The 116638-nt window shown below is 41.0% G+C and overlaps 4 protein-coding genes and 2 long non-coding RNA genes across 11 annotated transcripts; 3 read left to right on the top strand and 3 right to left on the bottom strand.

Moving 5' to 3' along the window:
* The first annotated feature begins 20225 nt into the window (after window positions 1-20225).
* LOC120714072 (homeodomain-interacting protein kinase 1-like) lies at window positions 20226-21336 on the top strand. The gene is made up of 2 exons (XM_040000105.1): window positions 20226-20556; window positions 20870-21336. The coding sequence occupies exons 1-2, from the start codon at window positions 20226-20228 to the stop codon at window positions 21226-21228; spliced, it is 690 nt and encodes a 229-aa protein (XP_039856039.1). The 3' UTR covers window positions 21229-21336.
* Window positions 21337-37070: 15734 nt separating this feature from the next.
* LOC120714561 lies at window positions 37071-47408 on the bottom strand. The gene is made up of 3 exons (XR_005691427.1): window positions 47397-47408; window positions 47214-47215; window positions 37071-37183 (listed from the first exon to the last, which is right to left on the bottom strand). It is a non-coding gene; the product is annotated as an uncharacterized LOC120714561 (long non-coding RNA).
* Window positions 47409-55801: 8393 nt separating this feature from the next.
* Window positions 55802-74774, top strand: LOC120747438 (inactive tyrosine-protein kinase PRAG1). The gene is made up of 6 exons (XM_040053298.1): window positions 55802-56052; window positions 59115-59453; window positions 59541-61261; window positions 67922-68067; window positions 69180-69943; window positions 72277-74774. The coding sequence occupies exons 2-6, from the start codon at window positions 59190-59192 to the stop codon at window positions 73420-73422; spliced, it is 4041 nt and encodes a 1346-aa protein (XP_039909232.1). The 5' UTR covers window positions 55802-56052; window positions 59115-59189; the 3' UTR covers window positions 73423-74774.
* A 4001-nt stretch (window positions 74775-78775) lies between these two features.
* On the bottom strand, window positions 78776-83159 carry edf1 (endothelial differentiation-related factor 1). 2 transcript variants are annotated; one of them, XM_040053310.1, is made up of 5 exons: window positions 82919-83159; window positions 81826-81877; window positions 81522-81682; window positions 79461-79554; window positions 78776-79362 (listed from the first exon to the last, which is right to left on the bottom strand). In XM_040053310.1, the coding sequence occupies exons 1-5, from the start codon at window positions 82994-82996 to the stop codon at window positions 79301-79303; spliced, it is 447 nt and encodes a 148-aa protein (XP_039909244.1). In that variant the 5' UTR covers window positions 82997-83159; the 3' UTR covers window positions 78776-79300. The 2 variants fall into 2 exon arrangements, with proteins under 2 accessions (XP_039909244.1, XP_039909245.1); XM_040053311.1 differs by lacking the exon at window positions 82919-83159 and adding an exon at window positions 82377-82872.
* A 3579-nt stretch (window positions 83160-86738) lies between these two features.
* On the top strand, window positions 86739-88696 carry LOC120747444. Its single transcript, XR_005699121.1, has 2 exons — window positions 86739-86850; window positions 87300-88696. It is a non-coding gene; the product is annotated as an uncharacterized LOC120747444 (long non-coding RNA).
* Window positions 88697-88836: 140 nt separating this feature from the next.
* On the bottom strand, window positions 88837-114837 carry prrc2b (proline-rich coiled-coil 2B). 5 transcript variants are annotated; one of them, XM_040053288.1, is made up of 31 exons: window positions 114651-114837; window positions 109101-109278; window positions 108812-108986; window positions 108395-108497; window positions 107998-108061; window positions 107686-107829; window positions 106805-107118; window positions 106541-106665; window positions 106276-106439; window positions 105167-105254; window positions 104906-105074; window positions 103939-104278; window positions 103652-103842; window positions 102770-102953; window positions 102392-102599; window positions 100121-102163; window positions 99774-99940; window positions 98523-98638; window positions 96067-96208; window positions 95432-95508; window positions 95006-95278; window positions 94766-94867; window positions 94430-94622; window positions 94243-94340; window positions 93972-94099; window positions 93582-93822; window positions 93241-93408; window positions 93010-93089; window positions 92790-92871; window positions 91153-91362; window positions 88837-90927 (listed from the first exon to the last, which is right to left on the bottom strand). In XM_040053288.1, exons 2-31 carry the CDS (start codon window positions 109213-109215, stop codon window positions 90760-90762), a joined length of 6672 nt encoding a protein of 2223 aa, XP_039909222.1. In that variant the 5' UTR covers window positions 109216-109278; window positions 114651-114837; the 3' UTR covers window positions 88837-90759. The 5 variants fall into 5 exon arrangements, with proteins under 5 accessions (XP_039909222.1, XP_039909223.1, XP_039909220.1 ...); XM_040053289.1 differs by having other exon boundaries at window positions 102392-102596; window positions 108812-108989; XM_040053286.1 differs by having other exon boundaries at window positions 99774-99937; window positions 108812-108989.
* Between the last annotated feature and the right edge of the window lie 1801 nt (window positions 114838-116638).

Below are 116638 nucleotides of genomic sequence, written 5' to 3' on the forward strand. Positions count from 1 at the left end.
CACATGTATTGATTTGGGGCTCACTGAGACACTGACAAGTGTCAGCTTGTCACTGTGCTACAGTCAAATCATATAAAAACAGGACGAGTAACAGTTTTAGTCAAACGAGTTAAAGCTTGTTTATTAGAACGATGGTTAATAAATTGTAAATATTTGCATTTTAATAGCTTCACTGTTAGCAAACAAAGAATGACAATTGATACAACTTAATAAACTCATTAGTAATTGGTATGTAAACCATCTGCAAACAGCTGAAAATGATTTTTATCAAATTTTAAAAAGAGAACTAGTTTGTGTTCACTGATGTTTGGTTATGTTTAATTATCAAGACAATTTGGTTTGTTTTGAGAAATTATTATAGTTTGAGTAAAAGACACCTGTTTTCAACATAAATCCTGCATTTTGCATGATGATGATCAAAGCAACTCAGTGTGATTTACTTATCAGTATTAAAACACAGGCCTCACTCGCCTCAGTTAAGACCATAAAAAGAGACTGGGCAGAAATGGCCTGCATGGCATAGTTCCAAGATGAAAACCACCGCTGAGCAAAAGGAACATAAAGGCTTGTCTCAGTTTTGCCAGAAACATCTTGATGATCCCCAAGTCTTTGGGATGTTTTAGTAGACAGACTTCTGCTGTCTACCAAAACATCCTGAAGGAGAATGTCCGGCCATCTGTTTGTGACCTTGAGCTGAAGCGCACTTGGGTTCTGCAGCATAACAATGATCTAAAACACCAGCAAGTCCACCTCTGAATGGCTTAAAAAAATGAAGCCTTTGGAGTGGCTTAGTCAAAGTCACTCCAATTGAGATGCTGTGGCATGACCTTAAAAAGGTCCTCGAAAACCCTCCAGTATGCCTAAATTACAACAATTCTGCAAAGATGAGTGGGCCAAAATTCCTCCACAGCGGCGTAAAAGACTCATTGCTGGTTATCACAAACGCTTGATTGCAGGTGTTGCTGCTAAGCATGGCCCAACCAGTTATTAGTTTTAGGGGGCAATCACTTTTTCACACAAGGCCATGTTGGCTTGGACCTTTCCCCTTAATAATAAACGCCTTCATTTAGAAACTGCATCTAGTGTTTACTTGTGTTATCGTTGTATATTATTTAAATTTGTTCTCTGAACTGAAATGTTTAAGTGTGAAAAACATACAAAAAAAAATACAAAATCAAGAAGGGGGCAAACACTTTTTCACAACACTGTATTTTGTGCCTTAATATGTTTTTATGCATGTGGAAGCCTTTTGAACCTCAGTATGTGATACTGAGCTACACAAATACAATTTATCCGACCTGAACTGAATTCATTCATTACATAAATACAAATAAAATGATTAGATATAATAATTTATAGTTTATAATCACTGGTATCACAGTGTCTCTTTCTAGCTCAAAAGTTTGTTCTTTGTTACAAGAAATTATAATATTTACCTATTTTACCATACATTGGTCATTAATCTTGTGATACTAAATGACTGGTGACAAAGGTGAATAAAGGTAAAAAGTGTGTATATATATATATATATATATATATATATATATATATATATATATATATTTTTTTTTTTTTTTTTTTTTTTTTTTTTTTTTTTTTTGCAAGAAGCTGTAATGTGAACTCTTGGCCAATAGGTGGCAGCAGTTAAACACCTAGTGCCGTATCTCCCTGCTGACATCTGCCCCCTGACCGACTGAAATACTCCCAGTCACCACCAGCAGCAGTGTAATGAGGTGTGGTTTCATGTTCTGTTATTAATATAAATAAAGAAGTGAATGATCACACTTCATGCAGAGAGGTGTTGGACTTCTAACTCAGAAGTGAGGCCCGTAAAAAAATATATATATATCGGTTTGTGCATCACAAAAGCTTTCATGTCACTTTTTAAAGCCATGATGGGAGCTCCCACTGGAGCTGATGTGATCACAAAGCCCCAGTGAAGATGTTAAAGACAGTACTTGCTGTAACATGGCAAGGTGATTATGTAATCATACACTTGAAACCATCATTCACAGGCAAACTGCCTGACACCACTCCTGTGTTTGTGATGGTATCAACAAACACAGATCTGTGCCATCTTGTAAGACCTCTGACTTTTACATTATGTCATCACTGGAAGCTGTGGGTGATTTCCACAGACAGCATTTAAGACAGGACACTTCCCATTAGTATGTTACAGGAGACTTTCAGGTTCAAGGCTCAGTGCTTGCCGATGCTTTTTACACACACACACACACACACACACACACACACACACACACACACACACACACACACACACACACACACACACACACACACACACACACACACACACACGCCCTTCAACCCCCCTGCTGTCTGAGCTCTTCTGATCAGTATTCTCCCAGTGGTGTGGAATTAAACTATGTCCTCAGCTCTTAGAGCCCTGGGACAGCCTCTCATTCCTCAGATTTCTGGGGCCCACCTCAAAGACCCAGAGGCTACATTCAGAGGTTTTTAGAACAACTGGAATCTTTATTCAATTATGTCTGTGGCCGACAAGCATGTCACCAGCGGGTTACTCCTCAGTTCAAAGCCCCCCCTAATGAAGCCTTCGTTGAGCAAGTCAGGCGGGGGTGAAGTCAGATGGGTTTCTAATAGATATACTGTATCGACGTGTAAGTCTTGTATTCATGTTAAACAACTGTTGAGGCTGAAGTGTGTAATATTTGTTTTTAATAGAAATAGTTGACTTAGTAGTCGGGTAAAGCTCTACTGGCAGCTGTGTGTGTAAAAGTTGTACTTTCTTGTAAACCATCGTTTCACTTTACAACAGTAACATTATTGTTAACTCATAATGAAATGTGTCCAATGTTTCCTTAACCATTCCTCTCACTTCTGCCCAACTCATTCTAGGAAAGGCTTTAGCTAAATTAAAGTAATTCCCCATCCTACCAGAAGAACAAAAGAAAAAAATCAGCTTGTTTCATTTTAAAAGGAGAAACATGTTCTTTTGTGGTCCACATTTTTTCCCTGTTTGCTATTATAGGTAAAAAAAAATTCCTTTTATCAGTCTATGCTGTTTATAAAGAAAATGTACCCCGATGTCTTCAGCAGGCCACTATCTTTACCAGCCATTACCTTCTTTCTGTCGTTTCTTTGATCACTTCTGCTTTTGCTTATTTACTTGTGCATCTGGAACTGATTGTGTCTGTAGCCAAACAGGAGCTAAAGATGCGAATCAAAGCAAAGAGAGGTAAACACACATCTGTGCAAAATATTTTAACTTCGGTGAAACATGATGCAGTGTCTCCAAGCCTATCAGGTGAGATTCTGCCTTATGTGGATTTTTGAGAAATCCTGGGAAGTGAAAACAACCTTACTGTCACTCTGAGTGCAGCTGGAGCTGTATAGTTCAACTAAGCTTTTATATAGTGAGGGTAAACAAAGGAATGGGGCTTGGATAAATGTATAAAGACCCTGGTGAGTTCTTTCAGCTATTTGTTGTACATTGGAAGGGAGGATGTAGTTCTCCGACTGGTTTTGAGGGCTGAATATTTTTGAGTTGCGAAATGCTCCAACAACACTGCAGTGACTGTAGTTACATCGGAACGCATGTGGAAACTTATTCCGCATTTCATCTGTGATGGCCATGCTAGTGAAACCACTGAAGCCTGAGGGTAAACTAAAAGAGAAACTTAAACTAAAAGAGAAACTTTCTGAGCCTTAAAACCAAAACAATGAGCTGAAAGAAGCTAAAACGATGATGAGAGCTGAGGCAAAATTCAATGGAAAGCAAATGTAAAAATGTTGATTGCAGCCACTTAGAAGTCATTCTGGGATATTTTAGTAGCTGCTGTGTAGTTAAGGGTTTGCAGCTCTGTAAACTATAGCCTTAGTTTATTCCTTATTGAGCAGATGAACAGTGAAAGGTGTCTGACTTTTCTAAGATGTGTTGATTTGAAAGGGAGAGAAACGATGGCTCATAATTAATGAAACAACAAGCACAGCTGTTTGGATTATAGTTTTATTTAAAGAGGAAATTTAAGGAAGAAGAAGGTGAAAGCAGGTAAAAAGCCACACCTTAGGAAAGATGACATAAAGGAAGACTGAGTAATCCTGAAACATGCCTCGCAGCTGTTCTTAAACCGTGGGTCTTTTAAAATCCAAAGCACCTGAAAAATATAGCCATAAATACACAACTGGGAAACTGGTGCACAACATGTTTTTCAAAAACACAGAACTCATGACGCGCTTTGCTGTAAACAACATAACCAGTGGGCATGTTGTTGTGTATTAATGTAGCAACAGAGCAAATTCTTTGGTATGATGAGAAAGAGGCAGTGTATAAGTCCATTAATCACACTAAACTGCCGAGGATCTCTTTGTGTCTGTGTGTCTGTGTGTGTGTGTGTGTGTGTGTGTGTGTGTGTGTGTGTGTGTGTGTGTGTGTGTGAAGCAAGTCCAAATGATGCAAATCATTACGTAGAGACTTGTTTTAAGGTTAGGCCAGGCAAGTTGTGGCTTTGTGGCTGGGCGGTAGGGAAAGTATATCTCTGCAGGAAATGACTTTAAGTCAGTCTGTCTTCCTGTAAAAACAAAATTTAAAAGAAAGAAACTGTGTGTTTTTTTGGTATACATAATGTATACAAAATATACATTATGTATATAATGTATATTTTGTATAGCATGTAGGGGATGGGGTGGGCCGAAGTCATCGCATGGTACACCCGGAAAGGTCACAACTCCATCACGTGGCTTGTGTCGTTGGACCTGTTTTAAATGTGGGTTAGAAATAAACTCTGGCTTGAATTGGAGTAATTCAGTGAGGAGTCATCACTGTGTGATTGTTCCAGTTTCACAGACAGAAGGCAGGTCACGGTTAAGGTCATAATGAAAGTACATTTAAGATAATGCTTCATTCATCTTGGTGAAGTTCCTTTTAGAAAGAAGAGCCGTATTAAAAGTCCAAATATCCCAATCTTCCAGATTCCCCCCCCTTCCCCCCCCCACACACACACACAAAGAAAAACAAAACAAATAATGACAGAGACAAGCCAAGCCATCTGATGCCTTATTCCAAGATTCCTTCCCAGCTGTGACAGATTTCTTCCCCCTTGCATTCTTGAACTCTCTGAATCATTCATTCACTTGGCTTTTAATTATGTCTTCAGACCCTAATCTTCCTAAAGTCTGGGCTTATATTTCTGAAAACAATTATTCTTCAAAGACATGCCCTATTGTCAGAGATTGATGGTGTTCTGTCTTGGATTTAAGTCAGGATCACTATAGTCACAAGGAATGTGTTGTTTCTTATGTGTAGTACCATATATTTGGCAGTATATCTCCGTTCTTGAAGAGCAGCAATAACATCTCCATGCAGAATAGTTTGTTGTCAGTTGGTTGTCAGCTGATGTGGTCTGGAAATAAGATCATGTGATCTGCTAGGAATGCTGGCTAAGCTTGACTTCTTAACCTGCACCAAACAGACTAAAGCTACTTTCAGCTCATCCCTTTCCAAACGGGGTTGCCACAGCAGGTAGCTCCACATGTTTGATGAGGTAGAATTTTATGCATGAATTGAGCCAGCAACCTTTAACTTCCTAAGCAAACATGTTTAGCACCGCACCAATGGAGGTACAAACTAGAGTAGAAGCACTGCAAGAGCTGCTTGGCCTTGGAAGCAAGAGCTGGTGCACAGTTTTTGTGCTGATGTTAATGCCAGAGGAGTTTTCAAGCTCCGCAGTTATTGAGTCAGCATCGGCCCCTTTTTACGCACAGTGTGCATCAGAACTCTGCAACCTGCTCTGCATCCTATCATAGTACCATGCTTGAATTCGGTGGTCTCTTTGGAATGAGCAATGATTTCACAGATGTGTATAAAGGTAAACTGCATGGCTAGGTGCTTGATTTTATACGCCTGTAGCAATAGGATTGAAAAGACCTGAATTCAAAGATTAACACGTTTGGTGTCAGAAGGTGGATGTTGTTTCTTTTTGTTTAATATTTGTTTGGGGTTTTTTTTTTAGTCATTCATTTTTTCTGATAATACAATTTTGATTGAAGTCTTTTTCTCTTTAGTCAACATTAGCACCCCATTTAATGTTACAGGAAACTATGGATGCACCTTGCTGGCTCCCCAGCTCTATCCTTACCGCAGCCTTCACAGTTGCTATGTCCATGTTTGATATTAAGCCCATGAATTTTGCTTGTCCTGTGATCCCTTCGAACAAGGTCTACTTTGGTCTTTTGTTAAATTCAAGGTTAAATAAGCTGTAGACTTGGGAAGAAGTTCTTGTAACTACTTAACTGTATTTAAAGTACAAAAAACATCTCGGCTTCACTTAACAACCAGTAAAATGGTGCGACCACGCTTAAAAATTTGATAACGTCATAAATCAGTCATGGGTGTAGAACAGGTGCTGTTTGTTTTTGCAAGTTCACATAAGCATAAAACTGCTCTGAACACCAGCGCAAGGTAAACAATGTCAACGAGATTTGTTTACAGGAACTTCTATCTCAGGCCTGATGACTCAGGCGCTGTGAAGCGATGTCTTGACACATTAATCCCCAGCAACACAGCTTAAAACGGAAACTAACCCCAAAATGCCTCAGAATAACCAGTGGCATTTTGTGGTTAGCTAAATATGTCAAGTGACAGCAACATAAAACCAGTCGTGCAAGGTTACAGCTGTTTGAAGTTATGCACGTTTACCTGGCTGTGTTTGTTTCCAATGAATCTACTTCTCAAGAACACGCAAACACAGTTCCTGCTGGGGTCGTCTTCCCTGAAGAAGAAGAATGAACAAAATGTAACACAACTCCAATGAGAAACACAAAGCAGCAGCCACAGCGCCGCATGAGGATGCTTTATTTATTTCAGCCGTGTCACAAACTGTGGAGCTCGCGTTCACTCCCATGAGTCTCATGATCAAGATTCCTCGGCAGACACAAAGAAGCTGATTACACAAAGACTGGCTTGTCTTCCTCCTTAACACCCTGTTTGTATTAAAACAGAAGGACTGAAAAGGTCAGGAGGTGTTCAGGATCTGTTCCAGCAAGTAATACCAAACCGTTCCTTCTCCTCCTTCTCCTCATCAGCTGAATAGAAACACTTTTTTTGCGATTATATCCAATAATCGATCTAAATGACTTAGTTTACTATAAGCAAACACTGCTCAAGAGCCATGAGACACTAACAGTGATTTAATCCTTTTGCTTGAACTGGTAAAACATATGTTTTGGACTTCTTTTAAAAATTAAATGGCTTCATATTAGAAATGTACTTTATCACTGAATGAGACATGATACAATATGTTTACAGACAGGATTTAAAACTAGCTTTTGTGCTTTACAGCTTGTAACAGATCTAAGGAAACGTGATAAATATGTTTTTCTAAAATATGGTAGTGTTTTTAAATGTAGACGACTTTTTACTTCTAGCTTTGATTCACTGGAATCCCCACGAGCTACAGCAATGCAACATCCATTTTTCCCTGTATCGACTAAATTTCTCTTTTGGTCTTTTGTCGGAACAATCCAGAGGTGCACTGATTTACATATTCTTTGTTTTTATGTTAGGTATAGTTTGGGTCTTATGGAAACTTTTAGATTGCACTTTGTACATTTCATGGCAAATATTAACATTTTTTAACCCGCAGGTCTTATTCTGTTATTCCTCTAAAAATACTTCAGTACCTAATTTGTATTTTACACCTGCTTGTACAGCAGCTAAACCTTGGTCTCTTTTTGTTTCCCTTCCTGTTAAGCTGCATGTCAAGTTATAATGTAAAGTGTGAGAGTGATTCGTGACAAACCCACAGACAATCACCATTTAACTCATCACTTTCAGCAGCACTGGTTTTAGGTGTTTTGGGAAAACCCAGTGTACTTTGTCTCTCAAACACCAAACAGCAAATAGACAAGTTAGTAAGCCGCAGCTTATGAACGCAACATAAAGTGAAGCCATAATATGTGCAGTCTAAGCATCTCACTTCAATTTATGTCCTTTAGGATAAACTGGGACACAATCAGAGTTCTTCCAAAATGAAGAAATGGTTTAAAGAAAGCAGGAATTTCTCCCACAAAACTACCGTTTGTACATGTAGACACAACGGCCATTTCAACAAGTCCTGGAAACATTTCTCTGAGATTTTGGTCCATAAATGATAGCATCAGGCGGTTGCAGCAGATTTGTCGACTGCACATCAGTGAAGTGAATCCTGCATTTCAAAGGTGCTTGATTTGATTGAGATCTCTTGACTGTGGAGGCCATCTGAGAACAGCGAACTCATTGCCATGTTCAAGAAACCAGTTTGAGAGTTTTGTTTTTAACTGAAAGTGCTTAAAATTATCCAGATAACCATGATAACCATGACCAACGTGTGGTCTCCAGCACACTGAATGTACATATAGGATCAGTGAGTCAGCTTGTTGCTTTCTGCCTTAGGGAACTAGATGTATGTGGGACATTGGCTGCCTCTGGGTCTGGTTGGAAAAACCTCTCACCCTCAAGACCTTTCCACAGTGCTCTCCACTGCCAAATACACACACACACACACACACACACACACACACACACACACACACACACACACACACACACACACACACACACACACACACACACACACACACGATTGCACTGAATTCTATCTAAAGCATCCCCAAGCGCGTGGGTGTGCTTGTGTGTGTGTCCATCTGTGTCAGCCTGACCACACAACGATGCAGTCAGTCGTGTGGCTGGCGTCATTCTGTGGTAAATTAGTAGTCATGTTATAAACAGATGATTTTAGTCTCTGATTACGAGCGCACCAAATGATGGCTTAGCCTAAACACCCCGAGACTCTGCCTAAAAGTTCCCTCTTTGATTACACAGAAGAGTTTTTGACAATAATTATTGTACTAAAGATAGTTGGAGAAAATTATTACTAAAGGGGAAAACTTACACCACTGGATCGCCTCAGAATACAATGGAAAGACTCGTCATGAGGCTGGAGGAGGGTGTTACATCTGCGATTGATGGACAGACATTGAAATAAAAGCCATGTCAGTCAACTGGATTTAGTCCATTAACACAATATAATATCTGAATCATAACATGCTTGAGATGTGATAGCTTCATAATAATTTCATTGCAGAAACCCTTTTATCTTCTGTTTGACTGTCAAAAACACACTTGATCTGGACCAGTTCTTAAACACGCAATAATACAGTACATATAATATATTCTAGTATACACACAATATCTGTGAAATGGGGCATTTGCTTGCCGAGTTAGAATTTTCAGCACGATTTATGGACTGTTGGTTGTAGATGTATTAGTACTTTTACTTTTTATTGAAGGATCTGACTGCTTAAACAGTGTAGCTAAGTCTTTCTCAATTTTCCTTCTCTTTCTCCCTCCGGATGTAGCCGTTCCATCTGCATACAGCCAGGAAGTGAAGTGAAGTGAAGAGAAGATAATGCTCCTATCTTCCATACCATGCAGCACTTAGAATAACAGACCGTCCACTTTAGCTTTTGTTTCTTTTCTAGCTTGTCCACCAGTACAATTCACTGCTGCATACATCACAGGGAAAAGAGTGGAGAGTGAACTACAACCTCCTCTCTATCATAAACGTGCACATGCACAATTTTCTCTCTGCGGCCAGATTAAACCATATCATTTCAGGAAAACCAACTGAGCTGGGTGTTGTCTCTTCTAGTTAAAAAAAAACATGCCACACAGCTGGTTAGAGAGGTGGGTGGAGAAATAGGTTAACAGAAACTCTGACTATTTGTGTTAGTCAGATAGAATTAAGTAGGACAAGGCTTCTCCTAAATCTGCATGTATGTGTATGTGTGTGTCTGTGTGTTTGGTTATCCACACCCACTCCTGCAGGTTTGGCAAAAAACAACAACAAAAAAACATAAAATTTTGATAATAAATAAAAGAGTGAAAGCAAAAGCAGACATGAAAGAGGCTGCGACATTAGGCAGGCCAGGACTCTCATGCTGACCTCTAACACTGACCTTTAACTTGTTCAGCAGATGATCCACAACACTGCACTAGAGGAATGTAAGCCATGTTGTTCCCGTGACAGACAGATCCTTAAAGTAATCCCAGTGAATTTAGGATAACCTTAAGGATAACTATTTAAGGATAAAATTGTCCTAAATCGTCTAGAAAGTCTCAATTTTCATGCCAGCTAATGTACTGTCCACAAAGGATGCAGGTAATTGTAAAAACATGTCTTTTTGTCAAAGCTTCATTCTTGTTTGCTGACAGAATAAAGGAAAACAGGATTAGTAGACTGCACACTGAAGTTTCCTTAAATACTTTTTTAACCACAAGTTTCATTTTCAGTCCCTTTCAGGTATTTTTAAACATCAATAAGAGCCAGTTACTGGATACAGTTGTTATAATTAACTTTGACTTATCTTTAGTCACTGCTGGTTAGCAGGTAGTGTTAATGATATGTAATGAAATTAACTATTTTATAAGTTGAATATTATCTCAATCTGAATCTGTGGTTTGTTTTAAACAACCACTGAAAATGTATTTCTATAGGTTAGCTTTCCTTAACCTTTTGTTCATTATCTGTCGCCTCATAATTTTACAGTTACTCACAAAACAAGAAGTCAAAACACTAACAACTGCAATTAATGGCATTTAACAGTGAGATGCACTGTCTTGGTTGCCTGGTGGCCATCTCTCTGGCAGGATGATATGTTTATACTAGTCTCAGTGTCTCTTTTCCATTGCCCTGTCTGCCAAGCTCAACAGTTGATCAGCTCTCAGTGCAACACAAACACAACATGACTTAGCTACTAAGGTCAGTGCGGCCAAATGGGAATGTAAATGATATTTGGGGAAAATTAGAAATAAGATGTTCAAGCACTCTGATTTAAGGAAAGGCCTTTAAAAAACTAAGTCAAACAATCTTAAAGTCCGAGTTATCTCCACACTTTTTTTAGAGCTAGAACTTTTTTAGAGTAGTCAAATATAACTACATTAATTCTTGTGTTTGTCAAGGCACTGTCCTATCTGAAGCAAATCTAGTGGCCAAATTTATCATTAATAACAAAGATTTCCTGGAACTCTAGTAACAGCAATTCATTGTCACAACCATCACGCTTTGAGGGATGCATGCCATAATCCAGTAATCAATGTTCCCTTTCACTTCAGCAACCAGCTTTTATCAGACCAAAGATGACCTCAAACAACTTTAACTACGCTGTTTTTGTGTCAGTGTGTGCGAGGATGCGCTGTGGGAAAATCACCAATCTTTTACACCTAGTGAAAAGATATGGCCCTCGGTGTTAAAATCACAGCCAAGTCCCAACAGAAGCACTCGAAAGCTGGCAGTCAAGGGCACTCTGAATTCATTTCCGCACTTCCTCAGCTCAGTCTTGATTGACACAAACATGTTTATGATAAGCCCTTGATTGCAATCCTGCCTTAAAAAAAGAAAAAAAAACATGCTCTAATATTTCTCAATATAATAAAAACAGAGCCGTGTAATCAGCTTCATTTCAAGTTACATCTTTTAAGAGTAACTTAATTTCCTTTTTCCATACACTCTAATTCCCCGTGCTGCTTCAGACAGACACTTAGATTAATCAAGCCTGACTTGAGCGGTCGTCGTGCTGAGGGGGAAAGCTCCTCTTGACTCTGCTCGTGTTTGAGGATAATTGGTACTGATTACCACCTCTTACTGTGTGTGCTCACTGCTCACCGAAGAGGAATGGCTTAAACACAAATATGTGCATATTACACAAAGCGTGTTTGCGAGCCAAGAGGCGTGCATGCAGATACGCCGAGTTTCACCCATTATCTCCCACAGTACATACCTGCAAGCAGAGGAAGTTTGTTTATTTGAGCCATTTTTGCCTCTTAAAGACATTCCAGAGGGGTTTTCCCACGCTGTGGGTAGTGCTGGTAGCTGTTAAGGCTGGAGTTTGATGGGCTTAGGGCCTTAGACCTTTCGGACTGTGTGTTGTCGAACTGCTGAAAATATCTTTTCTATCTGCTGTGAGACATAACGCACATTCCTCTGAGATATGTCCAGACATGTTATTAAAGACCATGCCGGGACGGACACACGTACTCACACACTCTCTCACAGATTAAGTTGTTTAGAAAGGAAATGGGTTTTGTGTGAGTGAGTGTGTGAGAGAAAGGATATTTGGATGAGAGGATTTAATGGTGCACTGTTACCACTGTATTTTTATTGTTGTGTCTAAACTCAACATGCTGCCGCTCGATACAAAGGCTAAAAGAGTGGCGGCAGATTTACAAAGAGGGCAGCAACATGCGTTAAAAAAGGGGGCTGGATAATCTGGCTATCATTAGAGACGCCATTTAAACCAAAATCACAAGCGTGGAGCTCTGCCCTGAACTGTGTGGCTGCAAAATAGATGTTATCAATGTGGCTCCTGTTGCCAGACGAGTAGTGACGGAAGACAACGGTTTGCTCTGTGTGTTGATGCGTAACACAGACACATGCACAGGCACCGTTCGGCCCTCTGCAGCATCACCAATGCTCCCACTGTCAGCTTATATCAGAAGTGTTTTTTCTGAGGGGTGGGGGGGCTGAAACCAGACACCCCAGACATTGGAGTGCCAAAGAAGCAGAGCAGGAGAAGAAGGACCCATCCCCTCCCTTTCTTTCTCAGCACCAGCTGCCAGAGAGGGGCAGCTCTGTGCCCTGGGAAACTGATTTATACCCTGCAGGTGTCTGGCATATTCACGTGCATGCATGCATGCAAGTCCATGCACGTGTAATGTCAGCGCAAACTTCTTCAGTGTATTTAGCATCGAGTTTAGACTGTGGAGTGAAAAACACTGAGATGAATGCATCACACTTTGAGCCCAGCCAATTAATTCTGCACTGTAAAAGAGCCTCTTTCTGTGCCGTAACGGCATTTTGATTTAGTATGTGCCCGGTGACTCTTTACAGAGCACGTGATAAATTTTGTTAGAGGCCACACAGCAGTAGACATCTATGGCCCTATTTCAAAATAAAGGACTTTATTATATTTTCTCATAAAAAGATATAAATATACAGTCCACAGCCACAGAGTTTATGATTGTAGTAACAGTAACAATTGACTCTGAAGTCTATAAATGACAACTGCAGACACTTATTTTTAGAGTGCAGAGGCATCTGCTTATCCAAGCACAGTACCAGCATAATTTCAAGGTAAAACCTGAAATTGTTTAAAAAAATAAAAACAAAATAGGCTTCTTAACACAGTATGTTAAGACGTGTGGCCACAAAGACTCCTCTGTAGGGCTGAGACAACCAAGAAAACAGAGCCTTGATAATCATCTAGGTCTGGGATGTCTGAGCCACACACAACCCATTTTGATCTTAAGTGGACTGGACTGGTGAAACTGTGCTTTCTGTAAGTGAAAGCATATTAATTTAATTAACTGCACATCTAGCCCCAGAGATGTCTAAATATAAGAAAAATGTGCCCAAAATGTGCCATTCTAATAAGAGATGCAGAATAGATGCATGTACAGACTATTACATTCCAAGAGTATACCCAACCATCAAGTGTTTGATGAAAAAATCAAACCCCTTGAAATACTCGATTTGAAAAAAGCACAATCTCCTGTGCATCAGTTGCTCATTTCAGTTCCAAAAATGTTGCAATCATCAGTAAAACTTTCACACATCAGCAAGTCATACTATTGCTCTAGGTGACGTGTCCCTTTTATATTTTTATGACCCACTTTCCAACATTCAGTAATGGACTAATGTGTTCACAGACGGAAAATATTGGCGCGCGAGCCTGCCGTCGGCTCTGGCCTGTTATTGATGTGAAAATGCCAGGAAGTGTTTTAAAGTGCCACAAAAGCATTTCAGTCAGACAGCTCACATTTGAAATAATCGATTTGTTACAGCAACACCACGTGGGTTTGGGTTTAGCGCTCGGAACCTCTATACATACTGAAATTTGCAGTGATGAGTAAAGATTCCCCTGGAGCCTACAGGTGGATGTTGGAGAGGATTGCAGGGATGTCTGGGAAGTTAGCGTGCATGAATAGTTTACACTGCATACATTCCTTTATTGTCCAAAACTGCAGCAATAGGATGCAGCCAGAACGAACTAAAACAGAGAATGTTTTGCCAGCATGTCTGTGAGGTTCACAGGATGCACAGATTGCATGCTGTGGGTCTGCTGATATGCATGTGTGGATAGATGCACACAAACTTTTCTCTGGAAGGCAGATTATGATCAAATTCAGATAACACCTGTAAGCGATGAGGCAGTTTTTGCACTTCTGTAAATATACAAGAAAGATTTTATTAATTTTATTATTTTCTTGGGTTTTGGGGCTTTTTTTTTCTTTTTGTAGCTCCCTTCTGGTCTCTATCAATCTCTGTTCCTGCATAACCCCCCATCTCACGCCACACCACCACCGAGCCCTACTCTTGTTTCATGTTCCCAGACTGATAGGCTCGATAAAGGGAATACTATTAGAAGAGATAGTGGGAAAAAGGATGGGATGATAAGAAAGAACGGCGGTGGAGTGTGTAGCGGGGTATTGAGGGTGGTCAGGTCACTTGCAGTGTGCTGAATCAGCTCTTACCAGAAAGATCTATTCCAGAGTTTCCCCAGGGAGCAGTTATGTTCTCATGGCTGCACTCTTTATATAACGGCAATATTCATAGGACTGTACAGCACTTAGTGACAGGGATCACATTACTAGAATGGTACAGAGGCTCCACATAACTGCACACATGTCCAACAATGAATCTAAACTTTAAAAACAAAGCTAATTTGATTAGAAATGTAAACAGGTGTTGTTTTTAGCTGTGTCACCATGTGGTGTTTTTTTCTATCTGTCCAAAGAGGATATACATGAAGTCAAATAGACTTAAATAAAAGTCTTTCCACATCTGTCAAAACAGTACTGTTTGTCTTCGATTCGCTCTTCCTCACACTACTTCCCACATTCAGCCGACTCAGTACATCTAAACAATAGAGAGAAGCATAGAGTAGGTCAAGGCTGTCAACTGTGTCACTTAAAAAGCAGCTGAGCGGACCAGACCTGCCAGAAACTTAGACGTATGCTTCTAATTGGCTGTCAGGAAGGAAGTGGATGAATACCAGGAAGTGAGGTTCATTGAAAAGACCCAATATGGCCTTGCTTGCTAGCTGTGCGAACCATGAAAAATTTCCTGAGTTTGCTCAAGTCTGGGTGCTGTTGCTTAGCAACACTGATTAAGTGTAATCACAGAGGGACTTTTATCTGTTTATCTATTTTATCTGTTTGTGACAGTAAAGTGTGTCCTGCCCTTCGGAGAGGTCACCCCAGATAATCCGAGTGTATCTGAGCATCGCCGAACCAATTAACTATTCGGCTCTGGCATTTCTAGTCTGAGTCAGTGAGTCAGTTTATTGGAGAAAATCTTTCACGTTGGAGTGCTGGAAGGAGTCCAGAGGTGCTCAAGGTAACAGCCTTCAAGGTGGTAGTAAGCAAATTTAAAATAGGTTCCCGCGTGGCTCCTCAGCATATTCATCATTCGGTTGTATATACAGTTTCAGTTTTGGTTTTTCACAGTTGATTTTTAACTTCATAACTGTATCTTTTAAAAAGGCTTTTAGGGTAAGTATGCATAACCTCTGCTTGGCCACTATATGTGTTAGTGTTTATATAATCCATTCATTACTATTGTATTTTTTACTTTGGAAAAATTAAAATAGGGACAACAACATTAAAATTCTTTAATCTTACTGCAGCTCCATAAACAACTCTTTATTGTGATCGAAAAATCCAAAATGTAACTAGCTGGAGGGGTTATGCTTGCTAGCCAGTGGCTCACTTATACTAGTAGAGTAAAAATAGGAAGGCAACCTTCTTGTGGCTAGAAAATGTGGTGATCGCAGTGAATTTTTATTTATTTATTTTGCAGTCACAAAAAGTAGAAAAGTCGATCGCAGAGCGCCTATGTCATTCTAGAGTCAAATCATCATCCTGCAGCAACTATGTCACTCTTTATAGAGGAATTTGTGAACTGTTTCAAATCTCGGAGGTTCTGAATGAAAGTGATCCCAATTAATCATTTTAGTACCACATCCATCCATCCATCCATTTTCTTCCGCTTATCCGGGGCCGGGTCGCAGGGGCAGCAGCCCAAGCAGAGAAGCCCAGACCTCCCTCTCCCCAGCCACCTCCTCCAGTTTATCCGGGGGAACACCAAGGCGTTCCCAGGCCAGCCGAGAGATATAATCTCTCCAGCGTGTCCTGGGTCTGCCCCGTGGCCTCCTCCCGGTGGGACATGCCCGGAAATCCTCACCCAGGAGGCGCCCAGGAGGCATCCTTGTCAGATGCGCAAACCACCTCAACTGGCTCCTTTCGATGTGGAGGAGCAGCGGCTCTACTCTGAGCCCCTCCCAAATGGCCGAACTCCTCACCCTGTCTCTAAGGGAGAGGCCAGCCACCCTTCGGAGGAAACCCATTTCCGCCGCTTGTATTCACAATCTCGTTCTTTCGGTCACTACCCACAGCTCGTGACCATAGGTGAGGGTAGGGGCGTAGATCGAACGGTAAATTGAGAGCTTCGCTTTTACGCTCAGCTCTTTCTTCACCACAACAGACCGGTACAGCGTCCGCATCGCTGCAGCCGCGGCACCAATCCGTCTGTCAATCTCCCGCTCCCTTCTCCCATCACTCGTAAACAAGACCGCGAGATACTTAAACTCCTACCACAAACATATTGCATGTAATTGCCAACTCGACTCCATTCGATTGCAGACTGACAGCAGATAGCGGCCTGACTCCATCTTATTGCCATTTTATTGCAGTCATGATGCACCAAAGTCACTTTGAAGATGGGGACTGACTGCAGGGTCTTCATCCTCAAAGGAACCAAAGGCAATGAGATTGCAAGTTCATTGCCCACATCGGCAATAATTTTAGTCATGTGGCAGTCTCCAACTGCTGTTTTCCCTAATAGGACTCTGGTATAATGTTTGTTAACTATTTCTCCATTCACAGAGGTATTATAGAAATAGAGAGATCAGGTTTTGTGCAGATTTGCAGCTCCCAAAAAATATCAATAGACCAATCCACTGTTAAAGTTGGTGCACAGAGCATATGAAGTCAGTGCAGATAAGTGCACTGACTGCTTCTGCCCCTGTTGGTGATGTTTTCATTATCCATTTATCAAAAACACAATTATTTAGACTGTCTGTTTCTCCACAGCACATTCCACACGATCAGCACGCTACCTTCTTTTATTCCCCACTCGGTCTTTATCTGCAGACTTTCCTCTCGATCTCCTATTCTGTCTGCTCTTTCTCTCCATCTCCTTGAACATTCCTCACTCACTTCTCTGCCTCTGTCTGTGCTTGAATGGAAACAACAGGTAAGCCTCTCTCCTTCAAAATTTGCTGGCTTTGCAAGGTCAAAGACAGGAGGGAGCGGGCTGTGTTGTTATTTCAGATGCAATAAATAATTTAGTCTACACATGAAATCTGATCATTTTGTATTTCTGTATCAATTTCTCTTGGGTCGATGCAGAAGTGAAGCAACAAAAAAACATGCAGGGAATAAAAAACAATCAACAAATCTAAAAAGAAAAAAAAATAGCCAAATCATTTTCACTTGATGAGATTGGTAACATGAGTATGTTTTTCCATATTCTGATGTTGAATCTCAGTAGTGTCAAAGCACTCTGTAACACCAAGCACATCTTCATCTTCTTTCAGCTCTATGCCATCTAAAAGATGTTTTCTTATCTAGCAACACCTTAAAGCAACACAACAACATGCGGCAGTAGGACTTCCTGTTTCTTTGTTGACAACACAGACAGCACGCACAGACGTATGTAAGCACTTTGTGCCACAGGACAGAAAGAGGCAGCTAACAAAACCACAGAGGTTATTAATCAAACCACTGATATGAGGAGACAGATGGCAGGATGTGTGTGTGTCTAAGACAGCTGTGGCTGTCATACTGGTTTGACGTAAACTTTTACCAGGTGTTGCCTCCTGGGCTTTGCTGAGGACGGCTCAGTGGGCGCTGCATTTTTCTGCGCATGTTTGTGTAGATGTGCGCTTGTCTCAGGGGAAACCATTCCTTTCATGAGTGCGTGTATGGGGTTTTTTTCACTCGGGTTTCAGTGGTAGTTTACTGCACAAGTATACGTGTCAAGTCATGCCTTCATCCAGGAGAGTGTTAGCTGTAAATCTCATGCTGTGCCTTAAAGTCGCTGGTATGAAAGACAAAAGTGATTTTCCTCACGTGTGCATTCTTCTCCTGTCAAAGCCCAGCCAACACCTAGATGAAATAAGGTAAAAATATCTTTTAGTTATTGCACAGTGGTTCACAAAGTTACAATTAGAAGAGAGGTAGATAAGCTCACTGCTATATATTCAACATTCAAAGAATACCAACCAAGCAAAGGGCTGAAAGCCACCTCATTACACTATCAAGTGCAATCCACGTTATTCTTTTACCATTTACCATGCAATTTACCACAATTTGAAATCATTCATACATATTGAAACCAATCATATGGCCACTATGAATGCTGGTGGGTGCAGTGTGGAACACTGGGAAGAACTACAACCATGAGCATGCTTGTAGTTCTTCTTATCTTGCTTGGCCTTCTTCTTCTTCTTACGTGCACAACATAACTTCAAGACAGTATATCCACTCAGCCAAAATAAATAAAAGTTCACCATTTTTATATATTGATCCAGTGCTAATTACACCTACTAATGTGAACTTAGATGTGCATCTGTTAAACTGATGGGTAGAATGAAGCACTATTAAGTGGTACCATTAAGATCCCAATATATTTTTATACCAACCACTTGGGTGGCCTCAGAATCTCATCTCTGCTTTTCACGGATGATGTGGTTCTGTTGGCTTCATCAAGTGATGGCCTCCAGTTTACTTTGGAACAGTTTGCAGCTGAGTGGGAAGCGGTGGGAATGAGAATCAGCACCTCCAAATCTGAGGCCATGGTCCTCAGCCGGAAAAGGATGGCATGCCGACTCCAGGTCAGGGATGAGTTCTTGCCCCAAGCGGAGGAGTTTAAGTATCTCGGGGTCTTGCTCATGACTGACGGGAGATCGACAGACAGATTGGTGCTGCAGCTGCAGGATGCTGTACCGGTCTGTTGTGGTGAAGAGAGAGATGAGTGTGAAAGCGAAGCTCTCAATTTACCGGTCGATCTACGTCCCTACACTCACCTATGGTCACGAACTGTAGGTAGTGACCGAAAGAACAAGATTGCAAATACAAGCTGCAGAAATGGGGCTTCCTCCGAAGGGTGGCTGGCCTCTCCCTTAGAGATAGGGTGAGAAGTTCGGCCATCCAGGAGGGGCTCAGAGTAGAGCCGCTGCTCCTCCACATCGAAAGGAGCCAGTTGAGCTTGTTCGGGCATCTGACAAGGATGCCTCCTGAGCGCCTCCTGGGTGAGGTTTTCACCCAGTAGGCCAAATTTGGCCCGTAGCCTAATTACATTTGGCCCGCGAAGCCATACCAAATTACTATTAGAGCTGGCCTACTGGTATTATACAGCTAATATATATATATTGGTTTAGTATTAAGCTTTGCTTGTTCCATATTCAGTTTTCCAGCAAAACTTATTTGAGTCCATAAGAAAAGATTCATTCTTATATCTGGGGAAAGATTTTTTTTTTTTCAATAAATATTAATGTCAGCCCGCAACTTTGTTCCAGTTTTGAATTTTGGCCCACTGTGTATTTGAGTTTGACACCCCTGAGTTAAAGGGAGCAATTTGGGAAACCACTACAAGGTAGAGGCTTTCCTCGGAGAAGGGGGCTTTGGTATTGTAGCCAAATGCCGTGATACCAAAACCAACCAAGCTGTGGCTATTAAGGTGAACAAGAGCCGCACTGATATTCTGCAACAGGCAAAACTGGAAATTTTCATCCTGGAGCAGCTGAGAAGGTTGGATCTACATCTACACATAAAACTGACGCGTCTCGATGACCTCGAACAAGTAATGATGTTTAGAAGAGGACCTGAAAATGGCCAACGTTTGTTTGTAAGCTTAATTAAACAGATGTTGGCCTTGGATGCAAACCAGCGCATAACACCGTCGGAGGTTCTCCGGCATCCCTTTTTCAACCCTAAGAGTTCCCCTTGCATTGACATGAGTGCTGAAAGACCACAAAACCCTGTGGTCTTTCAGCACCCTTCAAACTTGAAATGCAAGAGATCAGAGAAAATCAACTGCAGTTTTCAAAACTCGGTTTGAATTTTCTAGCATTTGGGAAACCACTACATGGTAGAGGCTTTCCTCGGAGAAGGGGGCTTTGGTATTGTAGCCAAATGCCGTGATACCAAAACCAACCAAGCTGTGGCTATTAAGGTGAACAAGAGCCGCACTGATATTCTGCAACAGGCAAAAAAGGAAATTTTCATCCTGGAGCAGCTGCGAAGGTTGGATCCAGATGCCACCAACATTGTTCAATGGAACGGCTTTTTCCTTGAAAGAGAGCGGGTTTGCCTGAAATTTGAACTCCTAGATCAATGCCTGTGGGACTACATACGGGACCCGAATAACCGGCGTCTCCCCATAAGCGAAGTCAGGCCAATTTTAGGTCAACTCACAAATAATAATAATAATAATAATGGATTGGATTTATATAGCGCTTTTCAAGGCACCCAAAGCGCTTTACAATGCCACTATTTATTCACACACTGGTGGAGGCAAGCTACAGTTGAAGCCACAGCTGCCCTGGGGCAGACTGACAGAAGCGAGGCTGCCATATTGCGCCATCGGCCCCTTTGGCCATCACCAGTGGGCAATAGGGTAAAGTGTCTTGCCCAAGGACACAACGACCAGGACAGAGAGCCCGGGGATCAAACCGGCGACCTTCCGGTTACAGATGCGCTTCCCAACCCCCCTGAGCCACAGTCGCCCAAATGCTCTGTCCCACCTGGGTTCTTTGGGAATAGTGCACGCTGACCTCAAACCTGGAAACATCATGGTTGTAAATCGCTATGAGTCTCCAGTCAAAGTCAGACTTATAGACTTTGGCCTCGCATGTCCTGCGTCTGCAGTGATGCCTGGTGACCGTGTGGGGACAGTTGGTTATAGTGCACCTGAGGTTATGCTTGGCCTTCCTCATAACGAAGCATGTGACATGTGGTCTCTGGGGCTGGTGGCTGTTGAGCTTGTTACAGGGGTGCCACTCTACCCTGGAAAAAAATATTATGATGTTTTGAAATTCATCATAGAGACTCAGGGTCAGCCACCAGATCATGATCAGCGTGTACACTGAAGACTATTTCACAAAAGACAACGACAACCAACAACGCTGGACATTTAAGACCGCCCAACAATTTAAATACGAGACAGGATATGAATCTTTGGAGACAAGATACATAAAACTTAAACGTCTGGATGACCTCGAACAAATAATGATGTTTAGACGAGGACCAGAAGATGGCCAACGCTTATTTGTCAGCCTAATTAAAGAGATGTTGGCCTTGGATGCATACCAGTGGATAACACCCTCTCAGGTTCTACGGCATCCCTTTTTCAACCCTGGCCTCTCCATCAGGTTCCCAAGTATCAACACTGAAAAACCATACAGAGTCAATCTCCAGCATGGCATCTTCCACCCTGGACAAAAGTGATAAAAACACAAACTGGGGTTGGAAAAGGATATTAACAGCAAATTACACTGGAAATATTAATTAAGCTGCTCCAATAATTATCACTTTGGCTTTTTTTTTTTTCACTCCCCCCACCCCAACCAGTCGCGGCAGATGACTGTCCCTTCCTGAGCCTGGTTCTGTCGAAGGTTTCTTCCTTTTTAAAGGGAGTTTTTCCTTCCCACTGTCGCTAAATGCTTGCTCATAGGGAATCTTCTGATTGCTGGGGTGGCTAAAACTCTAGGGGAACTAGCAATTCTTGTGAAAATTTAAAAAAAAAAGCCTACCAATATTCAAAGCAGAGCAGCGGACACCTTACCATCACATCAGTCCTTTAATCCAACCTAAAACACCATGTTTACAGAAATAAATTCCATACAAATTGGAAATAAATTGTTGTTTTTGATTGTTTATAAATATATAGTGCTACCCTTCAGCCTCCTAGTAGACATACCTGTGTTATAAATGTGAAACTCCTCCGATTTTCAGAAAAGTTGACCTCTGACCTTGAAGTCAAGGTCACTGAGATTTAAGCTTCACAGAGATTTTCAGTAGATGCAACCATGGTATTGATTTGAAAAATCTACACAATCACACACTTGGATGTCCACAGCGCCTCGCCATATACCAAAGATTAAGAGGTGTTTTTTTCTAGGTTTTTATAAAGATTACAAAACACAAATAACAAAACTGCCATCGCTATTGTCATTTTTGACAACGCTATTTTGATGTTGTCTAATGTAGTGCAAAAAAACAAAACAAACCCAAAATTTAATAAATAAAGTAAATAAGGTATATACTACATAGTATACAACATTTTAGTGGTCCACAATGGGGTCAATGAACAGAATGAAGGAAGGAAGTCTTTTATATGACAATGGTGTGAAAAAGCGTTTTCTTATTTATTTGTATGTTTGTCACACTTAAACATTTCAGATCATCAAACATTTTTTTCTTTTTTATGTAAAAAGAAAAATCCTTTAACTGTCCAGTTTTCTTGATGTTATGATGCTTCTACCACTGGTTTGTCATTAATAAATCAGACTTTGGCTGCTGCAGCAGAAAAAGACAAAGAGAAAATGTAATCACACAAATCAGAGGTACAGATTTACACTTTACCTGAAACAGAGCAAAAGTGCTTTTTAAATAGGTTAATGAATATTAAGTAATATAGGCTAGATGTCTGGACATTACTAGTTTCATTTGGGCCTTCTGGGCCATTAGTCCTCTGGCTTATTGCCAGTTACCAGCCAAATAGCTTGTGTATTTTATTATCTTAGTGTGTTAAAGATTCTAGTTCTTATTCTGGTCAAACTGTGCTTCATTATTTGTTTACAGCACAGCTACAGTTCCAGGTGACTTCAAGTCAAAAGGATACTACATGTCAATGGCCAGCAGTCTGTATTCAGTTTGAATATTGCAGTAAATGTACCTGGATCTGTTTCTATTGGGTTGTGAATTTGGTCTCACTGTTACATCCAACTTTTAGAGTGGGATAAAGACAAAAAGAAACAAGAGAGAATGGATTTGTAGTTAGAAATCCAAAGTTGCTTCTGTTTTGCCCACACACATTGATGATGATTTCACATCACTAAGCAGGTTATCAAATGTGGACAGAATGTTAGCAGAATCTTATAATTCTCATATGATTCTGTTTTTGTGTCATTCAATACAATGTGTTTATGTGTGACATACCGATATGAGTATCTTATGGAATTCCAAAAATGGCTGCCAGGACAGCTGACCCCACACTGATGTGACACACTACAAATCAACTCTTTGATGCTCTGTGCTGAGTCTGCACAATAACCTGCACTTAAACATTCATTTAATATCACGTACACATATACACACACTGTCCCTCAAGAAGACACTGAGAAAAAATAAAGAATAACATTGAGACTGTAACTTTGCCATAAGTCATAGGTGTCAAACTCTGGCCCGTGAAGCCATACCAAATTACTATTAGAGCTGGCCTACTGGTATTATACAGCTAATATATATATTGTTTAGTATTAAGCTTTGCTTGTTCCATATTCAGTTTTCCAGCAAAACTTATTTGAATCCATAAGAAAAGATTCATTCTTATTTTCAATAAATATTAAAGTTAGCCCACGACTTTGTTCCAGTTTTGAATTTTGGCCCACTGTGTATTTGAGTTTGACACCCCTGCCGTATGGTCACCAAACATGCTGTATTGCAAAAATGACTTTTTGTTTATTTGACTTTAGCTGATCTGATTTCAATTACACCATCAGACCGGAGTCTTTCTGTCTGGAGTTTGCGTGTTCTTCCCGTGTTTGCGTTGGTTCTCTCCTGGCACTCTGGCGCCTTCCCATAGTCCAAAGACATGCAGTTAGTGAGGTTCAGTTAACTGATGATTCCAAATTGCCCATAGCTGTGAATGTCAGTGCAAATGGTTGTCTGTCTCCATGTGTTAGCCCTGCAACAGACTGGTGACCTGTTCAGGGTGTACAAGGCCTCTCACCCAAAGACAGCTGGGATAGGCTCCAGCTCCCATGTGACCCTGAACTGGATAAGCGGAAGAGGATGGATGGACTTTTGCTGACATTGCATTAGCTCAAAATGCATCATTTTTTTCATCTGACCTCTTAATCATTGTCTGTGCATCTTTCTGCTGACTCTGAGTCTTGCAACAATCTCCTTTTAATCGGTAGATTTACAGATTCTTTTCTGACTGCATTCATTTGAGTGCATAAATTAACAATCAACATACTAAGTGACTTTTGTTGATTTTAGGGTGTTTTCCTTCTGAGATTAATGTACCTGCAAATATTTTTCACAGTAATTTGCTGTAAATGTGATTACTCATATACAGTATAAGTCATGAGTAACACTGAAGAAAAAAGTCAGTATTCGTGTGAATCAGCTCATACACAATAGACTTTTATGGCTTTATGTCTTGTCGGTGAGTCTGCTGTGTCAGTCATTTGCCTTCTTATCACTTCCACATTCCTGTAAAGCATTGATCACTGGCACCACATCACTGGCAAACTCTTAAACAGTGAGGGAAGTGTGTGACTTCAGATCGTGATGTGGCTCGACCTGAGAGAGAAGTAGCTGTCACCTGCCGGAGTCACATGGACAGGAAGTTGGTCACTTACTGATTTTGTTTCACTTCCCACTGCCAACTCAAAAGCAGGAAGTCAGACCGATAAGCAAGAGTGACCACAGACAAGGACCAACTGTAAAATACAATACCACAAAATTAGTGCATGGTCACAGGCCTATATGCATCAGTTGACTGACCTGAGAGTGAGTTGATGATTGCGAAACATGATTCATGACCAAAGAAGTGCTTGCTTTGTTTCCCTTTGTGTGCGCCACTGTAAATGAGCTTATTGTTTCACTATCTGCAGAAAAAGACTTGGCAGTTTCCCCCCGCTATGACCAAAATTCATCATATTTCCCACAAAAAGTTTTTTCTCATCAAAAAAAAGAAAAAGGCCTGATGGAGACAAAGGACTGCGCTCCGAGCTCGCAAATGGAATCAGCAAGTGCAGCGTCGCAGTTTGGAAATAATAATGCACACAGGCACACATTCAGATAATTCAAAGATTAATCAGCACCAGGAAAAGTGCTACACTGTGTGTCTGTGTGAATTAGAGAAAGAATTAATCACATGCGGCAGGCTGGCTGCTGTCCAAGCAATGAGAAACTGTGTGTTTCGGTTCTGTGAGTTCATCAGTGAAGGGACCTGCAGACTCGCAGTTAAGGATGTCCTGCTGGTAGTGATGCTTCCTTAAGGAAAAGAGATGGAAAGGCTGTCACACAGTGGTATTTTTGTCATCCGGAAATGAGGATTTGTGTGTGTGTGGGTGTGTGTGTGTGAGAGATGTTCTAGATGCCACGCTGAATGAGGTTAAAAGTAACTGATGATTAGCATAACCCTTTTTTTCTACACAGTAATTATACACTCACTACAGCAGCAAACAGAACCTGAAGTAGCAGATCTGTCATGCTCAAGTTTGCGTGTAGAGTTAAACAAATGCACATTTCAACATTTACTGTGTTAGGACTTAGACACACGAGGATAGTTAGGGGTATAGTAGCAGTAGCTTTTTAAACTGTCTTTTTTTTTTTACTGTCTATTTTTACATCCACAGCATTACCATCAATGCCCTAAGAGCATATGATTATATATCCTGGGTTACATGTTGTTGTTGTTTTGTGTGCTGTTTAACATAAAAAAAGTCATTTTTCATAACTAGCACATCCACTGTGTAGTCTTACAATTAGAGATAGAATAGTGTGTAACGTCACCAGTTCTGTATTTGTTTGAAGCATTAAGACAGAGAAACCTCAGCCAGTCTAGTTTGCAAAGCTCTTCTTCATCACTTTTCCTAATCATGATTATGCATAGAGCTAACCTCAGCTGATTTTTTATTTGCGTGTTGTTTACACAGAGTATACAATGATGATGTTGACTCTTTCACTGCAATATCGTTCAGCACATTTGGCCTCAATCACACAGGCCTTGAGATTCATCATTGACCCACTGGTAAAATCCACTCACGAGGGAGAAATGCTTTGGTGAATAGTTGCTGGAGGTTCCTGGGTCACACCAGATGGTTCTCCTAAAAACCTTATTGTGAGTTGTTAGGTTGCTAGCAGATGCTAGCCAGAGTACCCATGCAGTAGGAGAACATGCAAACACAGAAAGGCCTCAGACTGGATATGAATCCAGGACCTTCTTGCTGTGAGTCAGCGTTGCCAGCCACTGCACCACTGTGCCGTCCATTACCCCAAATTTTGATGGTAAAATCCACATTAATGTTTGAATAATCTGTTTGTGAAGAAATTTGTGTGCAAAAAGTTGTCTGGTCCTGAATAAAGGGCATCTTGGTTGTTAAAATATTCCTGACCAGCATACAGCATTGTTTACATGTCTAATCTCTAATCCGATGCACATCCTTTACCCCCATTCAAACACACAGACACACACACAGACACATTTCCCTCAATACCACAAACAGAGCATAGCCAATTAAGTAAGATGACCAGCAAAGCTTGGGGTTACTGGAAGCACACAAAAGGCTTTTGTATAGCTGCCTCAAAGTGACACACACTGGTTGAATGTATGGGAAAAGATTAACCATGCGTGCTTTACAATGTGGCCAGCAAGCATCAACAAGTGTGATTCACACGCATTGCACTTTTCTATATCTTCACAATACATCACATTAAAATCTATTTGGAGAACTGCAGCTTGTAAAAAGACGTTCATCATACATCCTGAAGGTTTTCATGTGTATTCGAGCAATGCTTTAGACAAATCTGACATTTCTATCATTTAAAACAAAGGGAAAAACGGAAACATTGAAAACTGTGGACAGAAATGGAGGAAAATACACTGTAGTGGGGAGAAAGCCGATGGTGAAAGAGAAAAAGAGAGAAAAAATGCAGGAGATTGAGTGGCGTGGGGGGAAACTGGTGGGACAAAAACTGACCCTTCAGCAAAAAAGAAGAGAAAAATAATCATTGTTCAGGCAGAAAAAGAATCACTACGAAATGAGACAAAGAAAAGGAAAACAGTAAGAAAAGAGAGCCGGGACAGAGAAGTGGGCACGTCTTGGCTCATTTAGACAGACAATAGTTGAATGATACAGTGTCTACTCTGATAATAATTTGCCATATTTTGTACTGTTGTTAAGGAAACACAGAAAAGACAAGCGTGAAGTGCATAGCTTTATAAATTCATATCTTTTGGGAGTTCTTGTATATAAAGTATAGCACAGGAATTATCTTCTGAGTATAGCAGCAGCAAAAATTGTAGCAAATGTACATTTACTGCATTATAGGACATTTCACCTTTTCCTTTTTCCTTTCCCTTTTTATGTTTGATTTCTAAGTTATGTTGGCCCTGAGATGTTAGTGTGCCTCAGCAAAAACAAAGCACCAATGAATAAAGAGCACACCTTCACTAATCTGACAACGCAGATGGCACTTAGACAAAATGCTGCAAATACAGAGTCAAGCTGAAAACAGATGCAGTGTGCGGAGCCCTAAGAGCCACTCGGTGAACACCTGCCAGCTCACAAAATCCATACATAGAAGACAGCACGCATGCAAACAGAGACACTGACAAGCATACAAATGAAGACACTTGTTTTGATTCCATTACACCCACTGCTCCAAAATGATCTATACAAGTCCTTATAGAACTGAATAATTCATCTTCACACACACACACACACACACAGGCACAAACACACAACTAGTACATTCACCGGTGTTGCCCTCCAAAAGTATTCAGGGTCAAACCTGTGAGATTTAAAAGTCTGAACTGCATGACTATATAAGAGCTGTGAGATGGTTCAGAAGGTTGTTCGTCTTTCAAGCAATAAAGATGTAAATTTTTCTGGATATTAGCAAAGCTAATACAACTATCTGTTAAAAAGGGAAACAAAAATCTTGGCATGGCAAACCAGAATTTCTGCTCACCCTTTCTGACCTTTGTGATATGCTAAGCTAACCATATTTTGCCTCTTGTGGTCATCTTCTCTCTCATGTGACTCTGCAAAGTGAATAAAAACATCTGGCAAATGCTGAAGTGTGCGTTTGTTCAAGCGATCACATGATCATGTTATGTGGATCGCATGTAAAGCTCAAAAACCGGAGATGTCCTGATTCTTGTTTTTCATGCGAGATGGATCGGGGGGGGGGGGGGGGGTGATACATCTGTTTCCTCCCTGTTCAGAGCAGGATCAAGGAACAAAGGTTACAACCCTTAAGGACTCGTTGGATTGATGTGTCTCTCCTCTTTGATGGTGACGGCATCAATAAGGAATGTGGGTCTCATCGTTCCCACTGAAGGAAATGGTCCACGACAAAGTAGTCATTACACTTTCCATTTAGACACAGAGAAAGGGAGAGTGTGCTGCCCCACCATCTGACAGATAGCTTGCTACACAGAGCTATCTGCAAAGAAAAGGGTAGTTTATGGCATGTGTCTTACAAGGTGTTTTTGCATGTGTAGGATAACTCCACTTGCCAGAATTCAATACCTGATGAGCTAGTAAACAGTGACGACGACGTTTGATAGGTGCTGTCCATGTAATATAGCAACTGAGCAAACACTGATCTGTGGGTGATTAGATGAATGCCAGATTTCAGCATTTGAAATAAGCAATGCAATCACTGGACCTGTCTTTAATAGCTTGCATTGCATCATGCTGAATGGCCTTTAATTGCACAAAGGAGTCTAGTCTTTATACCAGTGAGGACTGGGTGATCAGAATGTAAATTAATACTACCAGAAAGGACTGCACAACAGGTTCTGTGCACACATCCCATTAAGTATTTCATCCTGAAAATCTGTCCATAAAAGAAAAAAATAGCAGTCAGCGACGGTCACTGCTAAATCAACAGCTCTGAACTCCTTCTTGTCACATTACAACTTTATCTCTTCAGCATATTTTTCCAGTATGTGAGGTACTTCCAAGTAAAATTTGTGAATTTGATGGAAAACAACAAGAGTCAGGGTGTGAATTGTGTGATATGACTTCTATGAACTACTTTGTTAAGTTTAGAAACTACATCCTTTGAGTTTAGGGGTTACAAAGCTAACATTTCCCATCTGCAACAAAGCTTCTCTTCCATTTCCATGGTTGCCATAGTAATGTGTCCCACAACAGTGACTACACAAAATTGCCACATTTTTGAAGGGATACACTGTGACGCCTAAGGGTCCGAATCAAGCATGTGAAAAATTGGAACTGAAAACATGTCGAGGCAGGCGATTGTGACGCTAATGATGGATTTGTGAGTGAGACCATACAGCTTGTGTGAGTGGCAGGCTTCCTCTCAAAGCTTGCTAAAGTCCAAATTGTATTTATTTATTTTACATTTTTATGCTTCCTAAAACTTCAAAATTTATAGATTAATATGCAAAAACACATTGTATGATGTGTCTGTTTATTTTCTACCTTAAGATATCAAACTGTGTCCATTGTAAACACCAGAACATTTGCCAATGTGAATTTCTACTATAACTGATCGCTTAAAATTCTTTTTAGTACAAAGTCCCATTAATATACCTAAGCACCTTGTCTCTAACTTTAATTCGGGGAAACCAGCAGGGATAATTCAGCATGCAAACTAAAGTAGCAGGGGCTCAAACTTCTGACTACCGCCACCCTGTTTCTTAATTTAATTTAGTGTAGTAACCATGAAAATAAATAAAGATATAATTTTCTAATTAAAAACTGCATTAAGCTGACAAGAAACCAGCAACCAATCACAATCCACATGCCAAAGACAGAAAAGCCGCCAACATCACTAAGCCTCGATTATCCTCTGTTATGGACACGGACAGCTGGAGACACCATGGCCGAGTAGTCATTCCTGTTATACTTCTTTGTTGTGCGGTACTTGAACGGGTCACAAAAAGAAACACTCACAAAAACTGAGCGCGAGTGTTTTCCCTCATAAGCCCCGAGGTTTGCTGGAAGAGGATCCAGAGCAAAGTAGTGCGTTTTTCTCTGCTGTTTCGCATATCAGAAAATGATCAGTAAACTAAATTTTTGGCAACAGTTTTGAGTGATATTGCAGACAATAAAGCTCAGATAACAATACTGCATTTGACTGCATGATTGCTTGGGTGCTTTACTGAGCTGCCAGGATTCTTTGTCTGTTTCTGTGGATTGCTTTCCCCATGCTGCGTCACAAATACTAAAAAGCAGCTTTAAGTTATGTTTTTGCCAAACTCACGAATGCTAGCGTTAGCTTACCCTTCCATCTGAGTCTGAGGTGCACTGTGCATATGTCGAGCCTTTCGCTGCCAAGGATTCTGAACTTGGTGTTAATCAAGTTTATTACTTTGTAATGCATCAAAATGTTTATGATACAAAGTCCACACTGCTCTGAGACTGAATATTTAAGCAATTAAAACACTCTTGGCCTCGTGTGCATTAGAGGAAACTTTGCTTTACTGCAAGGTTCTTTTTAAACAGCCCATTAAGTTGCTGCTCTAAAGTGTGAGGGTGAGGTTGTCAAGTATAAAAGAGGACTGCAGACCAAACAGAACAACCCCAGAAGGGCTGGATGAAATAATAATAAACACTGACACAGATGCAACATGCAAGAATGCAGGGTGACTGCTCAGTGCTGGCATCAAGATCGCACTTTTCAGCAGAACCTCAGAGTTAAGTGCTGAAATTCAAAGCATTTGTTTAATATAATTAATTATAAATAAACAAAGAACAAGGATCACATCTGTTCAGCCATTTAGAGGGTCATTCATATGCTGCTACTAAATAAAGTAAAGCCTTGTTTAGAAATAAATAGTGAAAACATCAGCGTATTTCCTTATCCACAACGTGTAAAATCAACTAAGGAGATATTTTTAACCCTCTCTTCCCAGTGGCAGAGTCAGTCTCTGAGTCTTCATATCATCTATTACTGCTGCAGGCCGGCGTAATTGCACAGAGCCCATTTTCTGATTCAGCGTTTCCCCGGTGTTAGAACAGCAATCAGAACTGTCCCACGGCGATCCAGTTTATTGCTGCGCTCACTTCGTCTTATTTCAGATGATGTGAAGTGAAACACGGAACGATGGGCGGTTATGCTCCAAGGCCGCATCAGGGACAAGTTTTTCTCCATCTTGCCTAATCATGCTGTCTGCAGCCCAGGGGGGTCATCTTCCTCCTCCTCATCCGCTGCTGAAGTTTGCACAATAGGAAGATTTTGTCTCTTGTCTCATCACTCAGGATCGTCTCTTATTTGAAACAATAAAGATCCCATTAATCACCCTCAACCTGATTTTTTGCATTTATTAAAATGGAATTGGACATGTATTCTATCATATTTGCATCTTATATCTTATATCATGGTTTCTTTACTTTTTTTAAAATAATAATCATGTCTAAAACATTAGCACACATGCGGCCAATTGCCCATTTATTTATTTTAATTCCAAAGCCAAAGCAGATTGATTGGAAGGTTTTGCATAAAGGCCCATTTGTAATGGCTCTGTGGGCGAGCTGATGAACCGCTGTAGCATTTCGATTAACTTCTAACACACCACACTCGCAACGCTTGATTAAAACTACTTTCTCAATTTGGGAAATGGACTTTGATCTTGTAGGAGGGAGAATAAATGGATTCAAACATATAAATGTAAGTTTACTCTCTGTTTTTAATTTTCTAACGTTTGAAGATGGAAATGCTAATCATCCAGTGATGAATGAGCATAACTCCAAACCAGTAACCACCAGTGGTGGGCTCGTTGTGCAGAATATCAGCCCAATTATGACCCAGTCCTGTGTAATATAAAAGAAAACCAACAGTGCATCTGGGATGTCTCACAAAATCCCCACAGAAAGATTGCTGTGTTTCTTCAACATGACACTGCCAAACCCAAAGTTGCCATTTGTCCATATATTAAATTCCTGAATCATCCCACAAATGAGTGTGAGGAAATGAGCTGAAGACTGAGGACAGAAAGAGATGACTTGACTGCAGTCACTGGTTAGACTCAAGGCCCAAATCCTCCACTGAGCCCCCTCTGAAAAGAGTAATAGAGCAGGAAAAACCTGCACCTGTGGCTGTTACATCAACAGATGACAAGTAATCAGTGATCCCTGTTGTGATGGGGCTTACCAGACACACAAAAATCAGACAGGAATTTCTGGTCTCTCTAAGACAGGTGCTTAGCAAGACAGCAAAGCCCTTCTTTCTTATCCTTTTCGTGGCCTACTTAACTGAGGTCAAGAGCCTGAATGTGAGAGAAAATGCTACACAGAGAGTGAGATGGAGATTTTATCCAGGCCACCCACCGTCCGATGCCTTGTTTTTCGTTCTTCCGAGTAACTAAAAGTGGGACAATGTGCCAAATTCCCCTCCACAGTTTGTCAGCTGTTTGTTTTGTAAACCCTTCAGAGCTCTGTTTAGGATAAATAAGCAACGATTTTCTATTTACTAGATTAACACAGATAAAACCTGGGCTTTGTCAGTTTCCTGGGAACCTGTTTTGGAATTCCCAGACAGACAGGAAATCCATATAATTAATAAAGCTATTGAAAACAGATTAGAGACTTGTTTTGTTACTCTGTGCCCTCTCTCTCCTTATTTATAAGGCGTTATAAAACCTCTGTTTTGTCACTGTTTTGTTTTTCATGAGCGGGCGTCTCCCATTCTCGGTGATAGTGACTCTGGACGATCGTCGGTTCTGCTGAGTGTGGCACTCTGAAGCGAGCTCTGCTTTTAATATTCTCGCGCTTGTTGTGGCTTTCCTAGCCCTGCTCTTAATCTGGAAGTTGTTTGATATGTGATGCCAAAGCGCTCCAGGGTTTCTTGTGGTGAGTATGGATGTAGAGTGGTATGTTCTTTATGAATCAAGGATCGGCTAGATTGTGTGGGAGCTGGGACAGCATTTCCTGTGTGGGTTGATGGGAACTTTGTGGTCAAGCTGTTTTGTTTTTTTCCCTCTCTTTATATGAGCAGCAGGCATTGGTGCAGTGATGGATCGGACATGACAGCTGCCCAAACTGTAGACCACTTTTTGCATTTTTCATGTGTCTGTTGCATTACTTGTGGGCGGGCACTACTTTATGACTCTCCTTCAGAAGAAAGTTTGTGTGACTTTAAAGACCTCATTAAGCTTGGTTGGATGGTTACTGTAACTCATTAATTCCTACTTTGGCATGGGTCAGTGCATGTGTATGGAATCAGAAAACTAGTGTGAAAGCTATGAACCCGATTAAGGAAGTGAGTAAAGTTTACACTGTCAAGTATAACTGTATGACAGGCAAGGCAGGACCCGAACGCAGGACTCAGACACAAAAGGATAAACTGAAAGAAACAGTGTTATTTTTGTGACTACTTAAACATAAGAGCACTAACAAACCAAAACTCAGAAACAAGAAACTTGAAGCAAAAAACTTGAAACAAACAGGAATTTACCACTAGAACTTAACGAGGGAGACGAGGGAAACATGAAAACACAGGAAACGGGGACAACACGCAGAGGGAGACTGAGGACTTACTCACACAGGATAACAAGAGGATGGGCAGCAGGAGGAACAAATCAGGCATAACGAGACTAGCGAAGCAAAACTGAACACAATGCACGTGAGACACAGACTACCAAAATAAAACAGGAAACACAACACAGAGACACAAAGCGATGGAAAACACAGACAAGACCAAGAATGCCGGGATACGAAAGGGAACCGACTAAATGAACAAGTACCTAAGAGCTAGAAATACAAATGAATAAACTAGGAAGCACAAGGAAAAGCTAGATACACGCAACTAGAAAGAAACTACAAAATAAACCTAGAAAAAACCCCAAATCACAAAGGCCAAACAACAGATCAACCTTCAAAAGAAAAAAAAAAAGTTAATGAACAGGAATTGTAGCATTCCTTGTACAATGGTAATGTTTACATGCAAACGAATGGTGTGTAGTGTTAGTATCTCAGTTTCTGTCCACACAAATGCGGCAGAAACAAAGTGCAGCAGCTACAAGTATACATTTGTTCCAACTGATAGTTCCATAACAAAATTCAGAGTTAGTATAGTATAGAGCTCATATAACTCACCCTATAAGCACTACGAACATTACCAAATGTTATAGCATGCAGTTATTTTCACATCACTATATTCTGTAGCATCATATTTAACACGCATGAGAATAACATCCCTCCTAGCTCTCAGCAGGAATGCAAAAGCACTCCTAACAAACATATACTTACACCATGGAGGGTTCACTCACTCATCATTACAAGGGGAGAAAATTGATGCTGTTTTGGTAGCTGCAGTCATTAGAGAATGTAAGACTGTAATGATTTATATCCTCCAATCTGCTGTCAGAGCTTCATCTCACTCTCTTCCTCCATCAGCACACTGTAATTATTAATCATCACATTTTAATTTAGCATCATAAACACTGACCTCCACTCAGTGTCTGATAATAGCTATAAAGGGGAGCAGGTGCTCTCATCGTCTAAATGCAGTAATGCGATCTCTTGGAGAGACAGGTTTTAAGCGAGCGGTTTCCCACTGTCATCTCTTCAAATCCCACGGGGCAAAAGTTACGCTCAGCTGAATTATTAAAATGGACATAAGTCTGAATGATTTATCATCAGGGGATTTTTTTGTATTTGTCACCTTAGATCACCTGTCTTGCGTTTTGTTTTCCTAGGTATTGTTTGCAGAATTCGTCTTCCTGATGTTTCGCATTTCTAACGTACTACGTAAAACCACAGTGTAAAAGACCTGCTCTGTTTCTCGAGGCTGAGATAGAACGTGGCATACGTGACAGGGAAGTGTCTTGTCAGTTAGTCCCCAAGTGTGCAAAGTCATCCGTGTGGTCAACCATCAGCCATATAGCCCTGAGTGCCAGATGTGGCCTGATACATTATAGATGACAACAGTGTCAGAAAACATGATTGTCTGCTGCACATTGTCCCTTCTTTGCCCAACTCTAAAATCATTTAGCACCTTATTTGTTTGGTTTTTAAAGTATTACCAAGTATTTATTGATGTTTTGTAGTTTCAGTCTAGATTTTGGCAACTCTTGGGAAAACGCATATTTAATTTAATAAGAGCTTCAACAGATCTTTGCTTTGGCATGGCTCTCAGTTAGTGGTTTCTATTTTTAAATCATATTTTCCCCAACTAACAGAGCTGACATAACTTCTGGTCTCTCTCATTTCTTGTAGAGAACATTTGTAGAGGCTTATTTAAGGGTAAGTTACAAATAGACCACTCCATATTAAATCAAACGATTTCTAGAATGTTTTCTGCTGGATCATCTCCAATTTGTGTAAAAACTTTATGGCACAAAGTTTGAACATATATAAGGAGTGCTGTGATATTTTAGCTTCATATATCAAATAGTATTCAAGATTTTTTTAATAGTTCAGAGGATTTATTTTTGCACATTGAAATCAGATGCATATCTGAAAAACTGATAAAGATGAAAGTCTGACATTTTCACAGGTCTGTGGCAGGACCTGGATCTGTAATGCACTCCCATATTTGTTAATAAGACTGCACATTTCAGCGTGCAACAAAAATGGCATGGACACGTGTCAATGGAAGGTTATTCCAAAAAAATGTATGTGGAAAACTTTTTGGTATATGAAGGTAAAAATTCACAGCAATCATTATATATGTTCAAATTTTGTGCCATAGCATTTTTATGCAAATTGGAGATGGTGAAGCAGAAGGTCAGTGTGGATTTGAGACAGAATGATCCAAATACGATATGGAGGTGGTGTGATCTGAAGCAACACTCTTTTTCTTCTTTTCTATGTCTGAAAACAAGTGCTGAAAGGAGTAAGGCATACATAAAACAGATTAGAACATTCTCAAAATAAATAAATAAACACAAAATGAACGCAAATTGTCTATATATGTTGCAGCTTTGTCTGAGTGTGTCTTAAACTCCTAAGACTATTCGTTCTTCCTCCTTTTTCTTCTCTTTCAGCTTGTAATTGGTGGGCAGGTGTTTGGGTGCAGCAAAGGTTAATGCATCATTCTCCCATCTCCTCTGAGACCTGTGCACAAAGTCATGTTTAATGGCATTAAAAAGTAATTGTGATTAATGCATACACACACTCACCGGCATCATGTTCATTTAATTAAAGCAGGACTGTATATCTTCTCTCAGAGCGCCTCATATGGCTTTCAAAGTATGGTCTTATTATATTATATGTTTTAAATCACAATATAACCAAGTAATTACTCCGTCCCTTTTATTCCGAGATCACACTGGCTCATCGGCATAATGCTAACGTCCACACTTTGCTTCGCATAGCTTCCATTTTTCTTCCTGCTTAGAAGATGGGGGATTTAATCAAGACTGTTGTGTCATATAAAGAGACCCTATTAGTCATTACTACAAGCAGTTTATTATAGCCGATAGTTACATTTGATTAAAGGGTGACTGGGGGTGTATGTGTTCAGAGAGCTGGGCTGTATTCAGCCCCCAACAGAACCTAAGAAAACATTTACTTAAAAGTGCAGAAGACAAGTTGCAGCTTCAGCCAGAACCATCCAAAATGTGGAAAAAAAGTATGTACTTGCACTTTCACGGCCATCCTTCATTATCAGTAGATCTGCACATTCTTATAGGCATTTGTTAACTGTTTTATGTCAACATGATGATAAAGGAGTAGTTCTGATTTTTTTTTTTTTATTGTAATTTTATTATTGTCACAAAACAGGTCTGAAGTAAAAGGTGGTGAAGGTGATTAGCAGGTTTTAGAGGAAGTCATTGGATGCAGCAGAAGAAAAATAACAGAATCAGATAAAAGGTGAGACTGTAATGAAGGACTGGATATGTTGGGTTTCGAAGAATCCATAGATCCCTCATCCTATTCATGTACATGGGGTCACCGATGCTTGTTACAGTAGCCCTGGTTCCTCAACACCTGACGCGGACCTTGTTGATCCGGGCGACGTCCGAGCCGGCATGCCTTCATATTTATCTGTCTCGCTCATGTCTGCGGTAGGCTCGCTTAGCATAGGGGGTCTAGCCTTAGGACCCTTACTGGATACAGACGCCCCAGGCAGGAATCGAACTTGTGATCCTCTGCTCCAAAGGCGCTATCCAGCTATATATATATATATATGAGGAGCCGTACAAGCCAAAATTCATTCTTTCACTCTCACACACATACATTCTTATATATGTGTGTGTGTGTGTGTGTGTGTGTGTGTGTGTGTAGTGAAAGATGTGTGAGGAAAAAGTGGTAAAGGGGATAAAATGTGGAGAGAAAAGTGTTGGAGAAGGAGTATAGAAGAGAGAATATTCCTCTTCCTCTCTTCATCCCCTCAATCTCGTCTTCTTTTCAGCTTTCCTTTTTGCCTTTTGTTCCTTGCCTTTTCCTTGTTGTAAAGTTGGGCAAAAACCTGACACCCTGCCCACCCCAAAACAAAAAAACAAAGAGCAAACATGCACTGATTAATTAGTCTGTCTGTGACACAAGAACAAGCTGTTAATCCACCGAGTCGTCTCCCCAGTAAATTGCAAAGTCTGTATGTGTCTGTGTCCATCTGTTCTTTCTCTTTCTCCGTGACCATTCATCCAATCGGCTTCAAACTTGGCAGGTGTACTGCTGCGGTGCCAAATTTGAGGCTGTTTGGATGAAGGCTAATGACCAATGGCGGCACAGAATTAGAAGTGGGGCGGTTAGCGGGGCGATCAAGAAGGTCAAGATCAATGAACAGAACAGAACTGCCTGAGAAAGTACGATTTTACAATCAGGACAGCAACTGCAGTGTTTTACTGCATGAGTCGGCAAACTGATGAGCTGAAGGTTGGACCTGAATTCTCCTGTTTTCTTGTGTGAGGAGGCTCATTTCTTCCTCCTTTTTTTTTTTTTGCTGCAGTAGTTCCTGTGTTCTCTGCCAGCTTTTTAATGCACCCATGATAGAGCCACCATGTCTGCATGAGGAGGACCTGGAAAAGTTAATCATAAAATGAATAACAAACGATGACAAATATCTTGTATTTGCTACAGTAATTTGACCTCTCTCTACTTCTGTATAACGTGTTTTGTGCCTTTTGGGCCAAAGTACACCTGTCCACCCATCACAGGTAAAATGCTTCATGGACAAAGGACCTACATGGTTGCTGCAGGACATTTGAGCAAACCCTTGGGAAATATAAACATCTGCCAGAAGTATGATTACTACCTGGGTGTTGTCAGTCAGTATGGTGATTGGGGTAAATTGTTGTGTGGCTAAAAGCTTCCCATGACCGCCACAGCTTACCACACTGCTTAAACACTGATTTGATATCTGACTCACTGTGTTTATGAAGGGTAGAGGACGGACAATATTTAAAGGAAATTGGTGTTTTTTGCAGAGTGCAGTATATACATTCCAGAGATCTAGTTAATTTCAAATTAAAGCGTTATATTCAGTGTTGACAGTTTCTCTTAAGGTGGTATGATTACCATTGCATTCATGATTCAGTGTATCACAGCTGCTGACATGCACAATGCAAGAAGAGGCACTGACTGTTGCGAATGCAGATGAGGCATCCTACTGAGGGAGAAGGAATGTTTATAGATGCCTCTCTCTGTGTGAAACTTGGAAATGTAAAACAGGTTTATCTTCAGGGGCTTACCAGGAGGAAACACACTGCACATTTCTTTCATCTGACACCATATTCTGCGTTACACTGCGGAAATGTTTGTTTTGTTTTGTCACTGCTCAAATATATTTATTGTGACACGCTTCTGTATTCTAATAACCCTCACACAACTAGCTCTGAATTCAGCTGGTGTGTTTCTCTTTTGCTTTTAATAGTTATTAACAAGCTGGCTGGATATTTGATCACCCTTTTTTGGCAGAATTGGCTAATTTCCCAGCACTGATCTGGCTTTTAAGCTTAAACCACAAATTTTCAATAGCTTTGAGGCCAGGGCTTTGAAAAGGCCATTTTAGAGTCTTAATTATAGCCTGCTATCTGGTCGTTAAGTGATGACGATGATGTGATGATGAATCCTACTTCCGGGCCTAAAGCAGTCTGCGTTTAATATGGCTTTTGTGTTGTTAACATGTTTAATGTTATGTATTTTCTTCTATTTGATCTCAAAAAGCTCCTAAAACAGTCAGTGATCACTGTTGACCTCCCTCGGCTTTTATTACCGCTAATCATTTATTTAAGCTCAGTTTTTAAAACCTTAGGATGTAACTACAGCCCAGCCCATGCAGCAGTATATGAATGACTAACCTCGTATTGTGGATGGATTATCTCAGTTGTTCTCCTGGCTGAAGTTTGGTCCTTTTACAGCATCCTGCCATGCGATTACATTTGTTCCTGACCACCGAGAACACTCACGTTAACTTTTATCGAGTGAAAAAAAAGTTAGCTTGTTTATATTATGCTAACATAGCTGTGTCGCTAGCGGTCACGTAGCACATCATTATATACCAGGTAGCCCAACTTCAGTAACCCTACAAACGTCACTGCTGTTTAGTTTTCTGTCTTCGTTTATGTTCTAAGTGATAGCAGAGCTGTACGTTTTAATTTGTTTCCAAAACCCCGCAGTCAGGACATGCTATATTGTATTTAGATAGAAGCTAGCGAGCTAACTTCCTGTTAACTTCTAACTCCGTTCAATGTCATAAATTCCGTTTTCATGGATGCCTGGATGTTAAACTCAGTTGTTACACCTGGTAGAGCAGAACGCTGATCATTTTATTAAAGATGAAAGACTTTAGACAGTTTTTCAACTCTCAGTAATGCCATAGTGATCGTTTGATATATGGACCTGCAGCGGAGTTTAGGCCCAGACACGGCTAGTGACGTCAGACTTAACGACCGGATAGCCTGCTATATCCATTCCAAAACCAGTTTTGAGTTGTGTTTGGGATCATTGTCCTGTTGGTGCACCCAACTGTGTCTAAGTTTTAACCATCTAACTGTAAAATGGTGGGAGGTTGAATTTGACTCGAGTTATTCTATCCACTGTGTGCAATGTACCAGCATCACAGGCAGCAAAAACAGCCCCAGAGCATGATGTTACCACCACCATGCTTTACAGCATATACGGTGTCCAGTCATACCACTCGTAGCTCAATCTTTGTCTCGTCTGACAATAAAACTTTTCTCCAGAAAGCATTTGGCTCAGACATGTGGGCAGATGAAGATTTCAGTAAAGCTTGAAGGTGTTGATTTTGAAGGTGGTGTCTTCTTTCTGGGTGAGCACCCTCTCACCCCATGGCGATGTAAAGCTTATGGACAATGATGCTGCTGTTCCAACATACTCAGCAAGAGCACACATTTTACTCACATCTTTAGCAGAACCGACTCTTGAGAATCTGCAAATTGTTTCCTGTGAAACTGCACCTAGTTTCCCGGTTTCAACACTAATGTCAAGCAACATGTAAACAAATAATCATGGAGCCTTATGCAGTCTCTGTTAGGGTACCTAGGTTTATTTATTAAGTGCTCTGTGTATTTTATATTTCCTAATCCATTATGCTTGTACTCGTGGGTTTATTCTGGATTTCTAGTCTTGGTCTCGCCTCTGTGCATCCTCCCCTGTTAGGTCAGTCTTGTCTTCATGCGCATCTGTCTGTTCCCCTAGTCAGTCTGTGTCTCGGTGTACTTCCTGTTTTACTTTGATAGTCTCCCGTCAGTGTTCGTCATGTTCTGTTTTGCCCTCCCCCGTCTCGTCTGTCTTTCCCAGGTGTTTCCTCTTTGCCCTGTTCCCCTTTTGTATTTAGTTTCTGCGTCTTCCTCTGCTCATCATCACATTCTCCCTCATACCTCACTGTGTGTTCTGTCTGCCAGCCTGCCTGTTTGTTTAGTTTATTTGTGTTCCCAGTTTAGTTAGCGACAGTCTTCCAGGTGTTCAGCAATAAAGCTCTTTTTTGAGTTTACCTTTTACCTGCATTTTGGGTCCTCCATTCCTGCCTGCCGCACACAGCCCGTGACAGACTCCACTAAACCCAAAGCTTATTGTCTCTGGTTATGATTCTATGCAAAAAATGTCAGAATCAGTGAACTCAAAGGCTTTCTGCAACTTCATCTGACTTTTGCTAACCTTTCAAGGTTTTGTGATCAAGTTGGATTTGAGAGACTGACAGAATTTGAAATGATGTACATTGTTTTAAAAACATTTCCTCAGAAGCAGAGTATAGAGCGGTCTACTGGGCTCAAGCTACAGTTTTCCATGGACCAACCCAAAGTATTTTTAATTGCTAAGAAATGACTACATCATATAGGGTGTTGAATGTTCGCATAGATGCTTATGACTAAGTGCTCATCACAAATAGTTGCTGAAACATGGTTTCCTTTTGTTTTGCACAGTTGACCACATCTACGCAAATGTGCAAGCAAGTTTACTGGAGGTGCAGAAAAAATGGCTTCAGGGTGAAAAACCTCATCTAAACTTAGAATAACCTCTGCCACACTCACTTCATACTAGCGTAGATACAAAGTTGCAATAAACCACAGCCTCCAAATAAAATGAAAAGTAAAGCCATCCAGATATGCTGGTTTCATTTTTGTTACCAAGACGGACAAAAACTATTTCTGAGAACACTATCGGCTATTTTTACATGCTGGAAATGTCACCTTCATGTTTGTCGTTTCTCTGACCCGCTTCACCCGTCTGTCTTCTCTGTATCCCACTCAGTCTGTGCTTAAAACCACAAATTTAACAAGCAAAAATGAAGACTCAAGTGAATCACACCCAGAGTCTGACTCTTTAAGAAATGTGTTTTCCTCATCTGCTCCTGTAATTTCATACCAGTCTGCATCTACTCTGACTAAATTGCCCCCTTGTATTCTTGCACTTTGTGATAAGCATGCTTTGCTCTTTTCACATTCCCATATTTGTTTTCAAGCTCTCAAATTCATGTTATAAGGGGTCAAACGAAATCTTGACATATCTCAGTACTGTAGCAAACAAACTGTTTGCATATACATGGAGAAATTAGCCTGTTAGAGCTAACTGTGCAATGGCTGTTGAGAAATAGACAGAATTGTGTCTTCTAATACAATTCTTCTTTTATGCAAATAAACCAGTTAATACATAGATCTGTTTTCCTTTGAAACCTTCTAGCATAAAATAAATGGTCTGCTCTATAACATTCTTTGGTCAATACTTTTTTTTAATCTGTAAATGTTTTTGTATTTGGAAATATTTATTGCAGGTAAACCATGTTCAGAGCAACAGTATCTCTGGGTGAAAGAAAGCACATCTCACTTGAAAGAATCGGTCTGGCAACGCAGCAGCGGTGCGATGTCGGGCCCACTGGCGAAACAACTCCAGGCTCTCGATGAAAATGTTTGAAGCAGGCATAACTTTTGCTGTCTCACAACTTGATCCAGTTAAATATGTGCAAACGCACATTGGTGCCAGATTTGTTTTAACATGATTGTTGTGTTAATCTTTGTAATCTTTGTGCTCAAAGATGAATTGTAACTTTTTGAAATTATTATTATTAATCCTTTATTTATCCAGGTAAAAATCTCATTGAGATTAAAAATCTCATTTCCAAGAGAGACCTGGCAATGAGGCTTTAAGGTATGAAAACTTGAATTTGTGAAATATATTGATAGATGTATGAGGATGATGTTCAACCTGTGACTCATAGATAGATCTCTAACACTTGGATGAATTGAAAAAACCTTTGTTTAACCAGCTTCTTACTCCTTGAGGATGTTATTTCCATTAATGCCATTACTTGTCATGACTAATGAAATATTCTTGAAAAAAATAGTCTGAAATGTAGAAGCAGCGTTTTGTTTACCCTCTTAATAGGATGGTAAAGGGCAGCCTGGTGCCGCACATGATCAACTGGTCACCTGCAAGTGTGAGTATCCCTGTAGAAGCTGTTTTGGCAGGTTGCTGAGTTTTCAGGTGTGTGTTAACACAATGCAAAGTAGGAAAGACATCAGCATTGATCTTAGATCAATAATTATATATGATACCAAAATAATGATGAATAATAATGGATTGCATTTATATAGCGCTTTTCGGGACCCTCAAAGCGCTTTACAATACCACTATTCATTCACTCTCACATTCATACACTGGTGAAGGCAAGCTACAGTTGTAGCCACAGCTGCCCTGGGGCAGACTGACAGAAGCAAGGCTGCCATATCGCGCTATCAGCCCCTCTGGCCATCACCAGTAGGTGAAGTGTCTTGCCCAAGGACACAACGACTGAGACTGTCCGAGCCGGGGCTCGAACCGGCAACCTTCCGATTACAAGACAAACACCCAACTCTTGAGCCACGATCTCCCCATGTAACAACGTCTTTTTAATCCAAATTTAAAGAAACTTTTAACAACCTTTTCAGCAAGTCACAATATCTTTTGACTAAAAATATATGCAATGTGTTTATTCATAATTTGTTTTCAATGGTTATGCTTAGATTGCCACAGCATTGGTTAAGGTGTCTCAATTATGAAATGAAAAATCTCGGTGACTTTAAGCAAAACACACTTATTTTCTTAACATACAAGTGTTTTCCAGGCACTAGTTTCATATTGGGGAACAGAATAGGATATTTTTAGGCAAGTCCAGCTTTGAGGAAAAACAGCCATTCAAGCACAACAGCTTAGTAAAGTGTAACAGAATGGGAATTGATATAAATACATTAAAAAAAAAACACATAAAAGAACCGGTCAGCACTGACAGAATGCACTGCATGTATCGGACACACGAAGGCTGGTTACAACTGTTTTTATGTGCAGCTTTGGTGTTTGACATGATATAAAGACATGTTGACCTCTAGGAGAGAGATGAGCCACAGAGGAGGGGGGAGGTGAAGTCTGGAGCAAGCATGCGTCTGGGAACCAAGTGTGATTCACACGCTACTCATCCCCATACAACTCTGTTCTATAAAGAGCCTGAGGCACTTCACTAAGAGGGGGGCTTTGTTTGGAGTCCTCTGAGTATTTGTGAGTGAGAGTTTAAAAAAAAAAAAAAGACCCCCCGTGAAACAAATGTACGCTTCATTTGTTTCCACCTGACTGATCAAGGGTTCATCATTTATTCATTTTCTTTGTTTTACTGACTCAAAACACCCTGGAGGAAGAAGTCAGAGATATTATCTGTTTCACCAGGAATTGAGCACAAGACAATGCTACTTTCTTAATAATGAACAAAGCACTCATTTTGTTTTGTTTTTTAACCTGAGTGTGCTCCCTGTGTACAGGTTGTAGGAGGCATGACACAAGGGAGCCACACGCAATATGAGACTATTACCGATCAGTACAAATCACACCACCAGACATGATATTGCATTAGATGGCTGACAATGAGAGTCTGACATCCACATGCTCACATGCACCTCCTTCAGATAATAGCTCGGGAAAGTTAAGGGCTGCAGTGCATGGGTGAAGGGGAAAAGCGTTGACCTCTGATGTTTCACCATAAGTGGAGAAGTGTAACAATTTGAAGAGGGGTGTTATATAATACACCTGCTCTTGCCTTCTGTTGGGCACCTAAAAATGACAGACAGCTCCATGTAAATTGCCTCACTGACACTTCTAAATTTATTTCAGGCAAGCCTGTTTTTCAACAACCAGCGTTAAATTAATCTGGAAATACTTAAATTTAAAAAAAAAAATTACAAGAGGAGCATGCTAGCATTCTGAGTGACCACGCCCATTGAAAGGTTGACCTTCATTCACAGAACCATGGTTACCTCAGTAACCCTCTGCTCTCATCACTGGGCAGTTACTGGAAGGTGAGTTTACATGTTCCTTCTTTGATATGACTTATTTGATTCCCAAGCTGAGAAAAAAAATGTTTACTTCATCTTTACCCATCATCACTAGTGTCAAGTAACAGATTATTACTATGATATATACTATTCGTATTAAAACAGCTAATCAAACAGGTGCATTACTGTATATAAGCTCTTCAATTTCGTCTGAATGCATGCTCAATCATCCAGGTAAGTAAATCTCCCAAAGTTGATTCTGTTCATCTGGACAGTGGGAGACATCCAGATGAACAGAATCAACTTTTGGAGAAGCTCTTCAATTATTTGTATAATTATTTGTATTTGTATTCGTATGGCAGAAAATTCATCAAACTTGCTTTTATGTGCAGAATTACGTAGCCACCTGACTTGACAGAAATGCAAAGCCCAAAACAACAACAAAAAAATGCTCTAAAACCATTGTGTCAAGGCTGAAAGGACAAAAATGCAATACGCTAAGGTCTCATTCATCAAAAATACTTTATTTAAGCTGGAAAAAAGGCAAATGCATCAAACAGACAAAAGAAATCATGGAAGGTAACAGTCTTTAGAGCAGGGCGATATGACCAAAAATATTTATCACGATATACATTTGAAAATTTGCGATAACGATATAACTGACAATATAATTGACACTAGACAAAACAATTTACAACTCCACAACTTTATTAGTGCAAAAAAAAACATCGATGTATTTTCACTTAAACAAGCAGCTGTTTTTTATGTGCATTAAAGTTATATAAAAATTTAACAGTGCAAATGCAAATTCCTTGCTGACAGTTTAACCAAAAGGCATTTCCAGTGGAAATTGGCCGACATATTCTCAGCATAACCACGTATAATATCCACAAAACTTAAAAAGAGGTTATACACACACAATACGGTAATATTATGTTGAAGCAAAGTACGTATCACTCCGCGAGGCTCCTGCCTACGATAGCAGTAATGCTCCGACAATCCATCAAGCGGTGCAGCTTCGTAGCTTAGCAAAGTCGTACTGAAACATTTGACAGATTTTTGAGCGCCGTTTACCACATAGAATCATTTCGAGGTCAGTAAACACAACCAGGCAAAGCACACGGGATTATAAGGGGCACTGTCGATTGTCAGAAAAATCAAAGGATTGATTTTAAGTGTAATAACAACGGCCCGCTAGCATGCTCTACCAAAAATAGTGCTTTGTTGTGTATCTGACGGACGAAAGCTAAACCAGTTCCACACCACTGAAGCTGGAGCATTTTTACAAACCACTTCTGGTTCATCTATTTCATTCAACGATTCGCTTTCGCTCTTCTCATTCTCCGTCGCCGCTGTCATACTTTTTCCGCCATGTGCGCATGAAAACAAAGGCACTGCGCATGCGCGTTTTACCCATATTCTATCGCGATATTTCATTTTCTTATTGTTGCCCATTATTATACCGGTATTACCGTGAACCCTAACAGTCTTTGTCACACTGTAACATATTGGAGTATTTATACACATCAAACTGACTTCAGTGACCAATTTTTAGAGGCTTTGGACCCCCTCCTTTTGTGGGGATAACATCAGTTACAAGCTGTGAAACCCGCAATGTTCACGGCACTGTGGTCGAAAGACTGGAGCATTTTCAGTTGCAAAGTGCAAGTGTTACTCCTCATTAACATAACAGTCACTAAAACGAATGCTTGTTCTTAAATAACCGGCTACTGCATGGATTTAGTGCAATGTTTAAAGGAGAGCTAAAAAGATAGGCCACCCCTGCCTACTTGTTTACCCACTGCCTTATCTATGTGAATGATAAGAAGTGATCTCATGGTAAGACTGACAAAGAGAGAGTGCAAATCCAGTCACTCAGACAGACAGACTGTCAGAGTTTCACTTAGACGGTGATCAATCTTCTGGAAAACCAGAGGCAGACAGAAGGAGGAGCCTTTAGATGAAATCATCTAAATTATTGGACGATTTAGCAATATTTGTGGTAATTTCAAATTTAAAAACAGCTATGAAAGTCTCAGCTGGAAAATATGTGAAAGCATCCCTGTTTTTTAAAAAAAAAACAGTGTATTTGCACTTTGAAACAGGCCAATCACAGTTGTTTACTGCATGGAATTAGGGCAGTTCCCACTGAGACTAATCATTTTCTTTAGTAATTATATGTTCACTCTCTTGAATAGTAGTAATGTGGAATAAATAAACCTGCAGATTGGATTTAACTCATAGTGGTTTAATGAAGTGTATCTATCTTGCTATTGCCCATTTTAATGGTATGTCACATCACCTCTAGTAGCCTACATGACTCGCTCTCAGCAGCCCTAGAGGGATATCCAATTACCTTGTGATCTGTGGTTTCTCTCTCTCTTTTGTTTTCTCTTGTGCTTTTTTTCCAGTCTCTTACCTCAGTTGGTTTCTGACTGCTGGTTATTACTCGCTGGTCCTGTCAGTGCACATTTGTACAGTCATTTCAGACAAGGTTCTGTTGTGAAACCGTACAAGTAAACCAAACTAGATGTATAAAGCATCTCACTGGCTCTTTTTTACTAATTGCGGGGCTGTATGACTTCACATTTGTTGAGGGAGACAGAAAAGACGTGGAACAAGTCTAACCATGAAATCTGAGTCAGTTTTGAAGCAGATGTTTTAGAAACTTGTAGCATGAAAAAGAAACAGATACAGTCAGTGAAGCAGAACAAGCAAAGTCCATTAGTCAGCACATCTTAAAAATGACATATAATAGAGAACTTCTAAAAAAGTATTTTACAGACTCAGTTCTTAGTTGGGTCGACTTTAACAGGAATTCCTGCATCATTGCAGCGTGGTATGGACATCAGCCAGTGCTGAGCTGTTACTGAAGCCCACATCGTTTTTATAACAACAGATATATATGGTATCTGGTATATTTCCCCATTCATTACATTTGATAGTTATTTTTAACTTTAAAGACCATAATCCATTATTATTATGTGCAATATTGCATCAGGATATATACACTTTCTTGAATTTTTTTCACCGTGTGTGTCTCTGATCTGTGCTTAAAGTCCAAGTAATAGATTCAGTCTCTGATTTTGACACAAAACTCAGAGTGGGTGTTAAACCTCTAAAAATCCAGCTGCATAAATGTTAATACGATTAAATAAAAAAAATCAAAGTGTTCCTACATGATCAAAGCCCCCCTGTGAACCCATGAACTCACACATGCTGCTACGGTAGTTGATCCTGCTCTGACCTGAGCATCTGTAGACCACTAATGCCTCTGGCAGATGGTTTGTGTGTGTGTGTGTGTGTGTGTGTGTGTGTGTGTGTGTGTGTGTGTGTGTGTGTGTGTGTGTGTGTGTGTGTGTGTGTGTGTGTGTGTGTGTGTGTGTGTGTGTGTGTGTGTGCACATCTGTGAAAACTATATTAACATTCATGTTTGTGTTTATTTGTGTTAGTTATTCAAGCAGAACAGCGCCCCAGGACAAACAGGTCAATAGTGGTGTGTCTGTGAGTCAAATCAAAAACTAAACTGCTGATATGCCTGACTGCAGAAATCTATCAGCTTTCAGTGAGACTGAAAGTAAATAGACACTTTCTCTGAATAACCATATAAGATTTTAAATGCTTCTTGTTAGTATTCCATGTAGATTTATCATGCAAATTATGCAATATTATAGGATGATTAATTACCATTACAGTAAATCAGGAAGAGGATAACTGAAAACAGTGAATATGGAGAACTCAACACAGGAAGGGGAACAAAATCTCATAGGAAAAAAACAGTAACCAAAAATCGAACTAATGGGAAGTGAGAACACAGAATACAAGAAAACACATTAAAAAAACAAATCAGCATCTGAAACCATGAAACCTTAATGAATAAAAGTAAATCAACCCCTGAAGAACAATTAAACTCAACTACAAATTGCCGGACGCCCTTCCCGACGCAACCAGTAGGGCTTTGCAAAATGGGGATCTTTCACTTGTCAGGCAAGTGTGTAAACCACTACGTTACAGGCCAGCTAGCTTCCTCTGTGACAGTTATCTGATAATGTTTAACCTTTTGCAACAAGCGCGTGCTCCCCTGCTTCTTTTTTTTCTTTCTTTTAACTTTGAGCTATGCTTTGTGTAGAAAATCATGAGTTTTAATCTGTCTCATCAGCAGTCTTTTGAATCTAAGGTCACAGATTGTCCTGGATTACATAAGTGCCATTGTAAAGGCTTGGCCACACTATAGGCTACAGTATATCCTCTGACTAAATTGCATTGAGATTATGTAAGAAATTCCCCCCATCTCTATCAACAAATGATGTGTTCTGAAATGTCTCAGTGTTTAATTTGTTTCATAATCAGACAGTCAGCCTGTAAGGACAGGTATAGGAATGCTTCAGAGGACACAGCGAGAAATATGACTGCGTAGCTGATAGAAGAGTTTACAGAGTGGGTTTGTGCGTATTGTTTTCATCTGTGTGTAACGTATGTGTGTGTTTTTGTGTGGGGTGTGGCTCTGCCTTGCATTACCTTTGCATTCCAAACTACACCAACTCAACTGCACGAATGCTATGGCAACTCACAAGGCACTATAAATCAGACACCCACCTCTCCTTTGAACACGCTATTAATTCCTGCTGCCTGGATCTCAGAGGCATACGGTTACACAAGGGGGATACCTTTGAATGCTCAGGTTTTAAGAGGGACAACCCGTAGAGAATAAAGCGAGTCCTGAGGGACCGGGTCCCCCTCTCGCTCTGTGTAGTGTTTCCGACAAGCAGTAAACAGACTGACTGCAAACAGAGGTTTCTCCATTCTTTCATCATTTCTTTCAAGCACCTGTTGAAAATGTTCCAATTTCACTTTTTTCTTTATGTAATTTTATTTTCAGCTGAGGGAAGTATTGAGTTTCAAATGAAAAGTTGAATGTCTCCAGTGATGGCTTAAAGAGTAATCTTCGCATGCAAGGCCAAATGCAAACAAAGACCTTTTGGCGTTGTGACAGGATATCTTTTTATGGGGCCTCCTGTGGTAATGGGAAGTGACACTCAGGAACAGACAGAAACCTGAGCAGCACAGTACCTGGTTTGTGAATTAGCCCAAACAAACTGAGTGAGAGGGCAAAAGCTCTGAACCTCTCCTTCTGGCTAGGGTATTTGTGTAATGTGAAGAGGCTTCACAATTAGCAAAAAACAGTGCCTGCTCACGTGTACTGAATGGCATGGGAAATGACCAAAACAGCATTTCATTAAGTTCTTTTAACCACATCATTTGATATGTGCTGCTTTTGTTTTAACTATTCCCCACCCACTTTGGGGCTGAATGTCAGCAGAGCGCTGGAGAGGCAGCACTGAATGCATCTTCAGGGAACTTGTGATGTGGGTCACGATTGATCAAGCAAATGTGTTGTCACACCACAGCAAGCATCAATAATCACAGCAGTACGTGCCATTTTACAAACAGGACCATCAATAATCAAAAAAGCGGGGCATTGGAGAGCACTTCTTGTACCAATAAAAACGGGATACAAACACATTAACTTTTAGGACATGTACCAGTTGAATGTACGGCTGAATGATTAAATTGCAGGTCATACAATTCTACAATGAAAAGGATAATGAGAACATAATACCAACGCTTTACTATCTATGGGTCTGAAAATCTTCCCAACTTAAATGTCTGCATGTGCCTTACATATAACCAACCCCACACTGATATACACTCAAAAACTGTTTATTACTGAAAACATACTGATACAGCCTATGTGTCTATACAAACACTGCTCCTTATTCTACACAGAGTTACTCACTGCACTACAGTACATGCTTAAAGGGATGCTGTAAATAGTAAATGACCTGTATTTGTATAGCGCTTTACTAGTCCCTAAGGACCCCAAAGCGCTTTACACATTCAGTCATCCGCACATTCACACACTGGTGATGGCAAGCTACATTGTAGCCACAGCCACCCTGGGGCGCACTGACAGAGGCGAGACTGCCGGACACTGGCGCCACCGGGCCCTCTGACCACCACCAGTAGGCAACGGGTGAAGTGTCTTACCCAAGGACACAACGACCGAGACTGTCAGAGCCGGGGCTCAAACCAGCAACCTTCCATTTACAAGGCGAACTCCCAACTCTTGAGCCACAATCTGTAAGTCAACATTTTAACAACCGGCCTGAAGATGGACTTTAAAAGAAGATGATGTGTTTTTTGGTATTTTTTGTTTTTGTTTTTCCTAAAAAAAATTTAAAGAGCAGGAAATGTGGTTTTGATATTTAAAAAAAATTCTGTATTAAGTAAGACAATTATGATGAGGAAATGCACAGTGCTGTGCAAGTCTTGAGTTACCCTCTTCATTTTTTACATGTGGTTAAAAGTGCTCAAAGTGCTCTGAAGCAATAGTTCTCGAGGCTTTCTGAATGACTTTCAAAGTTTTTCTTTGTACATTAGCTGCCTTTCCACTCTCATTTCCAGTCCCAGTCTTGTACCAGATCATTTCCAGAGTGATTTTTTTTGTTTGTTTGATTCGTAAACCACTAAACACCGACCGCTGAAGCACCCAAGTATAAAAAGGACACCTAACACCTAACTAATTTCTTCCCATTTCTTTAGTTGAAGTTATGAAAAATTACAGCAATAACACAGTTTGACAGTCCAAGTATTTTGGACCAACAAGGTAATTGCCTAATGGGACAAGCAGACAATTTGGCATATCTCAGTATACTGTGCAGTGTGTCCTTAAAAACATGACCTGACATGACCAGGCCTGAAAAGACAGCAGATGAACAATACCTGAACATCATATCTATAAGAAATGGGAAAATAATGCGCAGACCTAAAATAAGACCTGAGAAATCTATTCAAGCCTTCAACTGATCCATCTACTGTTCATTGATAACTGTCAAGAAATCTTAATGAAGAGAAACAGGGAGAAAAGTCTGAGATGCACCAAATTATCCAAGAAGAAGCTGCAACAGTTTTTACATAGTGATGAGTCCAAATTTGAAATTTCTGGTGCAAATCATCATCGGTGTGTATGGAGGTAGTCAGAATAGAGGTACAACCGTGAGTTTCTGTAGCCATCTGGAAACCAATCTAGAGACTCTGTCATGGTTCGAGGCTACATTACGGCCAGTGGTGTTCGGGATATTGTAAAAATTTAAAAGTGCTCCACTGGAAAGCATCTGATTGGCAAAATCTTCATTTTTCAGCATGAAGACCTCAACATTATTGAAGCAGTGTGGGATCATGTGAAGCAGCCAACATCCAAAGAAGAGCTTTGAATGCTCTTCAAGAAGCCTGGAGATTATTCCTGAAGACTACTTACAGAAATGGGAGGAAAGCTTGGCTCAGAATAAAGGTGTTCAGACTAAATATTGACTTTCAAGCTCCTTAGTTTCCAAAAAATGACTGCACCTTTTTCCCATTACCGTGCATACATGTGCGTCTATGTATTAAAAGAAGAAAACCTAATAGCAAGACATATATTTTACTGAATATTCAATTTGGACTGGCTTTCTAGCTGAATAATAGGAACAGTTTTCACATTATTTCTTTCATTTTACAGCCCAGTAATTCACTCTGCAGCGCATTAATGTAAAACTGCGAGCTTCTTAGCTGTATAGTCTACTTTATTATCACTCTACTTATCAGGACTGACAGTAGCCCACCACTGTGCTGTTTCTGTCTGACCTCAGTAATGTCTTTAATTACCAGAGGACTATTTCTTCTATTTCCTTCTACTTCTTGCTACTTTGCATTAAAACCCACTTATCTTCTCTGTGAATTTAATTTTAAAGGATTGCCCCTTTAGTAATTCACAGGGAAGCGAGAGCGGGTAGAGTGGTGTTATTTCCAGCAGCAGATTGGACACATAGATGTGGGTGTTTAAAGCCTAAATCCGTCTTTCCCTGCGTATAAAAATGCACTAACATTAGCGTTACAGTCATTTTAATTAATTTATTCTGTACCTGCGTGGAAGTGATGATGGTGTAGAAGTAAAGGGACATCAGGAGGGAAAACAACATACATCATACAGAGGTGTCAAGGCCATGCTCATATTTCACTATCCTCGTGTTGTATCTGTGGCTGGGACCTGGGCAATGTGTGACTGGCTCTTTTCCAACAGCATCCTCATGTCGCAGCGTACAGGGACGTTAGCTCCATCTGAGTCTCCTGAGCTGCATACACAAACTCAGTGCAGCCTGCAGCATGCCAACAAACTGCTAATTCAACAGTGTTGATAGTATGGCAGAGGTCCTTCATAGCAGCCAAATTACCATTCACTGGCTTTGGCTTTCTTCCTAATTTATAGCATCATTGTAAAAGTTAAGCAGCTAAAAATGCTTTATAGAGCACACTGTACTCAATCCCAACAACAAGCTCATAGCACATTTCGGTTATCAGTCATAAGGAATTTATTGTACATTTCATTAGTATACTAGACAGTATAGTATAGTAGACATAGTGTATTTAGTGGAAATAACAGAAGACTCTATACAGTCATGCAAAGAAAATGCTTTATACAGACGAAGGTCACTCATATCCTGTTTCTATAGGAATTAAGAAGGTAAGTCACAGCCAGGTGCTGCTAATAAATACACTTAACTGATTATCAGCTGGTGTAGGCGCCTCTGTAAGAGCAGAGGTTTTGGCAGTTTGCTAGTCTCAAGGTTTCAGGAGTGTGTAAACACAATGCTACAATATCCCTAGAAGTGGATGTCCCAGCAAATTTACCTCAAGGTAAGAGAATGCAATTATCAGAGAAACAAGAAAAAAAACATCTCAGGTATTAGTTATCATGTTAAATATTAAAGTTCACAACAGCGCAATTAGAAAAAAGACTGACCAAGTTTGACAAGTTTGGAAGAACTGCCAGGAGCAAGTTTCTCCAAAAAGAGCGTTGCAGCACATCATAGGTTTACAAAGCTGCATCGGAACAAACTTGGCTGAAACTGGGTCACACAGCAGGACAATGATCCCAGCGCATCAGCAGCTTTACAGCAGAAAAGAATCAAGGTGTTGCAATGGCCCAGTCAAAGTCCTGACTCCAAACTGGTTGAAATGCTGTAGCCAGGCCTTGAATAAAAGCCCTTAAACTTCAATAAACTGATGCAATTTTGGAAATAGCGAGCCAAGATTCCTCCGCAGCGATGTGAGAGACTGATAAAGTCACACAGAAAACAATTGCTTCAAGCTGCCTCAAGCTCCTGAGTCATGATGTGTACTGTTTTTCACTGGGCGCCCTGCTACTCAAGGAGCCACACCCCTTAGTGATGCTTATCATTAAAACTTAGTGAGTTATAAGTAAATGAACCCCTAACAAAGGGGATAAATTGCTGTAGAAACCAACACTTTTTTGTAGCAGGCTGCAAACATGTTAATTCCTGTTGTAAAGTTGGGCATTTTAACACAGTAGTCTCATTGAGAATGACTTCCTTTTGGGACCTGCCTCATGTGGTGATTAAAGGAACTCCAATTATCCTCATCCTTTTTTTGGTACATCTGCTTGACTTTTAAGAGGTTTCTGCTTGGATATAACATGAATTAGGAAGAATTGAGTGAAATCACATTTCCCCACACACTTGTTATTCAGACATTCTGTGTGGAAAACTTCTTGTAGTAATGCAGTGTTTCCGAGCGGTCCTATCCGTCTGCTGTGTTCCTCTCATTTGGATGTTCCCACAGTATCTCAGTTTTATATGACAGCCTTTCCTCCTGTGACTTTGCAAAATGACACTGCATGAAGCTAATGAAGATTCTCAGCACAGATACACTTCAGTACAGGAACAACACGTACCGCCTCCTGTACGAAAGAAAAAACCGATACATTTTTCGTGCAATGCATTGTTGCCTGGGCTATGTCGAATAGCTGAATGTGCCTAGAAGCTTCTCACACATCATTCAGCGCTCTTATGCAACGTACCAATCTGAATTACCCCATTAGCAGAATTATTACATGTGCTGTGCTGCCAAAAATAGATGAAATGCAACAAACTCTTAATCCTCTTGAGAGGATTGCAACTCTTTCCAAATTCAACAGGTGGTCTTGTAAAAGATATCCCTTTTCCTGGATCCAGTCTCCGCTCTGCCACTTATGCTGATTGTCTTAGCTCTGCTATAAATCTTTGGTGAGTTTCAGGATACTGCGAGGGTCTGTGTCCAATCAATTCATATTCATGGATGTGTCCTTCACAGGCAATAGATCAGATCAATGGGATACTTGGATTTGAGGCTTGACAGATTGAGTACTGTTTTTTCTTAGATTTTTCAAGGAGCCATCAGAGTCTGTCTCCTTTGCTGTATTTATGTCCTACTACAGAAAACCAACATTAAATCTTCAAAAAACTAATTCTGGTGTTGTTTTAAACAGTACTTTCTTTTTAAATTAGTCAGGAGACAAGTGTTATTGCTCGTTTCAATGTCATTTCTTGATAAGATGTTAGAGGACACACTCAGTTAAAAGGTTAATCTCTATGGATGACTGAGTTCATCCACACTGACTGTGTTTGTCAGTCCCTGAGCTATGCTGCCAGTAATGGAAATCAGCAGGGGTCCAGCCAGGCTCAGTAGCAGCAGCAGTGTTTTTCTATTACTCTGTCACCGTGATGAACAGAAGCAGGCACGGTCCTGGGGGTAGCAGAGGAAAAGAGGGGGGTGCAACAGAACCCCAGAGAAGCTTGTGTTGATCCACACTCTCTTTGCTTCAAAGGATCTCTTGATCCAGTCTCAGGGCTTTCAGAATAAACTTGCACAAGCCAGTGGCCCTTGGAGCCATGAAGTAGTGACCATCATTTGTAGCCTGAAGCTTAAAGTTTAAGATTAGGGAAAGTTGGGCTGTGTATTTTTAATAAATAAAACGTGTATATATATATATATATATATATATATGTGTGTGTGTGTGTGTGTGTGTATTCTGCAAGCCAGCAGGAGTGTGGCCACTGGGCCGACTGCATGGCAGGCAGGCAGGCAGCAGGCAGGCTGGTTAGTTAGGAGCTCCTCCCACCTCCTTGTGCTCTCCCCCACGTTGCTGCAGAGGGCTGCGCTCCAGCACTCCACCTCTGCACAGTGCAACAGCAGCAGCAGCAGCATGCCTGGCTGGAGCCGAAAACAGCCCGCAGCAGCGCACAGTCTCCTGCGTCTTTAACCTGTCGGTGGTGGAATACTTGAAGACAGACGGATATCGACATCTGTGGGAATCACGAGAACATTTGCAATTGTGTTCATTATTTTAGGTCTTTTTTTTAACGCTTTTGTGTTACCAGGCAGGACGAAGTCCGAGCAGGTAAGCAGTCGGCGGATAACCTTGGCTACTTCAGCATGGTTTCATTGTAGGTGCCATTTATTTCCTCCCTCCCTTTATTTCCTTTGCATAGGCGACACCTGCTTCATCTGCTGAACAAAGTTGTTTCACTTGAATTTTCTATAGGCGTGCGCGTTGTATTATTCATTCAGGTAATAGATTTTTTTCTAAATAACGCAATATTCTAAGGACATCGTTTTTCTTTTACATTTAATCTACAACAACCCATCGCCGACCAAATTTGGCATGGCGACAGCAACGTTTACCCAAATCTTCACGCACCTCATCTAAAAACAGAATCTCAGACCGAAACACGTGGGGTGTTTACCGCAAGTCGAGCGGATGTTAAAGCTGATGCTCGCAAAATAGACCAATAATCTATCTAAGATGGGGGTTTAGAAGAAAGTTCACAAGTTATTTTAGGGTGGCGGGGTCGGAAATACCCCCCTCGTGACTGTGGAGAAACCTGGTTGCGCCCCCAGAATGAATGAACGGGGCCGTGTGAGTGAGCAGGCGTGACAAATGTTGCCCGAAAAGGGATTTGTATTCAAAGTGAGGGACTACACACTGAAGTGACCTGCTTATCAGACTGTGACGTGAACTAGAGGTTGTCCAATTATTTTGATTATGTACGAGTGGATGTGTTTTGTTTTTGTTTTGTGTGTGTTTTTCCCCTGTTTTGTGGGCCTGTCATCCAATTAAGTGTGCGTTTGCTCGCACGGCACAGAGCAGCTCCTTAAAAAGCAGTCAGTAGGACAAGTCGGTGGATTACAGTAACCCTAGACTCGAGTAATAACCATCAGATGACCTACACTTCATAGCGACTGTCTCTGCGCTTGTTTGCTTACGCGTACATGTGCGCGCGCGTGTGTCTGTCGGGGTAAGAGGTGAGGTAGGGTGGGGTTGGGGGGGTGTCATGTGTGTCTGTAGGTGGTTGACTCCTTGGTTATGCGCTGCTGCGTAAAGATTCAGGATTCAGACAAAGTGCATTCTCACACCCTGCTCATCAAAGGGAAAAGAACCAATTTTAGGTTCAGCGGTTGGTTATAAGGTTTAGAATCTTTGAGATTACCTTTGGATGTGTTTGAAATATCAGTGTGTGTGTGTGTGTGTGTGTGTGTGTACAAAGGTCGAAAGAAATGAGGGCAGAAGCTTGTTAAGGTTTACAGTCTATATGAGGTGGTGGCTCAAAACTGTAAATTCCACATCCATCCTCAAGTCATTTTTCTAGCCCCCAACTTCTCACACGCTCATGAGATATTCTCCATAGTCTGTGTCTTATATCGAAGGTTCTGCTTCACTTTTCAACTTCTTGTTGCTGCGTGTGAGAGCTTTTTTTTACTTTTTTACTTTTAGCAAGGGGAAGTGAGAGAAATTGAACGGTGAACTTGAGAAGGTGTGGGGAATGTAGACCACAGGGTCTATCTCTGTTAAAACAAGTAGCTCTGACCATGCCAACAAGAGCCAAAATAACCAAAACCGTGTGCAGCTTCATTTGTGTCCCAGTGTTGCTGTGCAAATGCAGACAAGAGTGCCAGAAGTGGTCTCAGGTGAAAATCCTGCGTGGACTCTCTTAGCAGAGACCAAAGTTGACTGGCAGCAGGTCTGTGCACTCGAGAACCAGTGGCCCAATAATCCCTTGCGCCTTTGATCAGTCATCTATCCACATGACTCATGCACGAGGCTGTAAGATGTTGGCCAAGCTGCAGTTTCCTCTGTTGTCGCAGGAACGGTAAAACAAACAGTGAGCTAGCGGATGCCTTCCTGCATGAACTGAGTCAGACAGAACAAAGAAAAATGTAAACATGCATCTTATCTTTGCCAGCGGGACCACTCGTCATACCCTGTGGCATTACTGGGTCATAAAGCAAGAATTAACTGGAGTCTTAATAGGCCTAACCTCTATTAAGTATTTTTCAATCCATGGCTACGTTAATGCTTGATGTCGCTCTAATGTTTCTCTGTGATGAGTCGCAAGTTAGCTGAGAACTTTCCTCAGTCATAAGAGGAATTGTGGATCCTCCTGCCTCTTACGACTGTTTTCCAGCCGGTGCATCTTAAATAGCGAGCTAATGTGGCCGTATGTCACTGCATCACCTTGTTGAAAGGCAATTAAAGCTGTGTCAGGAGCATAAATAGAGACACACACCCCCACCCCGCTCCCGGCTGCGAGGAAACAAATGATCTCTCTGAAAAGGTGTTGATCTTCTCTCTGTCGGCCCAGTTAAACGGGGCTCAGCGAGGGAGAGGAAGGAGGTGCGTGGTTCAGTTGTGTTTGTGAGAGGTGTAGGACGCACATGTTGTTTGTGTGTTCATGTGTAGAAGAGAGAAGGGGGGTGGGGGGTCATCGTGGGTGTGAGATTCACCCTGGTGAGACTTGCGCCTTTAGACATTCCTGACATTCCGACCTCCAGGATGCTTGAGGCTCCTCCGTCTTCTGGTAGCACGCTGGGGGCTGCGGAGGGCTCCGGACGGCTTTTATGTTGCCAGGCTCACACCGGCAAAACCCTTTGGTTGAACAGAAACCACATACCCTCTAATTTAAGAGGGCATGGGAACATGCAGTGCACGCAGACATCAGGTCTTCTCAAGTTACATTCATGAATGACACTTGAGTCTTAACAAGTCTTCTATGGAGTCAGAGACACTTGTCAGCCTGGGCCTCCTTGTCTTTGAGTTTTTAAATAGATGCTTGAACTTTTCACTGTTTTTTTTTAAATATCTGTTAAGATTTATGGCAGAAGATCATGCATATGTTAGTTTAAAGGCAAAATGAATAAAAACAGTCTGATACCTTTTCTCCGGGCACTACAAAAGAGATATGAGCTGTCAGACAAGAACTTAAGGGCTGGGTGAGATTTATACATCAGGTTTTTTTTTTGTTTTTGGGGGGTTTTTTTGGTGACAAAGACATGTGGAATTATTATTATGACTTAATGTAATCACTTTTTAGGCCATATGTCTAACTCAAAAACCTGTGCTTCATTCTTCTCTCTGCCTTCTACATGCTGCCCTACGACCGACACCCCGTGTCGCAAAATCAGCCATGACAGGTCATCCTGCATCTACCAGATACTTCCAGAGCCACCTCTGACCAAACCGGATTTAGCGAACCCAAGATGTCAGCGTGCAACGACTTTGCAGAACACGTGTGGAAACCCGGCTCTTGTAAGAACTGCTTCCACCCGTTCAGCGCACACAAGACCGTTGGCTTCCCGGATGGCGGCGCACCAGCTGCGTGTTTGAAGAGCAGCCCGGGAGGTGATGAGGAAGCTTTAGTGACTGCGCCTTCACCCTACAGCAAGCCGACGATAGCTGTGAAACCTACTATGATGAGCCTCGACACCAGCGATGCTGCAGATGTCAACATGAACATTGAGCAGGTGAGCCTCTCAAATGTTTCCATTTTTTATTTATCTTTTTGTCAGCTGGATGTCTGTTTGGTAATGTGTGTTCATGTTTGTTTGTAGGAGGAAAACACAAAGAGCCCAACTGAGAGGCTGCGCCTCAAGCAGCTCTTAGACCTGTCGTCTCTTTACATTGATAACAGCGGCTGCAATAAGGCCCACAGAGACGCAGTTCTTCAGAGTCCCGACGCCAAGAAAGACTGCAACAACTGCTTCTCTTTGACTCCCTTGTCTCCCACTATCCTGCCCACTGACTCTAAGATCATCAGCAATATCTATGTTACCCAGGAGGAGGGTCGAGGTTCTCAGAGTTTAAAGAAAAATGCCAATGAAGACTCCTGCAGGCAGCAGAATAGTACATCCGCTCTCCGAACCAAAAGCACTTTTAATGGAAATGTTGTGACTACCAGGTCGAATTATCAAGAATGTCAACAGCCAGCTGTGGAGATACCCTTTTCACTGGATATTGTCCCTACTAGCCCTGCCACAGTCCACAGCAATGGTATGAGCAGTGGGAGTGCGACGGGTGTTACCATAAAGACATCCAGCACTTCTACCACTTCCTGTGTGGATGTTGCTAGCCCTAAATCTCTTTGTCACATCCTGTCCAAACAGAGCAACCTATCAGACTCCTCTTATTCTTATCGTAGCAGCACAGATTCACTTCCTGGACCGGAAGGCTCAGGAGCAAGAAAAGACAGCTCGAGGAGCCCCCAAAGCCCACCATCTATGGGTAGCCCACAGTCAACTCCCACCTTTTTCAGTGGACAGAAAAGCTCAGAGCCAATTTATGCTGAGAGCACTAAGAAAAAGCGCAAGCAGCAAGAAAACGGACTGCAGTCTCAACCGGAGTCCCCAAACCAGACTGAGGAGTCCCTAAGCTCTGAGCATGACCTCTCAGGAGACAGTCAGCGGGCCACCATCACTGTAATGGCTGCTCACATGGAGGAGAACAACAGGACTTTCTACTTGAGCAGCCCGGATTCGGCTGTTAGCACCCAGTGCCACTTCAGCCCCACGGCTCGTAAAGACCAGAGCAGTCCTGCTTTCCGTTGGCCCAGCCCCAGCCACAGCACAGGCTCTCTTGCTACAGAAGTAGGCTGTGCCCCTACTCTGCACCCCAAGCCCCAGTCCAGCCCACCAATTCCTCCAAAGAGGAACACCCGCTCCCCAAAACTGGGCACCTCTAGCCTCTCATCGTCCATGTCTTCTCCAGTCCCACTTCCTGAACTTCCCAGACTACTGACCTCCAGCCTCTCTCCGTCTGTTTCATCTCCCGTCCCTCTCACTGAACTCCCCATGCTTTTCTTCGTCTCTACTAAAGAGGTCACTGCTGAGAACCAGAGCCCAGCGCCCGAGCGATGGCACAAGCCCCACCACCACAGCTCTGGCTGGAACTGCCGCATTGAGGAAGAGGAGGAGGAGGAAGAAAGAGACCGGAAAGAGACTGAAAAGAAAAAGTTAGCCGCCAGTGCTGAGGCAACCTCTCGGGTGACAGGCGTAGTCAATGGTGCTGCTGTCTGGAAGGAGGCCAGGGACTCGAAGGCCCACAGCGGCCCCCCTCCGCTGACAGAGCCAGGCACGGCCCCCCCAGCTGCCACTAACAATGGTGCCTATCAGGGGGAAACTAAGGGCAACGGCGCAGAGGCGGAGGGCAAGCATAACGGGAGCATGCCGGCAAAGCAACCGTTGCATGGTGGCTCATCAGAGCCGCTGGCACCAGGGAAGGGAGCTACCAGCCATGACCCCAATCCACCGCCTCCCCCACCCAAGAAACTGCACAGGTAAGAATAGCAAAGCACTGCTTTTGTTTTCCAGTCACACATTTGGTTGACCCTTGAACAGGACAGAGCAGCAATGCAGCAGATCTCAGAAAGATCTATGACTTTTTTTTTTATTACGAAATCTGCTTTTTCAGTTAATCATGTTGTCAAAAGCAATGGCAGAATAGCAGCTAGATGGCTGAGCCTATCTGAGGCAACGACACTGCTCCATCACTCATGTTGACCAACAAACACAAAATATCTCAGAAGGTGTTCACTAACTTTGTTCAGAGTAGCTGGAAAACATCACAGGCACAAAATCCTTTTATCTGATCATCTAATATCCAAACATGTAACCACTGAAATTCTCTTGGTTTTTGCATAAGAATATAACGCACATAGATGCTCCTAAAGAAATAGTAAACGGTGAGAAAACCCAGCAAATGCACAACTTGGCTTAAGGACAGGGGAACTGAAATATTGTTTATTCAAAGGCAGCAGTGAAAAAGTGTGATAGATACTGAATTATATGGAGGTAAGCTGTTGACATACTGTAATACAGTTTAACTGTAACGCAGGTTTATCACATGTGAATTGCCTGTTGTAGCAAATACTTGTTCTATTGTTTTGTCTCAGTGACTTGCATTAGGATTTTTGGGACTGTGGTTTGATTATATTATTTAATTTAGCACTTATAACATCCACTTAGGCCTAAGGTAATGCTCTCCACAAAGGCAGTTCTGATGCATTTATGTCATGCAAGTCACTATTCGGTGTCTGTGACCATACATATGTGCAGATACAGTATCTAACTGCAGTCATTAGTGTGAAACTCGCAGTGCCTTCTCCTTTCATAGCATCATTATTCAGCCTCCATTCTAATGCCTTGTGATCATTCAGACTCTTGCAGAATATTCCTTAATGCACGCCTTGTTCTATTCATGCTAACAGCGTGACCTTTTTCAATTGTAATTAATGCACAAAGTACGTCTGTTAAGTAGCCCGCTGCTATGTCAAGTTACTGTAAATTTGTTTTGGCTGCACCACTGTAGACGATGAATGCAAAAAGCATTTGTAGTACTGTGGAAAACTCTTGAGTAGCCCTTCCTTTCTTTATATTTTAATAGAAAATTGGGAGAAATCTTTAAACATGCATGAAAATACAGTGTGCACAGCAAAAACGAGCCTTATATAAAAGATTTCTAACAAGCGTGAAAGCCAGTATTTATTCATTAACACAGCCTGAACCCTCTTAGGCACAAAAGTAGTCTTCAGGAATAGTTCTCTGGACTTCCTGGAAGACTGTCGAAGCTCTTCTTTGGATGTTGGTGGCATTTTACTGTATTGTGGTTGGGATCTTTGTCAGTCAGATGCTAGTGGGTCCAAATCTGATGGCATTTTTCTGTGTTCATAATTCCATCAGTTTTGACAAGATCTACAACACCACTGGCTGAAATGCATGCTCGAACCATGACAGAGCCTCCACCATGTTTTTACAGATGACTGTAGCCACTCACTGTTCTGCATCTCTCCTTATGTCCTTGGTACATATTGACAGTGGTTTGAATCAGAATTTTCACATTTGGATTAGTCGCTCCAAGACCTGATTTTCAGTCAAATTCTTATGTAAAGTGACATACCTCCACCTTTTTCCCCAATTTCCTTCTGCATGAATGGCTTGTTGACAGCCACCTGTCCACTAAAATTATTTCTGATGAGGCTTTAGTGAACAGTACTTTGGATCAACTAAAGGCTCAAATACATCTCTCAGCTCCTTTTCCAGGACCATAATGGATTTTTCTCACTCTTTAAAGACATGAGTTTCAGGTGCTGTTCAGATATTTTAAGCACCACATGCTGAGAAGTGCCAAATTCAAGCTGATAGCTCTCTGGGAATCACTTTGTTGGTGCAAAAAATACTATTGTATGTCTGTCAAAATGTGTTATTTTTGTGAGTTTCATAGATTCAATCAGCTAAAGGAAAGGAAACAAATTATGTCTGTAACAAAGATCCAATTTAAAATGGGCCCCCTGGTCAGTTTTCTCTTATATGTAAAAACAACACTGGTTCACATCCTTTGAGTTAAGAGCTTTTTTCATCCTTCAGTGATTCACAAGTCAGTGTTAAGAGGTTCAATAAACAAAACCCAAAAAAAAAGCATTACTCAGAAAATGGGCAGATGGAAGGACTAGACTAAATATGATTTTTTTTTTTAAAGCAGCCACTATCCAAAGAAAAACTTCGAAAAACTTCAGAAAGCCCAGAGAACTATTGCTCAAGACCACTTAAAAAACATTCCAAGAAAATCTGACTTCTTTGAAGGAAAAATATAAAGAAATGAGACCAGAGGTGAAATTTTCACAGTACTGTGTGTTTGTTTGTTTGTGTGTACGATATTTCTGCTGAAGTCCACATGCTGGTCATTTGTGTGGCTTGGTAATCACGTTTTATCACATCATGTGCTATATATGCAAAATGATGAATGCTCCTCTTTGCACACTCCTGGTTTTACCAGTCATATGTAAGCTATAAAAAAATGCACAGTTGCCTTAAACTGAAGCTGTGTGAGTCTAAGAATACATTGTGCTGTCTGAGTCAGTTTTCCAAACAAGAAAAAGAGAAGAGGCTCTGTGTTGAAGTTATTAGAGCATCAAATGAACCCCCTCCCCCCTTAAAATAAACTTTGCTTTGTCTATAACAGTGCAATGAGGTGCAAGCCACACACACACAATGTGACTTCCCCTACGCAAGCACGCGTTTTCTCATCTTGAGCTAGATTCGGCCAAAGCTCAGAAGACAACACAGACCGCTGATCACATTTCAGTGGGGCTTTATGTTTGCGGTAATTCTAGGAAGGAACCGTTTTTGCTGTTATGACATTGCCAACATTCTGCGCTGATAAAAAAAACCTTGTTGGGACACATGTGGGAACACGCCTTTACCCAGCCAGTGACAGCTCTCGCTTTGTGGCATTCCAAGTTTATCAGTGGGTTTAATTTGTTTAAGCAGTAAGTGACCCTGGTCACTACTGGAGACACAGTACTGGAGAGTAGTTCCACATTCCCGACTCAAAGACATGAGTACACGCCCCCTTTGAAGGAGCATTTTAAAGTTCTGAATCATTTAAATTCCACAGATGGTTTAAAAAAATCTGTCTCTCAGAGCCTTTGATCACGGCATGAAACACCAGATTTTGCTCTTTAATTCCATGTAACAGGTCATCCAATGGATTATATGTCGGGTCGGGCCTAGGAGGTGTTCGCTTTTGTGCATGTGCCTACGTCATGGATGAGTGTGCATGATTAAGTAGCCTACTCCTTAACAAGGAAGGCGTGTCAACTGGTGTGTAAATGTTGCCAAAGAGGGAGGGGCTTTAGTGAACAGATTGCTGCCCCCCGGGGCAACTCCCAAACTGTTCCAGCCTGGCGATCAGTTGCCACAGATAGAAGTAGATTTTATAGATCAGCATTGTGGACTCAACTTGACTTGGGTTTGAATTGGCTTCGCTCTGTGATCTGCTATTCCAAGATTTGCTGCCCCTCCCTGCACAAAGCCTTCCTGATCCCCTTTCTGCTGCACAACAGATAGCATCTTGTTGCAGTCTGGCAGACTTGAAGGCTTTTCTAAAGTGAACTCGTAGGTGAATGAAATTAGAAATGTGGGCGCTTTAACTCCCCGCATCTAATGGATGCTGTTGCTTTTCTTGTGAGACACTTTAAATACACACATTACTCGTGTGGCACCAGGGTTGTGTTACCTACACGCGCCGTGGCTCTAGGGAGCCGCTAGCATGATCCAGGGGCATTTTGTACCAACCGGCCCAGCAAGGACCTCAGCATGAGGTAGGCACCTGACGACAAATTATTCTCCTGCATCACCAGTGAGACACAAAATCGGACTGCTATGTCATTAGGCTGGTGAAGAGTTTGTGTTTCAGGTTGCTTTTCTCTCTCTTTTTTTTCCCCCCACATCTCCATCAGATGCCAAAATTTAGATGTAGCATTGCATGTGGTCAAATTTGTTTCCTTCCTCTTTTACAAACTGCCATTTGCTCTTCTTCTAATCTCATGTAATGTTTTTCCACTTTCTTGATCTAATTCTCTGTTTTAACAAGTCTCGCTGGTACAGTAGAAAGAAGTGGTAAGATGAAAAGCTTGATAGTTCTAATAGATTTTACATTCTTAGACAGGAGGAGCGACAGAGTTGCATTTCAAAGATTGTTTTGGGGGGTTTTTTAAACACGTGAGCTGAGCGGCGGTGAATAAGAAAAGGGGGGAAAAGGCTGACAAATGATGACAAGGTAGGCCTGGAGCAGTCTGCAAGAGATAGCAAGGATTTGTGCCAAACATTAATGGATCTTTGGTTTATAAAACTGTACAGCCTTGGTAACTGTCCTACAGTCTTTGGAGGCAAACAATGTGTCTCTTTATTCTCTGTTGGAACATGTAGAGGTTGCACAACAGGCGGGAGAAAATATAACCCTGTGTAACAGAAATGCAATATACAGCTTTTTACCTCCTGTGAGTCTTTATATTAAAGGTGGACATGAGATATTTATATTGTCCATAATGTCACAGATATAGAGTTCAATCCGTTCCTCTCTGGCAGAGACTCATAAAAACTAACACTGCAAGCTTTGCGGGGATTGTGTTCATTGCATGGTGTGTCTGCTACCACCTCTGCTTCCTGCAGCATACATAAAGGAGGGACGGTGTATTATGAATTAATCGGGTGTATTCTTAATACTCTTTAACCAGCTAAGCCCGTGACTAAAAGATTACATCTCTACATGAAATGGCCCTGAAAATCCAAGTATGTTTGTACATGGGTGAGCATGTGACCTTTTGCACGTAAACATACAAAGCGTATGCATGCTTTCGCTCCCACTGCATCATTTTATGTGATTACCACAAAGAACGTCCTAAGTAAGAGTCGGGAAGTGAAATCAGTTCAATTAGGCTAACCTACAACAACAACAACAACACTGCTGCAGTTTGGTTTATGTCTCATTTTACACTGTTACACTGCTATCTCTAGCTAGTTGGCTGCAACGCCAGTCCGATTCACTGGGGCAATAAGAGAATCTCAAGTAAGCTTTGTTTTTTGCTGGAAAGCTGATCAGATCTACTCAGAGGAAATGAGAAACCAAGGTTATTAATAGATGTTTAGTCTAAAATCAGACATTCTAGTCACGGTGATCTTGGAAAAAATGTTGTCTTTTGGTGCATAATGTGCATTTTATACAACACTGTATAAAGTGTGTGTGTGTGGGGGGGGCTTTTAAATTAAATTAAATTCAAACTGCAGATACCAAGTGTTCACAGCAATAAAAATCTTCACTTGAAACATTTATGTGGATTTAATGGAACAAACAATAATGAGGACAAATATTGTACCACCCTAAACGCTTGTATCTCCTTCCTTGCGTGCCTCTCCTAAAGAAGCTTGCTTATCCATGCTCATCCTCCAGTATAAATCAGTGCCATTATTTTTTTCACATAGGAAAATCTCATGTTTTGGATACAAATCGGAGAGATCTAGACCGAGACATGCACGGGCGCAGACATGCACATTCGCTCATAATCCCTGCGCTCATTACCATTTCTCCTGCGCCTCAGCATTTCCACTGCCTTTCATCACGGCCTCTTTTGTCTGTAAAATGATAGCGAATCCTTTAGCTAACTACCAACAGAGAATACCTAACCCTTTGTCTCCCCCCTGTGCTTCTCTCCTCTGCTCGTCTGTTTTTTCTCCTGATTTATGGTGGAACTGAAGTCAGGGGCCGGCAGATAGATGGATAGAGGAGTCATTTTGTGACGGAGGAGAGGACGGAGAGGGGCAGATGAAGGGGAGGGATGGGACCCTGCTTCCCTGAGCCATTAGCAGCTGTAATGAGAAGAGCGAATAGCTGTCAGTCACCCTAATTGGTCAACTTTATTAGAAAGTGTTCATGAACAGTTTTCACTAGCATTATAAGACGCAGTCACGATGGTTAGATGGTCAGGTAATCAGGCAAATGGACAGGAGGAACTTTGGTTGTACTTTGTGCTTAAATTTGTAGCCTTTAGTTGAAGCTACATTTGGGAACCATAGTGCAGTTTTTAAAAAGATTATAAAAAACCAGAGAGGTCCTCGCATTTATTCTTCTTTTACAGATTTTAGTCGTTAATGTAACTCTGAGTCTCTAGCCACAAGCATAAATTAGGAAAATGCAACTAAATGTAGGGAAATCCAGTTTGTACCTATGTTCTTATTGCCCCCCCACAGAGGGGCTAACGCTCAGCAGCAGTTGCTCAGTCTCACTTTTAGATTCCGATGTGATTGGCAGTACATTTTTCATCAAGGCTTGTTTATTGCAATTATGAGGCAACGTTGAATCAGGAAGCGTTGCACTCCTAACAAAGAAGTGAAACTTGACATGACTTATTCATCATTTCAGATGAAACTATGTCGTCCTTCCCACAGGTTTATCAATTGCATGGTGCAGGCGTAAAATAAGCAAGAGGAAGAGGGATGGTTCCACATTTACAAACGGGCATGCAAGAAAAATGCCCATTTCTGCTGCAGATCAGCAGATTGACTGCCTCGAGACACTGCACCGGGCCCTGTTGTAGAAAAGTAAATGGTAAAAAATCAAGTTGTGTAACATTATCTCTGCTTTTTTGTTTTCTCCATGACAGAGTGGGTAGGATGAGTGGCAGCAACATGGAGATGGACCGCTGTGGCCAACATGGGTCAGTAGAGAGCCCTACCTCGTCTCTACGGGGCCTGAGCAACTCCAGCCTCCCAATGGCCTCCACTGACAACCTGGCTGCAACTGACACTGGTAAGCAGCTCATACTGAATCAGTTAATAAAAATAATAATAGCAGTAATAAACATTCGTGTAATCCAACTGAAACGAGCATGACATATCTACATGGCAATGTCAGTGAATTTTCTGACATGTACACTTGGGTATCCATGGAAGTTGTTTTGCTCTTTTATGACTGCGAACCATAAAGGTGCACTTTGTTCAGAGTTAACCTGAGCAGCAACATCGAAACAAGGAAAGGAAGCTCTGCAGGGATTTACAGTTAGTGGCTGTCAGCTTATCCCTGGTTCCTTTTTTCGCATGCAGTGCACATGCAGTTTGTTGTAACGGGTTCATTAGTTCACGTTTTTCACGGTCTTCTAGCCTGAGACGTGGCTCAGAATGAGAGGCATCTGTCCTCGCGTTGGAAACTGTCGTCATCCTTCACGTATCAGCTTTAAACCTCGGTGGCACTCAGACACTTGTAATTGCTGAAACTTCCTAAGCAATGTTGTTTGAAGAGATAATTATGGACTCTGATAACGAGGGGAAAAAGGGCTTGGCTACATCCTAGAGCCACCCCCCACCCACCTTTACTGTCCACCCCCCCTTGCGAAAGCAGTTCTTGAAGACTGCACCGCACAATTATCTAAATATCTTCAGTCTTCTCTGGTGTAATGTCAGGTTCCAAGTTTAAGTCTTTAATTGACAAATGGTTCATAACTGGGTGGAAGATGTTTTGACTGTCACCATGGACCCTGGATTGTGGAAAATTTCCAGTTCTTCTGTAGAAACAAGGTATGTCTTTATATTATAGCCGAGCAGTGCGCAGTGACATGAGGGGCGTAGTAGATAAATCAGATTTGCAGCTGTCACCTGGGAATATTCTGTCAGGGAATCCTGTTAAGGAAAATTAACTTAGAAGGACGCACAGACACAAAGGATACACTGTGTGAATCCACAAAGGCAGGAAAACGAAAGTCTGCCAAGAGACATTTCTCTCTGTTTGTGTCTGTATTAGTTTGTGTGCATGTGGAAGCCTGTAATTCCCAAGTTGACACAGTTTGTGTTTCATTGGTTATGTCTGTGAGTTTGGTTTTAATTTAATTGGTAGACCTGCTAACGTCTTTTTTTCTTCTTCCATAGGTTCTCAGGATGCTACACGAATGTCTTGTTCTTCTCCGTTTCCTAGAAGCCCGGTGGCTTCAGCTCCAGGTTCTCCTAACCCTCCCTCCATTACCAGCCCGAGTAAGCAGCCGCCTCCACTCCCAGAGAAAAAAATGGCCAGCCGCACCGTGTCCGCTCCCGACGGAAACGGAAAGCCTTTCGTTCGAGCGTACCCGCGCCTCCCGTTTACCGGCTCAGAGAGCAACGTGTGCCGGACCGCTGATGCCAGCTCCCGTTCCAGTTTGCCATCCAGCCCCGTTGATCCACGGCCCATCTTCTCCTCCAGTGAGTCTCTAGAACGTTGTCACGCCCCCCTGGGACGAGCCTTGAGGTCCAGGACGCTGGACGAGCCAGTCAAGACTCATGGTCGGCTGGGCGTGCACTGCCGAAGCAGCATCACTTGCTCATCTTCTCCTCAGCTCAGCGTGCCGTTCTCAGCTGCAGAACCAGGTTCAGCGCCAAACTTCGGCTCGAACCTGCAGCTCCAGACCCTTCTGAGCAACATCGACAGTAGAGAAGGAGTGTACTCAAAACTGGGCGGGCTTTATGCTGAGTCTCTGCGGCGCCTGGCTCTAAAATGTGAAGATCACTTCACTCGCTCACAGAAGAACCCGCTGAGGTTTGAAGAGAGCAACTGGTCTCTGTTCAGGCTCACGTCTAGCAAGCCGAGCTGCAATGCAGGAGACGCTGTGTACTACTCTGCCGCCTGTGCCTTAGACCCCAGCAGCTCCTACGCTGTAAAGGTAATCCCTAAATACTGAGCTTCATTTGCAAGTGAGAGATGTTTTACTTTTCAGGCACGCAACACACTCTGTGAGCACTTTATCAGAATTAACCCAAAAAGACTAACTGGGCAACCGAATGAACAACTAGCTTTTTGTTTGTTGTTGTGAGCACCCAAGCACTTTTTCTGCAAAACAGGGAAAAGGTGGCAGGTGTGCAGCCTGTTATGCTTCCTGTCATTACTTCAAAATAAAAGCCTTAGTGCCGTTTTCTACACACCTAACATGAAGAAGCAGTAGTTCAGTTAGATTGCCGGTAACTGAACACAGCTTTGATGCACTGTTTGGAGAGTAAACGATAAATAGGGAGGTACGAAAAAATAAAAATGTAAATAACAGTTACCTCTGACTTCTTTTGAAGTGGGTTCTCATTAAAATGGGATTGTAGGATCATCAATACAGTACAGTTTACAGTATTCATATTATTAATAATATCCTACATAGTTTAAACACGTGGTTGCCAATGTTTTTCATTGGATCCCCTAACATACTTCGAAACTATTTTAATATAACATGTTTTATCTTTAATAATATATATTCAGCAGAATTCATTTCAAACTGGTTTGGGCTACTTTTGGATGCCCCCAACCGGTCAAGGCAGATGGCTTCTAAAACTGGTTCTCCTGGAGGTTTCTTCCTGTTTTTCCTTCTAGCTGTTGCCAAGTGCTTACCTCATAGGTGGTCGTTTGATTGTTGGGGGTTTGCAATAGGCTAATAGTAAAGTTTATCTTACAGTATAAAGCACCTTGAGGGGACTGTTGTTGTGATACTTTTAGCAGCACTCTATTTATCAAATATTAATATCAAAGGATGGTGTCACCAACTCTACCCATTTATCCAGTATATGCCCTGTTAACACTTTCAACTTTACCTAGCTAGTCAGCTGCTAATCCATATTGCTAGCTAACGATTCACTGCTAGCCATGTTTCAGAACAACAGTTTGCAAATGTATTCATAAATCAGTTTGATTTGAAATATTAACTAGTAGTTTCAACTCTTGGCCAAACATTAGCAAGCTGTATCTTTATCACTTGGATAGTTACTCATTCATTTTAATCACTTACACGTTTTTTGGCTGCCATTTTTTTTACTGCTTATCCATTACTTTTAGCGAAGTGTAAACTTTAAACTTTGACCACCTATTGTACTTGTATTCTTGGTTTTCATATAATGTACTTGGATTTGCAAGGCTAACATTTAAATGAAATGGAAAATTTTAAGGAAAACATTTGTTGTTAAAACTGTGCAGAAGATAACCTGTAAGTGTATAGTAACAGAGTCGGGGACTCTGCTTGCTCGTAACTGTCAGTTCCAGTTGAGAGAAGTGAAAACTTACAGTTGTCTGAGGTACAGTTGACCTAGTGGGTGTTGAACTTTTAAGCAGGTACTTGACAGTTTGAGGACAGGATGAGGAGCTTAAAACTGGGCAGCAGTCTTATTTGTTCTAAGGCTGCAGATGGGATAGCCCCACTACAGCGCAAACCTTAAAGGCATGTAATGCAAATAACGAGGAAGGAGGGTGTGGGTGAGGTGATCTTTGCCCGAAAGTCATTAGTGCTGTACAATGTAGCAGCTGTTTGTATTGTGTGTTTTGCCACAGCCTGGGTGCCCAGACTCTTGCTTAATATCTCTGGGCTGATTAATCTTTACATTCCAGGCAGGGTTTACAGCCCAGACAAACCCTTTCTGTTGACCAAAGCCAAGACAAACTTACTTAGAAGACACTCATCCCTGTGCTAACGATAATTTTGTACATTTAAGCAAAGTCAGTACAAAAAGTCAGCATGCTTTTTTTTACATGTAATACTGTTTACTGTATTGCCACCTAAACCTTCTCACTAAGACGAGATCATTATTTTTTGGGGAAAAAAACAGTCCCATCAAAGACTTAAAATTAATTTAATTTAATGGGAGGTGTTTAAAAAATTTGATGTAATATTTCACACAGACCAGTTTGAGAATGGACACTGGAGGGCTGTAGTAGTTTATTTTCATCCCAACAGAATCTGGTACTGCTATCAACTTGCCAAACTGTGGTATAAAAAGTATTTTTGAGAAAGCTTTTCAGCTGAGGCTTGAGCTTACATGTCCATCAGGGGTGCTGATTTCACATGAATAGGAACAGGAACTGAATTAGCACTGACCTTGGAACTTAACTAACAAGAATTCCTTTCTTATGTTTCTTGGCTCCACTCCCTTCCCGTCTCTGGAATTTTCCCTCCCTCCCTCTTTGTCCCTTTCTTCTTTTCTGCTTCACCCCTTTCTCCCTTCCTTTGTGTACATACCTCTGCAGATCTGCAAGAGTTCAAGCATTGAAGCCAAACAGGGCCATCTCTACGGCCTGTCAGTGCAGCAGAGCATGCCTCCTCACTTCAACCTTCAGCAGGACTGTGGTCACTTCCTCGCCTGTGTCCCCCAGAGCATGTTGCCTTCTGATGAAGTCTCCCAGCCAACCACACCTGCTTCGCCACTGCCTCAGTCTGTGCAGGGCCAGCCGGAAGACAGAGAGCGAGTGGTGGTCATCACACCTGAGATCCCTCAGCAGACGGCAGCTGACTTTGTTCGGGAGTGGGAGGCATTCCACAAAGCTCAGCCAGAGGTCTACGAGCGTCGCATATGCTTCCTCCTCCTACAACTCTGCAATGGCCTGGAGCACTTGAAAGAGCACGGGGTCACGCACCGTGACCTCTGCCTAGAAAATTTGTTGTTGGTACCTCATCAGCGCAGGCCCGCTCTGTTCGCTCCACAGACTGAAAACAGCTCCAGTAATGGTTCAAGCGGTGCAGAGGCTCAGCGTCACCTTCCCCGGCTCCTGATCAGTAACTACGCAAAGGCCAAGCGTCGCTCCTCGGAGGATGCCGTGTCAACCAACGTGGACCCTCGCATCAAACGTGACCACGCCAGGCTGGCGCCTGAGATCCTCTCAGCAGCCCAGTACCGCAAATTTGATGAGTTCCAGACGGGCATCCTGATCTATGAGCTCCTCCACCAGCCAAACCCGTTCGAGGTCAGTCCAGCACTGAAGGAACAAGACTACCGCTGTGAGGACTTGCCTCCAATCCCCTCTGTCTCCCTCTATTCAGCTGGCCTCCAGAGGCTGGCCCAGCTCCTTCTCCAACCTGACCCCATCAAACGCATCCACATCCAGGAGGCCAAGCGTATATTGCAGAGCTTGCTCTGGGGACCGAGGAAGGACCTCATGGATCAGCAGTGGGAGAGACAAGGACAAGGGGGAAACTTTGTCGATGGATCCCGACACGAGGGTCTCCTTAATTGGCTCGACGTGAAAAGGGCGCTGCTGATGATGAAGTTTGCCGAGCGCTCGCTGGAGCCAGAGAGGAACGCAGAGCTGGAGGACTGGCTGTGCTGTCAGTACTTCTCCTCAGCTCACCCTCTGTCCCTCTGCCATACAGCTGAACTGCTCTACTCACTAAAGTGAAAGCTCACCTTAAGGGTTAAAAATCCATGTGGGCGAAAACATAGTTATATGCGACTGTAGGTGCAAGAGAGACCAATGATGTCAAAGAATGGGATAAGGAGGCACAATCCTCTGGAGAAAACCCGCACCCGTGTATTCGATCGACTTCATGCATGAGATCCATGCGTCAAACTAGCCGTCCAGTCTGAACTTTTTTTTTAATTTATACCAACAGTATCCTGCGACAGTGAGCTTAGTATAAAAAAAGACCTGTGAACACACCACTGATTTTGTAATAATCAGAAAGATTCTCATGACAACTAGAATCTGTTTTCATTTTCTCTCGCGATCCCGGTGGATGCATCATGGGGGGAAAAAAGAACATGGACAGTATTCATAATAATACACTTACCAAAGTTCATGTTTGGCACTGTGTTTTGTGTATTTATTAAATGTCAGTGGAGACATTTATATGCGCTGACGACAGGATAGCAATTCATAACCTAATTCTGTGTCAGTAATGCTGTGTTGCACATACATGTGCAGCTAACTTTGTCTACATGTAACCTGTACGGCTAATTTCTCTGCTAATGGAAATGTGAGGTCACCTGCAGGCTTTACCGTATTGCACCTTTTACTCTCATGTTTTTTGTCATGGGCACATAGTGCTGTATTGCAGAATTACTGCAGGATTATCCTTTTTTTTTCTTTTTATTCTGTGTATACTTGGAAATGATCAACACAGCCTTTTGGAAAAAAATACTACTACTGTTCTACTACACGCAGTTTTTTCCCTCCGCTCAATTTTATTATATATTTAAATGTTTGTTGACATTTGTCACAGTGCCTTTTGTTCTTTTGTATTTGTTACAGTGACTCGAGCCTAATGTAAATACTCCCCACCATTTGTCCTTTGTGAAACTGGCCTTTCACAGGAACAATGTTTTCTTTTCTTTCTTTTTTTTGGTTTTGTACAGTGATTTGTAGATGATAATAGAAGTGAATGGGCCCAAGCAGGTCTTAAAAAGCCATGAATATGAGCAGTAGTTAAAAAAACAAGATGATATTTATGATTTAAGTTGTTATCTTGTAGTAGTCACTGGAATTTCTGTTTATTTCCATGATATTCAGCAGCAGCTGGGCTTTTTTATGTGTCATGAAAGCTTCAAGTTATAAATTATATTCAAACAAAAAGCGTGGCAACACATTAACAGCCTGCACGCAGGTTTTTATTCATGACCGACTGTTTCTAATGTGGAAGAAAAGTAAAACACGCCCTGAACTCACGACTAATGCATTATTGATTGGAATTATTTTGTGTGTGTGCCTCTTATTTGCATCTATCAATAAACTGCATATATTTTCTCACTGCAGGATGTGGTGTGTTGAGGTAGTTTTTTTTCTTTGTTTTGTTGTACTTATCCATTTTAATGATTGGGCTATTAGCAGGTGCCGCTAATGAATATCTGCAAGCTGTTTGTGACAACTGATAGATACATTCCCTGGCCTTTTTATTAGTTCCACAACTGCTTGTTAACGCAAATATGGCAGCAGTTCTTTGCATTTAGGCATGTAGAAATCATTCAAACCAAACAGAATAAAGATGAAAGGTGATTTTTGAATTGAAGTGACTTTGGACATGGTTGTTGTGCCAGACGTGTTGGGCTGAGTATTTTAGAAACTACTGGTTTACTGGGATTTTCCCGCAGATCATCTCTAGGGTTTACAGAAAATGGTCAGAAAAAGAGAAAATATCCAGTGAGCTGTGTGGAAATCCGTTGTTGATGCCAGAGTTTAGAATGGAATAGAACATTTCAAGCTCACAGGACAGCAACGGTATCTCTGAACGCACAACATGTTGAACCTTGAAGCAGATGGGGCACAGCTTCAAGGTTCCACACCTGGTGGACCACACAACGTGCCACGCTGCCAGCTGAGAACAGGAACCTGATGTGACAGATCACACAAACTAGAAGATCGGGGGGGAATACCTGCTCTGATGAGTCTCTATCTGCTGCCACATTCAAATGGTAGGGTCAGAATCTGCTGTAAGCAACATGAAAGCACAGATCCATCCTGCCTTGTATCAGTGGTTCTGCACACTGGATTACTTTGTACCAACTGATCATTGTTTAAACACAGTCTACCTGAGTATTGTTTCTGTTCATGACCACAGTGTGCCCATCTTCTAATGGCAGCTTACAACAGTATAACGCTCAAACATGGACCATGACTGTGAGCTCGATGTGCTGAAGAAATGGTCTCCTCAGTCCAACAGAGCACCTTTGGGATGTGTTAGAAAGGGAGTTTTGCATCAAGCAAGCAGATCTGAAGGCAAAAAGGTGTCCAGTCCTTTAGTAGGTGATGATAAACCACATTTACACAATTTGCTTCATTTTTATGTGTGTTTTTATGTGTGATTTGATAGTAGAGCTGTTCAGAAAGAGGGCCTTGATTGGATGTCACACAGGAAGTAGAGGGTGTTTTTGATGAACGGGAGAAAACACCAGCCTTTTGTTATGTTGTTGTGTGTTTTGTGGATCCTATTACTCCAAAGTATGCTATGTAAGACTGTGTGAAACACATGCAAATTAACTAACTAACTCCGTACTGAAAAAAAATCCACAGCAGTAAACGATGTTGCAGATACCTGCTCCTATTGGTCCTAGCCTTTCTGTTGCTTGGCTGAGAGACTGTGCATAAACATAATAGGGAATTAACTTCTGTTGATTCTATTTAGAATAATTTCTCTATGTCTTGTAAACTATTTTTTGTGCAGGGACTAAAGCGTCGTGAGCAAATTAGATTTATTTATTTTTTTGAAAAAGTAAAATAAGTACAGGATGAAAGGAGCCAAAAACTCCTGTCAGACAAAAGAGAAAAACATTTGCCGCTGTGGAAGACAACAGGTTGGTCATGTGGTGGAATCTCAATTTCAGTTTGGAGCCTCAGGCCAAAACAGACCCCAGACCCCCCTCCTTCCCCAAACACCCCCCAAACTCAATACCTCCCACCTGCTCCCCCCACACAGTGTAGCCTTCTGCTTCACATCACTCCTTCAAAACCACTGGCTGCTGCCTTGTCATAGGTGGAACTATGTTGCTATGGTGTTTTGACCAATGGAATGGCATTTCCAGGAAAGCAGTCAGTCTCTGTCTTCTTCTCCCTTTCAGTAGCTCACCAGTCCACACACACACACACACACACTGAAGCAGCCTGTTGAGCAAGAATCTAAATAACCCCCTGGTAACAACAGCAAGGCCCCTTCTTTGTTTGTGCAGTGAACACCGGTCAAGAGGTTGCATTCTTTATTTAAGAGAAAAAAGGAATGCCAGCAAACTGTCTTTAGCAGAAGACATAAGAGAGTACAAAGCGGCTCAGCTCAGCTAAAATATTATTAAGGTAAAGATCTAGCTATAGTGAGGGGGAAATGATTTATATGAGTATTTAATTGACTTTAAAAAAACAAAACGCTAATTTACCAGTTATTGCTCATTTAACTCTAGAATGATTGTTTTGTTAGGGCCTTGACTAAAAGTTAAAACTAAAATCTGGTTATGCACTTTATTATCTCCTTCTGGTCTTTATACCTTAAGAAAGACAGAAAACCCATTCATAATGTTATATATCAGAGTGCTTACTGTATGAAGCTGCCCATTAAAAAATGCTCTTTTAACACTGAGGAGGATTGTTACATGCAGCTCAGTGGAAATGTGGGGCACATCTAGCATGGCCTTAGTTCCATTTCCCTATAGCCAAGAATCAGCCTCAGGTCAACAGGCCCACAGGGCTTTTTCACAGGACACATCTGACATACCACAAAGAAAGAAAAATAATAAAAGTTATATATATTATTAACATGTGTCATTTACTACAACTTTAATTGACCAGAATTGTTAATATTAACATTATGAGTGAAAATACTTGCTATGACAAAGGCCCATTCAGTATCTAATAAGTAGTAGTAATTCTAATCTCTGTACTATTCTAGGGTCTTTAACTTGAAATAGTCAGCACCTTTAGGTGACGGCTGTGGTGTTTTGGTGCTATATAAATAAAACTGAATTAAATAGTGACAGTCACTGACATGGCATTGGTCTTTAATTAATCACAACGATATCAGCAACTCTTCATGTCACCCAGCTTTCCCATATATTCCAAACGAGTGATGCACACAGCTGCAGCTTCCTTCAGGTGTTTCCTGCGGAGCAGTTGAAGGACTTGCAGCCTGCTGTTGGAGCTAAATAGGAAGTCGGAGTAATTTTCGTCCTTCCCCACTTTAAGTTCTCACACTGACGAGCTCCTCGGTCCTTCACCCTTGAACGTGTTTTGTCCCACTTGCACTTCCTCTTCCATTATGCCCTTGCTGCTCTGCAACAATTCTATGAATCATTAATAAGAACATAAGGCAGCCTTTATGGCAATAAAGAATATTCCCTAAATCAGTAAGTCATTGTGAAAAGGGGGGCACTATGAAGAAATGCAAATTGCTGCTTCATCAAGGTCAATCTTTGGAAGTTAGAAGGTGCCGTCTCAATTTTAGGATGTGTTTAAAATTTGGCTTTTTAAGACTAAAAAAAACAAACAAAAACAAATTTCTCTGAAAAGGTGCTTGAAACATTTTACAGTTATGCACCTGGACTTTATCAGCAGTAGTAAACACTGAAACACACAGGCATGCCCCCCCCCCCATTGATCCTTCATACACTTGTTTCTTGTGTAACTTGCTTTTACAGACTTCAAAATGCAAAAATCTATGAATTTTTTGCAGTATTCTGACATCTAGTGGCTGAATTCTGTCATTACTTTTGTATTCAATGCTATAGTACTTTCTAACAAAATAATTTAGGCAGCCTTTTAACCTCCTGAGATCTGAGTAAAACTAAAGTATCTTTCAGTTTAACGTTGTTTACTACAGAGGAAATACAGTTTGGGCTTCATCTCTGGAGGATGTGTTTGAAGAATACAAAAACTAGCTCTAGAGCAAACACCAACTCTTGTGACAGAGGTATAGCATGACGAAGATACAACACTCCAAGGATCCTGAATGGAAATCTTTGGCAGATACCCATTACAAAGGCGCCAGACAATCAAAGAAATCAAAGATTTGGCTGGTGATTCCTTACATGTTTTTTGTCTTCATGCCCACTGAACCTAAAGTTTAACTTGGAAATTATGTGTACAAAACTTTCCAAATAAGCGCCCTGGGACATTTCAAAGATAGCTGCCAAAATTTACCTGAAGTAGTTACTGAAGTGTTACTGGGATAAACGTAGTTTTTAAAAGTCTATATATTATCTGTATCTATATACATCTCACTGGTTTTGTTAAGACATTCTGTGCCACACTAGCTTTAAAGTCACACAAAGAATAATTCATGAACTGCCAAACTTTATTTATAGATCAAAACAACGCACAGCATTAAAACATTTCAACACTGTAATGACATCCACCCACTGTCTGAAGAGAGTGAAAAGATGCAATCAAGCACTTCTGGTTTATCATCATGCTCAGAATTAACATTAGTCTGAAGATGAAAAATAATTCACCTTTTTTTTAAAAAAAAAAGAAAAGAAAAATCTGACTTTTATTGTGTCAAAGCCCAAGCAGACGTAGGTGAAAGAACTTCACTGAACATTTTTTGTGATGCTTTAAAAAGCATTCAATCATTCATTTTTTGTGGTGTTTCAGAGTGTTTCAGATGACTTGTTAGTATGCAGCCTGCATTGCAGTGAAGCACCAGGTCCTATGACAGGACACGGTGGGATCAGCCCAGAAAGAGGATCGGATGGGAGGGGAAAGGGAAGTTTTTAAGGGTTCTAAGAGGTGGGAGGGGGATTCAGGATTCAGTTACAGATAACAGGAGGGGTTGGGGAGGGCTGATTTCGAGGCTTTGTGTTCATTTCTTTTTGGTTTTTGGCTCCAGGGGTTGGCCAATATCCTTCCCACGTAGCTTCAGTCCTGTTCATGGTCGAAGGTAAAAACATGTGGGTCATACAGCCGAGAAAATAACAAAATTCAACATTTTGTTTTGGAAAAATTAAAAGTAACACACTTACCGATTGCTCTTTCTATTTTCCCCATGACCTGGTTGTTGGGAATGGCTCTCCCGCACTCATAGTCAGCGATGATTTGAGGCTTCTCATTAATTTTCTGAGGAAAAAGTGTGGAATACATAATTTAGAACTTGTGGGTAGCACATTTCACATAACTGCAGGGTTATAATAAACACTGATTGTAAGGTTTGCACTGGAAAATTACTTTGCTAGTACAGTCATGGCTAAAATTGTAATATTTTTCAACAACTTTCCTTTTTTAAGTTTCTATGATTACAGTGAGGAAAAAAAACTCACCATAGATTCTAAACTTGGCTAAGCTATCATGTTTGCCTTGTGGAACAGTGCATGATCGTGCACACATCACCCCCAAATTGCTCTGGGATTGCTTGAAGAAGTTGATAACACTCTTAACATGGTCAATCCTTTAAAAAGCAAGTGGAACCAAGCAGAAGACTACAAACTTTACTCGACTTTGAGTCCTGATAAGATGGGAACGGAGAGCTATCAGTCAGGATTTGGCCTTGAAGCACACCTCTTTGCATAAATTATTTTATTTATTATTTGACAATAAAACTCAGAAACTTCTGAAAGGCCTAGAGCTGGGCGATAGAATGATAACGATATGTATTGCGAAATAACTTTTTCTCGATAGAAAAATTTAACTATTGCTATAGACCTCATCTCTCTTGCTCTCTAAAAGAAAAAAAAAAAAAGAACAGCCAATCCAAATTAAGTAGCGCAGAGCCGAACCAATCACAGCCGCAGCGTCACGTCACGTGACTTGTTACACACAGCACAAGTGCCAAGCCGCACGTGTATTTGTTTGAGAAGCAGCCAGCCGCCGTGCCGCCCGGGTAACGGAGGAAATGAGAGTGCCGACTAGAAAAATCAACCGAGAGCGTGACCGAAGGTTACCGAAGAGAAAACAGATGATGGTTCCAATGCCGGAGAGATTGTCGAAAGGAAAGGCCAGAGAAGTTCCACAGTGTGAAGGTATTTCGGCTATTTCAAGTCTGACAAAAAACAGAGTAGCGCGCACTGTAAATTGTGCCGAAAGCAAGTCTGGAAATACAATAGACCTTTTTTATCACCTGAAGCAGTGCCACCCACTAGAGCATGCTCAATCTCTGACTGAAAGCGCTAATTGGTCATTCGGCTTTTGTCTGACTAAAGTTTTTTGTTTGTTTTTTTTATAGATAGATAGAGTTGCACCTTGGATGTGCACCTAGGATTTGAAGAATGTTCTGTTAGCATCTTTATTTTAAAACTGTTTGAAAAGCTAAGCTATACAACAAGGAGAGATTGAGAATTTCCTTTTAGTTCTCAGTTTATTTGATATTGACAAAAGTTAGTCAGTTTTGTCTGTTCTTCTGTAAAACAAACTAAGATTTATTTTTAGAATTAATATTTTGTTTCTAAGTGGAATTGACAATTTAGTAGTCTGTTTCGTTTGTTCTATTTTGAAACTTAAACGCTTTAGCGGCTGCCTTTTGTGTAGTTTGCAATATTTACCTTTATTTATCTGAAAAAGTCTCATGTTCCTTAAGTACATCTACCCTGTTGAACTTATTATGGGAAATAAATATTTAAATCAAAACAAGCTGCTGATTATTTCACATTTTACTTGTGAGCAACAGCATGTTTAAATCTTACAAATACAGTTATTTGGCTTATATCGTGATATATATCGTTATCGCCTGAAATGAAAAGGAAAAAAACAAAAACAAAACCATATCGTGATATGAAAAGAATCTTATATCGCCCAGCTCTAGAAAGGCCTATCATTGTTCTTCACTATACCCCAGAAACATGTAAAAACTCTGTGAAACTGCTGAAACCTTTGCCCATGACTGTGATCATGTTAAAAACATGGATCATATTGATCTCACAACAACGTTCAAACAATTCGTCACTGACTTGGTTTGGTTTATCTTACTAACTACTACTTTTTCTTTCGATACGTGTAGACTGCTTTCTGAGATGCTTTATAAAACCAGACATGGCACATTTTCCAGCAGTCTGTGCACTGTTTATACAAGCATAATACATTTGTTTACTCACAGTGGCTAGATCTTTCTGGGTCAGGCCTTTTTCCTGTCTGCCTTGTTGAATGACCTTGCCCACCTCCAGAGGAACCCTATCATGGTGCAGCTCCTCTGTCTCCCTGTCCAGTTTGGCTGTATTTTTTGTCACAAGGTGCTGTTTGTTCTGCCCTGCAGCCCCTGCATGACAAGCCGTGGATAAAATCAAAGCATCACTGGGCAATGCGAAAGATGCCGAGCTTTGCAAAGACTGTAATAATCATAACACAGGTGAGTAAGAGGACTTCATTCTTATAGTGTAAAACCAACTACTGGGAATTTACATTTCTTGGATGTTTGAACTTCCTCCCCACGTCTCTGAGCAGATGTGATTGCCTGGGAAAAAAACAAAACAAAAAAATAGGACAAGTACAGGTCATAACATTGCAGCAGATTGCACAGCTCTTGATACACACTCTTTAGCCTTATGCCATTTAGTTAATAAGTAACCAATCTGTTTATCAAAGCATATTGACTGAATTTAAGACAGTTCACCTTAGCACACAAACTGAACCTGAATACAAACAATATTTCAGATTTCTCAAGATGGAATAAGCATTCACACACAGAAATGTGACATTTAAGTCCACTCTTTTAATAAAGGTGTCCTAAGGATTTATAACACTACAGCCAACCCATATGAGCCCAAAATGACATCTTAAACCCTCCTTTCAATACACGTTTAAAACAGCAACAACAAAATGTCAAAATGGTGTCACAATCAGTTCTTAAACTTCAAAAATTAATTATTTAGCGAGTCATTTTAATGTTTTTTTGAAGTACTACTTTAAGTTACAGTTAAATTATACTTGTGGCATTTAAAGACGTTCGCTACGTGCCTGCTGATGAGCATTACCACCATTCGTATAAATAAACACCAAAGTGAGTGTACCTTTATCCTGACCATCCACTACTGATAATATAGAGGCTACCCCGGCATTAGTGTGATCATTATCCGTGTAAAGTTTGTTTTGTTGAAGGTACCATATGCTACTAGAAACTGTGGCATAAAGAAAAATACACTTCAAGTTAGTGCAGGAAGGTTAGCTAGCTAGCCCTCCTTCGAAGACAGCTAGCACTTGCTTAGTTAAAAACACTCAAACAGACGGTTTAAATGTCTCCAATACGACCGTTCATCTAGAGGCGGTTCATCTTGCTAGCTAACATTAACGGAAACGGGCGTTCATATCTGTTGTTATTGAAGTAAACCAGAAGGATGTGCGATGGTTCTTAGCGCTTCAACTAACGACCACGTGCACAAAGAGCTTTTACCAACACATTACACACGATTAAGTCACTCAGTAAGATAGATATCCGAAAATGTTGTTAGCCAGCAAAAGTACGGAAGCACAAACGAAATAAGGCGTTCGCACGAACCTGCTTGGATTTGGCCTGGGCAGCAGTCGGCCCCTTCTTCCTCAAGACAGTTACGGTGTCCCAGTCGCTTTCTGCCATGTTTGTCGGTTGTTCACACAATACCCGTAACGTTGAATATATATAAAAAAATAAGTTTAGCTGACAATTTTCCTTCGGGGAAAGGTGTTTCTACTTTAACTAACCAGGCGCACCTTCCAGAATTATCGACCACGCGTTCTGCCAAAACTTTATTTACAACAGTGTGGTTAACAATGACATAATGCTGGCCTGTCAGCAGCGACCTCTGCCGGTGATTTCACGGTTAAAGAGCACCTTGCATCAGACACGGACACAAACCCAAGTGCCCCTATACTGTTTTTACGAGATTTGTGTGAAGTCACCACACAAGCCAGTATACCATTATTTCCCCAAAGCCCGAAAAAAATAAAAATAAAATAATAATAATAATAATAATAATAATAATAATAATAATAAAATCTAATCAAACATGTGAATCATTGAGAACAAGATTTCCATTAAGAATTAAAGTCAGTAGAAGACAGAATACATGAGTGAATAATAAATAGACAAGTTGTGGTTGTGGAATGATATAGGATGTTTGGGATGGAAGTAGTTGACCCTTAAAGAGGGCAGCCGAAACAAGAGTGAAGTCATCGCACTATTTACAGTTTTTGAAACATAACTTAACATAAAGTAACAAATTTCCTACTTTGCAATATATCAAAAATGTTTAGATAGTTTAACTGACTATGTAAAAATGTTCAAGTTGCTAAAAGACAGAGCTGAGAAGAGACAATCTTACACAATAAAAATCAAAAGCCATGGTTTTATTAACAATACAGGGTGTTCAGTAACATAGTACACAGCAGAAGAAAACCACAGTAAAGTATTAAATGCATGAAAACTGTAGCTATAACAAAATGTGAAGCATTGTCATGTTATTTTGAAACCTCAGCTGACATATGGAGCTGGTTAAACGGTCACCAATTACAGGACATTTCAGAGGCCGCATCGCTGCCACGTCGTGTGCGAATGGGGGACCAGCCACACTCTGACAGAGCATCATCTGCTTGGTGGAGACGACCCCAGCGGTACCCGTATTTGGAACTCTGTTTTCCTGCCCATGCACGAGGTTTTGGATTCATCTGGAAAACATACAAAGAATTTTCACGGTTATTTCCCAATTCATGAGTAAACTACCCTAACAATCATCTTTTTGCCATCACAGTTTTTGGTGTATACTTTCAGGTCTTCCTACCAGTGCCCAAGCGAATCCTACTGACATCATTTTTTTAAAAGTGGAAGGGAGTCCTGTCTTCATTGCTGACGTGACAGTTTTTTGACTGATAATGCTGGAAAATGACAGTTATGAGAAAAAGACAGACGTTTTATTACATCCCCTCAGACAACCCATCCCGTTCCCACCTGAATAAAAACAGTGGTGTTCATGTGAAGAGTCTCAACTCGCTCAGACAGGTGATTCAGCCACTCCAAATGGTCACTGATAGACTGGCTTAGATCACCGTTGCTCTGAATTTAAAACAAAACAAAACAAAAAAAGGTTTGTTTATAATACAATTTTATTAAACAATTGTTTATATGATAGATAAGCATTTTAATGAAAGTACCCCAGACAAGTTATCCTTCAGTTCAACAGCAGCAAGGCGAACATGCTCCAGTTTGTCAATCTGCTCTTTCAGGCGGTCATCAAGCTCCTGCATCATCATCAGGCCTTCATCGGGCCTGACAGCACTTTTGGCGGTCATCCTGGATCAGAGAAGCAGACCTGTTATGCAAAGATGTTTCAGCTTATAGTACCACCCTATAGGAATGTATTGGCATCAACCAAGAGCATGGTATGCCTAATGTCATTTGTTTGTTTGTGAACATGTAAACAGTTCGATATGTTAGCTGAGGTTTTGCTTTTGATTTTTGATATTTGTTTTAATCTTTTTGAATACACTGTTTTTGTTTGTTTTGTTTACTGGGCAGGTTTTTAACATTTTCTGTATTTCTGGGGTTGAAATCTGAGAAACTGATGTTTATTAACAAACCACCAGGGGGCGACACAGTTCTCATTCCACACAGATTTGCTGCAGAGTGGCCTTCTGTGATGCAAAGGAACACGTCTAGCTTCCTGTTGATCTGAATTCACATAAACACATATAATGGTCTCACTGGAAAAGTGGCTGTCAAGAAGACATTTTTAAGGAAGGGAAACAGGGGGGAATTAAAATTAAACAAGAACTGGACTGAAAGTCTGTGGCAAAAAGTCTGACTGAGTGATGAATCCAAATCATCATCAATACATAGGAGGCCAGAAAAAAGGTATGACTGTGGGTGTCTAAAGCCACATTTAAAACACAGTGCAGGCTGTTTCATGATTTGGAGCTCCATTTCAGCCAGTGGTACTGGAAAGCTTGTCGCAATTAACAGAATTATGAACACAGAAAAAAAAAGTCACATCTTAGGAAGCATGCATTGAAAATGGCTTAATTTTTCAGCATGAAAATGATCCCAAGGATCCCTGAATAGATAAAACACACAATCTGATACTATCAGTCATGGATTGGCCTTCATGGAGCCCGGTTTGACATTATTGAATGAAGTAATTCTTTAAGAGGCTTGGAGAATCATTCCCGGAGACTACTTAAAGAAATTACGAGAAAACCTGCCTCAGAGTGTGAAGAATAAAGGTGCTCATACCAATATAGATACCATATATGCCAGCAATATAAAGCACCTTGAGTTGCATTGCAACAATTTCAGCATTGTTGCAATGCACTGATTAAGAGTGACTTCCGATCTTGCGTCTCCTTACAAAAAAAAAAAAAAAAAAAAAAAAAAAAAAGATGAACCGAGAGCTGGCAGTTCTCAGGTGTGTGGAGCAAACACCTCAGACTGACCTTCTCTATAGTGTTAAGTAACAAAACTCTACCAAGCAGCTTTTTTTCCCCTCTTTTTTTGCCAGCTCTTTATTTATGGTAGAAGGCTAAAATGAACAACAATGTAGAATTTTCCTTTGTTTTGAACAGGCATAGAAATGTGTTAATTATTCCTTTTCTTTATCTATTCTGAATCAGTTAAGACACAGTTAAGACACACTATACAACAAACAACTAGACCATCTGAATATTAACAGCATAAATAACATTGCGTTGTCTTCAAATGCAAGCTGAATATGTGAGTGCAAATAAACTTAGCAATCAAAATCAGTCGACAGTCATCTATTAATTAAAAATGACAATATATTAATTCGAACATAGATGTTCTATTTTTTATTTTCACAAATCAGTTGAAGAGTTAACTTTATGCGGCAAAGATGGCTGCCGTATGTTCTGTTAAGGAGCGATTTGGATTTTTTTTTTCTTTTTAAGCAACTTTTCCGTGAACTGCTAACGGGGTCTGACGAATATTAAATATTAAAAAAGTCCTATTAACGATTATCGTCTGTGTGAACAGGCAGTAATGAGGAAAAACAGCAAGCTTTTAGCCAAGAGCCATTTTCCCCTGCTTGGATTCTGTTTGTAGTAGAAAATGCTGAAAAAAAGAAAATTAACTAATTAATTTTTTTATTTATTTTTTTTAATGTAAGTTTTCAGATAAATTCAGAGCGAGGCGGTACTTTTTCGCTGTTTATCGTTATCGTCACGAGTGCAGCACAGGAAGAAAAACGTCGAAGAAGATGGTGCATCTTTCTGTCCTCAGACAGCGAAGAAGAAGAAAGAAAAGTTACCTTAGCTATCTGGCTAAGAAACACTCCAAAAGCTTCGTGGAAAGCCGCGCGGTGAGGTATGCAAACTCCCGCTCCGCACTCAGGAAGGAAGGAGAAACTTTCTTCGTCCAGACTCGCCTCCTTTGGGTTTTTTTTACGCCGCAAAAATCTCCGGAATCTCTGACCCGAGTGACGTCACCGTGCCTGAACTACACAGGTGCGTTGTTGCCGTGTTACTACGGAAGTTATTAATACATGTGGACGTTTACTAAAGGTAACTTTGTGATTACAGTTAAACAATGTACAGCACAAAAGAAATAAAGCAGCAAAGGCGTTGCTCCCAAGACACAAAAACCTGCATTGTGTGTCCACTGCTGACCGAATAATAGAGTGGGTGTAAAAAAAAAATCTGAAGAGAGTTAGAGTGGGGGTTTTTTTAGAGTGGAGAAAAAAAGGCAGAAAAATACGTGGAGCTTTTTCAGTTTTCTTTTTGTGCCTCCTCAGTTTTTGTGACCCTTACATTTATTTTGTGGGCCTCGGGGAGTTTACCAGAATTTCTAATCGGAGTGCTTGCTGATCATACGAAATATATCAAAAACCATTATTTAGATGCCACAACCTACCTATGTATTGTTGCTTATTATATCCATCCCTTTATGTCCACAGTTTGCGCTTCTTCGGGACAGCGTGCCATGTCACAAAGCTCAGACTACCTCAAACTGCTTTCTTGGACATTGAAATGAATCCACAGCCAATCTCAGTCCATCAGAGCACCTTTGGGATGTGCTGGAACAGGAGTTTCGCATCCTGATGTGCAGTCAACAAATGGAACCAAAATCTCTGGGGAATGTTTCCAGCAACTTGTTGAATTCATGCAAAAAAAAGTTTAACCTGGGGGCAAAAGACTGAGTCCAACCCAGTCTTGCCTTTCTGGTGTCTGGTAAGTGTATTTCCTGCATGGATTTCATGGGGTATGTCAAAGTTGATCTTAAGTGGGCCAGACCAAATGAAATTCTCTTTTCTGTCAGCACAAAGTTTAACTACACATTAAATCCTTAAGATATCATTGTATGAGAAAAAACAAGTATAATTTCAACAGTATGTCTCATTTTTTCTACATGATAAAGAAATGTTGCTGTAACAAAGAAAGAAATCTGTCAACATGACTCTCAGGGCTTAAACTGTAAGAAATAAATATATAATAAATATTTCTCTAATAAATAAAATGTCCTAATGAAAAAATGATGGTAGCTTATTGGCCAGGCTGTCCTACAATACTAAAATAAAGTTTTTGTTTTATTCTTTTTTTTCTAAATTGTTGAGCCAAAAAGTTCTCATATTCTCTTAATTTAATGTTCATCTATTACTTCATTGCCTTAGGGTAGTATGAATGGCATGGAAGTCTTTATCAGTAGGAAAAGCTGTAAAACCTATAAAAATAAACTGAGAAGCACAAAATCCATGTTCCCCCTCACATCTTTCAGTGGGCCAGATTTGATTAAGAGTGACTTCCAATCTTGGGTCTCCTTACAAAAATGAAAACAATGATAAACTAAGAGCTGGCAGTCCTCAGGTGTGTGGCGCAAACACCTCAGACTGAACTTGTCTATCTTCAGTGTTAAAAACAAACATGGTTAGCAGAGCCTAAAACTTTTAAAAAACTTTTTTTTGAAACTTTCCTTTGAAGCTCACATATTTAGTACACAGTTAACCTTACTGCCCACCAAGGACACCACACATTCAACAAACTGCAAACTATTCATCCCGATAATTGCTGCCATCAGAAGAATCTGAGGTACGAGAGTGCGAGTACAGAAACAACTGTGCATTTAAGAAATCACAACTGCTTTATTTATTTTCTCTCAATAAGCTCTTTTTCTTTAACAAGGGAGAGTAATGACCAAATACCTGAAAGGATAAAGGTCAGAGAGGATAAATAGAATGCTGGATCAGCTGTAGAAAGCACTGGTCCTCTGACAAAAACTGAAATATGCATCTTAAAAGTAAAAAAAAACAAAAAAAAACAAAAAACAACCTCAAAATGGGCAACATTGCGGTGCAGGTACAATGATGAGAAGCGCCAAGATCCTTTCAAGAAAGGGGTAAGAGGCCAAAAAAACCAACAACAAAAAATAACCCACACTCCAAGCCCGATAAACCTAACAGGTGAAAGCAGTCCGTTCTGAGAACACAGTGACCTTTTTTTTTTTTTTTCTTTTTTTTTTTTTTTAAACATCGAATCCTTTATAGTGCCACAATATCTAAAATGAAATGCAAGTTTAAGCCTCCCTTTGCTCACAAGGCTCAACTGTACAGTTAAGTATGCGTATACACATATAGCAGTGAAACACTGTTGTAAAGATAAACATTTGTAGTGTCATGGAGCATTATAGTAAGCAGTAACAGTTATGGCAGGGGCGTCGTGAGTTTCAAATTGAGCGCCCGTTATAAAAACAGAAGACGAACAAAAATAAATGATTCCATCAGCTTCACATTTTCAAACAGAACACTTTTTTTTTTGTTGTTTTTTGTATTTTTTTGTTTGTTTGTTTTAAAGTCCTTCGTAGTCTGCTGTGCTCGCACAAAAACAAAAAAAAAGAAAAAGAAAAAAGGGTGGATTTGAGTTTAACAAGCAAACACCCCTCGTTATGTGATAATTAGCTTCTAACGGAGGAAAAAAATGAATTGGACCCTGATTGTGATTATAGTTAGGCTGCATTTATTGCTAGTGCCACCTCAGAAACCAGATTTTGAATTATCAAATAGTGATGAGATTTTTTTTTTTTTTTTCTTTTTTCAATAACTCCCCTCAGTGATTTTGAAATGGGATCTGAACAATATGGAAGTCTTTCAGGAGCCCTAAACAAAAAGAAAACAAACGCTAATGGATGTTAAAGAAGGAAAAAAGAAAAATCGCTTACATCACATGTTCATTAACACAGTCTGATTTCATTACAGCCCAAAGCAAAGCGATAAGAAAGCAAACATTTCAATCAGCTGTCTGAGAGTCCTTTTACAGCAACTGTGAATGCCCACCTCTCAGCCCTCCAAAACTTCACAATGAACCCACAAATGTTTTCAGCGTGGTCAATCCAAATCCACACACACACACCCCCGCACGCACACAGAGCACACGTCAGCATAATAAATGCCGAGTTCAGGTACAGTCTTTGTGAAATGTTGCCAGCTTCTAGGTAGATGTCCTGCAAGTTTACACACATTCAACACATCACATGCACACGCCGTCGATGCCAGTGAACTTCCCATGGAAGCAACATAATTTTGGTAAAACCTCCATCTCTTTTTTTTCTCCTTTCAATTTACATACAGAGTGAGCAACAGAATCTAAAAGCAAAAAACGGTTTAAAGAGGAAAAAAACGTTTCTAAGAATCTAAGCAGTTTTTACACAGTTCATGTGTTGGGGTAAGTAGCCCAAAAAAGATGCATTTCTGAGGTGATCCACTTGACTTCTGCTATGTTTGACATGCATGATGCCCAACAATTGTGTTTTATTTTTTTCCTGGGTTAATGAAATAAGTCTTTTAGCATTAGTATGGATGTCTGGGTCGTGACTTTATTTACCAGAAAAAATACCAAAGAAAAACAAAAAGTGCCCCACACTGCATTTCAAATTTGCTTTAAAAAAAAAAAAAAAGTTAACAGACTTTGTTTCTCAGTTGTATGAAGTTTCTGTCGGGTCTTTAAGGGATGCAGTCCATAAACAGGGAGTAATTACAGTTTGGCAAAACAGTATGGAAAATGAACCATGTGAGCTGGCCATTTTCCTCTTCCCCCACTTCAGAGAAAACGCACACACAAAAACAAAATGTCTTTTCTTCTTACCAATATCCCCTTAAAAGTGACTAATAATAAATTAAAGAGGACCTTGAAGAGATCTGTTTAAAAGACTGTGTTTATGCATATATTTATATATATTTATATATCTCTATACGTGATGTGAAATAACAGTGTCCAGTTCTGAAAGTTCAAGAGGGGGCTTTTCATTATGTTGTCTGCCTGCAGGCCCCGGGCCTTGGGGGTAAGGTGGGTTTTAAAAAGGCTGACAGTGGTCAATGAGCTTTGTGTTGGCAGGCTTGGTGGTGATGAGGATTTTAAGGTCCATTATTACGCCTTGCCCTCTTCTACTTTGACAGCCTGGGGTTTGATGGCTCCAGTGCGTGCTGGTTTGGCTTGGCCTGTGGAAGGTAGGGGCTCCTGGAGTTTGCTGGTCATGCCCCCGGACGGTGTTTTGCCCTCTCCCACCGCCTTGCGTACATCTCTTATTGTTTTATTCTGTACAAAAAAGACAGGACTTATTAAAGAGACAGCAGTGCCTGGTAAGCCGTACATATATGCACCAACAAGTGTTTTATGTAACACCATAAAAGTCTCACATTACTGAAAATGAATTCAACACTTGGTCAAATCACACAACAGTGAACATGAAAAGCATTTCAAAATAAGAGAAAGATAAAATGGATTAAATTAAATTACCTATATTTACAGTGGGTGGCTCACCTTCATGCCATCCTCTTGCCCTTTAACTGGGGGCTCGGAAGCTGAAGGAGGGGTGGAGTGGGGAGGGTCACGGGCAGGATTGGGGTAAGGGGGGGAACGGATGATGACGGGCTTATTGACCTGCATAACAGGTCTCTGAATAGGGTTGGGGAAGGGGCCTGTGGTGGGGGGCCGCATGTGCATCACCATGCTGCCCTGAGCAGGAGGGACCTGTTGGTCACAGAGGAAACAACAGGAGGAAAAGCAGGTGAAGGGTTGGGAAATAAATGAAATGCAAATAATTAGCAAGTGCTGAATTCCTTAACACATTTTTAGACTTGACTTTTAGATTCCAAATACTGATGTTCAGGCTAAAGGATGTAGCGATCCTATATTAGGATATGATATTGGCAGCAGTATGCATCAAAGACTCACACTGAGCAGAAAAGAGACCAGTAACAAATACCTTTAAAAAAAAAACAAAAAAACATCTTGGTCCTCCTGTTATTTATTTAAAATAATAAAGCCCAAGCGAATAAGTGCATATTCTTGTATTTACCTGTGACAGTTTACTTGAATAATGTTCAAATCCAAGTCTGATACTGGCTTAGACATAAAATACCGGGGGGCTGCCAGTGCTACCCCTCAGCCTCCTAGTAAATACACATACGGTATGAATTTCAAACTCCTATGACTTTGAAATTCATACCGTATGTAAAAACAAAAATGATTCCCCGTCTCTTCTTTAAAGTAAAGTGTAGAGCTTACTCGTACTTAGTGCTCTATATGAGCAGAAACCAAGGTAATGGTGTTAGTCCTGGAAAGGTTTTTTTGTTTTGTTTTTTTACAGTATACTATATTCTAATTTAGGGCTGTGCGATATGACCAAAATCTCATATCCCGATATAAGAATTCTATCGTCCGATAACGATATAAATCACAAAAATGTAACATTTTCTGTAAATTCTGTGAATCTCGGGCAGCTCGACTTGCGTGAAGTGTTTCCAGCTGCGCGTCATGTAGCTGGAGTCGAGTGTTTTAACAGATGCATGAAACGATACATTTTTAGACATAGGTTGTAAAGGCCGCCGTTTTCTTTGTAAGTATTTGTTACACGGCGTGCTGCGGGGAAAAGCCTGTTCTAACGTTTGAGTCTAAGGTTTATTTTTTAGCACCTGGCGGCTCTTTTTTACTTCTCATCCGTAAATAATCTGCTCTTTCACGTGATTCAGTTTATTTTGAAAAGTCTCAACAGGATCTTGAGCTTGTGAAAGGTTTATGTGGAACATAAACAAGCGGACACGCGATGGTGTTACCGTCGTTGTTGCTAACCACAACGCATAAAAACAGGCGCTTGTCCGTCTGTAGTGTGGTTATATTAAATATAAGAGAAAGAGAGAACTTTAAGAAATTAATATAGCCACTACAGTTTATTTTGCGACACCACGAAACAAACGATAGCGTAAAATGAAACGATAGACGTTTTTATATATCGTTATATTGAACAGCCCTATTCTAATTGCATAATGGTGCATTTAACTAATCATGTCTAGAAAATAAAACATACATATAGGAATATATTGTGCGGTCCACTTTTAAAACAATGGTCGTATAAAAACAAAAAAATATGGTAATATTTTAAGGTGAAAAATCCATACCTGCTGAGCAAAATGTGTAGGCAGAGGGCCTACAGGTCCTCCAGGACCAGAGGGCTTCCCGCCGGGGCTAGCAGAGCCAGGTCTGATATATAAAAAAATAATAATAATAATACAAATGAATTAGCCAACTGTGCACTGTTACACAGTGGAGCACATCTGAAGTGATAAAAAGATCTACATAACTAACTTCTACTACCTTCCTCAAATTATTTCCACTCACCTGTAAGAACCTCCAGATATGCCTGGGGAATGATTGGGCTTCTCAGAGAACTGAAAACCTTTCATTTCCATCTGTGAGCCCTGACAGTGGAGAGACACACAGAGGTACATTGTCAGACAACTGTAGTGGAATTTCAGTGATGGTCAGCGGTGTAACAGGTAAAAATGGCACACCAGTGCTGAGATATCTGATGGATGGAAAGTTGAGTAACAGGAAGCCAGTAAGGCTCACCTCTCTGCTGCCAGTCATGACAGCTGCCTGCGACCCTGGTGGCAGCATTCGGCGTGGGGCTCCCACTGACAAGTTCTGTCCCTGCTGCAGCTGGATGGACTGTGGGAGGATGAGGTGTTGTTGAGCTGAACCATAACGCAGCTGAGAGCCAGGCAGGGGCATAGTGACCTGTTGAGAATGAAGAATTGATTGTAAGCCTTTAATATAAGACAACAGTCCAATTATGCCATTTATATGACGGCTTATATTTGTTAGGCTAAAACAAACACTATGAGCAATTTTAAAATCCTCTTATACGTTAAAATGGATATTTTAGTCCTGAGCAGCAACAGCCCACAAACCTGAATGAGCTGAGAGTCCATTAACTGTGAAGAGCCCATGCCAGGCCCTTGGTTCATCTGACTATCATAGACTAGCTGCTGGCTGCCATTCATAGGCTGGTAGTGTGAGCCTGACTGGGGTTTAACCATGTCTGATGGCTGCATGCCAGGGAAAGCTGAGTATGGGCCCTTGAGAGGGGCTCCACCTGACAGTACCATGGGGCTGGGCTGTGACAAGTTGGGGTGCATGTAAACCTGGGACCTGAAAAAGGAAGGAAAAGAAAAGCAGAGTGACACAATGAGCGAAAGGAAAAAGTGTTTTTTTTTTTTTTAAAAACTCTCAAAAAGATTTTATCTGCTTTCTAAATAAATGAAGTGAAGCAATATGGAAATTCTTTAAGCAAGCAGTACCTGAAGGGGGGGATGGAGCTGAACATCTCTTGGGACTGAGAAACAGGCAGACCTCCCCGAAGCCCCAACTGGGCCTGAGCCTGAAGAGACGTGTGTAAAGAAATGGGAATCTGCTGGGCTGCAGCCGCCTGAGTGAGTGAGCACATGCAGCATCATGACAATTTGCTGGTACACAAGCAAGCCTGTGTGTGTGTGTGTGTGTGTGTGTGTGTGTGTGTGTGTGTGTGTGTGTGTGTGTGTGTGTGTGTGTGTGTGTGTGTGTGTGTGTTACCTGTTGGTAAGTCTGCTGCTGGGTCATGGTAGGTGGTACAAGGCGTGGCTGGCTTGGAAAGACGTGACCATCCAGATACAGCGGGGGAATATGATTACCTGCATCAGGGGCAAAACCCAAACAAGCTTTCATTTACTCCTCTAAGATAAATCCTTCATCAAACTCAAGAAACAAAATGTAGTTTTACCTTGCATGGACATGGAAGGTGCTACTGATGCAACGGGCATTGGTGGCATGGAAACGCCTCCAAACGAGCTGTAACTGACACCAGTGGATGAGCCGGCACTGCAGGGAGGCTGAGCACCTGAAGCGCTGCCACCAGGAGAGCCCTGCTCAGGAAGAGACTGGGAGTTCTCCCACGCCTTGCGTGCTGACTCCATCTGCAGAGACACAAACATTTCAGATCAGAGTTTTTCTAATGTTTCCTACTAAAAGCACCACAAATCAACAGGAGTACCATTCTTTCTAAGTTATATATTTAAAAAAAACAAAACTATCTGACATTGGATTGTGATTTAAATACCTTGAGGGTGAGATCAGCACTGGGAAAGGAGATGGGGTTGAGATTGATGCCAGGCTGCAGGTGGTTTGAGCGCAGAATGGGGATACTCTGATTCAAAGCCGTCTGTTTGAGGACAAAGAAGATTATAAATACTTACAAATCAACATATCTTATTTTCAAATAAGACACTATTCCATTAATGGTTTCAGGTGTATTACAGCTAGTTTCATCGATTTCTATAAAGTACAATAAGTCACTTACGTCCTGAAGCTTGTTCACAGGATTGGACACGGGTACTGGGGTAGAACCCGGCGGCAGGCTGAAATCTGAATCTTTGGCACTGACACCAAACTCAATGGGTGGGACAGGCAGCACAGTGTCCACGTGGAGGTCCACACCATTGACTGGTGTGATAGGGCCACCTTCCAGCCTATCGACACCTTCTGAGCCCTTCCGGTGTTTCAGGGAGCGTTCATTTCCGATGGGCCCTGGTTTGTGCTGCTCTTTGTTTTGTTCTGGGCCCGCATCAGAGTCCTGTCCCAAAACATGCAATGTTATGAGTCTATGTTTTTGAAAGCAATACTAGAACAACTGAAACTAATGTGAAAAAGAAAGTTAAAATGAGATTAAAAACAAACAAACAAACAAAAAAAAACATGCAGTTTAGTAGCAGCTGCATCACACTACCTCAGAGTTGGGCTCACTCCCAGTGTAAGACACCTGTTTGGTCCATGAGTCTCCCCCTGAAGACTGCACTGAAAGAGCTTAAACAGATACACAAACCTCACTGTTATTAATGAAAAATGCAATCATTTGAAAAACAAAATGTTCACAAAAAACTCAAGTTTTCATATTATGCACATTCATATTACAACATCTGTTCTTTATGGACTTTGCCATAAATACTGGGAATAATGCTGCAATGCTCTTGTTCTATATGTAGGTTAGATTATATGATTAATCTCTCATGGAGTAACGAGTGCCCAGGCTTCACCACAAGCTATGAAAGGACTTGTCAGTTTATTTTAGTTAATTTTGAGTCCCAGTAAAAGGGAGAGTAAAATTACTTTAAGTTGGTGCAAAACGTTTTGTTAAAGCCCTAAAATTAAATATAGAAGTCTGCACTTAAAGCATGCCTTCATTGTTTAAGTTCACTGTGATGGTGAACAAAGGTAACCTTTCAAAAAATGTAATTGCCCAAAAATTCATGGGGCCTGACTGTATGTGCCGTCAGTGTGTGTTGAGGCTAAAGGTTTATGTTTAATATAACAAAATGCATATCTCAATGAAGCACTGACCAAAAATTAAATAAATAACAATACCTGAGCTGTTGGTCTCCCAGATTTCAGTTCCCAGATTGTTAGAAGAAATTCCTTCCTCGGGTTGTTCAATGCTCATGCTTCCCTGCTTTTTGGCAAAGCGTGGTGGCATCTTGGAAGTGACTGTCCTGTTTTTCACTGGTACCTAAGAGGGTTAAAAGAAAAAGCTTCAAGGTTCGCTGTGTAAAAATGGCAAGCAACTAAATGGAATGAACGCTTTTGTGTAAACATAATGTGATATATCCTAGAAAATACTGCCGGCCTCCAGTGCTACCCCCCTCAGCTTCCTTGTACATGCACCTGAGTTAGAAATGTGAAAATCCTAGATCACTTCCTTGAGTTATCGCTGAAATTTTAACTTGTCCCAGAGTTTTGGTAAATGTACCTATGGTACACATGTGAAATTCCTATGCCATCACTTTTTTACGCTTGAGGGATTAAAAAAAAAAAAAAAAAAAATTACACATTCCCTCTCTTCTTCACATGCCGATGTGCTTGCAAAGTCTGATGTAATGAGTTAATTACAGTGTAATTAAGTTAAGGCTGTTCGATAGAACAATATATAAATATCGGGTGACGATATAAAAACGTCTATCGTTTCATTTTACGCTATCGTTTGTTTCGTGGTGTCGCAAAATAAACTGTAGTGGCTATATTAATTTCTTAAAGTTCTCTCTTTCTCTTATATTTAATATAACCACACTACGGACGGACAAGCGCCTGTTTTTATGCATTGTCGTTAGCAACAACGACGGTAACAGCATCGCGTGTCCGCTTGTTTATGTTCCACATAAACCTTTCACAATAAAGCTCAAGATCCTGTTGAGACTTTTCAAAATAAACTGAATCACGTGAAAGAGCAGATTATTTACGGATGAGAAGTAAAAAAGAGCCGCCAGGTGCTAAAAAATAAACCCTAGACTCAAACGTTAGAACAAGCAACCCGCAGCACGCCGTGTAACAAATACTCACAAAGAAAACGGCGGCCTTTACAACTTATGTCTAAAAATGTATCGTTTCATGCATCTGTTAAAACACTCGACTCCAGCTACATGACGCGCAGCTGGAAACACTTCCCGCAAGTCGAGCTGCCCGAGATTCACAGAATTTACAGAAAATGTTACATTTTTGTGATTTATATCGTTATCGGATGATAGAATTCTTATATCGGGATAGGAGATTTTGGTCATATTGCACAGCCCTAAATTAAGTGAGTGTAATTAAGGGATCAGTGCAGCCACATTCCCAGAGATCAGTGTCCAGGCATCACAGCCAGCACTTACTAAACTAGGTATCATCTGTGTAATACAAAAAGAGTAGCACTGCCATGTATTTGTGCCTGTTTGTTTTGTTTGGACATGTTAAAGTAAGGGTTGAATTATTCTCAAATTTAGCACATGTTCAGCGGTCAGTCAGGCAGAGACCATTATATGGAAGAAAAGACGCAACAAAAACTGACAGCATGGCAGCCAACAGAGCATCTTAAATAAAACAACATTAAACATGAAGTTGCTGTGTGATTTAAGTCAACTACCAGAAGGTCATGATAGAGGGGTTAATCGCTATCCCATAATTCTCCTTGGCCCATCTGCGAGTCATCCTTTCTCAGAGAGGACAGAGTGCACACTCTCAGTTTTTAAACTCAAATATCTAATATACTTCCATTACTAATCTAATAGTAATGGAAAAAACAAGCTGTGCATATGTAGAATGACAACTGAATCGCTTTTTAGGACTCACATCTTGTAGAGAAACAAATGAGCGGTGCTGCAGCAAGCTGGAAAGACAAGAAGGCTTTGCCAAGGCAGAAGGAGCTTGGACTCCAACAGTATTATCAGAAGGTCATTGCTGTATCACTTAACAATTAAGTAAGCTTGTCAGCATTTTTTAGCAAAGTTGTTTGAAAGCGGGAGGCGAGCCAATTTACAAGCAAGGGTTTAGCGAATTGCTGAACTGATTTGCTCAAGTAAACCCTGTCAAGACTGTATTATACCATTCTAGGTAGTTAAGATCACATCGGTCAGCTAACCCTTGGCGACCAGTCGCCTGGGGAAAAAGGTATATTTCTCAGTGGGGTGTGAAGTAGCTTTAACTGGCTGCTGCCAGGTAAAATATGTGGCAAAAAAAAATCAGCTTGCCCAAAAACCTCCTTGTGAATTCACAGGGAGATCGCCATGGTCAGCAGTATTTTGCATAGTAGACAGTGACTTTCCTGAAAACATCTGCCAACTGCTCACTGATTGGTGACTAAGTACTAAAGAGCATTAACAACCAACCACTGCAGGACTCATAAAGGGAGCAATAGGGCACTTATAGGACTGCAGTTCACATATTGGGCCAACAGTGTCATAACAACGACTTTCCGAATTAAACACATTTTAGAGGGCCATTTTTATTAAAAAACAAACAAACTAATAATATTTTTTGAGTATTTAGAATTTGGTGTATGTTAAACTTACAGCTGCCCCTTGTTCTTTCCTCCTCCTGTCATCTTCCTGTGGGCGTCTTTGCTTTTTGGACAAGGCATCCTGGTATCCATCTGCATTTGAACCTGGTCCCCCTCCGTCTCCTTCAACTACAAAACAAAGTTTTTGTCAGAGGAAAAATCAAGAGTGCTCAAGTAAAAGCTACAGTGCTGAATCGCATCTGTACCTGTGTAAAATGCTCCATTAATACATTTTACCCTGAATTAAATTACCCCACCTAAAATGTAAAGCTGCTAAAGACTTTCTCCCAGTTTAAACCTAAAATATGAGACCTTTCAATTAATTTTACTATTTAAAAATTATTAATGGTATTCTCACTGCACCTAGAAAAAAAAAATCTGTTATTCTGCTGTCTGAAAACAAGAAAGGAGGTCACCAAGACTCAAGCTTTTTTTGTTTTACGAGACACACCTATGGTATCAATTTCAAAATCCTGTGTTTCCTTGTTCTCAAGTTATTGCTTTCAGAAACTTGTGTCCTCACCCCCTACACCAGCATGGTAATGGCGCCTTTTACAGCTGAGGGGTAGAAATGTGTATATAAAATATAGCATATGTGAGCACAGAGAGTGAGAGAAAAAAAGAACAGACGTCAATTGCAAACAGGAAGCCAGCTGGGTTTAGCTTGCACTGAAGTGAGATAAAAAAAAGAAAGTAGCCCACACCAGAACTTCTTTAGTGCTTGCAAATCTGTTTCCACCACCCATGGTTATCCCTCAGCATTAAATTTTCCCCATAGCTTTGGCCTGTGGGCATGACATCAAAGTTAATCATCATGTTAGCAACGTTAGCTGGGTTGCGTGCAAACAGGATTGTCCTACTGCTGTGGGGACACTGCCATAAAAAGTTATTTACTAACTTTTCAGCTTGTCAGGGGACAAGAGCACATTAGAGTACTATTTGTAGGCCTCACACCTCTAACACGTTATCTGAGTGTTTAGTTCTCAATCTATATTAACAGACATGAACTTCACCTTGCAGCACAGGAGTTGCTGTTCTGCAGCTGTGCAACTTAATTTTTAAACAAGTTAGTCTGATTCCACACATGTTAAGAAAAACAAAATCACATAACACAAACAAGATTCAAGGGGATTAGAGGAATGAATGAAAGCAAATGTGTTTACAGTATTTTTAACACTAAAAATACACTATTGCCAACACTTTGTTTCCATCAGAGTGCATTCCCTATGCATTCCATAAAGATGTGAAAGGAAGTTGGACTCACTTGGGTAGCTGCTGAGCTCATATGGGGACAGTGGTTCAGTGATGTCTGTTTTGACAGGTCCTGGCTTCAGCTCCTTGTCTAATTTCTTCCCAGCGGGCTCAATGGGCTCCCTCTCTTCTGGCAGCTGCTCTATGCTGTATACAGAGCCTGACTCATCTGGACTCCTGCTGTGAACAGGACATAGAAAAAGTGCTTAAATTGTGTGTTTTTTCAAAATAAACCAAATTGAGTAACTGAAAATGGTGTCCTTGTAATCAAAATTATAGTCATCATCATACAAATAACAAAGTGTTGTTGGTTTCTAAGTAGCTATAACAGACGACTGGTCAGTAAGTTATTTGCCTCACCTTTTACAAGAAGTGCCTCCGTTCTGCCAGCTGTCACTCCTGTTCGATGAGGAGGTGGGGGGATTATCAGGTGCACGCACCATCTTGCTTGCGTCCAGCAGTGATGGTTCTCCTTTCCTGTTCTGCCGTTCCACCAATGGTCTCTGACTAGAGAAGCTTCTCTTAGAAAGCTCCCTCTTCTCACTGGAGCCTGGCTCCTGGCCAGAGTCTGAGGGAATATCGCCATGGCCCTGTGTAGCAATGCCTCCACCTCCACTCCGTTTCTCTCTCCAGTCACCAAAGTCGCTGTTGTCTGAACCCGTCTCCCATTCCTCTGTCTGGCCATGCTGGCTAGAACGTCCAGAGTAGTGGCCACTGGGCCAGTTATCATCACCAGTGCTTTTAGAATGACCTGGCCAGGGATTTGCAAAGTCTCCGTTTATGAACTCATCACTTGTCCACTGATTTGAGCCAGGTTCACGCTCTTGTCGTAGACGACGGAAGCGCGGAGGCTTGTCTTGACGTGGAGGACGCCTTCTCCTTAAAATCTGTCTGTCAGGGTTCTCACTGTCAAAGTAGTATTCTCCTTCACGCTCCTCTGTTCCATTTTCCATGAAGGAGCCAGTAAATTTAGGAGTGTACTTGAGAGCGTCACGCTCAACTGGGGGCCTGCGGGAGTAAGCAGTCTCTGCTCCAGGACCATAACCATTTTCTTGCATCGAGCCGCTACTGCTGCCACTAAATTGAGGCCCACGGCCCCTCCATGTAGAAATATCTCTAGATCCTCCAAAGCTTCGACTGTAACTACCAGTGGTGTTCAGTCGTGGAGGCAGCACCCGATTTCCAAAGCCTCTGGTGACCTTTGTCTTTTCTCTGGAATCTGGGGCAGTCTGATCATCTGTGTACACCTTGTTGGATCTCCAAGAGTCTCTATCAGCTTTACGGACATCCCCAGACTCTGTATAGCCTTCTCCATTTTCAGATCCTTTCTGGCGACGCCTCTTGGGAAGTTCCTCATACTCTGAGGCTTCACTCAATGTTTCACTGACATTTCGCCTACGGGGTTTGCCCCTCTGAAACTCCTCGACCTTGATTAGATCCCTGGGTGGTGCTCGACCTCTGCCTGCTCGCTGAGTGCTGCTGCCACTGCTGTTGTTATTGTTGTTATAAACACCTCTGAGATTATCTCCACCGCGGCCACCGCGGGTTCCACCTCTGGAGTTAAATTCCCGGAAGCCTCGACTGCGGCCTCTACCCGTCCCCCTCACTGCACCAAAGGCCTGTTCTTCATCAATAAAGATCCAGTTATTGCGCCGTGGTGCCTGGGGTTCTCGGTTCTCCTGACTGTCTCTAAGTGACTGGCTCTTAGCACTGCTCCAAGTGTTCTCCTTGGGAGAGTCATCGCTGTGGGTGCTCAGAGGTCTGTCCATTTTACTGGGAGCTGGAGACTGGCGCTGCCTCTCTTCAGGTTGTTTTTCAACCACAGGTGATGCAGAACGCCTATTGTTGGCAGGCTGGTTGTCTTTCTTCAAGTCATAAACGTTAGTAAGGACTTCTTTCTCCAGGCGGTAGGGGACAGGCTTCTCCTCAGGCTCAGGTTTAGGCTTTTCATTCTCCTTGTCTTCCACTTTGAGAGCCTTAAGAACTGGTTTCTTGATGGGACCAGTTCTGCGTATCAAGGTGCGTCCACTAGCCTCAGATGGCTGGTTGACACTACTTGAACTGGAACTGGCTTCAGACCACTGGTTTTGGGCACTGTTAACCCCTCCGTCTTGTTTCTGGCTACCATCTCTTTTCCAGTTGTCTGTGGAGCCATCTAAGGCCTCGTCGTGGGATTCAAGGCCATCTTTCAGATGCTTGTCTCTTGACTCTTGCTTTGGGTATTCACTATCTGAATAATTCTGAGAGAGGTTCTGAGCGGTGGTGAGCAAGCCTTGGTCATGTTGTTCTCTGTCTGAACCTCTGCTCTGATAACTGTGATGGGGAAGATCATCTTGAGTGTGGGACAAACAATCACTGGCCCTCTCTTCATAGGAGTCCTGTTGGGAAGAGGCCATATCACCTCTGTGGATACGAGGAGACATAAAAAAAAAAGATTAGGAATGACAAAACCAGACAGAGGCCCATTAACAGAGCCTCTCGCCCTTAACAACATAGATTCCATTAAAAAAAAACATGGACTTTACAGCGTTGAGGAAGGAATTATTAAAATGCTCAGTTTCACAGATTAAAACACAAGAGGGCCTCACGCCTTAATTTAAGGACTGCAGAATTCGAACAAAATAAACTTACCTGTCATCGGGATGTCCGCTTTCCGAGCTTTCACGCTGTCTCTGGTAAGGTGGAGTAAAGCTACGCAAGGGATAGCCATCTTGATTCCACACTGGGTAAGGCTCAGTGGAAGGTGCTCGTCTCTCCTGAGGCAAGTTTGGATGGCATCCCTCATCAGAACCGGGACTGTTCAAGTGATCTTGGTGCATCATAGGTTTTACCATTCCTGCTGAAAATTAATAAATCACATATTAATCATGTTAAACATGATTTCAGGTGTGTCTGTCCTTCCGTTATTGACTGTATAGTCTGTCTATACCGAAACAAATGTGTCTGGCCAAACCACCTGTTATTTGTTTAAATTTAATACATATAAGTATATACAGATTTAGTAATTACCAGGGTAGTAGTCAACAGGAGACCGTCCCTGGGTCATGCGGGGATCCATGAAAGGTGGCATCATCATCCAGCGCGGATCAAAACCGAGGACATGTGGAGGGTAGTAGCCCCGCTGAGTGTGGCTTGACCCTGATGGATTAGGGTGACCTGACTGCTGCCAATGCTGCATCTTGAACATTTGTTCCTTTAAAATCCACACAATAGACATTCAACAAATGGGCAAAATTGACACTGTCTGTTCTGTGTAAAATGAGACAAACTAATTGAAGACATTTCCAGGCTAAGCTAACAAAGTCAGCAGGATATTGTTCCCCATTTAGCATTCATAACATAAAAACCAAAGTACATTTATTCTCATATATTTTAGAATGAACCAAGAAGATGCTGGAGATTCTCTTCTCAAGAAATTAGACCTAACGTTCTAAATATCCTAGTTTCAGTTCTCTAGCACAACCCCATCATGGTCAATATCAAAGAGGCTGTTCTTTATGAAGGTGACCAGTTCCAACACACAAGCTGTACTTGCCTGGGCTGCCCAGGTGTATTAGTGGCCTAATGCCGCATAATAAGGTCAGCAAGTAAGCCATCTCTAAGAGATCCTGAATGCAGTAACACTAGAAGTTCCAGATGGCTAATTTGTGCCTCTGTAAAGCTGCGGGGAGTTTATGGTTTTCACCCGAATATACACCAAAGGCTACTGTCACACATTTGTTACATTATTTATAGATGTTTTAGTGCAGCTCCTCATTTCCTAAATCTCTACAACCAAGGTGGACAGTGCAATGTTAACATGACCATGGGCCACATTATTAAGAACAGTGCAATGAAACCAGAATTCTCCTTAATTTGGAGTTGAAGCTATTGGCATCAGCTGGTGCTCACCTGCTGCTGGTGGTGTTGTGGTTGCTTTTGAAAGCGGGGTGGCACTGGTTTGATTGGCTGACGCCCACTGTAGTCTCCTGATGGTGAGGAGGGCTCTGGGCCATCGTCTTCACTGCCACGGTAGGTAGAGAAGCCAGACTCTTCACGGTAACTATGGCCAGGGGAATTGTCCGAGGGACACTCACTTCCATCTGGAAATCGTGATAAAACACGCTTGAATAGTTGCATTTGTGCATTTTTAAAACTATATTTTATATAAAATAAAAAGGACTAAGGACTCTTTTTACCTTTTGTGCTGTAGTGCCAGTTATCATGGTGGACTCGACTCTGTTCCCGACTTGGGGACAGTGGAACTTCTTTTCCCTCTACCTCCTTCTGGCTGTCATCCGTCTTTGATGTCTGCCTTTCAGTCTTCCCAAATTTTTCATCCAGTTTTTTGAGCTTTTCAGCACATGCTGCCAGACGTTCCTCACGAGCACGCCTCTCTTCCTCCTCCCGCCGTCTTCGGGCTCTCTCAACAGCCTCAGACAGCTCAGGCGACACATACTTGGCCCTAGCTGGTGCCTGAGACAGCCGCTGGTGATCATCCTGGTCAGCAAGTGGGTCTCCTTGGTTTCTCTGTTGGACCTAAAGGAGTTAAAGGGGAGGAACTTGAGTGATGAAGATTATCCCTTACTTTTTTTTTTTTAAGGAGGTCCATTAGATTTTATTTCACTCTAAATTTATTTTGGGGAAAAAAAAGGACTAGCAACTATTTCTCCCAGATTAGTTGCTACTCAAACTCGCTGTTACCCGTAGGACACTTGTCCTGTTTCTTAAATTGCATATCCTATAGTATCTCTTGCTAAAATAAACAATCACCCTGGGAACAGATAAAAGCTTTGTTTTTAATGTAAGACATATTTTAATATTGTGGTATCTTTAGCTTATTTTAAATAAGTGGTTTGACAAATTTTCTACAATGAATTGCAACTAACAAACACCAAACGGCAAATGAAAAGTGCTTAGACATATCACTATGGTTACCGCAAGGTCATATCTCCTAATTCGCAATGACAGACTCACTTCAGGGTATGTAAAGGCAGACAGCTATTCATATGCTCTACAGTGGTGTCTCTATAACGTTCCACAGTCACAAAGGAATTAAAGAAAACTGTGTGTTTTGACTGTGATCATCATAATAATTTGATCTTAGGTAAGTAATCTCAAAAGAGGGCGGCTGAAATGGAAAAACACTGCCCTGTGCATGGTTACCTGGGTGTCTGTGGAGAGATATTTGCCGTTGGTCTTCCTGGGAGGCTCGTGGTGGTGATGCTGGAAAGAGTAACTCTCTTCTGGACCCTCTTGTGGGTAAGATGCCTCCCCTGAGCTAAGGGAGGAATGGCAGTCCCGCTGGTTATCTCTCTCCCTCTCCCAGTCAGCCCTATGAAGAAAAATAAAGCCAGAAACATTTTTAAATAAAGACAAAATTGGAGTGTTTAGAGTAATAAGCAGCCTTTAGGGACGCGCTCTCACCAGATCTTGTTTTTGTCACTGGAAGAGTGTTCTTCTTCATCATCACTAAATTTGAGCTTCTCACTATAATCAACCTCCTCATGAAGTCCTGTGGGCAGGGGGAAAACAAAACAGTCAGTCACAGTGGTGAATCAGGGTGAGGTCTAAACTATACTGTCCTGGCTGTATTTATAGAGTGAGGTAACACTAGCTGTGAGGTTGAGCAGACAAACAGTTTGTTCTCCTGGGTCGTATTTGTATTGTGAAGAACAGTCGCCCTGTTCTTTAGAATCACAGTTTAAAGCAACTCTTTTTTTCCCCCATTTATCTGTCAGACTGTGGTGAATAAGTCACTTGACTTGCTCTAAACAGGTAGGCCGACATCCCATTTATTTAACAACAGTCAACCAGAAAACTGTTATTAAAAAGCCACAGTTGGAACTGGATCCCATCAGCAATTGCCAAATTATACCGAGCTGGTATTTGGTTTTCATAATACATACAAAGCCCATCTGATTGCGTCCTCTGTGGCTTTGCTTTGAGAAATATACACATGACCGTTCGCAGTGTGTGTGAGGAAGATTAGCATTACCCTAAAGTACACAGGCTGCACCATTGAGGATATGACGAGATAAAGAGAAAGCACCACTCCAAGCCTTTAACCGGAATCTCTTGATCATGTTACACATTCAATAAAGTAACATTAACATTTATTTTCTTACTTATAAGCCACAGACATATCATGCATCCCCAGGGTTTTTCCTCCATATAAGAAATTTTAATGGCCACTAATGAGATTGTGACCCTCTCCCAAAGGAAAAAGATCACTGTGACTGCAATTTAAAGCTTGCAGTCACAGTGAAATCTACTGTGAAATATATTTTTTGTTAAAATGTAAAATGGTCAAAAATGATGGGAAATACTCATCACCTTCTGTAAGATAAATTAACAGACTGAACATGTATAAGTTTATGGCCAACCACAAAAGGCCCCAACAATGAATACTAGAAAGTGATAAATACAGCATTCCACACATAAAAATATAATGGTGAAAGATATTCACAAGCTATAGAAGAATCTCACAGTGAGAAAGTGTCTGGGACCATTACACATGTCTAAGATATACTGACCAGCCCATCCATCTTCACAATCATTGTCAAGCTCATCCAGATCCTTCAAATCCTCTGGATTAATAATGGCTGGGCGAACTGGTCTGTCAGTAGGTCTACGGATAGGCTGCGAAGAAAGTCGAGGCGCAGCACGGACAAAGCGATTCTCTCTCCTTACGTCACCACTGCAATGAGATTGTGGCAAATTAACAACTGCCAAGTATCCCAGATCTCTATGTCAGTGCTGAAAAATGGATAACTACTTGGATATTTAAAATGAACTTACTTTACAAGCTCAGGTTTGGCATAGCTCTGCCTAAAAGTAGGTTTGCTGTCAAAACGGGCGGGGGCTGCTACGGTGGTGGGAACATGGTCTGTACCCGTAACTTCACGTGTCTCTTTAGAGCACATCTGAAAACAGCAGCACCACACGGGATGATCATATCAGGCATGCAAATGCCAAACACTCGGTTTTAGATTGTATCTAAAAGTAGGCCATGTTGTTTTCTTCCACAATCACCTGTAATGTTATGAGTCATACAGTACTTACAAAGGCAGGCAACATGTCATGGTAGACAGCAGTTGAAGTGTGATGAAGCTGGTACTGCAATGCAGTAGGGACGGCTGTTCTGCGGACAGGCTGAGCAGGTCGCAGGGAAGGCTCCTTGGGGTCAGGGCCTGGTGACGGAGCCGTCACCGTACTAGATGAGGTGGTGACTGTGGCGGAGGAGGGGTGAGACGAGGCTGGAGGGGTGCCAGTCTCAGCCAGGGCAGTGGCCTTACCCTCAGGATCTGCTGGCAGGCTGAGGGTCAGGGATGAGGGCTGAAGGTTCCTGCCACCACCTTCCCTCCAGCTTGTCACATCTAGAAGTAAAAAAAAGGAAAAGGGGGAAAAAAAATTAGAGGACCAGACCAAGCTAAACTAATAAAATATCTAAGGCCCTGTGAAATTAGGAACTGCACTGAATTTCAAATAGCAATAGGTAACAACTTTCATTGAAAACAAGCAATGACTATAAATTAAAAACACATCCACTGACCATGTTGTTTCATCTCATCTCAATGTGGTAATTTCAAGAACTAATTACAAGTGAATTAGTTTCATACTTTTTTTAATCAGAAATATTTAATCGAGTTCCCAGCCTGCATAGACAGATCATGGCCAAATGTGAGGGTGGGTGGTGTGAGCCAGTAGTCGTTAGTAAGAAAGTTGTCAGATTTCTGCTCTGAAAGACAACTTGCTTGGAAACTATGCAAGTAAATGACATCAAGAAGCATGTAATGCAGGTTAGAGGAACCGAAAAAACAGCCCTCTTTCCTTTATTTGTTAAAGTAATGTCTGTCAGTTTAAAGCTTTGCCTTCCAGGGGGTGTTACCTTATCTGTGAGACTGCCAATTTCTAAAGAAGGTGAAGCACAAAATATAGCTTACTCTGGGGGCGGAGGCTTGGTCCGGGCCCATACGACGGATCGAAGCCGCTTCTTTCCTTGCCAGCCCTGTCCTGTTCTCCAGCTGCCTTCAGTGTGGGAAATTCCTCGTGAGAGAAGGGCTGAAGTCGGTTTGAGGCCCTTGAACCTGATGTAGACATTGAAAGACACCGCATAAAGAGAGATGCTTGTCTGAGCTGAGCAAACAGAAAGCCATTTTCTCAACTGGGGTTTGAAATCTGAACAGCATACTGAACACTAACTGCGTGACATTTCATTTTAAACAGACTTTATTCTGAATTAATGAATGACTCACCATCTTGCTCTACTGCCTTTCCATTTAGCTGGGCCCATTGCTTTGGTCCACTTGTGTTTGTGTTCTGTGAAAATTAAGAAACCAAAGTCACCATCCCCACAGACCTAATGGAAGTTTCTCTACCTTTGAGGCACAAATGAGAAATTATCTTAAATATTCACAACCTTTCTTGTTCAACTTGGTAGTGTGAGCTTTCCTCCATAAAGAAGGTATAATTCTTTGCTCTTCTACCATTATTAGTCTTCATTAGAATATCCACTAGACACTCATTTGTATATGAGTAGCTCTCAATTAGCAAATAACCGAAAACACTTAAACACAATCAATGTGTTAATGAAAATCTGCAATAAATATATGACTGAAGCAGATTTATAAGCATACGTATACTCATACACACCTCCTGGTTGGCTACCGGTGAGGACTTCTGAAGATTGGAGACAGATTTCTGCAAAGCCAGCGGCGGCTGCAACTCCGGCAGCTGTGGTGTTGATGCAACAGAACTACGAAAAATAAAAAGACAACTGTGAGAAATCAACCCTCAAAAGCCTCTAAACTGCTTCTCTTTCTTCCTGGTGAACAGCTGACTTCTATCAAGATCAAAGCTTTAACTTATTTTATCCTGACACTGATCCCTGAAAAATATGTGAGTTTAATGTCAATGTTGATACTTCAGGAAGGACTTTTCCATTTCAGCCACTGTAATCAACTAAAAAGGGTGTCTGAATATAAAAAAATTATAGCATAATTAATTTACTTGACAGACATATTTTTATTTTTTAAATCGGAGAAAGCAGTTCTATAAAACACGCCTTACTTCTTTTGATCGGGTTGTTCCTGCTTGTTCGCCCATCCTGTACCGTCTTTGGGCACTATAATCACGTTGGGATCGTTTCCTTTGTTTTCAGACTTCAAGCTCGGCAGATGAGCTGGTGGGGGCATACGCCGGGCTGTGGCCACTTTACCAAGACTCTGCAAGCCATGTCGCGGAACTACTGGGAGGCAAAACATGTAGATAAAGAAGTAGGACCAACATTAGTAAAGGGGCTTAAACTAGATAACAGATGAAGAAAAAGTATCGAGTGGAGAAACAAAATGAGCCTTACCTGTGTTTTTCTGAGTTTCTATTGATTTTCCCTTGTACTTATCAAATAGGCTGAGTGAGGAATACTTGCTTTTTCCATCCTTGGACTTGGTTATTTGCCCCAAACGATCGGACATTGCGATGTAATGTCATCTAGTATGGAAATTTTTCTTTGCGCCTCTTCCCAGTGCCTTCTGATTCTAAAAAGAGGAAATGAAATATCCACCTTAGTACAGAAGTCACCCAAGGAAAAACCAAACCTCAAGAATAAACAATGTTAATTCACAACCTTTGTAAATATTTAGTGTTAATCTGCCAATATAGACCAAACCAATAACTATACAACACAGCACACTGTAACTGAGATATTCTACATGTAATACTGATTTACAAAATACCCATGTAAATAAAGATAAATGTTCACAGGAATAATACACATGAGTAAACAATATACAAGTTAATATAATACAAATATTATATATTATTAATATCAGTTAATGCACTCCAAGTAAGCCAGTAGGGCATGTAAGCAAAGTGTGAAACCAAAACAGCCATTAAGTCACTTAGAAACAATTTTACAAGTCCCTGAAACTGCATTATCTCCAGAAGAGATTAAGCGGTGTGACATTTTGATGGTGTTTGATGGTGGAGAGAGCATCAAACACATGTCCCAAAATCTTCGGTTGGTTCAAGACTCGCTGACAGCATATGATCGAAACACTTTAGTGATATCACATCCTCTCTGGATCGGTCCACGGCTCCCTACAGAAATGTTTCATCAACTCTTCCACTGAATTACAATGACCATTCACACTGAGGGAAGAAGAAACCCAAACCATGGCAGCAAAAATGCCTCCGACATCATAATGAAACAAGGTCACCAGATTCCCTTAGTGTGGGTGCCAGGGGTCAGGGTTTTATTTTAATGCGTCTCTTTACCACATGTATAGGAGTTTCATAACCTACCAAGAACCAAAAGACCAACACATTTTGGTGTGAATTGTGCTTTCAATATATCAATAAATAATGAGGCCAAGTAAGTATTCCACAATACCCATATGGTGAACTGTGTTAACCAACACGAAACGGCTACAAATGGCAATTCATTTATTTAAGTGTTAAAAGTAATTTTATACTTTCCAGCTAGACTCAACAAAGATGGCAATGCTTCTGCAAAGGTATAATTAACCACATAAAAACACATTTTGTGTAGCGGAAACTTTATCTAAATACAATTATTTTGAAACCACTACTGCTATTCTTTCTTTGAAGCAAATATCCCCTGTACATTACCATCTATTGTGGACATTCACTTCAACTTGAGTTTTGTTTTTCCCTTCTATCTGACCTCTGAACATTGTCAGAAATGTCTTTGAGGCAGGGACAACAACAGTTATTTACTGAAATTGTTGTACAAATAAATTTAACTGCACCTCAGAAGCAATGCAGGAGATAGGCTCTAAAATCCTTGTCAACAAGTTGTTCACTGCAAATTTCAATCCAATATATATTGGACTGTCAAATTTAAAAGATGCTCCCTTCAGACACCACATGTGTTACAAAGAACAAGTCTTTGGGTGACAGGAAATACTTGAACAACTGTCCTACAACTGTAGAGCAGGGCAATTTGACCAAAAATATTTATCACGATATACATTTGAAAATTTGCGATAACGATATAACTGACATTATAATTGACACTAGACGAAATACTTTACAACTCCACAACTTCATTAGTGCAAAAAAAAACATCAATGTATTTTCACTTAAACAAGCAGCTGTTTTTTATGTGCATTAAAGTTATATAAAAATTTAACAGAGCAAATGCAAATTCCTTGCTGACAGTTTAACCTAAAGGCATTTCCAGTGGAAACTGGCCGACATATCCTCAGCATAACCATGTATAATATCCACAAAACTTAAAAAGAGGTTACGATAGCCACAATGCTCCGACAATCCATCAAGCAGTGCAGCTTCGTAGATTAGCAAAGTCGTACTAAAACATTTGACAGATTTTCGAGCGCCGTGTACCACATAAAATCATTTCGAGGTCAGTAAACACAACCAGAATTCATACATAAGGCACACGGGATTATAAGGGGCACTGTCGATTTTCAGAAAAATCAAAGGATTGATTTGAAGTGTGCCGTATTTTCCAAAAAACACGGTAATAACGACGGCCCGCTAGCATGCTCTACCAAAAATAGTGCTTTGTTGTGTATCTGACGGACGAAAGCCTAAACCAGTTCCACACCACTGAAATTGCAGCATTTTTACAAACCACTTCTGGTTCATCCGTTTCATTCAGCGATCCACTTTTGCTCTTCTTATTCTCCGTCATACTTTTTCCGCCATGTGCGTATGAAAACAAAGGCACTGCGCATGTGCGTTTTACCCATATTCTATCGCGATATTTCATTTTCTTATCGTTGCCCAACATTATACCGGTATTACCGTGAACGGTATGATATGGCCCAGACCTGATCTCAAGTCAACATTATTCAAGTGGTTTATCACATAAACTTGAACCACAATACTGCCATCTATTCTGATCCCTGGGTAGTAGCTGCATATGTGGATCCATCTGCTGTGGTGACCCCTTGTGAATAAGGGAAGTGCTGAAAGAAGCTTCTATATGAATCATGAAACAAGGTAATACAAGAAATCCATTTGTGTAGTTTTTACTGTGATACACTAAATTTCTTCTGAAGCGATCCAAATCTGCTTTGTAACTCAACGTGTTGTTTCACATGATTTTACACATTTTTTTCCTGGTGAATTTCTGCACATTTTTTAAATTGCCATTTCTCATCTATAGCAGGAAAATGTATTGAGGATATGGTTTAAAAGAGATGTAACACCCGCCCAAAAAAGAAAATTCACACTATCAACGCACAGACCTTATGTTTTAGTACGCATGCATAGAACATCTTTATGCAGTCTTCAAATATCCTCTGCAGGTAAACATCAGCCAACAAAACATTACGGGGTGACTAACTGTGAGATACAAAACACTATAAACTTTAAAAACATCAATTACTCTCACAATATTTGAGCTAAATAAAATTAAAAAAAATGCAGAGCTTAAGACAGTCTCTAAATGAATATCTGATATTATGTCCAGGTCGATGTCTAGTGCTAAAACCAAACAATGCCACCAACTTTCAAGAAATTATCAATAACAATGTCATCCTATGTTAAGCCCAGTTTTCTCCTACCATTTCAAGAAACACTGATCGGGGGAAAAAAATAATCCCACCTCACACCAATTATTAAGCACATCCCTATGTGTTTTTTTCTTTTATGCACTTAGGCCTACATTGCCACTTTACCACAGTAAGGTCCTGACATGAATGATGGCTGCAGGTTTAAATGTAAGCATGAAGAATGGTTATCTGTCTTTAATGTGTTCGCCTGATGTTAAACCGGCAACCTGTACAGGGTGTACCGGGGCTTTCACTCAGTGACAGCTGGGATGGGCTCAACCACTATCCCCACAACCCTGAAATGGACCAGCAGCTAGGAAAATGGATGGATTTTTATGATTAATAGGAAATAGTTTACACTGAAAACAGTAAGCCAGTATGATTATTACAGCTAGGAACCTTGCTTTTGGTATGCAACATCTTGCTTTTTAAAAAATTTTCAATATATAAAAATACATGTGGCACTGTGTCCCAATATCTCAGTAGCAGTTGTCTTGACACCTAATTATAATTGCCAGTATTGCTAAATATCTCTTTGGGTAACAGAAAAAAAAATTTATGCAATCCAACCTGAGAAAAATAATGTGACATGTTAAATTCAAATCAAACTCAAGCATGTCCATATTGACAGGAAGCAAATGTCACAATGTTGCAATGCCAAGAATTCCTTCTCTTTCCTGGCTAGTTCAAACTCCATTTCCATCTATTCTTTATTCAGTGTTGAACTATTCTGAACAAATGATGGAGGTTTGTAGAAACTATCTAAATTTACAGGATACTTTAGTGAGAAACATCAAGTTAAGCTGACAGAAGCCATAGCATGAAGAAAACTAGAGATGGCTTCTCAACCCCACATGTAAACAAATAGTATTATGATGACTTACTTTTTCGGTGTGATTAAGCAATACACAACCTTGGCAACACAGTTACAAATGTCTTCTTTGTCTTCATTTAAACAGTTTCATGTATTTTTTTTTTTCCAGTGTTAAAATTATTGTTGTTGTGCTTGGTCAAGCGTCTTTTTTCATGATGGCTACATGAGCAGATTTTTCAGTGTGTTGGATAACACAGTATCAAAACAAAATACATCTTGATAGATTTATAACAGGACACAAGCACTAGTGTATACTAGGAGTATTTTCATGTGTGAATGAAATTAAGCAGGTTTCAACCATCAGTGGATAGTTGATTATCGTATTTGCAAATCTAAATAATAGTAAATATCATTTGAAGCTAACACCCGTCAATCCATAGCACAGTGGAGGCCGCTCGGTTAAAAGCTCCGCATAGGCGTTTTACAAAGACTTGTAGCCATAAATATGTCCATCAAGCTAAATTTAGTTATGCAATACACTCTATTATGGTCGCTCGCACTACTCCAAAAAAACATAAAATCTACCAACCTCTCCAAACACAATCAATTTTTAAAATACATTGAGATGTGTAAGCTAACGCCTTGACGGCTAACGCTAGCTCCGCCTTGACTTTGTGTGAATTTCAAAAGGCTACATCCACCAGAAAACCCAAAGAAAACACCACAAGCAATAAAGTGGGCATTATGTAATCGTAAAACAAAAATTTGGACTGGATTTTAGTTTCACCCCGAGTTACTGTTCTTATTTTTTTAAGCTAGCATACATGCTAAGCTCTCCAGCACAAAACTGACATTAGCGAGTGCTGCACAAAAACAAGAAAGTCAAAGGCTAATGCAATCGTTTAGACTACAAATCGATCGTCTCAGGTCTGTTTAACACACCTATCAAGACGGGCTAACTGTCTGTTAAATTGCAAGAGATTCACACAAACGTTACCAAAGATGTAGCGGATACTACTCGGCGACAAAATATGCTAACTGCTGGCTATGGTTATGTACATAGCAAATGGTCGTAGTGAGGATCCTGTAGAGTCATCTAACTTCACAGTTAAACGACGAAGACACACACAAAAAATGTAAACTGCTACTTTTCTGTTTTCTTTTTCCCCTAACAACGGCTCTAACTTAGCTTCAGCTAACAGCCTTGACTCTGGCAGCTTGTTGGAAAATTAGCGAAACGCCAATCCCGTAAAACTTCCAGTGGATGATGACAAATTACAACCGGTGTTTTTTTCAGTGCTTCTACAGTGGTGCTTTTATTACTGGGGATATACAGGCTTTTCTGTGGAAATTCTCTATAAAATACTCTGACCTGTGCTTATTTTTTCCCAATCCCGCTTGGCTTTTTGAACGGCCTGAACACAGCGATGGGAATGTAGGACAAGACGATTAAAAATGGCTGCTGCCAGGAACAAAGCAACAATAAAACTGGGCAGCGGAGAAGACGAGCGAACCGGGAGCTCCCACGGAGCTATCTGCACGTATAACTCACCGATTCAACAACTTGGAGTGTCTTCTGATCAGTGACGGTGAGAAATTTCCACAAAATGTTGTCTACTCAAAGGATGGCTTGCGATTGTACAGCCGAATCTTCTTTAGGTTTAACCGATTGCAATGTTGTTGCTGGGGTCCTACCCGGCCTGAGAATGAACAGGGCAGAGTGGAGGCTGGATCGGCTCGGCTCACTACGTCCTACGTCACCGAGGGACGTCGCCAGCACAACATCGCCTCCTGTCGTTTAATTTCAGAAATCACAAAAACACTTCCCTTGATATTTCTAGGCCCTTAACCCCCAAAAGCCCTTTTTGATTGACCCCTACACACGATAGAATGAAGCACAGCAGTTTTTTAAAGTATGAAATAGATTTTTTCATAAATATTTTACAGTGAATGCGGTTAAACTGAGAGATATTTAAAATACAAAATAACAAGACAACTAGGAGATGTTATAATTTGACTCACACCTGTAATTTTATGATCGAGGCATTGATTCATCATAAATTGAGTGTAACAGCAGGCTAATGGTTCCTCTAGGTGTCTTCAAAAATGGATGTACTCCTCTTTATGCACTGAAGAAATACAGAACTTCTTTTCTGGATCACTGCTCCACCTCACCCTAGCATTCTTTTGTCACACCAACCCTCTGCATGTCCTGTTTCACTACATCCATGTGGTCTTCTTCTATTCCTTTAACCAAAATATGAAATCTGTCTTTACATTAATCAACTTCTTTCAGAAATTTTGTTACACAAATACCAACGTGTTTTACCACAGGGATGTCAAAGAGTACACTGTGTGCACGTTTATGAACAGAGAAAAGTTTATGTTTTCGGATACAGAGACCTTTGAAAAAATTCCATTGTCTTGAATCATCATCTGAAGTTCATCCTTGAGCTGCCTTCTGCAGTCTGGCTTGTTACAAGCTGTTTTCTTTTTATTATTATTCTCACAGTTCTTTAAAAAATGAAATAGCCAGCAGCATTAAAGCAATTTTGGCTGCTTAAATGAATAGTCCTTGATGGAAACACTAAGAAACCTTTCTTTAAAATGCTGATTAAAGACCAGATTAACTTCAAAGTGAAATAAATCACAGACCTGAAAGCCTACTAAGGAAGGCCGGGTATTTGACAAACGTGTTATTAAGCGAGCATTGTCAAAAACATAAGAGATAAGGTCTTTATTGTCATTGCACAGTCATACATAGTACAACAGTACAATTAAATTGGAAAACTGTCCCACGTCGGCACTATGTACAATACAACACAACACAGTAACTTAAGTAATAAAAAGAAGAATATGTGTATGTTTATTGCACATTGTTATTATTGCACCATGTTATTAATATTATTATTGTTATTGTTGTCCCCCCCACCCCCACAAAAAAAAAAAGTCCAGGGAGGTAGAATTCAATGGCGCAGCGGTAGAAGACGATCAGCACCTCCTTCTTCAGGTCCATTTTTCTGAGGATTCTCAGAAAATGGAGACGCTGTTGGGCCTTCTTTAAAACTGCCGAGGTATTTGAGCTCCATCGGATTTCTGTGTCTATGTGCACACCCAAGAACTTGAAAATGGAAAATGCTGACAGGCTGCATCAACGGGGGCCTTCCTTCTTCTGAAGCCGACTACCAGCTCTTTTGTCTTGGTGATATTGAGATCCAGGTTGTTGTCTACACAACAATCTGACAGCCTCTTAACCTCATCTCTGTATGCCGTCTCGTCTCCCCCAGAGATGATCTGCGAACTTAATGACTGCATTGTCTGGGTGGGAACTGAGGAAAGATAAGGCCCCACTCTAACTCTGTGTACACGGTCTGAGAGGAAGTCTCTGATCCAGCGGGTGGTGTGGAGCATTGTAGCAATGGTGTCTTCAGTTGATCTGTTAGCTCTGTATGCGAACTGGAGCTGGTCGAGTGTGGGTGGCAGGCAGGACATGATGTGACGTCGGACCAGTTTCTCGAAGCACTTCATTATAACAGGTGT

Source organism: Simochromis diagramma, unplaced genomic scaffold (genome assembly GCF_900408965.1).
Source record: "Simochromis diagramma unplaced genomic scaffold, fSimDia1.1 OVJJ01000596.1, whole genome shotgun sequence".
Lineage (NCBI taxonomy): Eukaryota > Metazoa > Chordata > Actinopteri > Cichliformes > Cichlidae > Simochromis > Simochromis diagramma.

What these genes read in the sequence shown, in the direction of transcription:
- edf1 (XM_040053310.1), bottom strand. Translation starts at nt 82,996, where the DNA reads ATGGCAGAAAGCGACTGGGACACCGTAACTGTCTTGAGGAAGAAGGGG. An exon ending in AGTTCAAACATCCAAGAAAT is followed by an intron (nt 81,683 to 81,825) that starts GTAAATTCCCAG and finishes CTTGTCATGCAG; the next exon opens with GGGCTGCAGGGCAGAACAAA. An exon ending in GAAAATAGAAAGAGCAATCG is followed by an intron (nt 79,363 to 79,460) that starts GTAAGTGTGTTA and finishes GACCATGAACAG; the next exon opens with GACTGAAGCTACGTGGGAAG.
- LOC120747438 (XM_040053298.1), top strand. Translation starts at nt 59,190, where the DNA reads ATGTCAGCGTGCAACGACTTTGCAGAACACGTGTGGAAACCCGGCTCT. An exon ending in CCTGGCTGCAACTGACACTG is followed by an intron (nt 68,068 to 69,179) that starts GTAAGCAGCTCA and finishes CTTCTTCCATAG; the next exon opens with GTTCTCAGGATGCTACACGA. An exon ending in GCAGCTCCTACGCTGTAAAG is followed by an intron (nt 69,944 to 72,276) that starts GTAATCCCTAAA and finishes ATACCTCTGCAG; the next exon opens with ATCTGCAAGAGTTCAAGCAT.
- prrc2b (XM_040053285.1), bottom strand. Translation starts at nt 109,215, where the DNA reads ATGTCCGATCGTTTGGGGCAAATAACCAAGTCCAAGGATGGAAAAAGC. An exon ending in GGAGGCACTTCTTGTAAAAG is followed by an intron (nt 99,941 to 100,120) that starts GTGAGGCAAATA and finishes TCCTGTTCACAG; the next exon opens with CAGGAGTCCAGATGAGTCAG. An exon ending in GGAAAGAACAAGGGGCAGCT is followed by an intron (nt 96,209 to 98,522) that starts GTAAGTTTAACA and finishes TAACCCTCTTAG; the next exon opens with GTACCAGTGAAAAACAGGAC.
- LOC120714072 (XM_040000105.1), top strand. Translation starts at nt 20,226, where the DNA reads ATGGTAGAGGCTTTCCTCGGAGAAGGGGGCTTTGGTATTGTAGCCAAA. An exon ending in AATTTTAGGTCAACTCACAA is followed by an intron (nt 20,557 to 20,869) that starts ATAATAATAATA and finishes ACAGTCGCCCAA; the next exon opens with ATGCTCTGTCCCACCTGGGT.